This window comes from Vipera ursinii (genome assembly GCF_947247035.1).
Source record: "Vipera ursinii genome assembly, chromosome: 14".
Lineage (NCBI taxonomy): Eukaryota > Metazoa > Chordata > Lepidosauria > Squamata > Viperidae > Vipera > Vipera ursinii.
The window spans coordinates 11,842,123-11,966,393 of record NC_139527.1 but is presented as its reverse complement, the minus strand read 5'-3'; the positions used below and the strand labels follow the sequence as shown (position 1 = coordinate 11,966,393).

The window sequence follows — 124,271 nt, the reverse complement described above, 5'->3', positions numbered from 1 at the left end:
CATTCTGGGCCTGGGCAACAAAAAATTAGCTACTGGTTTTGCCGAAGGGGTGCGAACCGGCTGAATCCCACCACTGCCTCTACCATTTCAGACAGGCAGCTGTCCAGCCTCTTCTTCAACACCTCCAGTGATGAAGCACCCACAACTTCTTGAGGGAAGGCGTTCCACTGATTATTCATTTTCAAAGTTAGGAAGTTTTTCCTAAATTCCAGGTTGCTTTTCTCCATTGCTTCTTGTTCTGCCTTCTGGTGCTTTGGAAAATAAGTTGACCCCCTCCTCTTTGTGGCAGCACCTCAAATACTGGAAGACTACTCCTCCTTTTCTCCAGACTAGTTATTCCCGTTTCCTGCAACTGTTCTTCATATATTTTTGTCTCCAGGCCTTTAATCATGTTGGTTGCTCTTTTTTGTGTGTGTAAACACAGCCAGCTGGGTCCAGCAGGAGCCTCTCTTCGGCCCTGGCTGTGCGGGCCTGGTCCCAGGATGGCTTCCAGCCTGGTTGACTCTGCTGTGGGATTCATGCTCTGTCTCTACCCATGGAGGCTTCGGTGCTCCAGGAAGACGCCTGGCCTTGTTCTGGTGTCCACGGGGTTGCCTAGCTGAACTTTTGCTTTTCTATTCTTAGTCTGAACTTCTAGCATCACACACACACACACACCACGGCTTGTTTGTTTGCAAAGCCCTCTTGGCCAAACTCTGTACGTGCACAAGGAGCTGACTTGGCGGTGGCTGGGATGAAGACTGGAAAGCTGATCCCACGAAAGGAAAGATAACTTGAAAAAAGAACTTTAGCAATTTTCTATATTTCTTTTCTAATTCTTTGTCCATGAAATCCAGTAGAAATAATTCTGCTAAATGTTGCCATTTGCTGTGGACTGAAGGTTAAAAAAAGATGACCGTTCCCAGAATCAATCTGTGTAATTTTCTCAGGGACAGTGTGGAAAGTCACAGTCACTGACCCCTTCTAGAAGGCTTATTAATTATGCCTTGATGAGAAAATACTTTTCTTAAGTCCATGGAACTTGTCAGATCTATATGTTTTCAGAATACTGTATAGCAACTAGCCAGAAGTCAACTACAAAGCAGGCTAAAAAAAGCGCAAAATAAATAGAAGTCAACTAAACAACATTCCTGGGGGCGAGCAGTGAAGTAACGATGGTGGAGAACTTCTCTGGCACCAGAGGGCCTCCTTGCCCACACTTAGGAAGCCCTGGAGATGGCCGGTGTCTGGCCTGCCAGAACAAAGTCCGGCCAGGGCAGAGCATTGGAGCCAGTTCTCTGGCCAGACTCTGCAGGCAGTGCAGGATGACCAAGGAAAGTCCACCTCCTTTTTGCATTTTTTGCTGGCCCATTTTTGAAATGGAGCAAAGTTCTGAGGGTGAGGAGAGATGAAACCGAAGAGCACCAAACATATCTCAGAGCCCAGAAAGCAATTCCCAAAGCCTCACACAGCTCGCTGAGGAATAAGACCCGGCACATGAAATGTTTTAGCCCCAAGATCCTGGGCTGGACCTGGGAGGTGACCTTGGCTCATGGCAACCAGTCCTGTGGGGTTTCTACCACGAACCTTGGTGGTCTTGAGGACCGGGGCAGAAGGCCACAGGTTCACTCCTTCAGACCAGCGAAAGTTTTTGCGTTTCTTTTTCTCTCTTTTTTGCCTAGAGCAGGACAGAAGCTTGACACCTGCTCTTCCTTCTTCTGCCCCATCTGGGGAGTTGAGAGGACACGGAGCTCTTGAGCACGGAGGACATCACCCGTGGGGAGGCCAGCAAAGCCAAGTTGTTCAAGGTATCCTTTGAAAACCTGGTCCCAGAAGAGGCAGATGTTCTTACATGTCTCAGTGGCCGTATCCTTGCTTAGGAAAAGCCAAGAATAATATTAATGGTGCTCAAAACTGCGTGCAAGTGAGACCATTTTTATTAACCCAAACCCCAGTAAAATTAGGCAACACTACAAGGACGGGCTCACTATTGTGCTCTTTTCTGTCATGACTGGGCTACGTGGTTTGAGTTTGACCCCTCCAAACCATTGTGCTAATGTTGTACTACCATTGTTTAGTTATTATTTATTCCTGTTCTCTTCATTTTTAAGCTCGTATTTGCTTTCCAGAGTGGTGAGTATGAGATGGGTGGCTATATAAATTGATAAAATATATGCATACATAGTTACAAACACCTATTGGCTCATTTGAAGTAATTTAAAGTAATTTATTCAGGGTCAGACTCTTTAGGTAGAAGAGCCTTTGTTTGTAATGTCACCAGAACAAGCAGGTAGCCATCTCTGGAAGGCAGAGATAAATGGCGTTGCCGGGTATTAATCACCCGTCAATTGTGCCCTCTTTTCGGTGCAGTGTTCCCCCCCACCCCCCAGTGCTCCTGTCTGCTTGACAAGCCTGTGCTTCGGTCGATTGAGGGCCCAGCCTTCGATCCTCAGCTACTTTGGCAGGGAAGGAAAGCCTCTTCTGCTGAGTCAGGGCTCAGTGTACACTTTAATAGCTTTTAAAACTCTTTTTAGTACAAGTGCCAAAATAGCACAAAGGGTGGATGTCTAGCATATACAAAGTGGCTGGTTCAAAATCCAGTAAAAGCATGGTTTCATCACTATTTTTTCCCCTAAACTGGTTAGTTTTTCTCCTGGACTTGAGCATGGAAAAACTAGCCAGCTCTGGAAAACAAAAATAAAAAATTCTGCATCTCCTACATATACTAGTTTGGTGATTGCTTTCTTGGTGATTACACCCATCTTCCGTTTTTTATACATGTCCCTGTTAAATCTTAGATTTGGCCTAGTGGCCAACTAAAAGAGATGACATTTCTCCATCTTCCCTGCTTGCATAGTGACCCATTGTAGTCATTTTTGTTTTTAAAGAAATTTTTTGGCAGACTTGGCCAATCCAACAAATTTTCTTTCAGTGGTGAGAAAAGCCAGGTTTTGCACTTAGGCAAGAAAAATCAAATGTACACTAATAGGCTGGGTGGTACTTGGCTCAACAGCAATATGTGTGAGAGGTATTTCGGAGTCCTAGTAAACAATCACTTAAATATGAGCCGGCCATGTGCTGCAGCTGCCAAAAAAGTTGCCAGCGGAGTCCTAGGCTGCATCAATGGAGGGACGGAATCAAGATCATGTGAAGTGTTTATAATGCCCTAATAAGACCACACTTGGAATATTGTATCCAGTTTTGGTCCACACAATATAAAAAATATGTTGAGACTCTAGCAAAAGTGCAAAGAAGAGCAACAAAGATGATTAGGGGCCTGGAGGCTAAAACATATGAAGAAGGGTTGCTGGAATTGGATTTGTCTAGTGAAAAGAAGGACCAGGGGTGGTACTTGAGGAGCTGTCACAGAGAAGAGGAGGGCAACCTAATCTCTGAAGCCCCTGGAGGCAAGACACAAAGTAATGGATAGAAACTCATCAAGAAGAGATCCAACTTATAATTTAGGAGAAATTTCCTGACGGCGAGAACAATTAATGTGAGAAATGGCTTCCTTCCAGAAGTTGTGGGTGCTTCTACACTGGAGGTCTTTAAGAAGAGACTAGACAGCCATTTGTCCAGAGAGGGCCTTCTGCTTGGGCAGCGGGTTGGACTAGAAGACCTCCAAGTTCCCTTCCAACTCTGGTATTCTGTGGAAAGGCTTTGCTTCACTTTGATTTTTCCCCACTCTTTCCATCATTGTAGAGCAATGTTTCTCAATTTTGGCAGCTTTAAGATGTGTGGACATCAGTTCCCAGAATTCCCCAACCAGCCATGCTGATTGCATGATTTGATGCGTAGTTGCAACACAGTTGCATGCTGGCTGGAGAATTCTGGAAATTGAAGTCCACACATCTTAAAGCTGCTGAAGTTGAGAAAGACTGCTGGAGTATACTGTATTTTATTCCTGTAAAAACATGTGAGTGTGTTCTTTGCCGAGGGTTTAGAGTACAGACAGCATGCAAAGAACTGAGACTGGGAGTCTGTCTATTCCTTCGAATGCTTCGGCAGTCTGACTGCCAGGAGCCCCATCTGGCAGCCTGTTCCTCCGTTGACCCTTGCAGGATCACCTGCATCACGGTTGAGGTGTAGGATGCCTGGCCTCAGCGCGGCTGTGCTAGCACAGCGATGGGGTGGCTCAAAAATACTTGGCGCTTCGCTAAGTGCTCTCCATCCAGCTGGAGCTGGCAGAAAGTTTCACTGGCATGCAGTGGGGTGCCTCCATTGCCAGTCCCTGCCTTGCCTCGGGCCTCACCATCGCTGCTGCCCCACTGATCCCCTTGCAGGCCAAGCTAAGCAAAGGGCTTTGGTTGAATCCTCCAGCTTTATTTCCCTTCCCTGCTCTGAAGGGCACCAACTGGCAGGAAACCGTCCCCCAGTCCAAACCAGATGCTGGAGTGAGGGGAGTCTGGTGGCTGGGAGCTTCTGCAGCCTTTTCCCCCCGATAAATAAAACCTAAGGAAGCATAAGAGTCCTTGGGTGACAATCCATTATTGCTTCATGATTGTCATCTACCTTTAAATCCCACAAACAAATTTTTAGCTTTATTTCACAGGCTGCTCTGGTGTGTTGTCTTCAGTAATATTAGAATTAGAATCCACCCCTCGTGATTATTTCACAGTATTTCACACCCACAAATTGATCCACAGTCACAACAGCAATAACAGCAACAGCAATCACACTGACAATAACAAAAAATATACATTTACCACCTAATTCTTACAATTTACAATTCTACGTCTTCAGTTTCTAATGGTGTGACTTCTGTCTCAGTTATTGGTTTTATTTGTAACAAACCACTTTTGCTTCTCTCCTGATCCTCACCAACACCTTTGTTCTTTGTCTGGGGTCACCTGGAATTCTAATAGAGATGTTCAAAACAGGTAGGGGGGTTCTGGTCCACCACCCATTCAAGTCCTTTTAAGCAGGGCTTTCAGTCCTTGTCCTGGAATGACCGTCCAGCCTCTTTCAGGTCCAGTCACCACCTTTGCTCGTGGGTAGTGAGTCCGGCTCTTCTCAACTCCGGACAGCAGACTCCATACAAGGGACTTCCCTTCTTCGGTTGCAGAAGTTCCTGCTTCCATTGATGAATCAGCACCCAGTGTCCCGGCTGGATCTTATGGACTGGAAATTCCAAAGGAGCTGTTTGTGCCACCAAGCCTTCCTGTCAAGGAGAAGACAGAGACCCCAGTACTTGTTCCACCTATAGCAATTGGTCTCCCTCCTTCGGGAGCCTTAATCCTTTATTAACCCTTTTTATATATCAAACATCCCTCTGTAGCCCTTTGGGCTATCCCATAAATCCCAAGAGTAGCATACAATTTCAAATACATTTCTACTTAGGCTTTAATTACAGAATGGCTCCCTCATATAGTTTTTGGATCGCCATTCTTGCAGTATCTTGTGATAGCCACAGAATTCCCTTAATGCCATTTTTATTGTTTGATAATTATAAATCTACTATAGCCTCAGTCCTTTTACTATCCATTTTCCTTTCCCCTTCAACTATAATGTATCCTAGATATTTTACCTTTCATACCAATTGGGCTTTATTTGCTACACACCCTCAATCCTTTCTTGTGCCAAAAAGTTGCTTTCCCATTTCTTGATACTTCCCAGAATAAGATTTTATAAAACTGGGAAGCTACATAAGAATGTATTTTCTTCCACAGCTAAAAGTGAAGGGGGAAAAAATCATTTCTCTTGTCTCAGATAGACTATACTTGTCTATGGAAGCTCTATCAAATATTGTCAAATTTTTCTTTCTCCTCCCCCTTTCATCCTGATTAGATACCATGTTACAAAAAATATAACTCAGTAAACTTATTGTAAATAACACATTCAGGATTTTAAAAGGTAAAGCACATAGGCTCACCGATCAGCATTGAGTCAACATTTTCTGGAATGCCCTTTGTCTCAGGCAGATAATATTCAAATCACTCTTGTGGCAGCTCATCAAAGAACAACAGGATAGCTGAGAAGACAAAAGATTGTCTCCCCCTTCCCCCATTCACCAAACTAGAGTAAAAATTTATACAAAACTTGCTTTCAGAGAACTGTCCTCAAAGTGTTAAACAGAAGGAAAATTGCCATAACAATTGCAGAAATGGCTTGTCAAAATCTCCCTCCTCGGGCTGAACAAAAAGAAACCAGCCCCAAAACACTCAGCCATCCCTCATGGCCAAAGCAGGATTTGAATTCACAGTTCTTCAAACTTGTAGCCTGTGGCTATAACCCTGAAACCAAATTGGTTTTCTATAAAGATTTTCCTTCCCCTCCTTGGCTCCAAGGAAAAGGAAAACAAATTGAACACACACAGTATGCAGCAATTAATCATCTCTTTTGCAGTAACAAGGAGCCCCAAAGACAAATATTAATCGGCTATTAAATAAAAGATCATAGGATTGTTCCTTTGACAAGAATAACCTCAAATGCAGTATTAAGGATAAATCCAAACTAAAATGCAAAGGAAAATCACTGAAACATTCCACACATACAAAAACAAAATATCAGAGTTGGATGGGACATTAGAGGTCCTCTAGTCCAACCCCTTACTGAAACAAGAAACTCTATACATTTCAGACCCTATCAATTTCTAACCTTCTCCCAAAAACCTCCAATAATGAAGCATCCACAGTTTCTGGAGACAATTATCCCACTGATTAATTATTCTTACTGTTAAATAGCGGGTTCTTTGGCGCAGGAATGAAGACGAGGTAGCTGAGTACAGGGAAACTCATATTTTATTTCGTGCAGAATCTGTACTGAGCAAATGGCTGCAACTAGCTGCAATATATAGTCTAGTCCCTAGGCAGCAGCCAATAGGTTTGAAACAACCATTTGCCGCCTAGGGATAGCCAGTTGTAGCGCTGGAGACTTGTAGTCTGGGTTGCTGGAGAGCCGTTAGCTGCTCTAGCAACCCACGTGGTATTACTATGAACCCAATACATAACACCCCTCCCCTCTTAGATCAGACAATATTAACATAAGTTAGTCTCAATGCAATTATCAAAACCCATTATCAAAACACACTAAAATAGACTTCCGGTGGCTGCGCGGCGCCGGAGACAGCCTTTTCGGGCTGCCCGCGGCTCAGCGGAGTAATTTTCACCCGAAACAGCGCCGATCAGCTGTTCGGGTGGATTTGAAGCCCCCTCCTCGGGAGAAGAGGAGGGGGTGAGGCCTCAGGTAGGGGTTGAGTTCTCCGGGGCCGCCTGAGCTTATAGCTTGGGCGGCTGAAGGATTGAACTCCCCCGTAGCCTGGGTTGCTCCCAGCTGTTCAGCGTCTCTGCTCCGTGATTTCTGGAGCGGAGCCAGGCGTTTGCGACCACCCCTGCCAGAAGGAAAGACCATGGAATAAAAAGAGCAGGCAGAGCGGTACAGGAGGAAAAGGTGAAGAGGATTTTTATTGCTGCTTTCTAGCTTAATGGACTTTATAAATTTAAAGTGAAACTGCGTAGTAAGTGAAAGTAAAGATGGTGGCTAAACCTCCCCCAAAAACTCTTCGGAGTGCTGGAACTTCTCCGGTGCAACAATCATCATTGCAGGCGTCGCATCCTCCTGATGTATTGACACCGAAGGATTTACAAGATGCTCTTGAAAAACATGCCCAGGTAATTCTGGAATCAATGGGTGATAAATTTGCAAAGATGGAGGAGAAATTGGAGAAATTGGAGGAGAGAATGGAAGAGAGGATGGAACAGAAGTTCAGTGTGATGAAGGTAGACATTTTGTCTTCAGTGCATAAAGTGGCTGAATGTGTGGAAGATCTGGATGAAAAAGTGGAAGATTTGACTCAAAAGAATGCTATATTAGAAGCAAAAGTATTGGAGAATGAAGATTTAAGAGACAAAATGGACAGAGAACTGAGTCTTGCTCAATATTACCAGATGCAGTTTGCTGTTAGAATCAGAGGCTTAAAAGAGAATATTAAGGAAGATCTAAAGCAGCTGATTTCTGAGGCTCTGGAAGTAGTATTGAATCAGCCAGCATCTGAAATAAAGGGAGGCATGGATAAAGTGTTTCGTGTGAATTCATGGATTGCTAGACAGAGAAAGCTACCTAGAGATGTGGTGGTTTATTTTGCAAAGAGGGAAATTAGAGATGAAGTTATTCAATATTTAAAACAATTCAAGATAGATGTTATATGTTTGCAAGAAACACATATTAGGGTTGTGGACCAAAAGTATTTATTGAACTCAAGGTTGGGTACGCAATTTGTTGCTTCTGCAATGAATAAGAAAAATGGAGTGGTTGTTTATGTTAAAAGTGCTTTAACAGCAGACTTAATTGAAGCTGATAAGCATGGAAGATACGTTATGATAGAGTTGCTGCTAGAAGGTAAAAAGACGCTTTTAGTTGGATTATATGCTCCTAATCAACAACAAGCTGACTTTTTTAGTTTACTTCATACAAAGCTTACCCAGTTGGATTATAAATCTTTTATTTTTATGGGGGATTGGAATGGTGTTTTAGATGTACAGATGGACAAGGCTGGAGCTTTTAAGCGCGTCCCAAGTCATGCTAGACTGCCTAAATCCTTTTTTGAAATGAAGGATGACTTGGAACTGCGAGATATTTGGCGTGAGAGACATTTGCAGGAAAAGGATTATACTTTTTTTTCTGACAGACATCAATCTTTTTCCAGGATCGATTTTATTCTGTTGACTAATGATTTTTTTAAGGACTAAGAAGGTGAAGATTTGTGCAAGAACTATTTCTGATCATAGCCCAGTTTGGCTAGAGATTGATAAGGAGAATAGAGATAGGCGCTCGTGGCGCGTAAATGAGAATTTGTTTAGAAATCAGAGAAATGTGGAAGAATGTAAACAGCGGATGAAGGATTTTTTTGAAATTAATATGAATAAGGGCACCTCTATGGACATGGTTTGGGATGCTAGTAAGGCCTATATGAGAGGGGTGTTGATATATATGAACAATAAACATAGACGTGCTGTGGAAGCTAGGAGGAAAGAACTGGAGAATGAAATAAAGGAAAAAGAAAAGGCTTTGATTTTGAATTCAGAGGATGTGAAGACTAAGGAGGCTATTAAACTGTTAAGAGGACAATTTGATAAATTAATGGCTGACCAAGTGGCAACCAATTTGCGGTTTGCCAGGCATAATACCTTTTGCAAGGCTAACAAACCAGGTAGATGGTTAGCTTATAGATTGAGGAAAAAGCAAAGGGCTTCTAATATAGACAAAATTGAGCATAAAGGAAGGATTGTGTTTCAACAGGACCTTATCAAGGATGCTTTTGTGGATTTTTTTTCTAAATTATATGCTAAGGAGAAGATTAATGAAAAAGACATTGATATATATTTGGAGAATGCTAGCATCCCGGTTCTTACGCAAGTACAAAAAGAGGGGATTAATCAATTGATTACAGAAGAAGAAATTTTTACAGCAATTAAGGAATTGAAGGTGGATAAAGCACCAGGTACGGATGGTTTGTCTGCGGCTTATTACAAAAATTTACAATTAGAGATGATAAAACCGTTAAAGGAACTGTTCCAGACAATCCAGAGGGGGGGAAAGGTGCCACCGTCTTGGAGAACAGCTTTTATTTCCTTGATTCCGAAGGAAGACCAAGATGCTACTCAAGTTAAAAATTATAGACCGATATCGCTTTTAAATACAGATTACAAGATATTTGCTAAGGTGTTGGCTAATAGACTGATGAGGGTTCTGCAACAGGTGATTCATGGGGACCAAACGGGGTTTATTAGTGGTAGGCAAATGAAAAATAATGTGAGGCATATAGTTGATGTGTTAGAGTTTTTGGAAAGGAACAACCAGATCCCTGCGGCGCTAATCTTTCTAGATGCTGAAAAAGCTTTTGATCAACTGAATTGGCAATTTTTGATGAAAGTTTTAGATAAAATGGATTTGGGGGGGAAAATTTTACAACCGATTAGGGCATTATATCAAAAACAAACTGCCCGAATTATAGTTAATAATAGCCTGACAGAAGCATGTAATATTGAGAAGGGCACAAGGCAAGGGTGTCCGCTATCGCCCTTGTTATTTGTGTTAACATTAGAGATATTATTGGTTAAAATACGGAATTCGGAAAAAATTAAGGGTATACAAATTAGAGATCAAGATTATAGATTGAGAGCATTCGCAGATGATCTGGTTGTTACAGTGACCCAGCCAGAGAACTCTGTTGTGGACCTGATGGAGATAATAACACAATACGGGAAGGTTTCTGGATTTAAAGTTAATATACAGAAAACCAAAATTCTGGCCAAAAATATGACAGTTTCGCAAAAGGCTCTCTTAGAAGGATTAACTGGATTTGAGATTGTTAAAAGGGTTAAATATTTGGGGGTGCTTTTGTCGCCCTCTAATACAAAGTTATATAAAAATAATTATGAAAAACTATGGGGGAAAATTCAAAAAGAATTGGAGAGTTGGCAAAAATTGCAATTGTCTTTGTTGGGACGGATCGCAGCAGTGAAAATGAATGTCCTGCCTAAATTTTTATTTTTATTTCAAATGATACCGATTCTTAAGAAAGATTCTAATTTGGAGGAATGGCAGCGAGGTATCAATAAATTTGTTTGGGCAGGGAAAAGGCCACGAGTTAAACTTAAGATTATGCAGGATACTCGTGAGAGAGGTGGTCTTAAAATGCCCAATCTCAAACTATATTATGAAGCTGCTGCATTAGTAGGAATAAGTGATTGGATTAATTTGACACAAGAGAGATTATTAAATCTTGAGGGCCACGATTTGTTGTTTGGCTGGCATGCATATTTGTTATATGACAAGAAGGTAGACAATGTGTTTAGAGTGCATATTTTAAGACAGGCATTGTTGAGAGTTTGGAAGAAGTATAGACATAAGCTAGATTGCAAGATACACTGTGGGCAATTCCAAAACATGCAATAGAAAACATACATGCTGGCTTCAAACATGATGTGACTACGTACAAGGAGATTCTGAGTTTGGAAAGAAATGTCTGGTGTTTGAAATCATATAGCCTCTTGCGAGATGAGAAGGTTGTTCAAACTTGGTTTCAATATATTCAGTTACGGGCCAGGTGGAAAGAAGACCAGAAAATTGGTTTTACAATGACTGATGAAAATTTGATAAAGCAAATTAGAAATCAGGGTCCAGCACATATCAAACGGATATATCTTGCATTGATAGAAATTGACTCAGAAACAGAGCTTGTTAAAGATTGTATGATTAAATGGGCCCAAAATATCCAAGAAGTTATTACAATGGATACGTGGGAAAGGATTTGGGTGAGGAACGTAAAATTTACACAAGCTCAAAATCTAAGAGAGAATTTTTATAAAATGTTTTATAGATTTAATTTAATTTTAATTTAATTTATTGAGATTTCTATACCGCCCTTCTTCCAAAGGGACTCAGGGCGGTTCACAGGGCATAAATATAAATGACAATACAAAAATTAAAAGACAATTAAATCAATGCCCAAGTTAAAACAAGAATAATAAAACAAGCCTATAAAAACCCATGTACCCCCATCAGGCCAGACCCGCTAGTTCAAATAAATGGGTCTTCAACCCGTGACGGAAGGATCGGAGGTCTGATGCCGTCCGGAGCTCAACCGGCAGTTGGTTCCATAATGCCGGAGCACCCACAGAGAAGGCCCTCCCCCTGGGGGCCACCAGTCGACATTCCTTGACAGGAGGCACCCTGAGGAGGCCCTCTCCGCACAGGGCGGAGGGGAGTCAACGTCGGCAGCAGGTGGTCCTCGAGGTATCACGGACCCATGCCATGTAGGGACTTAAAGATCATAACCAAAACCTTGAACCTTACCCGGAAGACAACTGGTAACCAATGCAGCTCACGGAGCAAAGGTGTAACATGGGAGTACCGGGAAACTCCCAAGACAACTCTCGCGGCCGCATTCTGTACCAGTTGGAGCCTCCGAGTAGCCTTCAAGGGAAGCCCCATGTAGAGAGCATTACAGTAGTCTAGGCGAGAGGTCACGAGCGCATGAGTGACCATACATAAGGCTTCCCGGTCCAGATAGGGCCGCAACTGGCGCACCAGGCGAACCTGGGCAAAAGCCCCCCCTAGTCACGGCCACTATATGATCCTCCAAAGTGAGTCGTGAATCTAGGAGGACTCCCAAGTTGCGAGCCCTATCCACAGGGGGTAAAAGCTCACCCCCCATAGAAAGAGATGGAACATCCCAGGTGTCCCGGGAAGCCGGAATGTACAGCCACTCAGTCTTGTCAGGGTTGAGTTGAAGTCTGTTCCTCCCCATCCAGACCCGAACCGCCTCCAGGCAACGGGACATCACAGCGAGGGCATCACTGGGGTGGTTTGGGGTCGAAATAAAAAGTTGGGTATTATCAGCATATTGATGATACCCAACTCCAAAACCACGAATGATCTCACCCAGCGGTTTCATATAGATGTTGAACAGGAGAGGCGAGAGGACCAACCCCTGAGGAACTCCACAAGCGAGAGTCCTAGGGGTCGACCTCTGCCCCCCTGCCAACACTGACTGCGAGCGTCCCAGGAGATAGGAGGAGAACCACTGAAAAACCGTGCCTCCCACTCCCAGTCCCCTGAGACACCGCAGCAGGATACCATGGTCGATGGTATCGAAAGCCGCCGAGAGGTCTAATAGGACTAGGACAGAGGAACATCCCCTATCCCGAGCCCTCCAGAGATCATTCACCAGAGCAACCAATGCCGTCTCCGTGCTGTGCCCGGGCCTGAAACCCGATTGGTAAGGGTCCAGATAATCCGCTTCATCCAGGACCAGAGGGAGCTGATGCGCCACCACACTCTCGACAACCTTCGCAAGAAAGCGAAGGTTGGAGACTGGACGAAAGTTGTTCAATACAGCTGGGTCCAAGGCAGGCTTCTTGAGGAGAGGTCTCACCACCGCCTCCTTCAAGATGGTGGGGAAGTAACCCTCGCTCAAAGAAGCAGATATAACCGCCTGGAGCGAGCCTCGTGTCCTCTCCCTAGCTGCATAAACCAGCCAAGAAGGGCACGGATCCAATAAACATGTGGTGGAACTCAGCTTCCCCATAATCCTGTCCACTTCATCAGGGGTCACAGAATCAAACTCCTCCCAGATAACATTGACAAGACCGCCCGTGTCCTGATCGCCAGACTCTGCCCAGCTGGAGTCCAAACCGGTCCGAATCCGAGCGATTTTATCCGACAGATGTTGACTAAACTCCTCGGCACGACCCTGCAAGGGATCCTCCCTCACCTCCTGATTAAGAAGGGAGTGAGTCACCCTAAACAAGGCGGCCGGGCGATTATCTGCGGACGCGATGAGGGTGGAGAAGTAATTACACCTCGCCTCCCTCATCGCAGCGAGATAAGACCTAATGTAGGTTCTTAACCGCAATCGGTCGGGTTCAGATCGGCTGGACCTCCAGCAGCTCTCTAGGCCCCGTTTCCGACGCTTCATCTCCCGGAGCTCCGCGGAGAACCATGGAGCTCGCTGGGATCTGCGCCGGGTCAGGGGCCGCAAGGGTACAACCCGGTCGAGTGCCTCAGTGGCTGCCCTTTCCCAGGCTTCCACTAAGGCATCCGCCGAGTTGTGAGCAATGGAGGCAGGTGGGGACCCCAGCGCCGCTTGGAATCTATCAGGATCCATTAGGCGTCTGGGGCGGTACCATCTAGTTGGCTCCGTACCCCCACGGCGGGGGGTGGCAAAATGGAAGACCAGCCGCAGGAGATGATGATCGGTCCATGACAGGGGCATAATAAATGGAAAGCCCCCACCAAGATCATCCAACCACCGTCCAGATAAGAAAATCAGGTCAAGGGTGTGGCCTCCCTCATGAGTTGGCTCAGAAATTACCTGCGTCAGGTCCATGGCCGTCATGGAAGCCATGAACTCCCGAGCGAGCTCAGATGAACCTCCCAGGGATGGTAGATTGACGTCTCCCAAAACTATAAGTTTGGGGAACTCAACCACCAACCCCGAGAGGATATCGAGCAGCTCGGGCAGGGCTGCCGCTACGCGACTAGGCGAAATGTACACAAGCAGCAAGCCCAACTGCGCCCCAGAGCCAAATCTCATAAAGAGAGACTCACACCCGACTATCTGAGGAACGGTGGTCTCCCGCGGACATAAGGTCTCCCTAACGATCACCGCCACACCCCCACCCCTACCCTGAGCTCGAGGCTGGTGTAGCACCCGGAAGCCTGGTGGGCAAAGGTCAACCAAAGGGACCCCACCCTCTGGGCCCAACCAAGTCTCCGTGATGCAAGCCAGGTCTGCATGCTCACCCTCAACTAAATCTCTAACAAGGGGAGCTTTGTTAACCACGGACCTGGCATTCAGGTACACCAGCCGGAGCTCAGGAGGCTGCACATCCTCGCTCCCGGAACCTCGGGAAAGAAGCAGAGGGTCGGAGCGCCTCACCGCTTGCAAATAGCGGAGACGGCCCTCCCGGTAACGATATGGCCCCCTGTCTATCCGCCTGCTGCCATTCCCCGTCGTGGGAATTGGTAATCCCACGACCCGCTCATGAGCCCCGGAGACAACGACCCCCCGTTCTCCCCCCGCACGGTCAGACCCAAGTCTGGCCTGAACTATGGTTGATTGGCCGCCCCCCATAGCCAGACAACCCCTATCTCCCGCCCCTCTCCCCAACCCCGTAAAAATTTTTGATAAAAACATAATCAGGAGCCTCTTATTAAATTTATGTTGACGGCCCCTGCCCCTGCCCAGCCATCTCTCAGAGACCCAAAACTCGGGCCCTTCATCGAGGTTAGAATTTAATTCTGTTGAAGGAACACTTGCTTTTTTTAAATTTGGGGCCTGCTTCGCGAAGCCTCTGCAAAACAGCCCTGAGCCTACTGGGGATTCCCCTGCAATGAGAACATCATCAAAGTAAGGGCAGACACCCTGAATACCCTCAAGTGTACACTCCATGATTCCCTGGAAAATGCCCGGTGCAACACTGACTCCAAACTGTAAGCATTTAACTTTGAAAGCCCCCCTGTGAGTCACGATCGTCTGAGCTGCTGCTGTGGTCTCATCAACCGGCTGAATGGCTGTACATACTGGCATCTCAGGAAATTCAGATTATTCCATCTCTTACTATTGGGGGTGAGTTACTACCCCCCGTAGATAAGGCTCACAATTTGGGTGTCCTCTTAGATTCACAGCTTTCCTTAGAAGATCATATAGGAGCTGTGACTAGAGGGGCCTTCGCCCAGGTTTGTCTGGTGCGCCAGTTGCGACCCTATCTGGACCTGGATGCCTTGCGTACAGTCACTCATACACTTGTGACCTCTCGTTTAGACTACTGCAATGCTCTTTACGTGGGGCTGCCCTTGAGGACCACTCAGAAGCTTCAGCTGGTACAGAATGCAGCTGCGCGAGTTCTTTTGGGGGTCTCCTGATACTCCCATGTTACACCTCTGCTCCGTGAGCTGCATTGGCTTCCAGTTGCCTTCCGAGTGAAATTCAAGGTGCTGGTGATGACATACAAAGCCCTACATGGCATGGGTCCAGATTACCTACGGGAGCACCTACTGCCGGCGTCAACTTCCCTCCGTCCTGTATGCTCCCACCGAGAGGGCCTCCTCAGGGTACCACCGGTCAAAGAATGTCGGCTGGTGACCCCCAGGGGGAGACCATTCTCGGTGGACGCACCAATCCTTTGGAACCGCTTACCGGCTGAACTACGGATGGCCCCCAATCTTCGCTCCTTCCGGCGTGATCTAAAAACTTATCTATTCGAACAAGCCGGCCTGGCCTGATGGGTTTGGGGTTTTAACATTATTTTAACTAACTTACCACATTGGGCACAATCATTTAACTTTAAATCTTGTATCCTGTATTCTTATTTTTATTGCCCTGTACACTGCCCTGAGTCCTTCGGGAGAAGGGCGGTATATAAATCAAATACCGTAGATTCCGGCGTATAAGACTACTTTTTAACCCATGAAAATCTTCTCAAAAGTCAGGGGTCGTCTTATACGCTGGGTGCTGAAAATTTAGGGAAGCTGCTGTCTGTGATTTTTTACAGGCTGGGGTCTGGGCTTCTTTCCTTCTAAAGTTGAAGAGCAGCTGTAGGCAGGTGGGGAATACAAGAGCAATTTGAAAGGCAGGTGGGGAATGCTAGCAGAGCAGCAGCTTAGCTCTAAGGACACATTTGACTCAGGAACTGGGCGGGCTGGCTGGAAAACCTGGAGCGGATCTCCCATTTGGTCTTTTTTTTTAATCCCATTTATATCCCACCCTTCTCCGAAGACTCAGGGCGGCTTACAATTTAAAGCACAAATCAATGTGCTTAGCAATAGCCTTCATTCTATGTATATTCCTGCCTATTAGAGCTTTCACACACACACCCCCACAAGCAGCATTATTACAAAGTCAGCTTATTGCTCCCAACAATCTGAGTCCTCATTTTACCTACCTCGGAAGGATGGAAGGCTGACTCAACCTTGAGCCTGGTGGGATGAGAACCTGCACTAATTGCAGGCAGCTGGTGTTACATAAGGCTCTGCGCAGGGAAAGCTTTAGAGTGAATTAGGAAAAGTGAAAAAGTGAATTAGGAAAATAGGAAATGGTTGCTGGAATTGGGTATGTGTAGTTTAACGAAGAGAAGGGTGAGGGGTGACACGATAGCAGTGATCCAATATCTCAGGGGCTGCCACAAAGAAGAGGGAGCCAAGCTATTCTCCAAAGCACCTGAAAGCAGGACAAGAAGCAACAGATGGAAACTAGTCAAGGAGAGAAGCAACCTAGAACTAAGGAGAAACTTCCTGACAGTTAGAACAATTAACCAGTGGAACAACCTGCCTCCAGAAGTGGTGAATGCTCCAACACTGGAAGTTTTTAAGAAGAGACTGGACAGCCATTTGTCTGAAATGGTATAGGGCAGGGGTGTCAAACTCAATTTCATTGAGGGCCGCATCAGCATTGCGGTTGCCCTCAGGGGGCCGGGTGGGTATGGCCTGGGTGGGCATGGCCTACTGGGTGGGCGTGGCTAGAGTGCATATGGCCTACTGGGTGGGCATGGCCAGCTCTACATTGTTCGCATCAAGGGTGCCTATGGGGGCCTGGGCAGGAGTGAGACAGATCTGAGGGTCTCTGGCAGAAGGAGGGTCTCTGGGCCAGGGCCAAGGCAGTGGGGCCATTCCCTCACTGTTTCCAGGATGGCTTTGCGGGCCGCATGAAACCACTTCGCGGGCCGGATCTGGCCCCCGGGCCTTGTGTTTGACATGTCTGGTATAGGGTTTCCTGCCTTAGCAGGGGGTTGGACTAGATGACCTCCAAGGTCCCTTCCAACCCAACTTCTTCTTCTTCTTCTTCTTCTTCTTCTTCTTCTTCTTCTTCTTCTTCTTCTTCTTATTATTATTATTATTATTATTATTATTATTATTATTATTATTATTATCATTACTATTACTATTACTATTATTATTAAGTTTAATCCACTTGCACTGTTTTATGTTTATATGTTTGATGACAAACAGCCTTATGTTTATAAGTGACAGTTTTCCTACTAAGTACCTGCATGTCATAAGCATTTGAATTAAAATTACCATATTAAAATCAAATCTGATGTTTTTTAATTTTTATTTGGTGTGCGTTGGAAGAGGGGTAGTCTTATACGGCGAGTATAGCCCAAACCCTATAATTTAACAGGAAATGTAGGGGGTCGTCTTATACGCCCAGTCGTCTTATACACCGGAAAATACGGTAAATAAATAAATAAATAAATAAATAAATAAATAAATAAATAAATATATACTGTAATGTATCATCCTTCCTCTGTTCAAATGCTTTGTTTAAAGCATTGACTTAAAATACTTCAACATTCTCCCTAAGGGATTCCCATCTCCCTAAGGGGGTTCATTCCAGAATGGAAATACTTTTCCTCCTTTTTCCCCCCCTTATTGGCTGGCACACTGGCTGGGGAGGCGTCCCTCCTCTTAAAACTCTTATTGCCATAGATACCCCTCTGGTATCTTACCCTGTCAGGCTGAGTTGAAGTCCTTCCTTCGGTCGGCTGACTTTCCCTTAGGTTTTCACTGGGTCCTGGCTTTTTGTCTCGGGATTTCCGGTTCCTCTTAGTTTGAGCAGGGGAAATCCAACCTTTAGGGCTGGGAAAAACTTATCCAGATGTGCACTCCCCTTTCGAATATCCCTGGCTGACAAAAGAATGGATGCAAATCCTGGACGAGCCCCCAAGGCTGTTTCCTTCATGATCACAGGCAACCTCGCCTGACCAATAACCAGCCAAGACACAGTGAAGGCCTTTCGTTTCGTTTATTGTAATAAGCGGGGAGAGAAGATATCAAAGCTTGGTTCTCTCTGAAGTTTCAACCCAAAATATTCCCTTCTTTATACAGCCCTGTCCCAGCCGCCACATCCCTCCTCTTTCCTCATTGGCTGAGGTAATATGAGGTTACACTCTTTCCGACCGCCTGCTTCCTATTCCCTGCTACATACTAAATCATACATCACATGTACATTAATAATATAAACTATTAGACATATTCAATTGTTGGTTCTGAGTTCTGGGCCCCTTAAAACAATAGGTTCTTTCCTGTTTTTCAGTTTAGTTAAGTTTTCCTGTCCAGCCATTTCCTCTTACAGATGTTTTTATAGCTTGCCTTCTTCCCTTCCCACTCCAAGACTAATTTTTGCCTACGTATTTATCTTACATCCTGCCTTTATGCTATCCTTTCCTTTTTCCCAGCCATTTTAGTTTTTGCTAAGCTTGTTTGTGCAGGCAGTAAGTTTCCACTGCAGCAAATTCAATTTTAAATTTCTCTTTCAATATTAAAATTTGAAGACCTTTCCTTTTCTTCTATTAGCAGAAACTGGCTGGCTGTCCCCAGGCCAGCCCGGGGGGGCCCTCCTGGCATTCCTGCTTCTTTGGGCCAGCCAAGGCCCATTGTTCCCTGGGACACACGTGCCCATTGTTTTCCCAGCTTGGGACAAAACAGCTGGTTCTGTGGGGCCAAAGGCTTTGTCTTGCTAAAGGAATATCACATGGGTTAATTGCTGGAAGGTTGCTCAAGCAGGGAAGCTGGCTAACAGCTCCCAGCTCCTCAGACAACCTGTCTCCAGCGCCGCCATTGGCTGCCTCTAGGATGGCAATAGGTTGCTTTAGATTAGACCTATTGGCCGCCGCCTAAAGGCCAGGGTATAAATTGCTGCATTCGCAGCCCTGTTTCTCAGTTCATTCCTGCAAGCAAATAAACAATGATCTTTGCTGAACTCCCTCGCCTCATCTCGTCATTGAAGCAACGAACCCAGTATCTAACAATACCCATTTCATTCTGGGTTGTTGGGCTCCTGTGTTCTCCAAGATTAGTCATTTTTTCATTAACTTGCATTGCCTTCTTGGGGATGGCCCCTGCCTGTAGAATGCTATGTTCTAGGAGATTTGTAGCACTCCCACACTTTCAATTTGGTGGGCCAAGAGTGGGCCAAGAACTCTGGACTGTTCTCTTGGGCTTCGGCCAGGATGGGGATTGAGCCACTCTGGTTGGCCTTTTGGCCAAAGCACACCCATTTTCACTTTTAAAAAGTAAACAAACCTTCAAGTAGCCCAAGATTTTTCCACTAAAATTTGAGGGCAAAACGGCCATCTTTCAGTAGTGCAATAGTAACAGTTGTAACAATAGTAGTTTTATTCTTTATGCACCTGTAATTAAGTGCCATCTGGCCCTCTCAATTCCTGGGAAATAGATGGGGAAGAAATGGAGGTAGTGGCAGATTTTATTTTCCTGGGCTCCAAGATCACTGCAGATGGGGACTGCAGCCAAGAAATTAAAAGATGCTTGCTCCTGGGGAGGAAAGCCATGGCAAATTTAGACAGCACACTAAAAAGCAGAGACATCACCCTGCCAACAAAAGTGCATATAGTCAAGGCTATGGTCTTCCCAGTTGCAATGTATGGCTGTGAAATTTGGACTGCAACTGCCGAATGCCAAAGAATTGAAGCCTTTGAACTCTGGTGCTGGAGAAGACTCCTGCGAGTCCCTTGGACTGCAAGGTGATCAAACGGGTCAGTCCTAGAGGAGTTCAACCCTGACTGCTCTTTAGAAGGCCAGATCCTGAATCTGAAACTCAAATACTTTGGCCACCTAATGAGAAGGAAGGACTCACTGGAGAAGAGCCTAATGCTGGGAAAGATTGAGGGCAATAGAAGAAGAGGACGACAGAGAATGAGGTGGCTGGATGGAGTCACTGAAGCAGGAGGCGTGAGCTTAAATGGACTCCAGAAGATGGTAGAGGACAGGAAGGCCTGGAGGAACGTTGTCCATGGGGTCGTGATGGGTCGGACACAACTTCGCAGCTAACAACAACAACAATTAAGTGCCACACAAAATAATAAAGTAGAACATCAAGAAACAAATACAATGCTAACTGTACTGTATGTAATTCAGGTTAAGTGTCAAGACTGATTTGCACTTTCACCTATATTCTGCTTCACTCACAGCTTGTCAAGGAAAAGGGAGGAGGTGGGATGGAATGCCTGGGTGGGGGCAATTGCATCTGAGCACCGTCTGTTCCCATGGAGAGTGCTCCAACCCAAGGACACATCGAGCAGGTGGACCAGTGTGGCTCTCTAGTTCCCATAACAAAAGGAACAGAAGTGATTGGTGGATGTAATGGACTGTGGTTGGCCTGTAGGGAAAGGGGGGGATTAACTATGCTAGCTTTTGTTTGGGAAACCCAGAGCTGGTTTTGCTTTGTCTGTGCCAATGTGGTTTACTCAGTAAACTTATACTCTTAGTAAAATAATGTCCCAGGAGTTTTTTTTTCTGGATCCGCCAAGTGGACATTGACATTAAACAAGCTTTCCAAGTAGCAGCCTACCTGGGCCCCACCAGGAGGTTGGTAGCTTTGAGATGTCGGCAACCAACAAAGGAACAGAGGGGTGGGGCAAAGCCAGGGAAAGCCTCGTCTTGAGGGACCCTGGCTGCGGCCCAAGCCGAAGCTGGGATGCAACGGCCGGTGCCCACCCCAAACAGAGGGCTGAGAAGCCGGAGCAGCAGCCCATGTCCAAGGAGGAGAGAGCGGCAGAAGGACCCTATTGGGCCCCAAGGGCCGGTGGGTGAGCCTCATGGGGAAAGCGGCAGAAGCAGAGGATCAATGATCAATCTGTCTAGCTGACGATCTTAACTGGGGCTTATTTTGGGGGGTAGGGCTTATATTACAAGATGGCCAGGCAGGTCCAGGGCTTGATCCACTCATGTCTTGATTGCTGCAGCAAATTTGGGGTAAAAATGGACAAGTATAGAAGGAACAAAAGGACGCGGTGGCTCAGTGGGTTAGGACACTGAGCTTGTCGATCAGAAGGTTGGCAGTTTGGCGGGTCAAATCCCGAGTGCCGCGTAACAGAGTGATTGCCTGTTACTCGTCCCAGCTTCTGCCAACCTAGCAGTTCGAAAGCACGTAAAAATGCAAGTAGAAAAATAGGGACCACTACGGTGAGAAGGTGTTGTGACTCAGGGTCAGCCTGTGGGTCCGACAGCCGGCTCCGATGTATCGGAGGACTCAGATGTGGGGGAGGAGGGAAACGAACCGGCTGATGATGATTTGGAGACTTTGCAGAGTCCTCAGCCGGGAACCTCTGCTCAGCTGTGTGAGCCCGAGAGTGCGGAGGATGATGACCCACAGCTGGCCCTGTTCAAGGACGCCCGACGCAGGAGGCAGTCGAGCAGGGACAAACAAAGGAAGGCTATGGGACTCCTCGGGAGGAGGCACAGGGAGACCACGCCCTGAGCTCTCTATAAAAGGAGTGTTTGGGGAGGGGCTGGTTGCTGAAAGCAACTCTTTTGCTTGAGAAGATAAGCTCTTGTGTGTTTACTATTAAATCTTGGCAGAAGCCTTTTAGCCTTGGACGCTTTCCAGTCTCTTCTTTTGATTAGGGGTGCGAGAAGAGGGCTGGTTCAGAACAGTTTGCTTTCAGCCACCCACCCCTTAATACTACGATGGAGCAGCTTCTTGCCGAGAATGCCCAGCTCAACCAGCAACTCACCTTGCTGGCCACTCAGGTGGCACAACTGCAGGCTCAGGTACATGCTGCCCCCCCACCCAGGAGGAAATGTCAGATAGCTATGCCGGATAAATTTGCTGGTAAACCAGAACTGTTTCCTGCCTTCCTGGGACAATGCCAGCTTTATATCAGCGTGAGAGCAGCTGATTTCCCCACTGACCGAGATAAGGTGGGATTCGTGTTGAGCCTTCTGTCGGGAGATGCAGCTCGTTGGGGCACGCCTCTGTTGGCACAGCCTAGCCCTTTGTTGGATAACTTTGGGGGTTTTGTGACCATATGCGCCTCATGTACGAGGACCCGATTAAGGCGCAGACCGCCACCCGACGCCTGAAAGCTTTGAGGCAGGGTCAGCGCCCTCTACAGGCCTATATCAGCGATTTCCGGCTGCTTAGCCAGGATTCCGCCTGGAATGAGGCTGCGCTCGTGGATGCCTTTCAGGATGGCTTGTCAGAGGAGATGTTGGATGAGCTGGCCCGCGTGGACATTCCCTCAGACCTGAATGGGCTGATCCATCTTTGTCTGCGGATCGATGCCCGGCTGCAGCAGCGTAAGAGTCGCCGTGCCACCCCACAGACCCCTGCCGCCCCTGTTGTGCGTGAGCCCCCAGTCCAGAGGGAGGAGCCAATGGAGCTGGGTGCCGCCAGGTCCCGTCTATCGGTGACGGAAATGGACAGACGACGATCGGGGGGGTTGTGTTTTTACTGTGGGGACCCTGGACATTTGGCTGCTTCTTGCCCGAAGAAGCGTCAGCGGGCGTCAGTGACCAAGCCTGCCCCGAGAAAGTCCCCTGCTTTGCTATCGGGAAACGGCCCGAGCCCGATCTAGACGGTGTGAAAGATCGGGCGACCCACAACAACCACACCGAGCGACGCCGTTCCGATGGTGCCTGTGAACCTCCACGGCATTTGATTCTGGAGGCACGTCTGATCCTCCCTGGCAAGCCAGAGGGGATTCCGGTCCATGCCTTAATTGACTCTGGGGCTACCACTAACTTTATGGATTCGGCCTTTGTGGCCAAATGGGCTGTTCCCCAGTGTCCAGTGGATCCGCCCATGCTTGTGGAGACCATCGATGGTCGAGTGCTCCTGTCCGGGCCTATCACGGCCGCCACGCAACCCGTGTGTATGGCCATCAGTACCCATGTGGAGGCCATTCAGTTCTACGTCACTTCGGATCTGCACTTTCCCGTGGTCTTGGGACTGGCGTGGCTCCGGGCGCATGATCCACAGATCTATTGGTCTCAGAACTTGGTCACCTTCCCAAGTTTGCAGTGCGTGGACCACACCCGCCATATCTGTGCCGGCCAGGTGGAGGGTTCCCCAGGGGTTTCCTTGCCTCCCGAACTGTCCGACTTTGCTGACGTGTTCAGCGAGTCAGAGGCGGACCAATTACCCCCGCACAGGCCCTACGACTGCTCCATTGACCTAGTCCCTGATGCGCCTCTCCCAGTGGGGCGTTTGTACTCCATGTCGGAGCCCGAGTTGGCTGCATTGCGGGACTTCCTGACAAAGAACTTGGCTCGTGGTTTCATCCGGCCCTCGTCCTCGCCAGTGTCTGCGCCCGTGCTCTTCGTCAAAAAGAAGTCGGGCGAGTTACGGCTTTGCTGTGACTACCGGAAACTCAACGCTATCACGGTGCGTAACCGCTACCCGCTGCCCCTCATCCCCGAGCTCTTGGACCGACTCCGGGAGGCTAAGATCTTCACGAAACTGGACCTGCGTGGAGCTTACAACCTCGTCAGGGTTCGGCCGGGTGATGAGTGGAAGACGGCGTTTGGTACTCGCTATGGACATTTCGAGTACACGGTGATGCCGTTTGGCCTGACCAACGCCCCCGCTGTGTTTCAGCATTTTATGAATGACATCTTTCGGGATCTGTTGGACCAGTTTGTTGTGATTTACCTGGACGACATCCTGATTTACTCCCCGTCGCGTGAAGCGCATCATCAGCATCTCCGTCAGGTCCTGCAGCGCCTCCGGAAACATCGGCTGTTTGCCAAGTTGGAGAAGTGCCAGTTCTACCAGGTGACCATTGATTTCTTGGGTCACTGCATTTCTCCTGAGGGCATCGCCATGGAACCGAGTAAAGTTGAGTCGTTGCAGAGTTGGCAACCCCCGCGTCGCGTGAAGGATGTTCAGCGACTTCTTGGATTTGCCAACTACTATCGAACATTCATCCCTGGCTTTGCTGCCTTGACAGCCCCCCTCACCCGGCTCCTGCAGAAGAAGACTCGGTTCCAGTGGAACGCCCCCGAACAACAGGCGTTCCAAGCTTTGAAGGACGCCTTCATGAAGGAGCCCATCTTGAAGCATCCTGACCCGCAACGGCCGTTTGTCGTGGAGGCGGACGCCTCCGACATTGCCATTGGGGCCGTGTTACTCCAGGCAGCGACGCCCAACGGTACCCTTTTCCCTTGCGCGTATCACTCTCGGAAATTGAATCCCTCGGAGCGCAACTATACCATCTGGGAGAAGGAGCTGCTGGCCATCAAGGCGGCGTTCGAGGCTTGGAGGCATCATCTGGAGGGGGCGCGGCATCAAATCGAGGTCCGGACGGACCACAAGAATCTGGAAAGCCTGCAGACCGCTCGGAATTTGAACCAACGCCAGATCCGGTGGTCCCTCTTCTTTGCGAGGTTTGACTTCCGGGTGCGGTACATACCAAGCGGGCACAACCAGAGAGCGGATGCTCTGTCCAGGAAGCCCGAGTACACCCGAGTGGAAGACAAGCTTCCGCCCAGGACCGTGATCCCCGTCGAGTCTTTTGCTGCGGTGCGGGAGCCGGTGGATATACGGGCTCGGATCCGGGAGGCGCAGCAGCAGGAGGCGTGGGTGGCTCAGCGGAAGGAAGAGGTGGGGCCAGATTCGCCTTGGTCGGTCACGGATGGACTCCTGTATTATCGTGACCGGCTCTATGTTCCAGGAGGGCCACTCAGGGGACTCGTCCTCAGCCAATGTCATGATAACCCGGCTGCGGGGCATTTTGGCCTGTTCAAGACTCTGAACCTGGTCTCCCGTACGTTCTGGTGGCCCCGAGTCCGACACGATGTCCAGTCTTATGTCACCTCCTGCGTCCCATGCAGGCAGGCCAAGTCAGCGACAGGGGCCCCGCCTGGTTTACTGCAGCCTTTGCCAACGCCCAAGAGACCCTGGGGGGCTGTGTCCATGGACTTTCTGACGGATCTACCCCCATCCTCCGGCTTCACGACAGTGTTTGTGGTGGTGGACATGTTGACCAAGATGGCGCACTTCATCCCCTGTCGCGGCTTACCGTCAGCTCGCGCCACTAGTCGCATGTTCATCCAACAGGTGTTCCGGCTGCACGGCCTTCCCGATAGAGTCGTCTCCGATAGGGGGGCCCAGTTTACAGCCCGCTTCTGGCAGGAGTTGATGCGGGCGTTGGACATTAAGGTTTGCCTCTCGTCCGCGCATCATCCTCAGACCGACGGGGGTACCGAGAAGGTCATCGGCATCTTAGAGCAGTATCTGCGCTGCTACGTTAACCTGCAGCAGGACAATTGGGTGGACTATTTGGCCATAGCCGAGTTTGCCTTTAACAACTCGCAGCACACCTCCACGCAGATGACACCGTTCTTGGCCAATGTGGGTTAACACCCCCGGTTTTTCCCCCTTTCTCCCGTGGACTCACCGGAGCCGGCAGCGAACGAATTCATGGCGGAGTTACAGGCGATCCATCGGTTGGTGCGACGGCAGCTGGAGAAGGCCAAGGCCGACTACAAGAGGTTCGCCGATCGGTCGAGAAGGGATACGCCTCCACTATCGGTGGGGGATCGGGTCTGGCTGTCCACCAGGAACCTACCATCCACTCGGCCGGCGAGGAAGCTGGACCACCGTTACCTTGGACCGTTCCCAGTCGAGGCCGTCATCAACCCGGTCGCCTATCGTTTAACTCTGCCACGTTCCCTGCGCGTGCACCCTGTCTTCCATCGGTCCTTGTTGGTCCCCGAACAACCGGCTTGTCCACTTCGCCAAGCGGAACCTCCCCCATCAGGACCTCGTGATGGCGACAGCACCCCCGAGTACGAGGTCGCCAGCATCAGGGATTCCCGCTGGCTGAAAGGTCGCTTCCAGTACCTGATCGAGTGGAAAGGGTACGGGCCGGAGGACTTCACATGGGAAGACGCGACCGCCGTTCATGCCCCTGCGTTGGTGACTGCGTTTCACGAACAGTTCCCATCCCGACCGCATCCGGATCGGCAGACCCGGGGGAAGGGCCCTCCGGTGCGGGATAGTGTTGTGACTCAGGGTCAGCCTGTGGGTCCGACAGCCGGCTCCGATGTATCGGAGGACTCAGATGTGGGGGAGGAGGGAAACGAACCGGCTGATGATGATTTGGAGACTTTGCAGAGTCCTCAGCCGGGAACCTCTGCTCAGCTGTGTGAGCCCGAGAGTGTGGAGGATGATGACCCACAGCTGGCCCTGTTCAAGGACGCCCGACGCAGGAGGCAGTCGAGCAGGGACAAACAAAGGAAGGCTATGGGACTCCTCGGGAGGAGGCACAGGGAGACCACGCCCTGAGCTCTCTATAAAAGGAGTGTTTGGGGAGGGGCTGGTTGCTGAAAGCAACTCTTTTGCTTGAGAAGATAAGCTCTTGTGTGTTTACTATTAAATCTTGGCAGAAGCCTTTTAGCCTTGGACGCTTTCCAGTCTCTTCTTTTGATTAGGGGTGCGAGAAGAGGGCTGGTTCAGAACAGAAGGTAACAGCGTTCTGTGCGCCTTTGGCGTCTAGTCATGCCGGCCACATGACCACGGAGACGTCCTCAGACAAGCGCTGGCTCTTCAGCTTTGAAACGGAGATGAGCACCGGCCCCTAGAGTCGGAAACGACTAGCACGCACGTGCGGGGGAACCTTTACCTTTATAGAAGGAACAATAATGTGAACATCCAGGAGGATTATGGCTGCTACTTTTTAGCAAAGGAAGCCATATAGAAATGAAGGCAGAAATGGATACATAAGCAACACACACACCCCGACTGAAATTCCCTCCCCTGCCTGATTTCCAGTGAGGTCCTGACAAGCCAAGAGCGATGAGAAGGAGTTTTGCAGCCCACCAAATACTCCCCTTGCATTAAGGAAAACTTTCCCATTGAAGTTGGGAGGAGTTAAAGTGACAGTGAAGGTGGCCTGTTCGTGGAGGCCAAAGTCCAGCATTTAGGCAGACATTCGCAGCCTTGCTCAGAGAGACCCTCTGGATAGCTGCACCTTCAGATGGGCAGCCCTCCGAATGCTCCAGCCGGGAGGGGTCCAGGGTCTTTCGGTGCTCAGCAAGCGATGGGATAGGAGAAAGGCTGAAGGGTTCTTGGGGGACATGCAAATGGAAAGCACCCGTCTCCACCACTGCAGGCATTTCCCCCCCCCAGGAGGCACAGGGGGCATTTTCAGCCCAGTGACTGGGGCAGATGCTGTGGGGAAAAGGGCAGAAGGTTTACCGAAGCACCAGTTCTCTCCTTCTCAGAGTTAAAACTTGGACAGCAGCCTTCTTTGGAGTAAGCCATTAATCTGCCAATACAGAGCCTCTATTTCGTGTGAGGCTTCTATGCGGGATGTTTGGCAGGCAAATATGGGCGATCGGAGCTGCAGCTACTTCAGCAGAGACTCAGATTAGGCACAGGTTGAAATCAGTGAGTTGAGCTCAATAAGATGTCTCAATGGATCCAAGATGTCTGAAGAGTGACAGTTCATACAGTTTCCTTGCAGGTTGCTCCCAAGTCTGCCCACATTCTGGAGGAAGAGCTTGCTCGTTTTTAAATCTGATGGTTTTATGTTCAGAGGGTGTGAAGCAGAGTCGCTACAGAAGCATCAGGAAAAGAAATGAGTAGCAGATGGTTCTTACCATCTGTGTTTTGTTTGGTATGTCAACTCAAACATACTCCGGGTTAAACTCCCAGGGGAACAGCAGGACAGAAGCAGGACAATCATCAATAAACAAACCCACAACCTAATTGGAAGCTATTATTAATCTGCTTCTCAACTTGAGTAATAACCAACATAATTGTTCTCATAATGAATAATGAATTTGGGAGGGAAAGCCTGCAGGAGGTGAAAGTGGAATTTCTGAGAAGTGATGGGGAGGCCAGAATGGGTTGTTTAACGTCTCCAAGGCCAACTGTCCTGGGATTGGCACGCATGAAGGAGGATCAATGCACCTGGACCAGAGATGTTCCCAAAATATCTCCCTAGCCAATGATTGGACCCTGATTGTGGGGCTACTGGGGAGTGGGCTTCAAGTGTGGGAAAGGGGGGCACCGAGCTGTGGAATGCCGACCCACCAAGCCCAACCTCAAAGCAGCAGCGACCCTGGGAGGAAGGCAGAGAGCCAGCTCCGAGGTCCCATGAAAAGGGGTGAAGGTCGTTGAACTCAGCCCTCCTGATTATGAGGAGTTGGCAACTCCAACCAGGCCAGGTGCGAGTGAAACTGACTCTGATGAGGGCCTCCTGGTAAGTTCGTGCATAATCCCTGTAACCATTCCTGTGGAACCAGCGGTGCCCTCATCAGGGGCCCACAAGAGGATGTGGGCTCCACTGGACTCGGGTTGCACCAGGTGTGTGGCCACAGCCAAGTTGCCATGACCAAGTCGTTGCTGGACAACTAGCCACGGCCAACTCAAAACGGGACAACTTGCTGCGGGACAATTTAACAATTCTATTTAATTATTTAAAATAAATATTTTTAAAAAATTTTCTTTTCAGATTTCATTTTGCATCCTTTCTTTAATTATTCTATTCCACCATTTCTTTGATATTAGTGTAACTCTTGTCTTGCAGCAAGTGGTCCTGTGGAGAGTTGGCCGTGGTGGTGGGCGAGTTGGGATGCAGACTCGAGCAGCTGAAGGTGCCTTTTGCCAGCTGATGGGAGCGTGGCTGGGGGGAGGGGCTCCTTTTATAGTGGAGCCGGTGGAAATGAGAATGGGAAGGCACAGAGCGGCCCTGAGCTTTACGAGAGACCCCGTCCTGCTTGGCTCCAGAAATGGGACCCCTTTGTGAACTGGAGGAGGGGTCTTGGAAACCCGGCATAAAGTAGCCAAGGAAGGGGAAGAAAGGAAGGAAATCTGCTTTAAAAGAGAGAGGATGTAAATTCCCAGAGTGAAATGCAGGCCGTTTTTCACAAGGAAAAGAGTCCCTGATGGAAGAAATAGAAGAAGTGCTGCCCGGCCTCGGCTTCAGGGGAATCATCCTTAGCTCCCCAAGATGGATTTCAGGATAAATAAAGCTGCTACAGATGCAGAGGGTGTCATTGTGCAGAACGCGCAGGTCTCTACAGAAGGTATGCGCAAGAGTCCCTCACTTTGCAAAACCAGCTGTCTCTGACAAGGGGTTGACCAGTCTGGCCTTCTCTGTGGCCGGCCTGAGGCTGGCAGCCCCTCTCAGGAGCCTGGACTCCACTTGGGCCCTTCAGCCAAGAGAGTTCCCCATTTGGCTTCAGCAGACGAAGGCCTGGCTTGGGTCTGGGGCAGCTGGCTGGCTGATTAAGCAGCTCTTCCCCACCGGGCTTATCTCCCCGTTGCACTGGCAGCACCTCTCTTATCAGGAGCCAGCAGCCTGGCGGTCGGGGAAGCGCCCTCTGGCACAAACCGTTCCCCCTTCAAGAGCTTCGTGGGCCCAGCCCCCTCCCACCCGGGGCCGTAGTCACTCTGCAGGGCCCCAGGCTGGAGGGAAGGGGCCCCTTAGTAGTGCTTTGCCAACCCTTCTTCTTCCTTACGTGGCTACTAAACTCTTTTAATCATCTGTTTAATGGTTCAATCCCTTCTTTTGGTGTGTTCCTTAGTTTTTAACTGCTGCTTTTGTGGATTATTGCTATTGCATTTGTTAACCTTTGGGGGTGTGAAATGGGTGCCCTTCCTCTGTCACCCCGTGTCATTCCCATTTCCTGCCAGTCCAGCCAACCGCAGCCAAGTTGGGCGTTTTCATGGATATCACTGAGGCTCCCCTTTGCTTTAGCTTGGAAAAGTGACCCAGGCATTTGGGGGGGGGAGTTTGTCACCATTTGCTGAGACAATCAGAGGCTGGCTGGGAGGGAGGGGGGAGGGAGGGGGAGACTGTGGGGGTGAGGGTCACCGCCTCTTCCACCAGCATCCTAGCCTGGTGCTTTAGCCTGGAGGACTTCCTGAGGTCAACCCTCCCACCTCTAGTATTTTCCCACACTGGGGGCTGCCTGTGGATTGCAAGTTCATTGGCCCACAGCCAGCCTTGACCTGGGCGTCCTTCTTCGGCACGAAGGCAAGTTCTCCTTCCCAGTTGGGGAAGCCACTCTCTGGTGAGCCAAGAGGGGAGGCTGGAAGAGGAAACGCTGGGAAGGAAAACGGTGGAAGAGCCGCCTTCCCTTCTCCGCTCCTGTTTTGCACCAGGCCAGAGGCTGCCGGGCGGGGGGGGGGGGAGCTTCTCTGCCAGGCTGGCTTCACAACTTCAAGCTCAGAAGCATGAGGGGTGGTCTGAGGGACCATGATGGGGGGAGGGCCGCAGTCCTTCTTGCCTTTGGTCCTTCAAGGACCCCCCCCCCGTCTCTCCTGCATCCGGCTACCTTGCCAGGGCAGCCGGAGAGGAGTGGGGGAGGGCTGCTTCTGAAGGACTTGGGTTTTTTGGATCCCAGATTTGGCAGACTCTGCCAGGACTTTGCTTAAAGTACAAGGAGAAGCACAAGTCTATTTTTAACTCTCGGTCTCTGCTTCCGTGGAACGCAATGCCGTGGTAGCCTGGGCATCTCTTCCTGTCAGGGGGCTCTCCGTGGGGGACGTCGCCCACTAGACAGGCGTTGAGCAACCATTTCTTGGTTTCCCTGCCAAGTGGTGACTTTGAAGATGCCCAAACGGCCCCCCCACCCTCTCCTTGCTCCAGGCACTGTCCAGAAGAGCTCCAAGTGAGCGGTCTCCAGAGAGATTGGATTTCAACACTATTAGCCCTAGTTATCATGGCCAGGGATTATGGGAACTGTGGTGCAATACATCTGGAGGCGAACTACTTGGGGACAGATGCTGAGGAAGGCAGCCTGTGTCCCAGGTTCCAACCTCAGTGGTGCCGATTCCTCATACAGGATAGTAGGATTTCCATTTGTGCCATTCCAAGCCACAGTTTAGTTTGTGTGGTGCACAAACCACATGCAGCCTGCCAAGCACCCGTGTCTGCCTGCATTCCTGACAACCCAATCAATCCACCAAGGCTGCCAATGTTGCCCCCGCTGTCTTGACAGGCCCGGTGCCAAGGGCCTCCCAAGCCTCCAGGCTTCACTGGCACTGGCTCCATGGCGGCCACCCTGCCATTATCCACAAACAGCTGATAGCCGTGCCCGCTGCTCCTTGGCAGCTCACAATTATTTCTAATTTGTCAGCGTGGCCTTTCCTCTCTGAGCAGTGAAGGCCGGGTCTATGGGGACATTTTCAATTAAAACGGCATGACTGGCAGGTCACCTTTCATTGTTTAAAGTCTGTTTTATGCTTTTGTAAAAAAGTATAATATTTAGTCAGAGAAAAAATTCAAGAGAAAGCAGAAAAGAATCAGGAGAAGGATCCTAACACAGCAGCAAGAAAAAGGCTGGAAAGAGAGAGCTGCTGTCTCACGGGGGCTGACAGGCAACGATCCCCCATCACATCCCGGGTGCAGAAGAGTCCTCCTTCAGTCTCCAAACGGCCACGGACTCTTAGAGCTGCTCCTGCTGCTCTTCTTCCTATCAGCCCCATCCCCTCTCTGCCCGCTGGACTGGACCTAGGCAGCCATTTGCGTCCGCCGAGAGCCCCCCTGGAGAGGAAGCTTCGCTCCCCCTTGTGGGCCGCTTGAGCAGCCTCTGTGCCCCCCAAAACCCCAGTGGAATGAGAGCAATTGGACAGCAATTAGGTTGCACTGAAGAATCCTCTACTTGCATTCTTACACAAACAACAGCATTTACACAGTGATTGTCTGGTCTTCTAGCCAAGCAGCTGGATGGACTCAGTGACCACGACCGGTAGTAAGCCTTCCCCTCCCCCTCCTGCAGCCAAAGGTGCAGCTTCTTTGCCCTTTGATTCTTAAGTGCATTTGGACTGTGGCAAAATGTGGCCACCGAACTGGCACGATCACGTGGGCTATTGCCCCTTCCCCATTCCCCGAGGCCCCTTAAGCATCCACGATGGGTATAGGGAACTCCTTGGCTTGCCGACCCTCGCCTGCAAAGACTCCTGCCTGCTTCTGGTGCCTTCTGCCTTTCCTGGCAGCCCTTCAGAAGGGCTGAGCAGATTCCTTCTTTCTTAATGCTGCAGCCTAAGGAGATTCAGCCCCAGCACAGCAACAGCCTCAGCATCCTCAGGACCCCTTTGAGGCTTCCAATGAAGCCTCTGTGTTACCATGAAACCCAGGAACCCCAAAAGGCTCCTGGCTAAGCGGTTCCATTTTTCTGGAGCTCCCCGTTTTTGCAGGAAAGTACAAGGTGCCCGTTCACTTCTCCAGCGAGTCCATTTTGATTTGGGGTCCATTCCATGCAGATGCTGTCTCCCCCAGAACCACCCCCTTGGATGCCCCTGAAGCCTCTGCCGGAGTAGAACTGGAGGGAATATTTGCTGATCTGCACAGCGGTGCTGTCAATCTCCCCATCGTGAGCAGAAGTCCTCCGGCTGGCTGTGGCGGATTTGAAGCCTTGCTTCCTGCACAGGATGTGCTGCTGGATGATCTTCCTGAAGGTGCAGCGGAACTCTCGGATCTGGTATGCGTAGATCAGGGGGTTCACCACGGAGTTGGCATGGGACAAGACAATGGCCAGGTACATGACCCCGGGGGGAGCCTGTTTGCAAGAAGGGCAGAAGAGAGTGAAGCAATTGATCAGGTGTAATGGGAGCCAGCATATAGCAAACATCCCAACAATGAAGGCCAAGGATTTTGCTGCATGGACCTCTTTTTGTAAAATGTATCGGGATCGTTCCCCGTGCATCATCTTGTTTTCCATTTGCTTGAGCTGCTGCCGGGCTGTCATGAAGATCTTCAAGTAGATCCCAAACATCAGAAGGAGAGGAACCAGCACACATGCAAAGAAGTTGTAGTAGACCATGTAATCCATGGTGACCACAGTCTCAAAGAAGCAATGCACCATATTGCTGCTGCAGTTGGTTCTATTCTGACTTTGCCCTTTCTTTTCCAGAGGCTTTCTGTGCCAGCCCAGCATTGGCGTTAGGCCAATAATAAAGGATAAGAACCAACAGATGGCTATGACTCCCTTGGCACGTGAGTTGGTCACTAGAGCATTATACCTGAAAGAAGAGCAGAGAAAGGCAATGCATGAAATCCAATCTACATGGGAAGGGAAGATAGCAGAACTGATCAATTGATAGAATCTGTCCAGCTTCCAGCTTCTTCTTGCTGCAGAATCTCCACTGCAACAGGAGAGAGCTGGGATGAGGGGCCGTGGAACGTGGCCAGCAATGTGTGGATTGACCAACAGTGGGACTCAATCCACCTCCTCAGCAGAACTCCAGCCATGCCCGGCATTGCCCTCAGTTCCAATTAGAAACTTAATCTTGGAATAGCGAGGATGTCTGTTGGAGGCCTCGTTCACACGGCTACAGTTCCCAACCATGAAGGTGAGGACATTTTAAGGCGGTGGGAATCACCTTCTGTGTATCACCAGAACTCGGCACAGCCAGAATCCCTTCCCAACCGCAAGGAGTGGAGGGCCTGGGGCAAGATCCATGCCCACCCCCACGGCACTATCAGTGAAGCGGAGGGGAAAACCCAAAATTGCCCCACTGCACATTCAGACCCAAATACAACCAAGTGAGTTGATAGCTGAAATCAAGTTTCATGTGGCCTTTGTTGTGAGGAAGACGAGGATCATATAAATTGATGATTGACACAAAATTGGGTAATATCCATTCCTGGAACCAATGACACGAGGAGCTTTATTCTGCCCATGCTGATATTTTTTTCTTTTACAAAGAGATTTCTGATCAATATTGGAAATTCCTGGAACTCACTGGAGCTCCACCGAAGGGGCTTGAGACCAGCAGTGACGGGGCTGACGGAGCCTGAGCACTGCCTGCTCCAGAGGTCGGGGGGTGGGGGGGCTCTCCTGGGCATCAACAAGGGAAGGGGCTTTTGTGCCAAAAGACAGCTTACAAATAATATAAATTAATTTTAAAAATTAAGAATGAATGAAATATCACTGTGTCCTAGTTTTATTTTGACAAGCGCCGGGACTGGCCATGCCAAGAGTGGCCTCTGTCAGAAGGGGGATCCCCGATCTGTTTGTGGGAGGCCCTGCCTGCTCCCCGTCAAGCTCCATCCACGGCGGGCAAAGAGCAGAATCTAACAAGGAGCCCCTTCTGAGGAATCTTCAGACATACGATCGTTGACTTAATTTGTGCTTATTTTTCCAGGTAAACCGTGTCTGAATTCTCTAATCAAGGCACTGGAAAGGAAAGCTATTTCACTTTCCATCTTTGTCCAGGCCCTGCCTTTAGGCCTGGCTTCTGGATGGTCAAGCTCAGATTATTGGTCACGCGACTTCTGGCCGGTTCTGCTTTCCACGGCTGGAGGCTGGCCGGCCACAGGCAGCCCCCACATCTTCTCAAATTGAGGGGGGCAAACTGAGTACCTCAACACCTGGGGGGGCTGTGAAAGATCCAGCAATTGTTTGCCAAAGACGTTGCTTTTCAAACAAACAAACAAACAAACAAAAAATTTCCCAGAAAAGTGCCTTTTAGAGATCCAATCTTGATGTTGGATATAACATTAAAATAATGTTCACAATCTTATGTGCCACCAATGAACACTGAGTGTGGCTGTCTGGTGCACCTGCAAAATTTATTAAGCATTCCTGTGTTTCTTCACCCAAATCATTATTATAAAATCATAAAGTACAAAGTTTCCAGGTTTGATCCTTGCACCTCACTCAGATTTGATTCTCCGGTCAATTTTTAGCCAATTATATATCAACTTAATTTTCATCCCATCCAACTTTTTTGTTTTTAATATTTTAATTGGTTGAGTTTTATAGTTTTTTAAAATTATTTTATGTTATTTAATTTTCGATTAGGAGCAGTCCAGAGTTGGTTGAATGTAAATGTTTCAAATGAATAAACTCACACTTAACTCATCTGCCAATCAGAATGTGCTGGACTAGCTTTCCAATGCTCTACCTCAATCAAAACAGATTAAATCTGCAGTGTTTCATGTTATAGGTCAGTCTCCTAATCTGCTTCAAGGATCTCCCCAAATGCTGATGTCAGATTGGTAGTTCCCCCTAGATTCCTTCCCCTTCTTTTGAAAAAAGGGCATTTGCTCTCTGTCACTTTCATGATTTCTCCAGGTTTTCCCAAAGAGAAAATTCCTCCCAACTGATGTGCCAGTTTGTCCTTTGTGGACTGAAACTCGGATATTCCCCATCTCAAGCTTCAATTCCACCCCTTTGTCCTGTTTTCCCATTTCCTGATGAAAAGCACTTATCTCCTTGTTGCAGAAAACTGGGGCAAAAAGGATTTGGGTATCTCTCTTTCCTTTTGTCATTGTTAGCTCATAACATTTCACTGTCCCATGAAGCAGCAAATATTTTGATTCTTTTAATTTACACATATCTAAAAAAGCCTTTTGCTGTTGTAGAAGTCTTTCTCCAACCTACACAGAGAGTCTTGTTGCTGAACAGCTCCAGAAATTCTTGAATAAACAACTTTCTGGACTCCGTTTCATGCAATTCTAACCCAGGTTTTGAGCTGGAACTGCTTGGGTCACCTTTTAAGGCCTGTGCCAGGGGGAAGGGAGGCGGTTGAGGGTTGTCTTGGGCTGCGCCACCACTCCGCCTGGGCATCCTGTGGCAGCCTTTCTGGCTAGGAAGCCGGGACTTTGTTAGTTCAGCAAAAATTGCCCAGGAGAAGGCAGCCATCCCCTCTTGTGCATGGAGTACATGCACAAGAGGGGATGGCTGCTTTCTCCTGGGCAATTTTTGCTGTGGGGTCCTTCAGCCTCTGGGGCAGCTGATTCAGGGACAAGGGTTGGGATGTCACAAGATGCAAAGAACCTTCAGCAGATGAAGGTAATACCGCCGAATCCCTAAAGGCTGTGAACGAGGCAACGGCTAATAAACTGAAAGGCAGAGGTCCTCTCGTGGGTGACTTCTGTGTCTGCCGAGAAGGGGGCTCCCTGCTGCGCATGGCATCACAAGCACCCGGGGTGGGCACAGGCCCTGCTAAACCACAACCTTCGAATTCTGCAGAGAAGCCCCTCATAATGGTGCAGCAGTCAATATCTGAGGGGCTGCCACAAAGAAGAGAGGGGTCAACCTATTCTCCAAAGCACCAGAAGGTAAGGGAAGAAGCAGTGGATGGAAGCTAATCAAGGAGAGAAGCGACCTGGAATTAAGGAGAAACTTATTAATGGTGAGGACAACTGACCAGTGGAAGGGCTTACTTTCAGAAATCGTAGGTGCTCTATCCCTGGATGTGTTTAAGAGATTGGACAGCCACCTGTCTGAAATAGTATAGGGTCTCCTGCTAGAGCAGGGGGTTGGACTAGAAGACCTCCAAGGTACAACTCTGTTATTCAGTTCTGCATCTTTGGCATATTTACCTGAGAGGGATACGGATAGCAATAATCCGATCAATGGCAATAGCCAGAAGACTGAAGATGGAGCTCTGGGTCAGCACCAGGACGAAGCAGGCGATGAAGAGGCAGCCGTAAAAGAAGGCACAAAAGCCAGTGCTGATTGTGATGGCAAAGGGGATGGCCAGGACCCCCACCGCGATGTCAGCTACTGCCAGGGAAGCCACAAAGTAATTGGTGACATTTTGCAGATTGCTGTTGAGATAGACGGCCCAACAGACCAGGACGTTACCAAAGATGGCCAGAAGGGCAATGACCAGTTCCAAGACAATGTAGATGACGTCGGTAAGGAAGTTCTTGTCCCCAGGCACGAGCATGGTGAGGGTGGCTCAAGACGGGGCCTGGGAACCCTCGTGTCCATAGCTGCAGGCCTCTTCAGGCTGCAATGGCAGAGAGGGCGGGCCGGCCTTCAGGAGGTCAAGGCTTGGCCAAGCTCCAGGCAGTGCAGAAAACAGAGCCGATTCATTCTCCAGATGGCCGCCAAACGCCTGTTTCTGCACAAAAGTCCCTGGGCGATTCCTTGCCTTTGCTGAAGACCTCCTGACAGGGACAGCAGCTCTTCACTTCTCCTCCCAGAGGACCACTTTTGGAGAGGGTGCAGAGGATATTCCGTGGGACATTCTGCGTGGGGGAGGGGAGGAGGAGGAGAGAGAAAAAGATGCTGAGAACATCCAGATGCAAGCCAAGAGACATCCTTCAATGGAGCGGCCTCCATTCAGGCCACCCTTGGGCTTCCCGAGCAGCAAAGTTTATTGTTTATTCTTCAGTCCAGAGGACCCCAACCTTTTGGGCACCAGGGACCAGTTCCGTGGAGAGAGGTTTTTCCACGGACTGGAAAGTGCGTGGTTTTGTGTGGTGCCTGCATCCCACTGATGGGGCTTTGCTTGTTTGTGTGGACCAGTTGCTGGCATGCCACGGCCCAGTACTGGTCCACAGACCGGGGGTTGGGGACCCCTGCACTAGTATATTCCACCTTTCATTCAGGAGTTCAAGTGGTTCCCCGGATCCTTATTCCCCACAACACCACTTTGTCAGGAAAGTGGGGAGGAGAGGAGGGCCTCCCCATTCCTAGACCAGCACCCATATGGCTGTACTTTTCCAAACCTTGGGCCTCAAAGGGGAGGGTCTTGACCTCCACATAACCTTGCTCTAGATTCGTGATTCTTAAACTGTCTGACTCAACTATCCTCTCCCCTCCTCAACTCTCATTACCCCTAGAAAAACCCAGACTCTGTAATGTTACATAAGTGTCATGGTGGAGGCAGCGATGGCCAATTGCTCCCTTCTCCCCGGAAATCTTGGGGGTGACCACCCGCAGTTTAAGAAGTGCTGCTCTGTGGGGTGATAAATGGTAAGACTTGCTACAAAGCCACCTAACAGCCCCCAAATCATTTTTGCTTTGCAGAAAGCCTCTAGAATCAACACAAAATAAAATAAAATAAAAACAGTAAAGCTGCACCTCAAAACTTTGTCTGGAAACATCTCCACCAGTTTAGGAAAGTCTCCTCAACCGCCTGGGGTGGTTGTGATTCCTTCAGAAGGGACTAGCGGGCTAAGATCTGGCTGGACCTCCCTCTAGCCAAATTTGTTAGTGTCTACAATATAGCACATTTCCAAAGTTGGCTTGGGGAAACTTCTGGAGCTGCACTTCCATCAGAAGATCCGTACTTTAAAAAACAAATTGTGCACACTGAACATGTGTTTTATATACATAATTTATGCATATTTACTCTATCAAGTTTCTAATTTGCCTAATTTAGTTTTACAGGAAATGGCTAGAATGTTTGCTGAATCCCAGTCCAAGTCTGGGAACCTTATCCAGGCACACAGAAGACCTAGAAGCTTGCTCTTGTGAAAACAAACACAGAGTTGCTCAGGAATCTGGATCTTGCACCCAGGACCAATTTCTTCCTGGCTGGGAAAGAATCCCATCAGCTTCAACTCCCTGTTCCAGAGACATGTAACTCTCCCTGTTCAAATCCTATTTCTTCTGGAGTTATTTATAAAAAGGAAGAGATGAGAGAAGGAACTAAAATTGAAAAGCAATTTTCAAGTTGTTTCCCCGCAGACACCCAGCAGCCCTTCCTTAAAGCCCATTCCTGATGTAGCCAGCATTTGGCCAGAGTCAAAAGTTTGCCACCCTGGAAGACTGTCTCAGCTCAGCCTTCCTCATTCTGGACAGTGCTGGGGAAAGTCAGAGGAAGAGAAGTAAGCTACTCAATCTGATGAATGAGCAACTGAAGTATTATGGTTGAAACTACTCTATTCACTGGTGATGAACAGAGGCCTCAGAAGTCATTTCTATCATTTTTGGCTGCAGGATTAATAAAACAATAAAGATGGATATTCTCCATGAGAACATTAGAGGATACCTCCTATAGCAGTTGCATTCTTCACTGATTGTCTGTCCACAAGGAGTCCAAATGTGCTTTTGTGGTGGCACAGTACGGAGTAGCAACCACGGTCCCACGGTCGGAGATTGCTGGATTTCCCTTTCTCCTTGTTCTTGGGTGATTTCAACAGGAGGAGGAGGAGGACTTGGACCAAAAGACAACGTGATAGACCAGACCTTGGAAGGAGGAAGCTCTGTTTACAGGCTTACACCTCATTTGCTCCAAGCAAAAATGTACTATGTGGAAGGGATTGCATCTTAATCCACAGAGGATCTTATTTTGACTGGAAGTAGCTTAGGTGGGCCAAGGCTTCTTCTCAACTTTATCACCATCTGAAGAAGCTGTGCCATTGCTGAGTAGCTGTCACCATTCTGAACCTTTTCTTGGTGGGCAACCAAAACCTGCTTCCTTCCAGACGGCTTCACGAGGAGGAGGAGGAGGAGGAAATCTTATGAAATTATCTAATGTAAATCTTTTCTCATTGATCTCTTTTGGGAGAGGAAGAGATTGACTGCCTGTCAATCATTTTACCCAATATAAAAGTCACTTGGAAGTCAAGCTGGATGCCAACCTCAGGGAGTGATTTCTGCATTGTCAGATGGACAACTTCATGTCACACTCACATTGGGAGAACTAGACAACTAGGGAGTCACCTCATTTGTTTGTGGTGGGTGTTTGCATCGCACCAATATGTCAGGAGACAGCAGGCTTCTTCCCCCATGGTGCTGTTTCCCCTCAGCAATGGGCTCCGGGCAATGCAGGCGAAGACGGTGCCAAAAGGCGTGGCTTAGAAGGGTTGGGAAAGGGGGTCCTAGGAAGAATCGTTGGACAGTATCGCTGGCCTTTAAATGAGCGTTTCTCGACCTTGGCAATTCTGGATTTCAACTTCCAGAATTCCCTAGTCACCATTCTGGAAGTTGAAGTCCACACATCTTAATGTTGCTGAGGTTGAGAAACATTACTTTAAAGGCTAGTCATATTGTCCTAAGGATTCTTCTCGGTCCCCACAGGATGCTGTGAAACCAAAAATGCCATGATGGGGCATCCAACAGGCAATATGAAGATATAAGTGACGACATCATCATTGCAGGCCAGCTCTGCAAACGCCACACTATCCTCAGGGAGAAATCTTGTGCTTATGAAGACAAATTCCTTGTGTGCCCAATCACACTAGGTCAATAACGAATTCAATTCAATTCTGTTCTGTTCATGTGAAGTATTAATAGCACTTTACAACGCCTTGGTATTTGCATTCTAACAAAATGAAACTCAGTGGTGAAAAAAGTAAGGTTCTACATTTAGGCAAGGAAAACCAAATTCACAGGTATAGTATAGGTGGTACCCTGCTCAATAGTAGTAACTGTGAGAGGGATCTTGGAGTCCTGGTGGACAATCACTTAAATACAAGCCAGCCATGTGCTGCAGCTGCCAAAAAAGCCAACACAGTGCTAGGCTGCATTAACAGAGGGATAGAATCAAGATCACGTGAAGTACTAATACCACTTTACAATGCCTTGGTAAGGCCACACCTGGAATACTGCATCCAGCTTTGGTCACCACGATGTAAATAAGATGTTGAGACTCTAGAAAGAGTGCAGAGAAGAGCAACAAAGATGATCAGGGGACTGGAGGCTAAAACATATAAGGAACGGCTGCTGGAATTGGATATGTCTAGTTTAATGAAGAGAAGGACAAGGGGGGACATGATAGCAGTGTTCTGATATCTGAGGGGTTACCACAAAGAAGAGGGAGTCAAGCTCTTCTCCAAAGCACCTGAAGGCAGGACAAGAAGCAACGGATGGAAACTAACCAAGGAGAGAAGCAACCTAGAACTAAGGAGAAATTTCCTGACAGTTGGAACAATTAGCCAGTGGAACTCCTTGCCTCCAGAAGCTGTGAATGCTCCAACACTGGAAGTTTTTAAGAGACTGGACAGCCATTTGTCCAAAATGGTATAGTGTTTCCTACCTGAGCAGAGGGTTGGACTAGATGACCTCCAAGGTCCCTTCCATCATCATCATCATCATCATCATCATCATCATCATCATCATCATCATCATATTATTATTATTATTATTATTATTATTATTATTATTATTATTATTATTATTATTATTATTATTATATTATTATTATTATTATTATTATTATTATTATTCGCACAGTCAGCCAGAGGTTCAGACTGGATTTGGCATTGTTGTCTACCTATCAAGTTTTTACCAAGGATCTGGGATAGGCAGATACGGATTATTATTATTATTATTATTATTATTATTATTATTATTATTATTATTATTATTATTATTATTATTATTATTATCTGTACAAATGATTACAGAAACTTTCTCGTAAAATCTGCATTCCTGCACAGCTGTTCAGCTCTCCTACAACTTGAGCCTTAATCTTCTAGGGGAGCCCAACCTCGCTCTGGGAAGCACATCAGGGTCATGGCTGAAGGTAGCGAACTACAAACTAGGAATCCAAGTTCTCCAGAATTCAAGTCGCTGGAGGACTTTGGCTCTCGAAGAGGGAAGACACTTCAAATTCCTTGCCAAGAACACTACAGGGGCTCATCCAGGCAGTACCAGGAGTCAACACTGACTCGCAAGTGCACACCTATACACACGCACACACCGTTCTCTCACATAGAAATCCAAATAGCCTCTCAAATGCTACCAGGTCCATGTTTGGAGGACAGAAACGAACATTCACAGTGCTCTGGTAGGGCAATCAAAAAATAGCCCTCCTGGGCCTAAGTGTGGGCTCAGTCATGTTTGCAAGGGCAAGGAGGGTGGCACGGCGAGCCAGGATGGTAGTGACACAGCCACTTTATCATAGTGTTGGTGTGCCGATAAAAACAATAGTAATCATGGAAACAGACAATAAACATTCTCATTTTCTTTGCCACTAATTGAATTTCTAATCTATCTTGGATATTTGGTCTGTTTTCAGTAATAAGAGGAAATTAAGCATTAATATCCAACAATTTCCCTTATGGTTGCTCGAAGGAGGCCCTGCACACACACACACACCCCGAAGCTCTGCCATGGTTCCGCTTGATGCCCATGTGCCTGCCAGGGTCTCCTGGGGACAGTCTATGCTTTGCCCAATGCAAAGGGTCTCCCTCTGGCCGTGGCACCAACAGACCCCAAGGGCCCCATATCTTTATTTGCTGCCCTCTTGTCCCTTGAGGAAGGCAGACTAAAGTGTCTTTCTCAACTATGGCAGCTTGAAGACTTCAACTCCTGTGGCTGGCGGTGGAACTCTGCCAGCTGAATTCTGCCACTCAGACCAAGGCTGAGAAGCTTCCTCAGCTCTGCAAGTAGACCTTGACAGATGGCTACAATTGGGACCAACATTTCCACTGCTAAGCAAGGTGGCTTTTAAGTGAATCATGCAGCTGTTAAGTACATCTGGCTTCTCCCATTGACTTATCAGAAGCCAGCTGAGAAGATCATAAAGGGTGACCCACATGACCCTGGGTTATGACAGCCATCCTAAATGGAAACATGATAGCAGTGCTCCAATATTTGGGAGGACAGGAGAAGAAGCAACGGTTGGAAACTGACCAGAGAGAAAAGCAACCTGGAATTAAGGGGAAACTTCCTGACAGTGAGGACAATTAACCAGTGAAACAGCTTGCCACCAGAAATTGTGGATGTTCCATCGCTGGAGGTTTTAAAGAAGAGACCGGACAATCACCTGTCTGAGATGGTATAGGACAGGTTCTCCTGCCTGAGCAGGGGGTTGGACTAGAAGACCTCAAAGGTCCCTTCCAGCTCCCATTCCATTCCAAGCACTGGGATTTTGATTGTGTGGCTGTTGGGATGCTACAAACGGTTGTAAGCACAAGGGCCGGTCGTCACTTTTTTCAATGCTGCTGTGACTTTGAGCAGTAAGTCCCTCAACGTACAACCATTTCTCTAGCAACTGTTCAACTGATTGGAGTTATTTTCCTTCTCTTTGAGATCCTGCCCAAAGGCAGCTTGGGGGTGGTTAAAGTCCCCTGGCAGGGCAGGGAGAGAGGCAGGCTGGGGATAGCCTGTGTTGGGCTGCTCTTTTCTCTCCAGGAGGCATTTAGAGCACCTCAACTCTTTGAAGGCCCCTCCTTCAGTGAGGCAAGGTAATATTCCTGCCCTGCCAATAGAAAACATTCACCTGTGTGGGAATCTGAACTGTATTGTGCAGGAAGTGCACTTTCATTGCATACCTCAGAGGCTTAGATGGTCCCTCCCAAAGGCTGGTCTCCATCATTCAGGATTTTTGAAACCAACCCCCCACCCCACCCCGAGCTTATTCAGCAGAGCCTCCTTGGGCTTCCCATTCCTCTGGTGTGGCTGAAAGTTCTCCATCTTCAGGACATGGGACAGCTCCAAAGATGCTCTCACCTGATCGGTGCCAGATTTCCATCTGAGCTAACTTTAGGTTCATGCTGCCTAGGAAGAAGGTGGTGCTCCACAATTCAGGCTATGGAGGTGCCCCCCCCCGACTATTTATATGGAAAGAGGGGAGATACAGCCTGTCCATCTTCCTCTGTGACCCCAAGGAGATCAGAACATGGTCTGAGAAGCCAGAGACTGTTCAGTTTTGATACAGCATCCCTTGTTGTCTCTACTGGGGTAAAAGGGGGTCTCCAATGCCACCACTAAGACCCTGGCAATGCAAACTGGCACCTCACCTGGGATATCGCACCCCCTCTTTCCCACGGACCGCCCAAAGAAGCCAGCTGCTGCTTGCATGCCAGATCCTTGGTTGGCTACCTGCTCTTAGCACTTTTAATGCTCCTTCCCAGCGAGCGTTATATCCTGAGCTGGACGTGCATTCCCACAACACAGAGCAGTCCTGGCCCTTCAGGGGAAGGGGCACCCTAAGCGGACTTGGCTTAGCACCAAACCACCTTCTCACTAGTAGATTCTTTGGGTTCCATTATTTGTCCGAAAAAACCTGTTGGGAGGAAGCAGGTGCCTGGCCCTCCCTTTCAAAGAGGGGCAGAGGGGGGGTTACGGATGGGCGAAGCATGCAGAAGTTGGGAGCCCCCAGTGAGTGGAATTTGAAGAGGGGGCAGTTCTTGGTGCTGCAACTGGTTCAAGGGCATCCATTTTGTACAAGTGGTCCTCAGCTTATGAGGGGCTTCTGAGGGGTTTTGGGCCCTCAGCTATCGACCCACATTCACGGCTGCTTGCAGCACAGATTCATGCTTCCTGCCAATTTTTTTTCTTTGCAGAAAACCACCATTTAGTTCCTCCCATTGCAAACAATGGATTTGCTTAATGACCACAGCGTTTGCTTAACAAGCACAGCATTTGCTTTATGACCAACAGCTTCATTTAATGACCACCACAAAAATGATGTACTAGCAGGACTATTACATGATGACCCATTTAACTACTGGCAGGACCTATTACGGTAATGCTGGGCTGAGGACTGTAAGAAAACTAGTGTTCCTTAAGAACATCTTTCTTCAAGAGACGCGGAGCACATAGGATACTCAGACACAGATGGACACAGTTATGGATCTCCACCAGGGCTGTCTGAGTGATGCCAGGGAGGTCCTGTCTTGGGGCCGGGAGAATGCAGGGATCTGGAAGGTTTCAGCTCAACCTCCTAAAACCAAGTGGCTTTGGGTTTTAAGATCTCCTGGGTCTCTTCTGGGGGGCCTTCCTTCTCTTGGCCTGGGTAGGGCTGCAGACTGACCCTACGTGCAGTTTGGGAGTCCTCCAGGACTCGCAGCTCCTGCTCACAAAGCAGGTGGCAGGAGAGCCTTTTCTCTGCTTTGTATTTTGTGCCAGTTCCTGGAGCATTCACACATTAGTCAACCCCCCAACTGGACTGCATTTCATGCAGTGCGTGCTCTGTGGGGCTGCCTGGGAAGACTGTTCAGAAACCTCCGAGGGTGCAAAAGATCAGACTTAGCTCTACCCTGCTGAAGTTTTGCGAGGTAAAAAAAACCTTGCCTTTGTCATCAAACCTGAAGCCTGGAGAGCACGGCTGTTTATATTTTGAATTATTTGTTGATCCTTCACTCTGCTTTTGTCTTAATTGTTGGCCGACCCAGAGTCAAGTAAACAAATAAATGAATAATACTGGAGTCAATAAATAATACTGGAGTCAATAAAACTGAGAGAAAGCAAAATGAAAGAGTGAAGTGGGTTTGCCTCCTTCCTTCCCTGAACATCCTGGTGCTCAGAGGAGCTGAGGACCCTCCAGCTTATCAAGATGTGGCAAACCAAAAGCAAAGGGGCTTCTCGAATAGATCAAGGGCCTGGATGGATCCTCGTCCAAATGCCTCGAGCCCATAAGCAGCACATTTCTTTGCCCACTGTGCAAGCAACACAGCTGCTGCTGCCGCTCGGTAGGAACCCCAAACATCTCACAGCAGCCGAATCTCGTCACCACAATGACAAGCACATTTTTGTTGCTGGAGAAGCAGTCAGATAGTCCCATCAGAACTGACCCTTTCAGGGCCCACAGGAGCCCAGCCTCATTTCCATACATGACCACCAGCCATCCTGAGTCCGGCAAAGCAGCCATGAGGAGGACAGACCCCCCCCAATGCAAATCCCAGAATTCTCTCTCCCATTCCTGTGCAACACACCAAGCACACACAACCTGCAAGCTTGTTTTGTCTGGGGCTCTTCTGCGCTCTTTGGCGAGGAGCCCAGTGAGGAACAGGCTCCTCCTGAGTGCAAAGGAAAGAAAGGGGTGGGGGGGGTTGCCTCACCAGCCGTAGCAGCCTCCCCCGCCCCCCTGAGGCTCTTCCCATAGACCCAGGAAAGAGGGACCCACTGCTGGACCCCCGAAGCCCAGGAATGAAACCGGAGAGACGGGCCTGTCACCCGCTGCTTGCATGGCCATCCGTGGCTCCTGTGGTTCCCTTGCTCACCAGCATGTGCCACACAAGCTCTGTTGAACAGATTTGCGTCTCCATCTTAGTTAAGCCTTCTAAGTAATACAGAAGCCGCGGCAGCAAAGACACGGTAAGGATATCCCCCCACCCCCATAAAAGCCATGCCTTCAGTGGAGGAAGCAACCTTATATAAAAGTTGGGAGGGGGCAATAGTGCTCCTATGCTGAAAGAGAGCAAGGGGGCTGGAAGCAGAGAAGGACACCCAAGAGGTCTCTGACTCATAGACGCCACACGGACCGCCCTCTCCCTTCGCCACTACAATGCGGGGGAGCAGGAAAAGCAAGCCTCCGGTGCCTTGGCCTCGAAGGGCACTTCGATCCAAGAAGTTGTCCCAGATTCCCAGTCCTGAATCTATTGCTACGGATGGACCCTACTGGTGGCCAAGTCCAGCCCCCTCCCACAAAAATGGAGACTGGCTTCCCCCCACCACCACTGACAAGAGGCTGAACTTCAAGCAATCTCTCTGCAATGCTGAGATGCAGAAGAGCCCAGAGGCTGGCCCCCAAAGCTGCAAACTTGGAGGCTCGGTTTGTGAGCAGCCCTGTGGTAAGAGGGGCAGGCAATAAATTTCATTAAATAAATAAATAAATAAATAAATAAATAAATAAATACATACATACATACATACATACATACATACATACATACATACATACATACATAAAAATCCATCATTTTTGAAGCTGCCTTCCAGGTGGTCTCCCCAAAATCACTGGGTGGGGGAAAGAGGCCTTTTTAAGGGGAGTGGGTGGCATCCCCCCTCAGGGCAGAGGTCTCACTTGCTGATCTCGAACTCTTTTTGGCAAAATTCTTCTGTTTCGGCAAAGACTCCGGCTGTTAAACAGTGCCAAAGATGTTTTCAGCTGCAGCTGCTGTTATTTATTGGGTTCAGCTCTTGTTCTAATCCGGGACGTATTTTACAGGAAAGCAATAATTGCACAAAAACTGGAGCCTTGTTTAACATTTTTGGATGGCAAGTTTCTTGGGAGGCCGCCTGTCCTTGGCACATGCAGGGCAGGGGACTCAATTTCCCTGGGCGACTGTTCTTTAATGGACAAAAAGGCCAAATAACTAGAATACTCGTCCAACTGTTTCAGAAGCTTGGCTATTTTAAGGTTTGCTTTAGTTTCTGTAGGTTTGTTTTTGCAGTGCTGGCTGTGCGGCTCCATGGCTGCCAGAAGGGACTTTGGGGGCAGAAGCGGAGAGACGTAACCTGGCTGCCCAGCAAGGCCAATTAGCCACATGTGAAAGGGCCCAGATGAGTCCCAGCCTTCCGCCCAGGGCACCCGCCCCAAAGAAAAGGTCCCAGGGAGGCCGCCTGTCCTTGGCACATGCAGGGCAGGGGACTCCATTTCCCTGGGCGACTGGGCCAGGCTGCGAACCCTTCAGCCCTCCGTGACCGCACGGCCCTCGCGCTGAACAGGCGCTGCTGCCCCAGCCGCACTTCACAGGGGTCTCCTTGGAAGCGCTCCTCTGATCCGTAAGCCCCCCTTCCACTCCACCCCCAACATTCAAGGGTTATTGAGAAGGAGGGGACCCGAGACTGATCCTTGCCACATGCCCCCCCCATTGATGGGGGCCTCTAATTGGAGGAGGAACTTTCAAAAGACAATTAGAAATTAGCCACCCTTCAAGATCCCCAGCATTACCGCAAAGCCTAGAAGGCTGCAAGTACATGGGGGGGGGGGACTTCCAGGAACAGCCTCGCCCAGAAGGGCCCAGATGACCACGAAAGGGAGCCCCTCCCAGAGAAATTCCTGGTTGCCCAGGCACCTGCCTTTCCCTAGGTCTCCCCCCCCCCCCCGAAAAAAAAGACTAGACCAAGCTGATCAATACACTGTCAGCAGCTGACAGGAGCAATTCACAAACATTTTTAGCTGGGAGGGTCACTTTATCTTGCAGTTATTCACCCCTTTTTGGTCGTTCAGGGCCATGGAAAAGGGGGGGGGCTCTATCCGGGGAACAGAGATGCAGCAGTCCCAGAATCTCCTCCTGCCTCACTTCGGGGTCTCCTTGCCACTCAGACCCCCGCCCCTCCTCCGAAGGAACCGGGGCTCGCCAACTTCGGGGTGGGGCTGCTGGGCTAAGCGAGCAGCTCCCGCCTCCCCAGGAAGCCTCGCCCAGAAGGCGCCCCGACGGACGCCCCGGACCCTCCGTCCCGTCCTGACTGCCCCCAGCAGCACCTCTCCGCACCCCCCCCCGGGGATGCGGGCGGTGGCGGGCAGAGCGAGCCCCGGGACGGGCCAGGAGCCGCCGCTCCCGAGACCTCCTCGCCCCCCAGGCGGAAGCTCGGGGAGTGGGGGTTGCGTCCCGCCCGCCACGGTCCTTGACGGAGCAAACGCGGCGTCTCAGCGGCGGTGCTGCCGGCTCCCGGGCTCCCGGCTCGCGAGGCGGGGGGGGGGGCGCAGGCGGAGCTCCGTCGAGGGCCTTTCTGCGCCGACGGAAAGTTCACCGGCGGGGCCGGAGGAGCGCCCGGAGCCGCCTGTCCGGAGCAGCCCCCGCAACAGCCCCGCGAGGTCTCCCCGGACAGGACGCCGCCCGACCTTCCGCCCCACCCGCGCTCACCTGCTCGCCGCCGGCCGGCCGGCTGCTCCTCCCGGCTCGCTGGTTGCCCTCGAGTCCCGCTGACCGGCCCGGCGGCCGCCCCGCCCCGCCCCGCCCGGCCAGACCTCCGTCCCGGGCCCCGGACAGACGCGCCCTCTGCTGGCCAGGCGCGGCGGCGGCGGCTCGTTTCTCGAGGGCGGGCCGGGCGGACGTGCTCCGCGGCCCTTCCCGGCCCTCGGGGGTCCGGGGCGCCCGCGCCGGGCGGGAAGGCCCGCGAGAGAACCCGGCCGGCGCGGAGCCTGCCCGCCTGCCCGCCTGCCCTGCCCCGCGGAAGGCGGGAGCGCGGAGGGGGCGGCCGGGCCGGCAGCGGCTCCCCAGCAGAGCACGGCCGCCGCGGCTCGGCTCGGGAGCCGTCGAGGAGGAGGGCTGTGCCCGAGCGGCGGAGGCGGCCGCGGGGGCTGAGATCAGCCAGAGGAACCTCTCCGGCTCCCGGGTGCTCTGCGGGGAGCCTCCCCGACGGGAGGGAGGCCGCGGGGGAGGCCGGGTGGGCTTCGTGCGAGGCATTTGAGGGAATTACATCGTACCCCCCCCGTCGGTGATGCTCTCAAGGGAGGGAAGGGGCGGGTCTCGGCCCGGAGGGAGGCAGGCAGGCAGGGCCCCGCCGGCAAGCGCCTCTCGGCCCCTCGGTGCAGCCCTGGGACGGGTTCCTGGAAGAGCCCCTAAAAGCCACCAAAATCCCGGGAATTCCCCTATCCGCGCAGCCCCCCTTCCTGCCCAGGAGCCGCCACGAAGTCCGGAGGCTCATTTTCAAGCCCCCCCCCCCCATGCCTCCACCCAAATTTGTACCAGGCCATCCCTCTCATCCCCGATTAGATCCTTATTGCAGGTGATTTTCTATTAGAGAAGAGAGTGACTGTATATCTGTCCAGTTCACGTTGTGACCCAGGCTTGCCCCAGCTCCCCCTCCAGCCGAGGACCGTTGGAAGGAGGGCTGCAGGAGGCTTTTGTGCCCGGCGCTCCTGTTGACGTTTGGCAGCCCCATGGAGAAGAGAGAGAGGGCAGTTCATCCATTTAACCCCATTTTTTATGGGATTCCCAAAAGGTGGGACACGTCCTTTGGCAACCTCTCAGCTCAAGAGGGAAGCAGAGGAGAGGAGACGAGAGTGGAAGAAGTTGATGGCTTGTGAGAGCTTCTGGCTGAGCCTCTGGCGACCTTGTAGGGCTTGGGACTGGGACTACTCACCAGAGCCAAAGTTAAATTAATTTCGATGTAACTGTGGCCAAAGATAATTGATTAGAGGAAGGACAATAATAACATTTATTAGTGGCTGGAAGCCCCTGGTGGACCTCTCCCCAAGACCTCTGGAAAGCTTTGTTGTCTTCCATTCCTACCTTAAGGGCAGGTGCCAGAGCGTAATTTTGGGAGGGTCCCCCTTTTCTCCACGGCCTTGGGCTATGGAAGATTACAAGCCCCTCTTCCACCCAACCCCCCCCCCTTTTATGAAGCTCCCAGGTAGAATCACCTGGAATTCTGGAGCTGGACATTAGTTTTATGGGATAACCCTGAGATCTGTTTATGCCTCTCCTCATCAGAGGCGTTGACCTGTATGGGAGTCTCTGGCTTTGGAGGAGATGAAGAAACTAAAGCCTGGGGGTTTCTGGTTGGTGATAATTTTTATGTCAGACTTAACTGCTCCCCCTGAAAAAGCACTCACCTTTGGGGGAGGGGCCAATTTGAGTCTAGGCTTTCCCTGAGTGAGTGCTCCGCTGAGACTGGTGGCAAGGGATGCCTCCCTTCCTGGATAGCTGTCTTGCTAGCTTCTATCATGCAGGCATGGCTAGCTCCCCAACAAAGGTAATACCATTTACACGGGGATCTGTGTGGGAAGAAGTATTTTGAGAAGGGACTGCTCCTCAGTAACCACACACAACAATCTCTTAATGGTCTAATTCCAGGAGAGAAGACAAATGAGGGCAGGAAGCCAAACAGGGGCTTCTGTGTGTGAAGCCCCCCATGGCAGGCATAGCCCTGCGACAGATTCCCTTCCGAGGCTGCTAGACTGTAAGTTGCCTAAACTGCTGTTCTTGCTGGAAGACAGGAACAAACTCCCACCAGGCAAAGACCCTGGAGAAACGGGGGGGCTCCCCTCTGGTTCACCACGGCCTCACCCCCCTTCAAGGGATCTCAGTAAAACTTCCCCAAACAGTAATGAGGAAAATCAAAATACTGACATACAGGAGCATTTACTGAAACATTAAAGCATTGATCAGACTAGCTTTTTATTGCATATTCAAAATATTTAATAAGACAAAAGTAACAAGAATATATTTTTACTTAAGTTAGTTTTTAGAAGATGGCTAAAGAATCCAAGAATACTTAAAAGAATCTAACAAACTTCCCTGTTAAGCATTCTTCTATTGTAGAAGCTTCTTTAGATTTCTTCCACCCTTTTGAGTACTTTCCTTGATAAAATATTTTTTGTGTGAGATCTTAATATAATTCCATATTTATCAAAAGTTAACAGATCCACGTCACTACAAGGAAACAAGTCAGCAGCTTTCTCCCCCTGCTCTGTACGCCTTTCGTTCTCCAGGCCTTTGCTCCTTTCCCTCCCTTGAAGGGGAGAGCAAGAACTCCTGGAGCAATTCCTGTGTAAAACTCACCTCACTGCTCCTGGGCTACAATGAGTTGTCATCTGCTTAGAAGAAAAATATGTCGTCTTGTAGGACTTTGTGTGTGTGGGGGGGACACAATACCCAAGGCCTCATCATTTAGACTGAAAGAAGAGACAGAAGGCTGCCTCCATCACCACGTCCAGAGAGAGGGCACCGTTTGGAACAAAGACTCCTTTTAAGACAAACAGAAGAACGCGGGGAGGCGTAGAGCAAGTTCCCCGTGTATTTCCTGTAATGCCAGTCTCCATCCCAAGGCAAATTTGTCAGTATTTGCAGGCTCCTTGAGGAAAACCAGAAACAGGAATCGAGCACTGGGAACCCACTAGGCAGCTTACAGACATGACCAGTTTATAAAATGTTTTTGCACTGTGAATGACATACAAGAGGCACAAGAAAATTTTCAGACTACATTCTTCAGAGTTCATTCCGACTTGCTTCAGGACCCGGTCTGGTTTCAATGCCCGTCCAGAGACTTTCGAGGCTAAATTGTGGAACTGGATTATATTCTCGACAGCTCACACACCGGCAACATTCAAAGTCCTTTGCCAGGCACATCAAAGAATGCAAAATTACATCGAGTGGGGGAAAAGCAAAGTACATTTACAAACAAAAGGTAACAGACTTGTTTTCAAAAAGGCAACGGGTTTTCCGCTGGCGTGAGCAGATCGCCACTTGGCCCCTCCCGGGAAGGGTGATCCCCTCTTCCATTGCCCAGCAGCGAAACCTAGCACTGCCTCTTTGCCAAGGCCCCCCTGGAGCCCCCTGGCCCTTGGGCTGCTGCTGCTCTCAACTCAGGGTCAGCTGAGACGCTCACTCCCCCCACAGCTTTGGGCCAGGTTGGTTTAAAGCCACAGGCGGAGGCCCAAAGTTGTTCCATCTCCCAATCAGGATTAATTCCACCTATTAAACCAGTTTTAATCCAAAGAGCGTGGCCTGCAGAGCGGGACACGCATCATTCATTTAAACGTGCTGCATACGGAGATCCCCAGAAGCCCATTTAGAGAAGCAGCAGTTACGCAGGTGGACAAGCTGCAAAGCTACTTGCAGACCCCACAGGGGCGAGATCTTTGTGGCCAAACGTTGACCAGCTTTTGAAAAGCTTATCCTGTCCTGTCCAAACATTCTCTTCATCTGAAACAAACTTATCCGGAGCACCACCAAAAAGAAAAGTCAAGAAGAAAAAAAGTTAGTTATTCCCAAGGAAAAGTCAACTGTTCTCTATGTGGCTGTCTCCTGGAATTGAGATAACCTGCCTGCTCTCCCAGATTCCCCCCCCCCCAGGACCGTTATTACAATCGAGCCTCGGAAGAGGCAGCCTTAAGACCTGGACTCCTCGGCTGAGCAAGGCTGTTGCTGTGCACAGCTCTGACGTGGCCGCATCTACAGCCAGGTGAAGGTGGCAAGCAAAAGGCACCTTTGCACTTCTCTTAAGCTGAAGAGACGGAGACGATCTCAAATGGCTTCTTCTGCTCTGCGGAGCATTAGGGTGTCACAAAAATAATATTTACTGAACCTTTAGGAACACTTTAAAGGTCTTTGTGATACAATCAGATGACCTTCTTTAGCTTTGTGCTTTTTGCAGCTTATATTCAGTTTAGTCTCTGGCAAGAAAAGGACGAAATCTTTGTTAACACGTAATCTTGAGTTTGCACAATCATTCTGGTAACTAAACCTGGCTTGCTCAACTGACCAGGTTACCCAGAAGATGCCAGTTGTTTTTACGATACAGTTTTGAGTTTCTGCTTCTCCCCACTATTGCTGCTCTCAGGTTTCGAAGTACTTGTAAATTGCCGTGACGTAGAGCATAACATTCTGCCAGTCTGGACGCTCCGTTCGTACCATTTCGTTAATATCCTACCAAGAAAACAAGAAGGAAAAAAAACAGAAACATAAGAAGATGCTAGTCGTGTAGAATTAACTTCTTCCCCCCTGAATATAAGGCTGTCTATAACAGTAACTACATTAATGAATAAAACTCTGCGGGCTCTGCTTCTCAGGCCTGTTGGAGGAGTGCAGAGGGGATTTTGCGATCTCCATTAGGCCCTTTTCAAGAGTGCAGAAGGCTTTGGTGTTTTGGGGGGGGGGCTCCCCTGCATATAATGTTTCCCCAGCTTGATGAAGAGAGAACAAATGTAGCTACTTTTTGTGAAAAAGCCAGAGAAGGCTGAAGCAAGGCCAGCCGCCTTCCTGACACCAAAGCCCTGACTAGCATTCAGACAGTCTGTGCCACTGGTTTGTGCCAAGCAGCTTCAGCACTCATCTGCAAAGACAGCAGTGGCTTGTGATGTCATCAGGTCTTCCTACTGGGTTGGGGGAGGGAGGGAGGGAGGGAGAGAAGGAGAAAGAGAGAGGGAGAAAGATCATCCTTGCAAAGACTTACCAAAGTGGATTTAATGCCAACGCTCTCAGCTGCCTGGAAAGCCAGCGTGAAGTTTCTTCTCTGAAACAAGAGTGAAGTCATAGTAACTGCACAGCAAATAACTTAAAATACCAAAAATGGCTTAAAGGTCTTCCCTCTTTGAGCCCAAAGTTTCTCTTGCTAAGCAAAGCATCTGTTTAGTTTTGCTCCGTTTTTCAACCTTTTTGCCATAGTTGTTAAGTCCATGTGAGTTGCCAGGCGCTCAGATTTTCACGATGTGACCCTGGGGATGCTGCACTGGCCGTAAGTGTGAAAAACGGTCAAAAGTTACTTTTTCCCATGCTGTCGTAACTTGGAGCAGTCATTATGCGAATGGCTGAGAGTCGAGCACCCGCTGTGCACGAGGCTCCTTGGCGCTCCCCTCAGCCGGCTTGTTTCTTGCAGGCCTTTCATTGCCCAAACTAGGTTAACGTCATCAGTGCTAGTCTGGGTAATGAAAGATCTGCAAGAAAAGCCAGCTCAGAGCGCGCCAAGGAGCCCTCGTGTCAACCCTGGGCTACAAATATTCTCCTTTGATAGTACTACCTGTACACTTTTATGTAATTTTTGCAGGGTCCTTCGCCTTTCACAATTTTATCAAAAATTCTCTAATGGAAATAAAATGTATTCTTCCTGTAAAGAAATTTCACTGAAAAATTGTAAGGCAGTTTCAACCCCTTCCAAAATGGATCTTTGGGGACTTGAGAGTTAGAACAATTAGTCAGTGGAACAACTGGCCTCCAGAACTTGTGAATGCTCCAACACTGGAAGTTTATAAGGAGAGATCGGACAGCCGTTTGTCTCAAATGGTAAAGGGTTTCCTGCCAGAGCATGGGGCTGGACTAGAAGACCTCCAAGGTCCCTTCCAACTGTTACTTAGTTAAATCTGCTTGTGGGAGGCTGCTGGAGTTGAAGACAGGCCAGTCCTGCGACAAGCGGAGGAAGGAAGCGCAGGCAGGGCCCACGGAGGGAGAACGAGAGGAAGGCAGGAGGGCCACTTGCCCAGCACACCAGAGGTTCCAACGTGCCGTTTTTTCAGGGTGGAAATAAATGCGTTTTATTCACAGCCCTCAGGAGCTTTTCTCAGGCAGCCCAACTAAGCCCAGTCCATGAAGACGGCCTCTCAGCTCTCGCAGGATTGGCCTGGGCTCTCCAGGAAAAGGCTTTTTCCTCCAATACAAATCTGCATTTACCAAATAAAACACACACACACACACACACACACTTTCTGTTTCCTCTTTTCTACCAGGCCTCCGTTTTTTTCCTCTTCACCGTTTTGGAGAATCCCCCCTGGGTCCAGGCAGCCCCTGATTTTTCTTTCTCTGAATTCCATCACTTGGAAGAAAGCCTGTCAGTCCACAGGAGACAGGCTGCTTTTTAGTAACATTTGTGAGTCAGCAGAGAGGCTAGCAGACCTGGGGCTCCTCTGAAAGAGCCTCGCTGAGGCTGTGAGAAGAGCATCTGCCCCCTCCCCTTTTGCGGCCGTGTCTCTTTCTCAGAAAACCAAGAGAGCCCCCCTGCCTGCCTGTTCATCCTGCGGGGTATTTTGATAGTTTGCTTGTCCACAATAAAGTTTTCTGTTATTTCTTATATTTACTGTCTTAAATAGTTAGATTTACTTAAGATACTTTTATTGTTCTCTCATAAATCATTTAAACCTCAAGGGAGCAAGAAATAAATTTAAAAAACAGTAATGATTTATGCTCAAGTGTTACCAATGGTTGTTGAGGAAAGCACCTTCTCCCCTTATGGCTTAACAGAGTAACAGAGTTGGAAGGGACCTTGGAGGTCATCTAGTCCAACACCCTGCTCAGGTATGAGACCCTATACCATCACGGACAAATGGCTGCCCAGTCTCTTGTTGAAAACCTCCAGTGATGGAGCATCCACAACTTCTGGAGGCAACTTCTGTTCCACTGGTTAATTGTTCTCACTGTCAGGAAATTCCTCCTTAGTTCCAGGTTGCTTCTCTCCTCTGCTTCTCGTCCTGCCTTCCGGCGCTTTGGAGAATAGCTTGACTCCCTCTGTTCTTTGTGGCAGCCCCTGAGATATTGGAAGAATGCTATCACGTCCTTCATGATAGTCCTTCATTTCATTAAATTAGACACACCCAATTCCTGCGACCGTTCTTCATAGGTTTTAGTCCCCTGAGCATCTTTGTTGCTCTTCTCTTTAAATGAAAGCCGCCAGAGTCCTTTCGGGTAGCGATAGCGAGATGGGAGGCCCAGACGTTTGCAGAGCCTCCCTCAGACACAATCATTTCAGTCTGTTCCAAGCGGGAGGACGGCTAGGATGCAGGTCGAGGGGAAATGACTGGGGTTCCTTTGGGGCCTGGGGAAGTGGGCAGGCGAGCCATCCCTCCTCAGATCCCCCCAGCTAGTTAAGGCTGCCTGGGAGTCAGATGACTGGATCCTAGCAGAGTCCTTGGTGATCTCTTTTCTGAATGTTCGTTTGTCTCACCCCCCAAGAAGCCGTTGCTGGATCTCACCCTGGTGGACCAATTTTGTCTGCTTTCAAATCTCTAGCCGAACCTTTAGGGAAGGCTGTGGAGGAGGCGATCCATCCCACTGGATCATCCGCTCTCCTTTCAGTTGGGACTCAGGGCTGGTCAACGGACGGAGATGGCGCTAGTGGCCCATGTAGATGATCTCTGGCGGGAGAGATCTGCCCTCGCTCTTCTTGACCTCTCGCTGGCCTTAGCTACCGCCGACCGTGGCGTCCTTCTGGATGGGCGCTGTGGGCTGGGAGTGTTGTGCTGCTTCCCTTCTTTTCTGTGAGGCTGCAGCCCGTTGGTGTTAACTGGGAGTGAGAGGCCCCGGCCTCAGCCCGTGCCATGGGGGGCTGCCGAGATCGGTACTCTTCCTCCTCCTCCTCCTCTTGAGCATCGACATGAAGCTGCGACGGTTGGTGTGCTCATCCGTCCCCGAGGGATGAGGCGTCACCGGCAGGCTGATGAAATTCCAGTATATCTTTCTGCCCTGGTGAGCTACGCAGTGTGGCTGCAGCTCAGCCCTAGCAAGATCAAGAGCCTCTGGCCTGGGGAATTTATCATCCTGGATACTCCACGGGGTGGAGCCCAGACACACTTGGAGTACAATCTGGGGGGTCTCTGTAGACTCATGGCATCTGCTTGAGGAGTGGGTAGCAGCCGTGGATAGGTGGGCCTTTGCAGAACTTCAGGTTCTGCAGCAGTTGCGCCCTTTTTTCCGCTCATGGCCACTCAACACCTCAGTCTTCTGCAGATGCTGTACTGGGGCTGCATCCTGAAGCTTTGACTTGCCTAGACTACAGCTGCCCGGGCACTTCCCAGGAGGCCACATGCCGCACCTGTCTTCTGAAAGCTGCACCGGCTGCCGCCTGGCTTCCAGGCGCACTTCAAAGTGCTGGTTTTGACCTTTAAATCTCTACATGGCACGGGACACCTTGCTCACATCTACCAAACCCACCAAGACCAACAGGAGGGGCATGTGGGGTCTCCAAAAGAGCTCCAGGTGGGATGACTTTTCTGCTGTGGCCCCCATCCTCTGGACTGTCCTTTCCTCCCAGGGGTCCATCTTGATTAGCCTTCCAGAAGGTCCTTAATACCTGGATCCCACGAGGAGTCATAAAGGTGGCTGTATAAGATCAAGTGGCTGCTGTTCTCCCACTATTTGGGGTTTGTTTGTTCTAATTATTTTGAGCTGTTTTTACATTATGTCATCTTAAGTGCTGCAGTCTGTACAATGCCCAGAGTCACATTTTAGTGAGATGATTGACTACATACATATGCTAAATAAACAAACAAACTTGGCTATGTCTGAAGGTTAAGCTAAATACAGAAGAAATGGAAATTAAAAAATAAATTTTCTCAGCTGTTTGTTGGAAGGAGGGCGTGCTTCCTTGACAACACAAGGAGAAGACAGCCAATCACCAGCCATCAGCACATGAAACAACCAACCGGAAGGCACCATAAATGCAACTCACAGAATAGCCCAAAGCACACATTCCGGTAGGCAGAAGTTCCCGGACGATGGGCTCCAGTCCGCGTGTGAAAGCTCGGAAGAGCCAACCTCTGGTCCCCTTGACTGACGGGGATTCGATCTTGCAACGTTAGCCTGAGACAAGTTCTTTCGGGAGGTAGCTTGGCCCACAGACGAGGCTCAGAATCACACCAAGTCCCATCCAGCCATTTATTGGTAAAAACTGTACTTCGCACACAGCATTTAAATAAATACGTTGCAATCTAAGAAAAAGGAAGGGATGCCTGCAGGTAGTCCTTGACTTGGGGTCGGTCATTTAATGACCTTCAAGGTTATGACAGCCTTGGAAAGGCTGCTTTCGGGCACTTCTGGCTGCAGTGAAACACTGGCCTGCCCCCTCCAGTCACCTGCCTACATTTCGGGTGCTTATTGACCAGCTCACATTTACGACTGTTTGCAGCCTCCCATGGTCACACAACTGCCATTTGTGTTATTTTTGCCGATTTGGGAAAATGGATTTGCTTAATAACCAGGTGATTTGGACTAACCACCCTGCAATTTGCTTAACGACTACCCTAAAAACAGTAAGCAAGTAAGGTGGGCGCCTTGCCCCATGACCACAACAACTTACAACTGAATTTCCCATCCCAACTGCAGTTGTACGTTGAGAACTATCCATACTAAAAGAACTGCAGATGTACAAGAAAAAGGAGGCGAAAAGGCTGTGCCTAGAAATGAGGTTTCCGGCCTGGGCAGCTCCGGGCCAAGCAGCCTACCTTGTCCTGGCTGTTCAGCTCCTGGTAGGGAATGTGTGCTGGGAGGTAAGTGTGGAGAACGGCACAGAAGGCCAAGCCGTCGTTCCAGCTGCTGCTGAAGTTGGTGATATCAATATTCTGAAATGGGGGAAAACCAAGTAAGTAAGAGAAAGCCTGTCTTCTAGGATATAAGCAAGGGGCTTATATCCTTGGACCCAAAACACACGTAAACAGAAAACTGAACAGCAAGCAAATAAAAACAACGTACTATAAAAGTTTACAATGGTGGGGGAGAGAAAAACACAGGGGAGAGGGAATATGTTGCAGAGAAACGAGGGTCTCTTGCTAAAGCCAGTGCCTCTTTTCTGGACAGTCTGGGACCACCCATTTCACCACAGCCAAAACTCCAGTGAAGGGACCATGGGCTGCTAGCCGCCAAGAATCACTTAAACAAACAAAGCCAATCTGCATCCTGCTCGGAGCAGGAAAACAAACTGGAGCATCCCTGATGGATGGATGGATGTTTGTCTGCTTCAAAATTCCTGCTGTCTCTCTGGATCAAGGGATGCCCTGGCTGCCTGCTCTTCCTCCAGGCCTTGCCCTCTCTGATGACAGAACCACCCCTGACATTGTCCCAGACACGGGAGGGAGGAATGCCAGCTCCTTCTGCTTCTCTTTGGGGTTCTGGTCACGCACTGACCCTGGGTCAGGTTCTCTCTGCATCGTTTCTCACCCTGTGGCCTCGGGGTTTTATCAAGCAAAGTGTGGCTCTTTTACAGAAGTAGCGTTTAAATGCTGGGTTCACAGAAGAGGAGCATCTTTCAGCCAGACAGTATTTACACAAACCACTCAAGGGAAACGTCTTGCTGTCCCAGAAAACACCTAAAACCTGGGTTCTTCTCTCCCGAGGCGTCCTGGGCTCAGACTAAAGCCCCAGAAGAGCAGCGGAGAAGAGAAACCTGCCATCCCTCTGATCCCCACAAGAACTACAGGTTGTAAGTGAGGAGTCTGAAGCTGACGCAGCTACACAATGGGATTTTTTAAAACAACTGAGTGTGGCTTTTTAAAAAGGATACGAGGTTCTTACAAACACAGGGGCTGGAACAAGAAAGCAGGATGTCGACGTGCCCTGGCTTGATTTCATTTATCTCATGGATGGTGAGAACACGCTTAGCGCTCAAGCCCATCCAGTGGGAATCTCTGCCCTAGTCAGTGACCTTTGGCAGCCCTGGAGCTTACTTAGGTTTTTGATACCCACACATCTGGGAGGGTGTAAACGTCCCCTGATTTGGGGGGCTATATGAGATCATCTCACCTATTTAAGGCCACTGGCAAATGCCCAACTGTGCTTAGCGTTGATTCTAAGCGAGCGAAGGTAGAAGAACATTTCTGCAAAGGAGCTTGTAATAACGTTACAGCCAGTTTATGGAAGAACTGCTGACCAATGGCAACCTTGCTACCCTCCATGTTTGCTCAATTTGCTAAGCCACCGACAACTAAATGCCGAGGTCTTATCTCTCTCTGGGCGATGCTCAAACACGAGGACATGAGGTATCTAGCATTATGCTGAGAGACCACTGAGAAATCGCCTACACACGTTGCTAAGTTTTTCTCTCAATTAAATATATTTGTCAGCACAGAAATGTCGGTATAGATAACTATTGCCAACCAACAGTAAGCACTTGTATTTCTCTGGGTGTAGGATTAATTCCATTATTACAAATGGACATCAGGTTGGTTAGCCAGACAATCCTTCTCTGACAACATTATTTTATTTGTTCCTTTCTATTTTGAATGGAAATGTGTCTCAGAATGTCCAAAAACTACAGCGACATTTGATAGCTACAGAAACAAACTGGTGGGTTTACTGGCCGTTAATGGAAGCTGCAGACTCATTAGAGGGCTGGGAAAATGTAGTCGCAATATAAATGGGAAAAACAAATCCTCCAGAAATAAATGCACAATTTGCTGAATTTGGACCATCCACAGCTACACGTGTGTAAAAAGAAATAGAACAAAACAAAAGAACCATGAACAAACCTATCTTTTCATAGACATATCTTCTTTTACAAGATCTATTGAAATATAAAAGATACAAGGCAGAGAAAATTAACTCCCTTCCCAAATGGTGTCAGGATTTTTGGAATTGTCCCCCACTCTTTTCCTAGCTAGAGTGTTCACTACACCCCAATATTTCAACTTTGGCTCCCTATAATCCTCTTTAAAGTGCCTGTTTGGGATTTATAATACTGTAAACCACTTGACTTCATTAAGGAAAACAAAAGTATAAAAACAAACAACTACAATTTGTCATTTAATTTCTTAGCCCTTTGCTATAAGCAGGTACTTTCCTAACAGAGTTGTACGTAACTGGTGTCAGATCTGCCAGAAAGACCATTTTAAATACGTGGCACTGAGATGTGAAATGAAACAGATAACTCCTCGATGAAGGCTTAATTCTCTGAACAAACAAATAACATCCAACGAGTCCTTTAGTCTGAGCCTTGCAGTGCAGAAAATCCACACTCAGAGCACTGGGTTGTCCATGCTATTAATCATGGGAGTAGCAGACAAATTTGAGCTCATGAGGCACAACATTTAAGACACGGGGGAAAAACCCCAAATCTGAAAGAGTTAATGTTGAGAACAGGGTATCAAACTCTGAGCTGCAGCTATTTCGAGAAACTTGGCAACCTTTATGGTGTTGCTCAGGTAAGGCAGATCTTGTCGAAGGAAGACTAATCTCCTGATCAGAAAGACAAGTACAATGTCTAAGCGATGAGTTATGGACGTCAGATGCCAAGGGTGGCACAATGGGCACGGCAGTTACTTGGCCTCTGTATCTGAGCAGACATACATAAGGTAGTTCTACAGGAGGCCGGTATATTTGCCTAGAGCCTCCAGAATTAACCAATTTGAGCAAAGGAAAAAAATATTGTATGAAACAGGCAGCATATTATACAGGACAATGGAGAATCTACAAGAGGATCATAATAATGGCAGGTGTTTTCAGCCCATATTCTTGTAAGGCTACAGCTCAAATTCTGTTTAAATTCAATTAAGACTTTATCTGGGTTGAGGGGTGATACTGTCTGGAATGAGAAGAAAGAATCCACCAGCTGCCTAGAGTCAGTTTGCCTTCCCAGCGATAAAAAAGAAAAGAGGGAAGATGAACCAAGGACTCATCCTGAGAAACGGGCTTCGTGAAAGGGCTCAGCCTTTGTGCTGAGCAAGGGTCACTTTCAGAAACTTGGACTGAGGAGCTTTTAAGGCACCTTACTTGATTGCAGTTACTGTTTTCATCCTTCTGCTACTGCAGTGACCTCCAATTTGCACAGCAGCATTTGATGTAACAAAAACCTGGGAAGGTGACGATCACTGGAAATACTCAGATCCAGTGGGAGCGTATCCCAATCTAAAGAAGGGCATTTGGGGGCCAAAGTAAATACTATGGTATAGAAACCGGGCATATGTTTATTAACTGGATGGCAGTTAGGCAAATTCTGTCTTTATGGTATATTGAGAAAATATAGAATAATTAAATCTCTCTTTAGGTAGCAGTAAAAATTATTAATGCTGGCAGCAGGGGCTGGAGTTAGTGCAGAGACCCACCGATAGGCTTATATAGTTTTGCAAAACTCTATGGAGCCAGATACCAATGTATATAGGAAAAGTCAATTCTTTTGTTCCATAGCAAAAAGGAGGAAGTGTTGACCAACAACTGCATGAGGCCAAGACACCCGCTGGCCAAAGTGGCAGCTGCTTAAAAATGCCAGGCAACCAGGCAAGGGAATGGCAAAGCGATTGGTGCCCGCAGGTTGGCTATGGGATGAGTCTGGAGCATTTAAGAATCTGGCATAAATGGTTTAATGGGCCTGGAGAAGTTAGAAGAATTGTTCCAGTTAAGCCATTTTTACAGAATCTGAAAAAAGTTGTTATTATTCAAATTTCATTGATTTTTAAGCTGCTGCAATTAACTGTTTTCAGGATTGTTTGATAAAAATAAAAGATAAATTTTTTAAAACACTTTCTAACACAAGTGACCTCATAACCAGCATGCCGATAATCACGGAGGACATATCTTAATTAACATCATCCCACTAAGTCAGGGGTCCCCAACTTCTGGACCCTAGCTGGGAGGTGTTTGCAACCGGGCTGCGGAAGTGGTGGGGAAGTGCATGTGCGCACATCTCCACTTGCACGAGCAGTGGGTGTGTGCATGCACGTGCGCTCCATTTGCGTGAGCAAATGTGCACACCACTCGCACAAACAGAGCTGTGCACAAGTGCAAGCTTGCCAGCCGCTCAAGCGGAATTGCCCCCTCCACCCCCTCCCCTGCTGGTCTGCATGTGATTCAAAGATGATTTGTACTACAAAACATTTTACACTGTATTGTTGAACACCGATTCTGGTTGTTCTTAGGAATATTGTTTTTATTCTGATTCTTTACTGTAGACATTCTGTTGCGTATTGCAACAGCAATTGGGACTGGAATTGCCATCGCTAAGTGGTACAGGACACACAACCTCTCTTCCCCAATTCATTCCACAAACACAGAAACAGGAGAGCCAGGAAAACAGGAAATGACAGGGAGCGATTCTGCTTAAAGCAGCCGTGTGAATCTCTGCCTGACTACAAAGAAGACTTGATATTCGGAAAGGAGATACAGACGGAAGAGCTTCAGAACTCGGCGCTCCATTTCGGCATCTCCAGGTTTTTGATAGCACTGATTAAAAGGAGCAGCCTTCCTGGTTCCCAGGCTCTCTTTCTGAAAAACCCAGAGGACAGCTGAGAACAAAATGGCTGCTGTGTGGTTCTTTTGAGTAGGGAATAAACTCCCGCAGTCTAAGGGAAGTCTCGGCTGCCTTTTGTTCTTCCTACCGAGAGGCTCCATGCCGCCCGCTTTCTCTTCACACACGTCTGAAGAGAAAACAGCCATTTCCGCCTCCTGGAACGGGAGCGTCAGCCACTCTGTCAGAAAAGATATTTGCCTTGTGCAAAGTAACTAGAGTAGCTATTAATAATTGTTCAGCTGGGATGCGCAGGATCTGTTCCTGCGAGCACAGGACACCCTGGCTCTCCCGCGACTGAGGTGGCAGAGTGTGGCCCGGCCTCACTGCCCCCCACCTGGGCTCCTGGCAGAGGTCCAGCCCCGCTTACCTCATAGCCCTCCGTCTTCTTCTGGCACCACTTCAGCAGCGCGTTCCTCTTGGAGCCGCCGTACTCCCTGGCCAGGGCAGACAGGGGGTCTTTCCGCTCCTCTCTGGAAAGGAAGCAACACTTTCACTCAGCAAATGTGAGATGCGCCACCTGCACGCCGAGCCCCCTCCGTCACCAGGAGCGCTCCGGCCTAGGAGGCTGCAGCCGGGCTGGGTGGGTTGCTCAGCAGACCGGGGCCTTCCCCCCCACAATCACAGAATCACAGTCAGGAACACTTGATACATACACATGAGATGTAAACATAAAGTACTCCTAAACTTTCATTGGAATTTAGAGTCAACTGATACCATCTCCCTGCAACTGCTGCCTGGTTCCGGAGGTCACACTGACCCATCGGAGTGTTAATTGCCGAGAGACGCCCTGTGCTGAGTCAACGAAGAGCCCACCTCCTCAAATCTCCTGCAGTAATCTCAGACCCAGAGAGGTCCTCTCGCACAAGGGGAGGCCTCCCTGTTCTCTGGCCAGGCAGGAACCGAACGGCGGCCGATGGGCCGTATTTCTTTTGGGAGGGGCGGCAGCAGCCCTGGAGCTGCAAGGCCCCCTGGACAGCCTTTCCCAGAGGCCCTGAGCTTCAAGTCCCAGGAGGCCTTGCGTGTGCTGAAAAGGTGGGGGAGGGGATAAAGTTCGAGACAGAAATCCCACAAAAGGACGACGTTTCATAGGGCTTGTTTTCCTCAAACAACGGAGGCCTTTTCCCTTAAGAAAAAAAAGGAACTCGTAACAGCTGCTTTCAGGACCAGAAATGTACAGACATCCAGCAGTGCCGTGGGCCAACTGCCTTCAAAGGGACAGGAGAAGCAGGCCGCTCTTTATTGCCAAACTCCATTCATTTCGAACTTGGAAAGGCAAACCCCTCAGATCTTCGCAATTCGTGCCGTTTTCTTTTAAAGTTAATTTTAATTTATGTAAGGCATTTAAAACTTACATAAATTAAAAAAACTTGAACACTGTGGCTCTAGGTAGTTTACAATAAACCTAAAGACAAGAGAGAAAGCAAAATAAACAATGAAATGAAAATCCAATAAAAAACCCACAATAGGCCAGTGTTTCTCAACCTTGGCCACTTGAAGATGGTGGACTTCAATTCCCAAAATTCCCCTGGAAGTTGAAGTCCACACTTCTTCAGCCAGCCAAGGCTGAGTAACAGGCAATTAACTGCTCCCCTCCAGATGGGGCCCCAGGGTTGGAAAGCCTTCCCAGGGCCATGTGTGTGTGTGTGTGTGTGTGTGTGTGTGTGTGTGTCTGTGTGTCTGTGTGTGTTCCAGAAGGCAGGGGCTCTAACCGAAAGGCGCACTCCTCGGGTCCCATCAGATGGTCCAGTTTCAAGGAAGAGGCCCATCTGTTGGCAGTGTGTGGAATGGGCCAATACCACACCATACAGTGTGGCAATTGTTTTGTTGCCTTCTTCCAGGGTACTTTTCCAATTCTTAATTCAGCCCTGACATGTCCCGTCCAAGGACCAACCACATTGGGATCTGCTTACGCTTCCTGGGATCGGCCAAGGGTGCTCCTCCTCCTGAAGCTCTAGTTGGAGAAAGGTTGGTCTTCAGCGAACTGCTTTCTATCGCCCAATTGCAGAAGTGGCAGAGAACTGCAAGAAGCTTGTTTCAGTCTCCTTGCAAACGGATTTTTTTGAATTTAACTAGGCAGGAGCAAAATTTGACGTGTGGCCCTTTTCAGGAAGCCTGCTCCAGACCCAAATCTGTGGGTTTGGTCTTGGGCACTGGCATGGACCCAGAACATGTGCGTTCAGGCTGAAGGACAAGGAGGCAGGTGCCATGCAGTGGCCGTGGAAAAGGTGGCCCAGGGGAGACTGAGGAGGGGCAAGGAAAAGGCCACCAACTTTGAATGGGGTCTATGACAACTGGCCACGGCCAACTCGCTGCGGGACCACCCACTGCGGGACAAGAATTATACTAATATCAAAGAAATGGTGGAACGGAATCATTAAAGAAAGGATGCCAAAGGAAGTACAGAATGAAATGTGAGTGGCAAAAATTACAATATTTTTTTATTTAAGTAATTAAATAGAATTGTTAAGCTGTCCCGTGGCAAGTTGGCCATGGTAAATTGGCTGTGGTGAGTTGGCCAAGGCCCATTCCGCCTTGAATGCCCGTAGCTCACCCATCCTCTCTGCCTGGCGTGGCTGCCAGCATCACCTGTGCATTCCAACAGAGCCAGCTGGAAGTGCTGTGCTCGGCATAGTGGGAGGTAGGGCAAGGAAGACCCTGGGAACACTGAAAGACAGGAAGACCCGGAGGCCGTGCAGTGGAGAGAAGGTGCCTCAGCATTGCCCTGCTTGCTGGTCAAACCCCTCTAGGATGTTTTTTAGCCCAAACCAGTCCAATATTCCAGGTTTTAGTTTGGCTGAACTGCAATCCACCTGGGTTGAACCTCTGAACCACAGCGCAGTTCGTCTGAATGCTACGTAAGTGCAGTTCCCATTTGATGCACACTGTCAAGATTGAATCGCTATATGCCTTCTAGCTTCTTCTGCTAATCTGCCAACAAGAAGGGGGCAGGGGTGGAAAACGAAACAAGGAAGCAGGATGCCAAGAAGCCGTTCACGAACCGTGAAAGCCTCCAAAACGCCAAGGTCACTCTACTGCAGATTCTTGATGAAGAAGTGGACTGTTCCCATAACATAAAGAAGTTTTATTATTGGACAATGTGAACATCCGAGGGGTTAGGGCTGGGGGACAAGGGAATCTATTGTTTAACTAGGCAAGCTTTCGTGCGGGAAAAATCAGAGCTGGTTTTGCTTCTTCAGTTCCAAGATGGTGTATCCAATAAACTTTTATCTTTTGGGAGTTAATTGGCCTAAGGGTTCCTTTTGTTGGGTTTGCTAATTGGACCATAGACACACACATCTTCTATAGAGGTGTGCAAAATCCAGAATCGCCGTATCAGGGATAGTGCATACATTTAACAATTAAACAAAACTCCACCTGCAACTGAAAACAGAAGAATCAAGGACCACTGTTGACTCCCTGCGATTTCGTAGGGACTACCTTTCTCTACGTATAAGAGTAACCACAAACTGCTGATCCACAAAGAATGCAATCTTTCCAACAGGGGTCCATTAGGATCACATGTAGGAACTGTGAACATACCTCAAAACCAAGATTTACAATTTTTCATAGTAGCTGCGCACTAAGAATCTCACCCGACAAACCAGAAGTCTAAATAATGATTTCTGTAGATCTTTTTACTTTCAAAATGTGCTGGCTAATCTGACTTCCACGGCCCACTAGTTTCTTACCATGTTCAGAAAGGAAATGCTTGGAAAATATAGTCTAAGTCTTCAAGTAGCAGTAAAATTGTTTCAATATAAAGAAATGCATTATATTCTCCCCACCAAAAGGAAAAAACCTGCAAACATCACTCTCCTCCAACTGTTTTTTTTTCAACTTTTGTAATTCTGTAATACTCTCAGTATCAAAACACCATATCCTTCTCTCCTTTGATCCTTTTTTTCCTACTTTGAAGCCGATGCTATCTATTTAGCAGTCACCAGCCTGCTAAAACGTGATTAGGAAATGGCACGCGTCGTGTTTTATGAGGTGTAGCTTCACCAGTCCCACCTACCCAGCCCAGCTCAAATCCATTTTTCATTCTCATTTTGCACCCCTTTTCAGTCGACCTGTAATCCTAAAGCTCCTCAATGCCTCTACAAGAATTCCCCAGAATTACCCCTAATTGGCCAAGCTTCCTCGTCTGTGATTCTGGCTGATAAGAGTTTTAACTAGATACCTATGGATGTAAAAACATAAACTATATGTTAAGAATATTTTTAAAAGCCTGAACCAAATCTTTCTTTAAAAAGAAAACAAAAATCTAACCACCCGTAACGCTGCCAAAGAACAGTACAGCTTGTTTCTAAACTCCAGAGGAACACATTTTATGTCAAGTTCTTTGTTTTGAAAATAATGTTTCAGGAAACAAAGAAAATGAACTGTGTGGACACAATGAAAAGTGGTTTACAACAAATATTAATCTTACAAATGAGTCTGTCTGTTAGGTCAACTGCATTCCAAGCTCAAACCAGTTTAACTGTTTTTTATACTGGCATTATAGACCTTAGCATATTATTTAGGCATACTTTTTTCATTTCTAAGGATAACTTTATTTTAATACTTACATATCTAATAAATTATTTAACATCCATACTAATATATTAAATAAACATACAGAAATGGTTTAACAACCTGTCCTTTCATCGGATGGCACTGCGAATTAACATCTGGTTTGGTAAAAATAAAATGTCTATTCTTTACAGTGTAATTGTCAGCCTGGTATGTTTTACTACAAGCTGGACAGAGCTGGTTTAAATCAAAGTAACATCAGAACAAGTTGAAAGTCAAGGTTTTGCAGGGTTATATTTTATATTTTGATACTGTTAGCTACCTACAGTCTTGGAGAATGGGCAGCTTACAAGCAAAACAAATAAATATTTCAAGCCGACAAACCACCATTGTGTTGCAGCTACCAAAAACAGATGCCAGTTTTAGCTACATTAAAAGAAGCATTCTTTTTTATAAACCAAGCTACCTCATTCCTATATCATATTCTAGAAAGCTCTTTTTTCACTAGTTAAGACATATTTGAAATAACCCATCCACCATTTAACTTGAAAAAGAAAGATTTTGCTGGGAACCTGTGGAGAATGCTGAGGCACACAAATCTGATAAACAAGCTGGAAGGACAACCAGTAGGAGAAGCACCAGGGGGAATGGAGATGTCTAAGTGTGTAGTGGGGTGCCCCAGGGCTCCGTTCTGGGCCCAGTGCTCTTCAACATCTTCATCAACGATTTGGATGAAGGGATAGATGGGGAACTCATCAAATTTGCAGACGACACCAAGCTGGCAGGAATAGCCAACACTCAAGAAGACAGGCTTAAGATACAGGAGGAACTTAGGTTCTACATTTAGGCCAGAAAAACCAAATGCACAGGTATAGTATAGGTGGTACCTTGCTCAATAGTGGTAACTGTGAGAGGGATCTTGGAGTCCTAGTGGACAATCACTTCAATATGAGCCAGCAGTGTGCTGCAGCTGCCTAAAAAGCCAACACAGTGCCAGGCTGCATTAACAGAGGGATAGATTCAAGATCACGTGAAGTACTAATACCACTTTACAATGCCTGGGTAAGGCCACACTTGGAATACTGCATCCAGTTTTGGTCACCACGATGTAAAAAACATGTTGAGACTCTAGAAAGTGTACAGAGAAGAGCAACAAAGATGATTGGGGGACTGGAGGCTAAAACATATAGGGAATGGTTGCTGGAATTGGGTATGTATAGTTTAATGAAGAGAAGGGTGAGGGGTGACATGATAGCAGTGTTCCAATATCTCAGGGGCTACCACAAAGAAGAGGGAGCCAAGCTATTCTCCAAAGCACCTGAAAGCAGGACAAGAAGCAACGGATGGAAACGAATCAAGGAGAGAAGCAACCTGGAACTAAGGAGAAACTTCCTGACAGTTAGAACAATTAACCTGTGGAACAACCTGCCTCCAGAAGCTGTGAATGCTCCAACACTGGAAGTTTTTAAGAAGAGACTGGACAGCCATTTGTCTGAAATGGTATAGGGTTTCCTGCCTGAGCAGGGGGTTGGACTAGATGACCTCCAAGGTCCCTTCCAACTTATTATTATTATTAATCTGAAAAGCAGAAGATTCAGGACAGTAAATGGCCTCAGAAACAAGAAGTGCTAAGAGTGTTTTGGGTGCTCCAGAAAACCAAACTAGAACCAGAGAGATGTAGGAGGAATGGCAGAACCTGGGGGCAGAGGTAAAAGAGGCCTAGAATCCCTACGTAGCCACAAGCAGACCAAGTCCAATCCCTCCTTGAATTCCCTGGAACCTTATCTAACTCCAAGCAGGTACTGACCCATTAATTGAGAATATTCCTGCCCACTGACATGATTAGCAATAAATCATCTTAACTTAAATCATGTTAAATCATCTAGCCCGGATGGGTGACAGGACCCTCCGAGGCTTCGGTGGAGCCCGTATGAGCGCTGGAGATGACAGCGGGGCGGCGCTAGAGGGAGCGGCAAGGTGGCAAGGCTTCCGGACATGAGATGGTCGAATGGGACGGCTCGGTCGGGCAGGTGGGCGACTTACAATGGCCGGCAGCGGCCGGCGGCATCCCACGGCAGCCTGCAAAGCGGCTGACGATGGGCCTGCTGTGGCGTGCGGCATATGCTGGCTCGTTCGGGCTGGAAGAAGACATACAACGGCCGGCGGCAGCCGGTGGCATCTTGCAGCAGCCTGCAAATCGGCCGGTAAAGGGCCTACTATGGCGCGCAGCGTGCAGTGGCCTGCAACGGACCTGCAACGGCCTGAAGAGGCGGTCCGGTCCTGCAGCGGCCTGCAGTGGAGCTGTAACGGCCTGGGGCAGCCTAGAAAGGCGGTCCGGATGGCGAGGCTCCTGGACTTGGGGCTGCCGAGCTCATCTGCCCATCTGTTAGATCGGCAAGCTTCCCCCCCCCGACGGAGGTTTTTTGGATGGTGAAGGTTTGAGCGCTGTTTGGAACCCTCCTGGACTGGTCTGGAGGGTGGGAACATCTGGGACCACTTGAAGCTAAAAATGGAGGTGGGGCGTGCCGGATGGCGCCCGAGATGGTGGTTATCTCCTCAGGGGTCATACTTGAAATCTGAGATAACCCTCCTCCATTTTCTTTATCCGGAGACTTACTACAGCCCCTTGGTCGCGATGATATCTAGGACATGGAGATGGATGAATTTATCACCATTCATCACCGGAGCTGCGAAGTTCACCACCAATAGACTATTCTACCAGCCATCGAACTTTCTCTCCTCCTGCGACCTACCCAGGGCTGGATAGTGGTTTTCCTGAGATCTTGGTCACTGTGAGAGGGTGACCATGTTTTCAGGATCCACTGTTTCAGCTCTGTGGATTTAATATGCAGTTTGTTCCAGCCAACTTGTTCTTTGCTCCTATTTCTACCTTCTGATGGCTTACACCAGAAATGAGCTGCTTGCCCTGAGAGCTTCCTCCCTCTCTCAGATGTGGCCATCCAACCTGTGCAGCCGTTTCCTTAATGACGGGTCTTGGGACCCTGAGAGGTGGCATGGCGCTAAAAAGAGGCTTTTGGGTTTTCTTTTAAATTTTTTTGAAGGGTTAGGGAGGGGGGAGGGTCAGGCCCAGCAGAATGAGAGGAAGATTCTACCAGACCTTTCTCAGTCTAGGTTAGCCGATGGCCGCGGCAATATGGGGGCCGGGGAGAGTCTTGGGACCCAGGGGGACGGGGTAGGGATAGTGATCCCCACGGTGATTGGGAATGGAGGCAGATGGATGAACAGAGAGCCATATCGTAATCTGGGATCACGCCCCCGCTATTTTCGAGCTGTGGCGCGCTCCGACCCTCTGGCTCTCACCTGCTCTCCCAGGGAAGGGGGAGGGCAGACACCTGAGCTCAGGCTGATCTATTTGAATGCCAGGTCTGTTGTGAATAAAGCTCCCCTCATCCATGATTTGATCGAGGAGGAAGACGCAGACCTGCCATGCATCACGGAAACTTGGTTGGGCCCGGAGGGAGGGGTCCCTCTGATTGATCTATGCCCTCCAGGTTTCCGTGTGCTGCATCAACCTCGGGCTCAGGGTAGGGGAGGTGGTGTGGCGGTCGTTATTAGAGACCCTCCGTCCACGGGAGGCCACTGCCCCTCAGATAGACGGATGTGAATCCCTCTTGAGGTGGGGTCCTGGTGGTCAGTTGGGCCTGCTGCTTGCATACCTCTCTCCAAGCTGCGTAGCAATGGCTCTACCCAGGCTACTTGACGCCCTCTCGGGATTGGCGGTTGAATTTCCCAGACTTATGGTTCTGGGAGATTTTAATCTGCCTTCCCTGGGCGGTGCGTCGGAGGTGGCCCGAGAGTTCATGGCTTCCATGATGGCTATGGACCTGACCCAAATTATTCAGGACCTGACTCACGAGGGGGGAAACACGCCTTATCTTATTTTTATCTCTGGGCAGTGGCTTAATGGTCTGGGGGGGGGGTTACTCCAACATCTCAACCCCTTTCATGGACAGACCATTATCCCCTGCAGTTGGGCCTCCGTCACATCACCCCCCGCTGTCAGGAGGCAGAACCGACCAGATGGCTCCGCCCCAGGCGCCTGAAGGACCCAGATAGGTTCCAGACGGCGCTTGGATTGATTCCTACCTCCCTCTCGGTCGAGTCCTTAGTTAATGCCTGGCAACAGGCTGCTTCGGAGGCTCTCGACCGCGTTGTCCCTTTGCGGCCTCTGACCCAGCGCAGGTCCCGGCTCGCTCCTTGGTTCTCCAAGGACCTGCGGGAGATGAAACGCCGGAGAAGGGGCCTAGAGAGCATTTGGAGAACCAGTCGGTCCGAGTCTGACTGAACACAGTTAAGATCCTTTTCTAGATCTTATCTTGTGGCAATGGAGGTGGCAAAGCGCGCTTACTTCACCACCCTCATTGCGTCCGCAGATAACCGCCCGGCTGCCCTGTTTAGAGTGGTCCGCTCCCTTTTAAATCAAGGGATGGGAGAGGACCCCTTACGAGGACGGGCTGAGGAATTTAGTAAATATCTGGTGGACAAAATTGCTCAGATTCGGGCTGGTCTGGACTCTGACTGGGCAGTATCTGACGAGGGGGAAGCGATGGGTTTGGCCGAGAACATTTGGGAAGAGTTTGATCCTGTGACTCCGGATGAAGTGGACAGGATCATGGGGAAATTAAATGCCGCCACGTGTTTGTTGGATCCGTGTCCCTCCTGGCTGGTCTATGCGTCTCGGGAGGTTACACGAGGCTGGCTCCTAGCAGTTATCAATGCCTCACTGAGTGAAGGCCTTGAAAGAGACGGTGGTAAGGCCCCTCCTTAAGATACCTGCATTGGATCCAGCTATTTTAAATAACTTTTGTCCTGTCTCCAACCTTCGCTTTGTTGAGAAGGTCACTGAGAGCGTGGTGGCACGGCAGCTCCCTTTGGTTCTGGAGGAAACTGAGTATCTGGATCCGTACCAATCAGGTTTCAGACCCGGGTATAGCACGGAGACGGCATTGGTCACGCTGGTGAATGATCTCTGGTGGGCCCGAGATAGGGGTTATTCCTCTGTCCTGGTCCTATTAGATCTCTCAGCAGCTTTTGATACCATCGACCACGGTATCTTGCTGCGTCGTCTTGAGGGGTTCGGAGTGGGAGGCACCGTTCTGCGGTGGTTCTCCTCCTACCTCTCGGGCCGTTCGCAGACGGTGTTGGCAGGGGGGCAGAGGTCAACCCCTAGGCCCCTTAGTTGTGGGGTGCCTCAGGGGTCGGTACTCTCCCCTCTCCTGTTCAACATCTATATGAAGCCGCTGGGAGAGATCATCCGTGGCTTCGGGGTGAAATATCAATATGCTGATGATACCCAGCTTTTCATCTCCACCCCGAACAAAACCAGTGATGCCCTCGATGTGATGTCCCGTTGCCTGGAAGCGGTACAGATTTGGATGGGAAAGAACAGGCTCCGGCTCAACCGGGCCAAGACTGAGTAGCTTTATGTACCGGCATCTCGTTTAGTCCAAGACGTTCCATCTTTGGTTATAGGAGGAGAGATCTTACCTCCCGTTGATAGAGCACGCAATCTAGGTGTCCTCCTGGATTCACGACTCAGTTTTGAAGATCATATTGGAGTCGTGGCTAGGGGGGCATTTGCCCAGTTGTGCCCCTTTCTGGACCGAGATGCCCTACGTACAGTCACCCACACACTTGTTACCTCCCATATAGATTACTGCAATGCTCTCTACATGGGGGCTGCCCTTGAAGACCACCCAGAGGCTTCAGCTGGTGCAGAGTGCGGCTGCATGGGTAGTGATGGGAGCACCCCGATACTCCCATATTACACCCCTCCTGCGTGAGCTGCATTGGTTACCAGTTGCCCTCCGGGTGAGATTTAAGGTGCTGGTACTTACCTTTAAAGCCCTACATGGCTTAGGTCCGGGATACTTGCAGGACCATCTGCTGCCGGGAACGACTTCCCATCGCGCAGTACGCTCACACAGAGAAGGCCTCCTCGGTACCGTCGGCTAGACAATGTCGGCTGGCGACCCCCAGGGGGAGGGCCTTCTCTGTGGGAGCGCCAGCCCTGTGGAATCAGCTCCCCCCTGAGCTTCGGATGGCCCAAAACCTCCAATCCTTTCGCCGCGGCCTCAAAACACTCCTGTTCCACCAGGCTGACCTGGACTGACAGGGATTTTAATTATGTTTTTAATTTTTAACTCTAATTTTTAAATTTATTTTAATTTTAATTTATTGTACAGGGGCCTTTAATTTTAATTTTATCTTAACTTCTGTATTTATTGTATGTTATTGTTGTTAGCCGCCCTGAGTCCTTCAGGAGATAGAGCGGCATATAAGTCCCAATAATAAATAAATAAATAAATAATAAATAAACCGGACCTTCGCTGATTTATCCTGCCTGACATGGGAGGATAATATAGGGAAGCAACTCTACAGATTAGAGATGGCTAGAGGCTGTAAGCGCAGGTGTGGAGAGTTGCTTAACGGTGAATATCTTCCTCAAAGGCTGCCACATTTTCTTTAAAGAAAATTTAATTGGAAGACTGCTCTAATTGTATCTAGCAAAGCATGGGGGGGTTGGACTACGTGAGGTTCAAAATTCCCCCCAAAAAGTGTAACAAGAAAGTTATGTGTGAACAATTGACTTTTCTTCTTTCCCGGAGTACCAAAGCAGTTGAGCAGAAACTCATGTCTTATGTTCCCTTCAATGGACTACTGCGGTCTTCTCAGACTACTGTTTGTTGCAATATCTAACTTCCAAATATGCTTCATCCACCATTAAGGAGCTCACACTAAGTTCATTCACTCCTGATGCAGCAATGGATTCAAAGTCTGCAGGAATTCTTCAAAAGTACGCAAGTAAAGGCCAGCGAATGCTCCAACAATGCTGCCATGCTCCCAAGTGGCGAGGCATGTGCCAGTCAGCACTTGCTAGCATGCTCAAGGTTAGGAAGCCCAATTGGGGGTCCCAGTGATGAACCTCACTAGTCCTGCTAGTCAGGGCCTGAATGGAAAGGAGCAATGAGCTGTACCTTATTCGATTCCGTGTTGTAGGAGTGACCGATGCTGTTGGTGAAGATGAGAGCGACAGTTGTGGCGAAGCGGTCCCAATTGCTACGAGGGAGGCTGGAGATGTTCCATCAGGAGCGGTCATTTCCCGTTTGATTTCTTCGCTGCTTCGGCGGGACACTTGAATGGAAAATTGGAAAGCCTGGTGTTCAATTTCACGCTGGCTCCTACATTTGCAATCTAAGCATTTTAGTTCCATTAACAATCCCGGTGACAGTAGATGCTGCCACCTTGGCCAAAGGAGCAAGATCTATGCTTGTTCCAGAACTTCAAAGAACATATTCTAAGAGCTTAAGATGTTATTCAGAAAGCAACCATTTTTATTTCATTGCACTTACTCTATGATCTTAAGTTGTAGAAGCTCTGTTCCACATACAATACCTCAAAATGTGTTTGGCAAGAAACAACTCTCATGTGTTTGCTTTAATCTATCTGCAATGTCACCATAGCAATAACCATTTTCCTTTCACATCACCTGTTAAGTGCACTCACTGGGACTGAACTAAAAGCAGGGGTCTTCAAACTTGGCCATTTTGACTTGTGGACTTCAACTCCCAGAATTCCTCAGCCAGGCATGCTGGCTGAGGAATTCTGGGAGTTGAAGTCCACAAGTCATAAAAGGGCCAAGTTTGAAGACCCCTGGACTAAAGCTAGGGATGAGATTCACCCATTTCTATGTGTTATTTCACAAACCACCAATATTATAACAAAATGGCCCTTCGTACCAACATATCCAGAAGTCCTGTGATACTCTCACAAACGTACATTTTTTAAGGGCATTCACAACACAGTGTGTGAAGAATTGCTTGCCTCCACAGTACCCATCATTATTCCATCACCACATTATTACCAGAGAGAGATTTAGCACTTTCCATAGCAGGAACTCTTGGCAGAGAAGCTGGTCTGCTAGCAGAAGAAGTTCTCAGCAAATGATCTGCACAGAAAGGGAATGAGGAAACGTCATCTCAACCTCAGCACAATTCTGACCTGATCCTGCCTACAGGGAGAGGCGACAAACTGGATGGCCCAATACTATAAAGACCAAGTACTTGTGCATATGCGCCTGTGCCCATACGTGAAAGCTGGCTTGCTGCTTCATACGTGGTGGGTCCCAAACATCATCTAACCTTTAAAGTGCAGAGGAGGATCGTGTTGCCTCCACCTGTGAAGAAGGGGTCACTTGGGCCGTAAGGCAGCATTTTTCTGGGGCTGCAACTCGGCTGGGAAATTACTCTGCAAGCAAAAATTGGCTTTTCTTTTCTCTCAAATACCTTCTTCCCCAGGCTAAATATACTTTTCTTCTACCGAGAACCTGATTATGTCCTCATTGTTAGCATATGTACTGTAGCTTCTTTTCTCCAGTTTATCACCCTGCTTTATTGCACTGCATTTGTTTAATTTTAATTTTGGATTGTTTTGTTCCAAACCACACTGAACATTATTTTTCAAATAAAAGAATGGGATAAAAGTGGTTAGGCAAAATAAATCAAAAGATGCTGCCTAAAACCCAGTTGTGTAGTATTTCCTGATCTAGGGCATAAGGAAATGCTGCTGATGCAATGGTTTGGCTGGCAGGGCCCTTTCTCATTTCTGTATACAGTACACTAATTTAGATTCCAATTTACTTTCCCGTGTATATTAAATAATGCCAATGGCATTCAAAAAACAACCAAAAAAGATAAGAACAAAGTATTATATTAAGCGGTGGAAGAATTTCCATTGTTGATACTGTGCTATTATTTGTCCAGGTTCAAAAGGAAGCCTACTACTTGTTCACATGAAAGCTATTCTTGTGAAAGTCTATTTTAAAAAGCCCAGCCATAAATCAAAGAGCTACACCCAGATCTGAGAACCATTCATTCTCACCGGAAGGGTAAGAAGGAAAGGAAAAGTTGATAAGTAAACCTACCAAGCACCAGAAAAACACTTGGAATGGAGAAATAAACATTCCAGTTTGGTATCGTCTCATTTTTTGTTCAAGAAACACTGTCCTAATAGTAGCAAAAGTGAATAGGGAAAGTATCCGAGAACTGTGGAGGAGGAGGACTCTCTATACAGAATTTGGAGTCGGAGCCTTATGAATAATCTTTCAAAACCAGTGAAGTGTCTCGCTTTGGGCTCAGCCATCATCAGAAGACGCTTCCAAAGACAAGCCACTCTCATATTCTGGAAGGATCCAGCAGAGACAGGCAACAAGCCACGATTCAGCCAAGCCAAGCCTTAGAAAGGCATCACAGGCGGCCAGTGACTCTACCTTCGGATAAAGAAGTGGAGCTGATCTGCCTCCTGCAAAGCTCAACCCCCATCAGTGCATGTTTCTGAACCATGGAAGATTCTGGGGGGTTCAAAAAATGTGCTGGGGATATTCATGGCAAAAGACGCCTCTTACCTTGAACTGGAATTTCCGCATAGTTGGACCTTTTGTCTGATAAAGTAGCAAGCGGCTTAGAGGCAGATATTGGTCCACTGATGGAGTGTCTCTGAAGGGGGGAAAATTAATTTTGAGAAAATGAACCAGTTTACTAAATCTCAACTGTTGTCATTCACTACTTGAATATTATGCTCCTATTTGAATTTTAAACACCACTAACCCCCCAATAGGTCATTATGATTTAGCTGAGCATGTAATGGCAGAAGATCAGGTTCAAAACTAGCTGAGCCATCAGCTCATGCTGGACTCTCAGTCACAGGTCTGTCAGTAGATAAGATAAATGACTTGTTACAAAGATTGTGGTTGTCAGGCTTGGCTGGAGACCTTGTTTCTAGATTCCCTAGAGGGTAATTGAATATTTTAATTAGAATAGAATAGAATCTGGAAGGGGTCCTGGAGGTCTTCTAGTCCAGCCCCCTTCACAAGCAGGCGGACCTACACCATCTCAGACAAGTAAATGGAAATTAAATGGAATTTAAAAAAATAAAAAAAAAGTAACTGTCCAGCTCTAGCCTCTTCTTAAAAGCCTCCAGTGATGGAGCGCCCACCATTTTTGGTGGCAAGCTGTTCCGCTGGTTGATTGTCCTCACTGTCGGGAAGTTTCTCCTTAATTTTAATTACATTATAATTAATCATTATATTCACAGTGGTGAAGACTGAATTGGTACCTTAAGGAACCTTTCAGGAATCTGTCAGGCAAACCAGATGTAGGCTACCCTGGCGGTCGTGAAGCCTGGTTTAGCCACTATTTATTTAAATTTATTGGCTGCCCAACCACTCTGAGTGATGTACAAAATGTGAAAAGATATAAAAGCAGCTAAAAATATTAAATCAAGCCAACAGCCCAGATTAGCATATTCTAATAAACCACAAAATCTAGAAAACCAAAGAGGGACATTAAGCAAATAACTTAATGGAGAAGGGCGGTATACAAATTTAATAAATAAATAAATAAAACAAGCATCAGGCACAAACCCAAAGGGAAGTTTCCAAAGTGTTCCGGAACACCAGGAGAGAAAGTCTTGATCTTTGGGGGGGGGGGAATCCTGTTCCAGAGAGCAGGGCCCTAACAGAGAAGGCATCCTGCCCAGGTCCCACAAGATGCCAACATTTAATGGAGGGCACCCACTCAGCTGCACTGGGTAGGCAGAAGCAATTGGGGACAAGTATTATGCAGATGGTCCTTGCTTAATGACAGCCCTTAGTGATTGTTCAAAGTTACAATAGTGCTTAAAAAGTAACTTTATGACCAATCCTCACATTTACAACCGTTGCCGGATCCTGCAATCAGGAGATCGGCATTTGCAATGGTTTGGGATGCAAGCAAAGCTTATATGAGAGGAGTGTTAATATATTTGAATAATAAACATAGATGTAAACTGGAATATAAGCGAAAAGAATTAGAGGAGGAAATTAAGAGGAAAGAGAAGGCTCTAATTTTGAATCCATCTGATAAGATTAAAGAGGTAATTACTTTGTTAAGAGGTCAGTTTAATATGTTGATGGCAGATCAAGTGGCAACCAATTTACGGTATGTTAAACATAATACTTTTTGTAATGCTAATAAGCTGGGTAGGTGGTTATCTTACTTGTTAAGGAAGAAACAAAGGTCACGTAATATAGATAGAATAGAATACAAGGGTAAAGAGGTGTTTCAGCAGAATCTTATTAAAAAGGCTTTTGTTGAATTTTACTCTAAGTTATACGTTAGGGATAAGATTCAAGATGTAGATATAGATACATATCTACAAGAAGTGAATATCCCTGTTCTTACACAAGAGCAAAGGGAAGGGATGAATCAACCGATAAATGATGAAGAAATCTTTTTATCAATTAAACAATTAAAGGTGGGGAAAGCACCAGGAACAGATGGCTTGACTGCCGTTTACTATAAAGATTTACAGTTAGAAATGGTGGAACCTTTAAAAGAATTATTTAGAACAATTCAATCTGGAGGAGAAGTGCCTCCATTGTGGAAAACAGCTTTTATATCGCTGATTCCAAAGGAAGATCAAGATCTTACCCAAACCAAAAATTATAGGCCAATATTGCTTTTAAATACTGATTATAAGATATTTGCAAAAATTTTAGCAAATAGATTAATGAAGGTAATGCAGCAAATGATTCATAGTGATCAAACAGGATTTATAAGTGGTAGACAAATGAAGAATAATGTGAGACATATTGTAGATTTATTGGAATTTTTGGAAAGAAATAACCAGGTCTCTGCAGCGCTGATTTTTTTGGATGCTGAAAAAGCTTTTGATCAATTGGACTGGCAATTTTTATTTAAGGTACTGGAGAAAATGGAGTTTGGGGATAATTTTTTACAATCTATTAGGGCAATATATCAGAAGCAAACAGCTCAAATAATAGTCAATGGTAGTTTGACAGAAACATGTAATATTGAAAAGGGTACAAGACAGGGGTGTCCGTTGTCACCTTTGTTGTTTGTTTTAACATTGGAAATATTATTGATTAAGATACGAGAATCAAATAAAATTAAGGGAATTAAAATAAGAGATCAAGATTATAGATTGAGAGCGTTTGCGGATGACTTGGTTATTATATTAAGTCAACCAACTTACTCAGTTGTAGAATTGATGGAGATAATAATGTCATATGGAAAAGTTTCTGGATTTAAGATAAATACGCAAAAAACTAAAATATTGTCTAAAAATATGACCATAGAACAAAAGGTTGTTTTAGAAGAGCTAACGGGATTTGAAATAGTTAAAAAGATTAAATATTTGGGGGTATATCTTTCAGCTTCAAATGTAAAATTATACAAAAATAATTATGAATTGTTATGGTTAAAAATACAAAAAGAGTTAGATAGTTGGAAAAAACTACAATTATCCTTATTGGGAAGAATTGCAGCAGTAAAAATGAATGTTTTGCCAAAAATTTTATTTTTGTTTCAAATGATACCTATACTTAAAAAAGATTCAAATTTGGAGGAATGGCAGAAAGGTATTAATAAATTTGTTTGGGCAGGGAAAAGACTAAGAGTTACATTTAAGATAATGCAAGATGTACGTGAAAGAGGTGGTCTTAAAATGCCCAATTTTAAATTATACTATGAGGCTGCTGCTTTATCATCAATTAGTGATTGGTTTAATTTAACACAAGGGAGATTATTGAATATTGAGGGTTATGATTTGTTATTTGGTTGGCATGCATATTTATTGTATGATAAGAAGGTGGATAATGTTTTTAAGACACATATATTAAGGTATGCTCTGTTGCGAGTTTGGAAAAAATATCGACATAGGTTAAATTATAAAATACCAATTTGGGCAATACCTAAACATGCAATAGAAAATATAAATGTGGGATTTAAACATGATGTGATTACATACAAAGAAATTCTTAGGATAAAAAGGAATGTATGGCAATTAAAGCCATATAATATTTTAAAAGAAGGAAAGATAGTACAAACTTGGTTTCAGTATGGGCAGTTACAAGCAAGATGGAAAGAAGACCATAAAGTTGGTATTTCAATAACTGATGGAAATTTGGTAAAACAAATTAGAGATCAAGGTCAAGCACATATAAGAAGGATATATAATGCACTGATAGAAATTGACTCAGAAACGGAACTTGTTAAAGATTGTATGATAAAATGGGCCCAGAATATTCAGGAGGTTATCACAATGTTTACTTGGGAAAAGATATGGGTCAGAAATGTAAAATTTATACAGGCTCAAAATTTAAGAGAGAATTTTAATAAAATGTTTTATAGATGGCATTTAGATCCTAAACAATTAGCAAGTATGTATCCGAACTGCCAGCCCAAATGTTGGAGGTGTGGTTGTGAGGATGCAACGTATTATCATATATGGTGGACTTGTAAAAAACTTAAAGCTTTTTGGATTACGGTAAACTTTGGTGGAACATGCAAAAGATATTTAAGAAAAAGATAAGGTTTTCTCCACAGTTATTTCTGTTGGGTATTATTACAGACTGTACTGTCATAGATACTAAATTGATGTTGAATTTAATTACGGCAGCAAGACTTTTAGTAGCGCAATATTGGAAGGAGGAACTGCCTACTATAGAAGAGTGGACTTTGAAAGTTTCAAACCTGGCGGAAATGGCAAAGATTTCAGCATATTTGAAAGAACAACCGCAACAGAGATATATTGTGGAATGCAGATTGAATATATTCAGAATAAATATGGGACTAAAAAGTTTAATTTAGTATTTGAATAAGTATTAGTTTTACATGATGTATTATCAGTTATTCATTATTGGTTAGTAATTTAGTTATGTTTAAGGGGAGTTAAAGCGCGATAGAATTTAATATGTTTTTTTAGTTAGGTAGCATATTTTAGCTTCAGTTTTTAAAGTTAATACCCTGTATTCAGCTCTGGGAAGTCGGGGGGGGGAGGGTTAGGGAGGGCAAGGGGGAGGGGAGGGGGAGGGAGGGAGTTTATGTTATTAAAAATGTATTTTAAAACTTTTCAATTAAAAAAAAAAGGAGATCGCCATTTGCGGGCTGCCCAGTGGGCTGTGTAGAGGCTACAGAGCAGCTGGCAATAACACTGTGCTCATCTGATGTCTTGCTTAATAACCGTGTCGCTAAGCAATCAAGTTGCTACCCCAATTTTGGTTGTTAAACAAGGACTTCCTGTATTGCTGGTATTCCTGACTAGGGGTACTTGTGAAAACAGGAACAAATAACAAGCTAGAGGGCTCGCCCCCATTTCTACTTCTCACTCAATCCACTGCTGAAAGGGCTCCCCGATTTCTGATCTCAAGCACTGCGGTTTTGATTGTTCCAGTTAATCATAGTTTGTAAGGAGTTTTAAACTAGCATTTCTCACTTCCGGTCTGTTTCCCTAACTGTGGCTCAGTAAAGGAAGCCGCCCCCTTTGCATCCTAAGAAATATGTGGACTGTTCCCTCTAGGAGACCTTGAGATATGCAAAGTCACCTGGCCGGTCCAAAGAGACAGTGGGCGCTACCCAGTAGATGTTGTTTGGGTGTTTCTATGGGAAGCCGAACCTAAGACACGCTTTCCAGAAAAACATTCGCTTTCTTTTCTTTGTGTAAAGCCTGTTGCCAATCTGCGTCAGGCTTGACCAAACCTGCAAAGGCACTGACCTGCATTGGGGAGACGGCAGCTGCCGGAGGGGTTTTCAGAGGACTTGGGCTGAGTGGAGTTCGGGGAATTGTAGCTCCAGCAGGACTAGGAACTACGGAAGAAGAAAGCAGGTCCAGGTTTACATCTAATGGCATAAATATCCTAGAAGAAACCCTCTCCACCTTTTCTCATTACCAAGTCAACAGAAACCAGCATGGCTGGCGAGGAAGTTGTGTCTCTTTTTGTGTGCCTCCATGCAGCCTGGACACTTCCACTGCTTTCTTAAGGTAAGGTCTGCACTGAAGAGGGCAAAGGAAGTTCCCCAGAATTTGCATTTCAGGGGGATGTCCAAGAAGGCACCATCTAGAGAGCCACAGATGCTGCCTCATAAGCCCTCCATTCCCCCCAGCCTCTTGCAGCACTGGAGTTTCTAAATTTCCTTCTGTCTGCCTAAGTCTAAGATGTTTCAACTGTTTCCTTCACAGCCAGAACTTTAAACAGTGAGTAGAATTTATTTATTTATTTATTTATTTAGTTATATTTATATACCGCCCTATTCCCTGAGGACTCAGGGCGGTTTACAGGGAATTAAAAATCCAAAATACAAAAATTAAGAACCAAATTAAAAAATATTAAATTAACCCTGTAGTCAATTAAAAAGAACCCCAAATTAAAAATTCCTCCTCAGTCTGGGCCCGAGAGCTCGAAGAGCCAGGTCTTCAGGCCCCGGCGGAATGATCGAAGGTCGGGGGCAGTTCTCAGCTCCACTGGCAGCTGGTTCCAGAGGGCAGGCGCTCCCACCGAGAAGGCCCTATCCCTGGGTGTCACCCGCCGGCAGTCTCTTACCGGCGGGACCCTGAGCAGACCCTCCCTGTGGGAGCGCACTGGGCGAAGGGCATTTGATGCCGGCAGCAGGTGTTCCCTCAGATATCCCGGACCCAGGCCATGCAGAACAATTTACTTTAAGGGTGGATTGTTTAGTTTTGGTGCTACAATCTGAAATAAAAATAGTAAAGACAAACTAAGAATTTAATTGGTGCACACCATGGGAAAATTAAATGATACTAAGATGAATGAGAGGGATCTCCTGTTGGGTCCGTGATGCTTGGATCTAAAGAGGCTAAACTGGGACTTTCTTAGGGCATCTGTCAATTAAAATGCTTTGACAGATGAACCAGAAGCTTTAGCAGTCTCAAAAACATCCAGAGATGACCTATTTTTGAGCTCTGTTTTCTTTATTCTTACCCATTTTTGTCATTTCTGCCATTTTTATTTGTTTTTGTTGTTGCTTCCTTGGTTTTAAATGCTTCTAGCATTTATTTGTATTCTGCCCAGTCATTGGGATTTGAACTGGTTCCTTTCTGGAATAATACTGTAACGTATATAACTAGATGTGGATAAATGTTCTAATCACATTCCAAAAATGTGTCTATTTTTGTGGAACTTTGGTTATATTGGTTGTGGGAAATAGCCAAGTAAATTACACCAGGAGACTGGAAAGGTGCTATACCTCAATGCTTCAAGGACTGAATTCAGGAATTGTGCAACTCCTTTAATTTTTGAAAATTATTTTTTGTTTATTCTTTTTGGAGGTTTTTTGTTAAAAGAACTTAAATATTAGATTACTCACTGGATGGCTGTATATAACCTTTCTTAGCAATGTTTCCCTTTGTTGTTCATTCTTATTGTTTTTGTTGTGCTGTAAGTTGTATTTTTAAAAACCGCTACAGAATACGTATCTATTTTAAAACAGATGCCCATTAGTGATGACCTTATTTGGGAAGGCATTTGTCCCACTGGAGCTGCCGTCCCCTTTTCTTCTGTAACTCCTACACAGACCGACTCATCCCAGTAAACCCTTTGGGACCAAGTAGGGTTGTGCAGACTGCATGCAAGCAATAGGGAATCGCAAGACACACAAATTAAAGGCAGGACGTAAGAAAACAAAACAAAATACATCTAGTAAAATAATGCTTGATTTATCATCAAATCACCCCGTGGGATTAAGAGTCTGAAGTGAAGTTCCTGTATTAATGTTTCACTAATTTTATGCAGCTCCTTAAAAGAAAGATCACCTTGTGAGGCGCTGTCGAAGGACTTGATGAGTGTTTTGACCGTGGGGGTGGGTTCCGAAGATGTGGAGGCCCTCCTGCTCAACCCCATGCCTTGCCGCAGAGCTGCCAAGTCTCTTTCCACAGCGTTCATGTAGTTGTAAACGCGGCCACGTTCCTCTTCTTGCCTACGTGTCAGAGGAGACCCAACAAGATGCACTTTCAAAGGTCTGGCTGAGCAGCCTCCGTGATCCTGGGCACAGCAGCCTGACCGGAGAGCAGACAGCGTGTCTGGAGGATGCAGGGACCAGTTCATTGCCTCATCTTTTCAACGGCTAAACATCTTAAGGGAAATAACAAGCACAGCCCCTTTTACAACATGAAATATATGGAAGTAAGACAAAATGGGAGCCTTTTGGAATGAAGAAGCATTTTTTTCATGTTTCATGTCAAGGCATCTTCCATGTGGTGTTCTCTAAATGTGCTCAAGAAAGAAAGAGAGCGCTGTAGCTAAAGGAAAAAGAGTGTGTTTTATATTTAATACATGAGTAAATGGGGGAGGGGGAATCAGGCACTGCTCAGTCAGACGCTCTTAAGAGGTGAAAAAATGGGGATAAAGGGCATAAGAGGGAAGGGACATCACATTCATATATACTTTTGCCATCACTATCTCAATGAACATTTCTTAAAACTATTAACAGATTGTTGTGCAATACCAATTTTCAAAGCAAATTTTGAAAGGGACACAAATATAAAGTAAATAAATCAATTCCAAAATATTTCTAACACAGAACTTTATATAAAGTTCATGCACAGGTCCTAAGCATTCATTATTTTAAAAAAATTAGGTGGTTAGAAAAATCTAGCTAACCAGCCATTAACATTCTAGAGATGTTTTGTGACAAATATTTAGCAACTGACTGCCAATTTTCCACAGCAAATGGGGAGTTTCTGTTCTGACTCCCAGGAGGTGGTTCTGACTGTGGTAGCCTCCACGTACGGGTGACTCCTTAGCCTGGCTTCAACATCCCCACCAGCACTCACTCGCTAAGTAACAGAGGCAGCGAGCAGAAGTTTTAGAAACTCAGGCTCTGTTAAAAGAGAATTTTCCTTCAGACAGTTTTTCAAAACAAAACAGACAGGACGCTCTGTCAGAAGAATCAAAATGAAATTAAGGAGAGAAGATCTTGTGGGAACTGCAATTGGCTTTTAATGCCTTAGAGGAAGAGCCTTATCTTTCTCTTGATAATGTCGGCTATTCTCTCTTCCTTGTCCCCAGTGGCAGCTCTGATGTAAACTGGCCCTTTCCAGTCTACTCAAGTTCAGTAATTCTGAGAAAATCAATGTTTGGGCTGACCTTTTTTTTCTGACAGCATCAAGTTTGCTTTAGTCCAGGCTTCTGGCACGTCACATACCAGCGGTGCACATAACTTTGCAGCACTGCATTTATTTATTTATTTATTTATTTAATTTTGATTACATTTATATCCCGCCCTTTTCCGAAGACTCAGGGCGGCTTACAAGCTTAGCAGTAGCCTTCATTCTATGTATATGCCTGCTTATTAGGGCTTTCACACACACCCCAAGCGGCATTATTACAAAGTCAGCTTATTGCCCCCAACAATCTGGGTCCCCATTTTACTTACCTCGGAAGGATGGAAGGCTGAGTCAACCTTGAGCCTGGTGGGATGCGAACCTGCACTAATTGCAGGCAGCTGGTGTTACTTAAGGAGGCATTAGCCCACTGCTCCACCAAGGCTCATACTCTGTGCCCCTAGACACGTCACAAGCACTGCGACCAGCTCTTCCTACGCTCTCCCATTAAAGATTTCAAGGCACTCTTTTAACTATGTGTTAATTATTATGATTGCTACTCTCATTTTCCATTTCAGTTCTGTATGATCCTAAATAGCCACAATTTGAGTCCACAGAAACTGCAACTGGTTTTTTTCCCCCCGAGGAAGAAATTAACATTAGAAAAATCTGTAAACGAAGAAAACACTGAGAATTTAGGTGACACTAATTCATTCACTCTGGTAAAGAACCTGAATGTATCCAAAGTCCGAGCCCCACGTATCCTGTGAGTGTGTGTGTGTGTGTGTGTGTGTGTGTGTGAGAGAGAGAGAGAGAGAGAGAGAGAGAGAGGGAGGGAGGGAGGGAGGGAGAGAGAGGGAGAGAGAGGGAGAGAGAGAGAGAGAGAGAGAGAGAGAGAGAGAAGGCCAGCCCCACCCAGCCCCAGAGTGAAGGGATGGACCACTCAAGGGGTGGAGACAAGTCGGGGGAAGAGGGAGGGGGTCGAAGCAACCCCCCTTTCTCAGCTGGGGTTCCTTTCCCTTCTTTCAGGCTCCAAGAGGGTGGTGGGGGCATGAACAGCCACAGGGCCAGTCCAAATGCCAGGAGGAAACGGGGGCAGGACCCCAAGATCAGCCCCGCCATTTCATTGCATCTTCTTAGAAAAGATGAGAGGGGAAAAATGCTCAGTGACTGGAGAGAACTACAGGTGGTCCTCAACTTACAACCATTCTTTTAGTGACTGTTCCAAAGTTACAACGGCACTGCAATGGTGACATGGGACCATTCCTCATATTCATGACTGCTGCACCATCCCCACGGCCACATGACGAAAGTTCAGCTGTACTTAATGATGGCTGCAGGATCCCATTTGGCTTCCGACAAGCAAAATCAATGGGAGAAGCCAGATTCGCTTAATGACATGTGATTCACTTAACAACTGCAGTGATTCACTTAAGATGGCAAAAATAATAATAATGTAAAATCGGATGCAAGTCATTTAACAAGCACCTTGCTTGGCTACGGAAATTCTGGTCCAACTCTGGTTGTAAATTGAGGATTACCTATATAGGGAGTCTGCAATTTACGAGAGTGATTAAGCCTGGAAGTCGTGTTGGTTGTTAAGCAGGTGACTATGCGACTTAGCCTGATTTTACCGCCTTTTTTATGGCACTTATTAAGCAGATTCGTTGTCCAGAATGTGTGACCACCGGGGGTGTGTGGCTGTTGGAACTTTAAGCGATCACTGAGCAGTCAGTTGTAAGTCGAGGACAATCCGCAGTGGGGGGAAAAAGGATTTTTTTTTAATTCCATTTATATCCCACCCTTCTCCGAAGACTCAGGGCGGCTTACAAGCTTAGCAGTAGCCTTCATTCTATGTATATGCCTGCTTGTTAGGGCTTTCAGTCCCCCCCCAAGCGCCATTATTACAAAGTCAGCTTATTGCCCCCAACAATCCGGGTCCTCATTTTACCTACCTGGGAAGGATGGGAGGCTGAGTCAACCTAAATTTTAATAAATTTACCATTTTTATAAACCTCTAACAGACGAGCAAAAAAAACCTGTAAGTTATTTGATATTCTCTCATGTTCAGCAATTGCGTGCGGTGCAGCTTTCAGAAATGTACTACCATAAATAAATTATATAAACTCATAAATAAATAAATAAATAAAATGATAATGATAACTAAGTTTCATTAACATACTTGCGTGATTTTATTTCCTCCAGCTCTTTGGTGAGCTTTTCGTTCTTTTCTTGAGCTTCGTGCAGCCTGCGCTTTAAGTCTCCAATTTCTTCCTGGGCTTCAGATTTTATGTCATTCGCAATGACCACAGCAGTCTGCAAGTCTGCTTGAAACTGGCGCCACTCTGCAGACTCTTCCTGAAAAGAAGCAGGGATCAAGCAGCAGGTTCCCAGGGAGGGCACCGACAGGCATGCAATCCAACCGGAAGAGGAAGAGGCATCTTTTCAGAGTGTGCGCTCGGCTGGGGTGGCGTGTGGGGTGGGGGAATGAAACCCCAAACGGCTGCTGACAGCCTTCTTGGGAAGGCCTGGCAGGGTGGCACCCTCTCACGACAATCCCCTGCCCTCTCCAGCAACTCTTTTGCCACCTTCTTGGGGTTTGCAATCCACACTTTGAGCAACACTGGAGTGAAGGAATGCACAATTAGGCTGAATGAATTTAAAATCCTATACTTCCAATCTGATCCTAAGTAGCCCTGGGGAGGGCTGTCGTAACTTCAAACAGTCAGAAAGTCAGATACCTTGAAGAACTCTAGGATGAGAATTTGATTGGTAAACACTCTGAAAACAAGATGTCAATTTTTTTAAAAAAAGAAATAGCAAAAAATGAGGTCAAAAATAGGGTACTCCAGATGAATCTTATTTTTTGATCTGGAAGTTTCTTAGTAGCATAAATGCAACAGATAAAGTGTGCTTGATTATAGCAAACTATTTGACAAAACATCTCATGCCATGTAAATCAGCAAGTGTGGGCTGAATGGCAAGAAAATTAGGTGGCTCTGAAGCTGGCTCAAAAGTCAGCCAACATGCCCTTCTCAATGTTCTTATCAAATTGGAGGGAACAGGTGATACAAAATTCAGCCCAGGGGCCCTTCAGTATTTATATTAGCAACGTGAATGAAAATGTGGAAAGGCGGCTTAGTAAGCCTGCAACGAAGCAAAATTCAATGCATAGATAGCACAGATCCCGGAAAACAGAAACAATTTTCAAAAAGACCACGACAGCTTAGAGAAACGGGCTGAAAATATCACTACGGAATTTAATAGAAACAAGGTGAAGTTGAAATGAAAGACAGAGTTCAAAGGTAAGGGATCCTTCATTTAACAGTAGCATTGTGACAAGATCTTGTGACAGTAGTTGATCAGTTACTGAATATGACCCAGCATAGGCTGTGGCAGCAAAACACCCAAAGCAGGGGTGGTTCCCATTCCAATGTGCATTCTGTGTTGGTCTGATCACCCTTTCGGCAGGAGCCGTTTGAGAGCAGAATGGAGGAGCATGAGAGACGACAGTTTCCCTTCACTGAATGTGCTCCAGTGGGATCTCAGCAGGCATCCAGCATCCCTCAGCTCTGGATTCCTACCCAAAGGAGGGATCCAATGACTGAAGCAGTTCCTTATGAATCTACGAATAAAGAACTGCAGAAGAGACATGCATCCTTTCAAACCATTACGGAAAAGAACAAGAAGGTAATTGGATTAAATAAGGAGCCACTTTGGTCTAGTGGTTAAGCCAACAGGCCAGGAAATGGGAGACGGTTTCAATTTCCACCTTATGCATGAAAGCTGGCTGGGTGATTTTGGACCAGTTCCCGCCCCCCCCCCTCCAGCCATGATGACTTACCCTCAGCCGCCTGTGCAGGGTCTTGATCTCTCTTTCCATGTCATGTTTTTGATCCTGAAGCTTCTTAACTGTGTCTAGCAAATAAAAAAGTAGCACAGGATTTAACGATAAACCTGAACATATTTCCTGCATTTATATTTTTAATGTGACTAACAACCAAAGTTCTCTGGATAGACTGCAAAACTGTTATACAAAATAAGTACCCCTCATGTATAAAAATAATAAAGATGTCTTGGGAGAGGTAAGTATATTACTATGGTATCCTAACCACCTCAGATTGCGTGCTCTATGGCAAAAGCAGTAGCCTACACGTAAGACCACCGTCTCTCTTGGGATTCAACTCACAACCCTAATTTTATGCAAACATGTAAGCGCACTGCTGAATTTTAACATAAGTTCCTTAGGACAAAATATGTTTGTTTCAGATTAACTTTTCAAGTAGTGCAGTTTTGCTCAAAAGCTGCTATTAAGACAGGTTAGCCACCGTCTTTCAGAGTTTGGCTTTCCTGCTTACGATACCAGCTTTCAAAATCTAAGACTGCCATCTAGTGAAAAGTTCAAGGAGAAAGCGAAGGCCCAATGTGGAACACCTTTCTATATGTACCTTCCTTTTTAATTAAAGTTTGTAAAATTATTTCCTTTACATCTTTATCTCTCAGGTATACAAGACCGTGTAGATACCGTAACCAGCTTAGACATAGAAGGTTAGATTTTCAACTTCCATCTTTTAGATATTATTCCACCTGGTTTAAAACAAATGATTACAAATTTATTTCTTTGTCTCATTGTCTACAACACTTCTAGATTTGTGAGACAAATTTGGTAGAAACCAACAGAAACAGCCAAGGAAGAAATGACCCACAAAAGAGTGGCAGGGTAAGCAGGGCGTCTAAACAAGCCAGGCAGCCCTGTTGACCCCTGCACGGATGGGAAAGCCAGTTCAGCCACACAGAAAACCAACCTTTACATTTTCCAGACAAGGTTGTTTTCCAGCATAGCATTAACGGGGAAAGACATGCTGCTAATTTTCTCAACCACTTACTCTAATGAAAGTAGAACACTCCCCCTTTTTATAAAACATCCTCCCATTTAACGCTACCTCTGGTTCAGAAAAGGGAACTGAATTGTATATACGGGGTTCTTTAATCTCTACCTACTTTCAAAATTTATTATTCAATGTAATGGAAACATTACATTTCACTGAAAAGCTATAAAATTGTGAACCTGCATCCTCCTTCGAAGCTTTAAGATGCGCTTTTCTACTTATATGCAGTTTTTTCTTTCTGAACACAAATTTTAGAAAAAAATATTTCTTATGAATTCCAGGGTTTCCAGAGACTGGCAATGTTTGAGAAAGGTGTAATGGCTAATACTCCTAAATTATTTTAAGAGGCAATTTTCCCTAACACTCGTTTAAGTAAAGTTGATCTTTAATTTTATGCGTGGGGAGGATAAGACTCCAAAATTTATGTAATAGTTTTTTAAAGACCTCTCAAAACTTAACTAATGGGTAAAATATAACAAACATGATAAACTATAAAAGCAAAAATAATCATAAATTGTAAGAATAAAAGGAATAACAAATCAAATAATGTACCTTCATTAATGACTTAAATGAGGGAGTAGAAGGGGAACATCAAATTGGCAAATGACACCAAACTGGCAGGAGTAGCCAATACCCCAGAAGACAAAGTCAGGATCCAAAAAGATCTTGACAAAATTGAACAATGGGCCCTGTCCAACAAAATGTGTTTAAATGTGGAGAAAAGCAAAATTTTACATTTAGGCAGGAAAAATCAAAGGCACAAGCATAGAATGGGCGAGACCTGTTTCAAAAACAGCAATTGTGAGAGGGACCTTGGAGTCCTAGTGGACGATCACTTGACCATGAGCCAGCAGAGTGCAGCAGCAGCAAAAAAACCTATCCTGAGTTGTATAAACAGAGGCATAGAATCAAGATCACACGAAGTATTAGTACCGCTTTATAAAACCCTAGTAAGATCACACCTGGAATACTGCAGCCAATTTGGTCACCATATTAAAAAAAAGATGTTGAGAGTTTGGAAAAAATTCAGAGAAGAGCAACTAAGATGATTAAAAACCTGGAGACTAAAACATAGGGAGAACGGCTGCAGGACTTGGGTTTGGCTAGTAGTCTAAAGAAAAGAAGAAACAGGGGAGACAGTGTTCCAGTATTTTAGGGGCTGCCACAAAGAGGAGGGGGTCAAATTATTCTCCAAGGTACCTGAGGGAAGGACGAGAAACAGTGGTTGGAAACTGATCAAATAGAGAAGTAACCTGGAATTATGGAGAAAGTTCCTAACAGTGAGGACAATTAACCAGTGGAACAGCTTGCCTTCAGAAATCGGGAGCTCTCCATCACTGGAGTTTTTAAGAAGAGGCTAAACAGGTTCTCCAGCTTGAGTGGGGGGCTGGACTAGAAGACCTCCAAGATTCTATTCTATTCTGTTCTGTTCTGTTGTTCTGTGCTATTCTATTCCTATTCCTATTCCATCCCTATTTCTACCCAAGATGGATACCACTAAATCTATAAGCTGAAGGCCCAGTGAAATGAAACCATCTTTCAAGCCTTCTAAAAATGGGGGAGGCAGTTCTAAATTTGGAGTGGAGGGACATGAGAGAGAAGACCTGTTATCTCACAAGCCTCCCCAAGATCTTCTCACTGCGTGGGCAGACACAGCCCTGGCAAGGGGGCGCCTGATCCTGTTGGAGAAGACACGATGCTTCTTGTTACCTTCCCAGGGACTTGAGAAACAAGCAACCTTCAGCCCAGCCTCAAATGGCCTGGAGGGTGAAGGAACGTCGAGAAAGCCAGGAGAAGATACTAGGCTGTGGGCAGAGCCCTGGGAACCGAGACGGTTGAATAGTAGCCTTCTAGAAAGCAGCTGCTGTTCTCCATGACTTCCTTGTTCTGCCTTAGCTACCTCAGTAAACATCTCACCTGCTGATGCTATATGCAATCCCACGCCTATTCTAACTTGCATGACCCTGTAGAGGTAAGTTGCACCCTGCCCTACTTAAGGTAGGTTTGCTGACTCCAGTTTGGAAAACAAACCATCTGGGTATCAATGAAATAAAAACATCTCTCACAACAGAAACTAGTGCTCTGCTACGCAAGGCTGTCTGGATCCTTAGGGCTTTTGGAAGCTTCCTGGTAATCGGGACAGCGACATCTGGAGAGAGCTTACCCTGCAGCAGACGGACTTTCCCACCAGGAGTATCCCCTCGGTGTTCAGATCTCTCAGCTCTCTGGAGTAGGGAAGGTCAAGAAGCAACAACTGACAGGAACGTCCTTCATTTCTCTAGGGGATTTGGTAGTCTAGGCATTCACACTTGGCCTGCCCTGCGTCTGCCGCCGTATCTTCCCCAGCCCACCATGGTTTCAATTCAGGCCCCATCCAACCTGTAATGGGACGTGGAACAGAACCATGGGAGACGAGAGGAAGACCTGCAGCCCTGATAAGAGGCAGCTCGGTCTACAGATGGGGGGAAAGCAGGGGAAGCCTTTCGGAAGGGACCCTCCTTACTTTCCCAGAGACTAAAAAGATGAGAACTTTCAGTCTTAACGTAATCTTACCATAAAGCAGGATTAGTTCGCCTGGGTGTGTTTCTTGTTTGGACTCCCACGCAAGGCTGACACAACGCAGGGAGAACCAGAGCCGCCCTCTTATTTTCATACACCGCACTCACTCTACCAGTATTAGCCACCCTGACTCGTTATTTCTCCAGAGTAGGCTGGTTAATTACATGCACAGTATGCATTCCTTCCAACCATTCGCCTTGCCTTGCCTTGCCTTGCCTGCCTATCAAACTAAAGGTTCTCCCCAATCTTCCTCAAACATCTCAGGCTGGGAAGGGCTCATCGACCCTACCAGATCTCCCCTCCGGGCCCCTTCCTTTTCCTCGGCACTGCCTGGGAAGCACAACACGGAAGAAGCATCTTGCGTATTCTTCCCAGCCAAGCAAAGACTACGTACCCCTCTCCAATCCCTGATCAGCACTCCGTAGTCTTCTTATCCAGACTCTGCCTCTCCGTTTCATCTCAGGCCAGACCCCGCAAGCTCAAAGCTGCAATCTCTCTCCATTCCACTTTTGTAACACTCAGGAGAACAATGCCCGACTTTCCCTAAGAACGCTTGCTGGCAGTGCTGCCTCTGCCGCTCACGGGCACCAGGCCGCCCTTCGACTAATCGCCTGGAGCCCAGTTGGCCTCCCGATGCCTCAGTGAGCACAGAGGGTCCAAAGAGGTCCTTTGCTGTCCAAATGGCTTTTCTGAAATGCCTGGCCTCTCTTCCACACCATCTTCCTTCACCCTCATACTCTTCTACTTCCCTAGCCCTAACTGTCACCATTTTGACTCATGTCAAATGTCCTGATTTCAGTCTTCACTTCCCATAAAAGTAAAGGTTCCCCTGCACATGCGTGCTAGTCGTTTCCAACTCTGGGGGCTCATCTCAGTTTCAAAGCCGAAGAGCCAGCGCTTGTCCGAGGACGTCTCCGTGGTCATGTGGCCGGTATATGACTAGACGCCAAAGGGGCATGGAACGCTGTTACCTTCCCACCGTAGTGGTCCCTATTTTTCTACTTGCATTTTTACATGCTTTCAAACTGCTAGGTTGGCAGAAGCTGGGATGAGTAACAGGCGCTCACTCTGTTACGCGGCACTCGGGATTCGACCCGCCAAACTGCCGACCTTCTGATCGACAAGCTCAGCATCCCAACCCACTGAGCCACCATGTCCCTTCACTTCCCATATCCCCTCCCTTATAATCAATTTCATCCAAAATTACCTGCATTCCATACCCCGCTCCAAGTAAATTCCAAATCTTTAATCTTTACACTAAAACTCTCACGACAACACTTTATACAATGCCATACTAAAATAATTGGGGCCCGTGTTGGTAAAACTTTAATCCACTTAAAATTGGCTTTCAAATCTGTTCCCTTACTCTTATTTTAATATTTCAAAAAGAGAAGCATAATTTTACCTCTATTCAAAGTGCAGGTTAATAATCCCCATATTTATAAAATTTTGGTTTTATAAACATCTTTGCCATCTCTATTTTATTTGCATCTATGATATTTGAAAGCCAATATGTGTGGATAATTTTGCACGATCCAATCTGCAGAATGGATCGTGCATTTCTTTATTTAAAAGATCTAAATGGCCACCTATCTTGTAAAACACAATTCTGGCTCGGCTCACAACAATAAAAGCAAGCCAAAAGAAATCTGGGCTCCTGGCCCACCACCTCCAATCCATCCATTCATATGACCCTCAAGCTCCATCCTTCCTCTATTCCAGGGCTGGAAGAAAAGCTAGCTCTTCAAGGCTTAAAGTGGGGGGGGCCCTGCCAGAACCTGGGAAAGGGGGGGGGCACGATTTAAGTGTCACAGTGCTGGTATAGTACGAACTTGTCATACTACCTTCCCAGAACCAGAACTCAAAACTATCACCTATGTTTTTTTTAAAAAACAAAAATCTGGAGAACTGGTGAGATGCCAGCAGATTACAGAAGAGTAAGCATATGAGCTATGCCGTGCAGGGCCACCCAAGACGGAAACGTCATAGCAGAGAGTTCTGACAAAACGTGATCCACTGGAGAAGGAAATGGCAAACCACTCCAGTATCTTTGCCATGGAAACCCCATGGACAGTACCAAAAGGCAAAATGATATGACGCTGGAAGATGAGCCCCTCAGGTCGGAAGGCGTCCAATATGCTACTGGGGAAGAGCAGAGGGCTAGTACTAGTAGCGCCAGAAAGAATGAAGCGACTGGGTCAAAGCCGAAAGGACGCTCAGCTGTGGATATGTCTGGTGGTGAAAGGAAAGTCCGATGCTGTAAAGATTTTTTCTCCATAGGAACCTGGAATATAAGATCCATGAATCAAGGAAAGCTGGACGTGGTCAAACAAGAGATGACAACACTAAACATCGACATCTTAGGTATCAGCGAACTAAAATGGACAGGAATGGGTGAATTTAATTCAGATGACCATCAGGTATACTACTGCGGGCAAGAATCCCTCAGAAGAAATGGAGTAGCCTTCATAGTCAATAAAAAAGTAGGAAAAGCAATACTGGGATACAATCCTCAAAATGACAGAATGATCTCAGTTCGAATCCAAGGCAAACCATTCAATATCACAGTAGTCCAAGTCTATGCCCCAACCACCGGTGCTGAAGAGGATGAAATTGACCGGTTCTATGAAGCCCTACAGCACCTTAAAGAACTAACACCCAAAAACGATGTCCTTATCATCATGGGGGATTGGAATGTTAAAGTAGGAAGCCAAAAGATAACCGGAATAACAGGCAAGTTTGGCCTTGGAGTACAAAATGAAGCAGGGCACAGGCTGATAGAATTTTGTCAAGAGAATACGATGGTCATAGCAAACACTCTTTTCCAACAACCCAAGAGACGGCTCTACACATGGACATCACAGAAATCAGATTGACTATGTGCTCTGCAGCCAAAGATGGAGAAGCTCTATACAGTCAGTAAAAACAAGACCAGGAGCTGACTGTGGCTTAAACTGAAGAAAGTAGGGAAAAGCACCAGGCCAGTCAGGTATGAATTAAATCATATCCCTGTTGAATATACAGTAGAGGTGACAAATAGATTTAAGGAATTAGATCTGATAGACAGAGTGCCTGAAGAATTATGGACAGAGGTTCGTGACATTGTACAACAGGTAGCAACCAAAACCATCCCAAAGAAAAAGAAATGCAAGAAAGCAAAATGGCTGTCTGAGGAAGCTTTGCAAATAGCTGAGGAAAGGAGGGAAGCGAAAGGCAAGGGAGAAAAACATAGATATGCCCAATTGAATGCAGAATTCCAGAGAATAGCTAGAAGAGATAAGAATGCCTTCTTAAATGAACAATGCCAAGAAATAGAAGAAAACAATAGAATAGGGAGGACCAGAGATCTTTTCAAGAAAATTGGAGAGAGGAAAGGAACGTTTCATGCAAAAATGGGCATGATAAAGGACCAAAATGGCAGGGACCTAAGAGAGGCAGAAGAGATTAAGAAGAGGTGGCAAAATTACACAGAAGAACTATACAAGAATGAACTTAACGTCCCTGATAATCACAATGAGGTGGTCACTGACCTCGAGCCAGACATCCTAGAATGTGAAGTGAAGTGGGCCTTAGAAAAGCTGAGCAACAACAAAGCTAGTGGAGGTGACAGTATTCCAAAGAAAGGCAGTGCCAAAGAATGTTCAAACTATCGCACCATTGCACTCATTTCTCACGCTAGTAAAGTCATGCTTAAAATCCTACAAGCTAGACTTCAGCAGTATGTGGATCAAGAACTACCAGAAGTACAGGCAGGATTTCGAAGAGGCAGAGGAACTAGAGATCAAATTGGCAACATACGCTGGATCATGGAGAAAGCTAGGGAGTTCCAGAAAAACATCTACTTCTGCTTCATTGACTATGCTAAAGCCTTTGATTGTGTGGATCATAACAAATTGTGGCAAGTTCTTAAAGAGATGGGAGTACCAGACCATCTTATTTGTCTCTTGAGAAACCTATATGCGGGTCAAGAAGCAACAGTGAGAACTGGACACGGAACCACTGATTGGTTCAAAATTGGGAAAGGAGTCCAGCAAGGCTGTATACTGTCGCCCTGCCTATTTAACTTATATGCAGAGCACATCATGAGAAAGGCAGGGCTAGATGAATCAAAAGTTGGAATTAAGATTGCCGGAAGAAATATCAACAACCTAAGATACGCAGATGATACCACTCTAATGGCAGAAAGTGAAGAACTAAAGAGCCTCTTGTTGCAGGTGAAGAAGGAGAGTGCAAAACTTGGGTTGAAACTTAACATTAAGAAAACCAAGATCATGGCATCCGGCCCTCTCAATTCCTGGCAAATAGATGGGGAAGAAATGGAAGTAGTGACGGATTTTATTTTCCTGGGCTCCAAGATCACTGCAGATGGGGACTGTAGCCAAGAAATTAAAAGACACTTGCTCCTGGGGAGGAAAGCCATGGCAAATCTAGACAGCACACTAAAAAACAGAGACATCACCCTGTCAACAAAAGTGCATATAGTCAAGGCTATGGTCTTCCCAGTTGCAATGTATGGCAGTGAAAGCTGGACCATAAGAAAGGCTGAGCGCCAAAGAATTGAAGCCTTTGAACTAGGGTGCTGGAGAAGACTCCTGCGAGTCCCTTGGACTGCAAGGCGATCAAACCGGTCAGCCCTAGAGGAGATCAACCCTGACTGCTCTTTAGAAGGCCAGATCCTGAAGCTAAAACTCAAATACTTTGGCCACCTAATGAGAAGGAAGGACTCAATGGAGAAGAGCCTAATGCTGGGAAAGATCGAGGGCAAGAGAAGAAGGGGACAACAGAGAATGAGGTGGCTGGATGGAGTCACTGAAGCAGGAGGCGTGAGCCTAAATGAACTCCAGAAGATGGTGGAGGACAGGAAGGACTGGAGGAATGTTGTCCATGGGGTCGCGATGGGTCGGACACGACTTCGCAGCTAACAACAACAACAACAAATCATAATTCAAACATTCCAAAAGGGAAAGGAGAAGGATCTGGAAAACTACAGGCCAGTCGTACTGAGCAAAAAATAACAACAAATGGTCAAGCAATATGCTTAGGTAAGTGCACTACCGTCACCAACAGCCTATCTAAATTCGTCGAGAACAATCCTGCCTCTTTTTATCAGCTAGTGGCAAGTTGTTAGGCCTTCAGAACGGTGCCAGTGGAACGTGCCTTGACCTCAGCAAAGCAGCCGGCACTCTCTCACGACATCCTGATATTTAAAGCGGAGTGGGTTAGAAGATACTACTTCCAGAAGATCTGCATTTATTTGAAAAGTCTCCTGGATAATTTAACTAAAGTAGGTTATATGCATCTTGCTTTTACATTCTCACCACATTGCAAATAAAAGTTTTTAAAAAGAAATAGGAAAAAAAGCAAGGCTGTTTGTAAATAATTTTGTATCAAACTGCAGGAGGCTATTGAGAGAGACCCTCCTACAAGGCTCTCTTCTTGGCCTTACGCTGAGACCTTTCAAAACAGCCTAAAACAGTGCTGGCGAACCTATGCCACGCATGCCAGAGGCACCACTCGGAGCCCTCTTTGTGGGCACACGTGCCGTCGCCCCAGCCCCGTCTCCCCCCGCAGCCCCCTCCTCACCAGCAGACCCCCGGAGAGTCACGCCCGGGCGCGGAGCAGCGCAGCCAAGCACATGGCAGCTGGGCAGCAGGGACAAGACTCCGCCCTCGGGCTGCTGCGGGGCGTGAGCGGAGGGCATGGCCACCATGGCGGTGCAAAGCCGCCTGGGCAATCTGTGGCGGGCCATGGAGGCGGTGGGTGGCCCGGCAGGTGGGGTGGGCCGGGGGTGGAGCAGGCGGGATGGAGCGGCGGGGGCGGAGGTTTGGGGGCCCTCGCTCTCTAAAAGGTTCACCATGACTGGCCTAGAAGATAAACAGAAAGGGCTTATATTAAATCTGCAGAATAGGCCAAACTAGGGGGATAAAGGATGGGAGGCCTGGCTTGGCTGCACTCAATATGAGAAGAATATAGACCACCAGCTGAGCAGGTGTGAGCAATCTAATGCGGCTTCACTGCTTGTCTGACTAGGTGTGAAGTGATATGATCAGGGTGGGGCAGTGCACTTGTCATGCATTAATTAAAATAAATTTTAATGACAAGGCTAGTTTTTTAGGCATTCTGGATGAACATTTCATGTGATTTCTTAACAATAAGTACCTTAAGAACTGTATCAATTGCCCAGGATAACAGAGTTCCCCCCTCTGAAATTTTCCAATGACAGCCGAATAGTTCTCTTTCGAAGGGGTCATTTAATGGATTCCTACACTGGTGGCTGAATCAGATAATCTATAACCTCCAACTTTCCTTCTAGTTCACAACATTGTGATTTAATTATTTTACGCATTCTTTTTCCTTGTTAAATTATAATCTTACAGTACAATTAAAGCCCGCAAGAATGTTAAGGAAATGAATGTGTGGTTGTAAGGACCTCTCCTCCCCTGCCCCCCCGTCTCCCCCCCCCCCCGAGAGGTCCCAGGGAAGGCGGAGCAGCCACTCACTGCCCAGGTCGGTGAGGAGGAGATTATCGTGGAGCTTCACTGCCCGGTGCTGCTCCACTTCGTCCTCCAGTTCAAATATGGTTTCTTTCATGTCGCTCCTTTCCGTCTCCTTCTCCTCCAGTTCCGCCCGCGTCTTCTCCAAGGACAGGTTCAGGTCCTCCATTTGCTTCTTGGCTTCTTCTTGGAAAGCTCTATACTCATCTTCCATCTAGTTCAAGAAAAATAGCCAGACTCTAATTGCTTCTTCTAAACAGATTTCTACGTTGCATCCAGGTTTAAATTTGTATCACACACTGCAGAGTGCCAACTATCTCGGCTGAAGTCTCACTTTACGGCATCGGGCTAAATGTTGAAATAACTGAATCAGCAAAGAATTATTAGCTTCCTATCAATGTGAGAACCAGACACCTCTCCAGCTCAGCCTCCCCCTCCAGTAGCAACTCCAAGGGCTCAGCCTGGCAAGCTCATTCTTTGCCAATTGCCCGAGAACCCTTTTGAGTAGTTAATAATAATAACAATAAACCTTTTTTGTCAAAGTACATGTGTACATTGAGATTAGCTGAGCCTCCCCCAGTGCTCTCTTCCCCCCAACACACAGTGACAACAAACCCTCCATCCCACCACACTATGTGAACCCACTACACCACACACCGGCCTCCCAAGTCAATTCTGCATAAGATTATGTCCCATTTAAAAGCCTAACAGCCCACGGATAAAAGCTATTTTTCAGCCTGTTGGTACGGCTGGCTGTATTCCTATATCTCCTACCAGATAGTAGGAGAGTAAAGAGATACCGTCCAGGGTGTGAGTCATCCCTGAGAATCTTCCTCACTCTTCCAAGGCAACGAGCCCTGGCGAGGTCATCCAGTGGTGTCAGGGGACAGCCCACAATGTCTTGTGCTGTGCTTACCACCCTCTGTAATACTTTCCTGTCCGCGGCTGTCAGACCAGCATACCAAACCACAATACCATACGAGAGGACGCTCTCTATAGTAGACAGGTAAAAGAGGGTCATTAGCTGTTGTTCTACCCTGTTCTTCCGCAAGATCCTAAGAAAGTGAAGCCTCTGTTGGGCCTTTCTAGCCACCTGGGTTGTGTTAACTTTCCAGGTCAGATCTTCACAGAGGTAGACTCCCAGAAATTTAAAGGAGGAAACTCTCTCTACACAGTTCAGTGTATCTCAGCTTAATGGGGAATTCTGGGAGTTGAAGTCCAGACATCTTCAAGCTGCCACAGTTGAGAAACACTGAACTAGAGGATTGGTGACTAAGACATGCAGATCATGTACGCTTCCTGATGTGGAAAATTCAACGATGGTTAGTTCCAATTTTTACCCAGGCCAATTTATCATGCCACTGAAAGCCCTCTCATCACCACTGGATACACCTGTTTGTATACCTGCTCACAGCTGAACCGTAAGGAGGGCACTCCTACCTTTATTCTTCTGAGGGAAAGTGAGACTTAACCTGGAAGGACAGAGTGGGCCTGAAGTAGGATCAGTCCAGGGGCTCAGCAGCTCAGCACTAGCTCCAGGCACTTAAGGGAGAACCAAAGGGCAGGTCCGGGAGGTCATTCCTGTGGCTCACAGAAGCTTCTAAGTGACTGCCTGCCTCCCACTTTCAACACAACTGGGAAAGTCTTCCCATTCAATTACACCTTTGGCCTTTACCTTTGCAATGGCATCTTGGAGACGATTGGCATCGTTACGTGTCCGAGCAAGCTCTTCTTGTAAGTTGCTGGCTAATGTCTCTGCTTTCTCTTTGTCAAGCCTGACACTCTCTAGCAGGTCCTGGATGTCTGACTTATCACCCGATTTGTGTATAGAATAGAGCTCAGCAACTTTCTGCTTCTCGTGTTCCAGCTGTGCTTTCAATCGGTTCATCTCAATTTGGTCACTGGAGACAGTAGCTTTGTACTCATCCAAGGCCGCCGCCAGAGTGGCCTTGCTTTTCTGCTCCGAGTCAAGAATTCGCTCCATGTGGTGATTCCGTTCCTTCAACGCCCCTATCATCTCTTGGGCTTCCTTGTTGTCTTGCTCAGCCATCTTCAAAGTGTTGCTTAGATGCTGCTGGACACCCAGAAGCTGCTCTCTTTCAAAGCGCGCATTCTCCGCAAGGTCCATAAAACGTTGCTCTAGCTCCATGTAGCGTCCACTTTTCATGTCTTCATCAATAACATATGATATATGATGCTCGTCTAAAAGAGAGCGGAAATACTCAATTTGTCGGCTAAAGTGTTCCAACTTATCACTTTGCTGGCACAAAGATTCCATGAGGATTACCTTTTCTTCCCCAAGCCTTTCATTCTCACTGTTCAACTCCTGCGTAATTTGCTGCAAATCTGCAAGTTCCTGAAGAGTTGCTTGAAGTTCTTCCGCTGTGCTATGCTGGTTCTCTTCCATCTGATGAATCCGTTCTGTTAAACAAGCCACGGATACTTCGCTGGCGTTGCCACTGCTGCCTTTCCTTGATGTCTCTATGCCTGGCATTCCTTCCGACTCTGAAGACGATGGAGCATCTAAAGCATCGTCACTGGAGGTGAGCGGCTGGTACACTTCACTGCACTCACTATCTAAGTTATCCATGGAGTTACTGTGTTGATTGTCCATCAAAGTGTTCTCATCCTGACTTAGAAGATCTTCCATGGAACCAGGAGCGGAACCTTCTACGGAGGAAGTAAGAGTTCCTCCACCATCGCTGTGGCTTCCAGTTGTCATTTCTGGGCTCAGAGACTGGTAGCCAAACAGCTTTTCGGAATTATCCAACCTTTGCTCTAGAGAAAAACCCAAGGCGTTTAATCTATCCTTTAACATTCGGTTTTCATTTTTCAGCTGATTCAGCTCCTCACGTATGGCAGAGTTTTGCTCTTGCAACTGCAGCAGAGCGGATTCTACATCAGTCGGCTGGTGGATCACAATTGTTTCTTTATCCTCAGATTTTTCATCACCCTCAAAGGGATCTTCATGAAGGCCCAGCTGAGCACGCATCTCTCTTAGTTCATTCCTTAAGTGGAGGATCTCGACGTCTTTTGTTTTGGCCAACATCAAGAGATCTTTCACTTTTGCCTCTAGAGCAGATTTATCACTGATCTGATTGTCTGACTTAGACTTGCTCATGCGAACATCAGAATCTTGATTGGCACGGCTGCGGGAACGTTTTGCAAGAAGGAGATCGCTGCTTGCCTGGCCAGCTGGGGGCAATTTTTTGCTTTGCGTTGGTCGGGAACGGTCACGAATTCTTTCCCGAGAAGAGCTGGATTCCTTATTTGCAGCTGAAGTACTGCGCTTAGCTGAAGAATGTGTACCTGTATTGTTTTTTAAAAATAGTAAATTTACAATAAATAGTAAAGATACACTTTTGTAAAAAGTGTTTTTTTTTCAGGAATACAGTCATGGCCGAAACTGTTGGCACCCTAGAAATTTTTCCAGAAAATCAAGTATTTCTCACAGAAAAGTATTGCAGGAACACATGTTTTGCTATACACAGGTTAATTTCCTTTGTGTGTATTGGAACACAACAAAAAAAGGGAGGAAAAAAAGCAAATTGGACATAATGTCAAACAAAACTCCAAAAATGGGCTGGACAAAATTTTGGCCATGACTGTATGTGACTATAAACTCTAATGCACATACTTGAAAGTTAATGATTGAAAATAATTGTGTGTAGCAAGATACATAATAAAAATAATCATACCACAATAAGCCAGAAAGGTTAATGCTGAATACTATATATTACTACAAATAGGGGAAATACTAACATAGCAGGTCCCTGATAGGTCTCTGGGAAAAAGTTTCAAATTCAGATGACCAAAATGGAGGTCTTCATTTTTCCATCTGCATTGCACGTATTCAGCTTGCAGTCAAAGACTGTTCCAAGATCTTCCTTTCACAAGCACTATTGCTTACTACTTCTTCTCCAAACCAAAACTCAAAATAATTTTGTAGTTGTGGAATGGAAAGTAAGCAGTAACCTCTGTTTGTTAATTTAGGTATCATGTTCAGTTATAGCCAGAAATAAATTTAATTTTAAAATATAACGAATGCACAAGCAGATAACCCATTCGTGATCCTGGGTGACTGAATATATCCTAACTAACTAACTAAACATATCCTGACTAATGGATAGTTATGTCATATGACATAGGAACAAGCCCCCTTCAAGTTGAGCTGAGTTCACTTCATTGAGACCCGGCCATGTAGATTTGTTAGGAATAATAGCATGAGTGACCATTGACTTTCTCTATTTTTTTTAACTTGTCAATCTAGCCAAACTGAAATTATAAGGTGGTCTCCCACCCCTGCTTAGGTTCTGAGCCCAGACAAGGTCAACTGGGCACTACTAGCGATGAGAATTAGCACCGTGCAGCCAGTATCCCCTGCTAGAAAAAACACAGTGGCCTCAAGAAAAGGGCCTCTGTATCCGTACCTGTGGTGGGCTTGGATCTGCTCTCCGCAGGGCCCAGGGTGGCACTCCCCGCAGCAGAAGGGACCGTGGAGGTAGACACGCTCTTCTTCCCCGCCTTGACACCGTTGCTGACGTTCATCCCTCCAGCCATTCCAGCTAAAAGATCCTCGCTGCTCTTAGTCTGCAGGACAGAGGTAAAGCCGTACGTGAGGGTCCCGTCAGAGGGTTAGCTTTCTTCAACTACAGACACACGTGCCAAGAGTCAAATTTTTGAGAGATGGGTGGCATATGATGAATAAAGATAAATGTAACAGATCTGAAATTAAAATATAATTACTTACAATAATCATAATAAAAAATCAGCATCCTTGCATATAAAATCTGCTTGAATCCTTTTCCCTAAAGGGAAAGAACGGTGCGTTTTTCAATACCTCAGAGGTTCAAGTGGGCAGAATTTCATCCCTGTGCAGGTCGTCCTCGGCTTACACCTATTCATTTAGTGACTGTTACAACAGTGCGGGAAAAAATGACCTGAGACCAGTTTTCACATGATCCTTGCAGCATCTCTGTGGTCACATGATCAAAATCTGGGCGCCTGGCAACTAGCATGTATTTATGACAGTTGCCTTGTCCTAGGGTCAAGTGACTATTTGTAACCTTCCCAGCCACTTCTGACAAGCAAATTCAACGGGGGAAGCCATATTTGCTTAATGACCACATGATTCATTTAACAACTGTAGCAAAAATGGTCGTAAAATGGAGCAAAACTCACTTAACATCTCTCTTGCTTAGCAATGGAAATTCTGGCGTTACTGTGGCCGTAAATAAAGAACTATTTGCACAGAAAGTCTTGGGAGGCATCCTCAGCTACAAAGGTCCCATCACGTATGGCCAAACATGCATTCGTAACCAGCATTCCCAATGCCAGGCCATTCTCATTTCTGGGGAGTGTTTGTACCGTTACATACAAGTTTGTTCCTCCTGCATCTCCTGTCATGGAAGACTGGCACTGCCTGGCACTGAAAACACACACATTAAAATTAAAAGGACCGTCTTTGAGGTGGATCCACGCACTTTGCATCGAGTCCCTCTATGTGTCCAATTTTGTTAAATCAGCTTACCACAATCTCTCTCAGTATTCATCCCAAAGAGTTAAAATGGAATACGCAATGTGATCAATATTATTTATTTATATTTTATTTACTTAATGTATCACATTTGGAAACTGCCCATTTCTCTCACAGGCATACAAGGGAGGCATAGAATAAGACAAGCAAAAAATTACAAAAAAATTATTTGGAAATATTCTAGCACTTGCATTTGAAATTAAAAGGATAAAAATTGTCAGAATGAAAATAGGTTTCACGGATTTGTTTTTTAGAATTTTTTGCAACTATAACTGCTTAACATAGATAGCAATTTTTTAAGATTTTGTCTTTTTATCTGCATGAAGTAGTTATGAAAATCTTTTGTCTGGTTTCTTGCTATGATCAGATGAGAACATTTACATTTATGTATTGCAGAAAGGCACAATGATGGCTGATGACTCAAAAAATTTTTTTTAAAAAAATCCCAGCAACACAATGGAACAAATTTCCCATCCCTTTTATGGAGGGTCCCTTCTGATCCCTAGCAGACTTACCCAGATTAAGCATTCCTTCCCACTATCTGCATTTCCACTACATCTAGGCCCTATCCCTGGGTGTTACCCGCCGGCAATCTCTTACCGGTGGCACCCTGAGAAGACCCTCCCTGTGGGAGCGCACTGGACATGCTGTGTAGATAAGAACAATCTAGTAAAGAACCAAATAGGTCAAGTTGTAAAAAGAGCTTCATGATTCAGTCTGGGAAAATCCACTCTGAAAATGGTGACCAGGTCGGAAGCTCCTCCCGTCTGCAGAGGGTGACGTGAATATAGGGCAGTTGTTGTTGTTGTTGTTAGTTGCGAAGTCGTGTCCGACCCATCACGACCCTATGGACAATGTTCCTCCATGCCTTCCTGTCCTCTACCATCTTCTGGAGTCCATTTAAGCTCACGCCTACTGCTTCAGTCACTCCATCCAACCACCTCATTCTCTGTCGTCCCCTTCTTCTATTGCCCTCAATCTTTCCCAGCATTAGGCTCTTCTCCAGGGAGTCCTTCCTTCTCATTAGGTGGCCAAAGTATTTGAGTTTTAGCTTCAGGATCTGGCCTTCTAAAGAGCAGTCAGGATTGATCTCCTCTAGGACTGACCGGTTTGATCGCCTTGCAGTCCAAGGGACTCGCAGGAGTCTTCTCCAGCACCATAGTTCAAAGGCTTCAATTCTTTGGCGCTCAGCCTTTCTTATGGTCCAGCTTTCACTGCCATACATTGCAACTGGGAAGACCATAGCCTTGACTATACGCACTTTTGTTGACAGGGTGATGTCTCTGCTTTTTAGTGTGCTGTCTAGATTTGCCATGGCTTTCCTCCCAAGGAGCAAGCATCTTTTAATTTCTTGGCTACAGTCCCCATCTGCAGTGATCTTGGAGCCCAGGAAAATAAAATCTGTCACTACCTCCATTTCTTCCCCATCTATTTGCCAGGAATTGAGAGGGCCAGATGCCATGATCTTGGTTTTCTTAATGTTTAGTTTCAACCCAAGTTTTGCACTCTCCTTCTTCACACGCAACAAGAGGCTCTTTAGTTCTTCTTCACTTTCTGCCATTAGAGTTGTATCATCTGCATATCTTAGGTTGTTGATGTTTCTTCCGGCAATCTTAATTCCAACTTTTGATTCATCTAGCCCTGCCTTTCTCATGATGTGCTCTGCATATAAGTTAAATAGGCAGGGCGACAGTATACAGCCTTGCCGGACTCCTTTCCCAATTTTGAACCAATCAGTGGTTCCGTGTCCAGTTCTCACTGTTGCTTCTTGGCCCGCATATAGATTTCTCAAGAGACAAATAAGGTGGTCTGGTATGCCCATCTCTTTAAGGACTTGCCAGAGTTTGTTATGATCCACACAATCAAAGGCTTTAGCATAGTCAATGAAGCAGAAGTAGATGTTTTTAGGGCTTCATAGAACCGGTCAATTTCATCCTCTTCAGCACCGGTGGTTGGGGCATAGACTTGGACTACTGTGATATTGAATGGTTTGCCTTGGATTCGAACTGAGATCATTCTGTCATTTTGAGGATTGTATCCCAGTATTGCTTTTCCTATTTTTTTATTGACTATGAAGGCTACTCCATTTCTTCATAGGGCAGTTACTGTTCTTCAAAAAAGCACACAGCAGAAATACAAATTATATATATATATAAAACTTCAGGGATGTCAGACACAACTATATGGGAGACATGTAAAGCTTATAGGAGAGGGATCCTAGCTGGGCTTGCTGCAAATCAGAAAAAGGCTATAACAGATGTAAATCACAATTAAGAGAGACTCATAAAAGCAGTGTAGAAAATTTAGAATAGAATAGAGCTGGAAGGGACCTTGGAGGTCTTCTACTCCACCCCACCCCGCTCAAGCAGGAGAACCTATGCCATCTCAGACAAGTGATGGTCTAGCATCTTCTTGAAAATCTCCAGTGATGGATGGAGCGCCCACGATTTCTGGAGGCAAAGCTGTTCCACTGATTAATTGTGCTCACTGTCAGGAAGTTTCTCCTTAATTCTAGGTTGCTTCTCTCCTTGATCAATTTCCAACTTTGTTTCTTATCCTGCCCCCTGGTGCTTTGGTGAATAATGTGACCTCCTCTTCCTTGTGACAGCCCCTCAAATACTGAAACGCTGCTATCATGTCTCCCCTATTTTTTCTTTTCTTTAAACTAGCCAGACCCAAGTTCCGCAGTTTTAGTCTCCAGGCCTTTGATCATCTTAGTTGCTGTTCTCTGAATTTTTTTTCCAAAATCTCAACAACTTTTTTGTGATATGGTGACCAAAATTGGCTGCAGTATTCCAGGTGTGGTCTTACCAGGGTTTTATAAAGCAGTAATGATACTTCGTGTGATCTTGATTCTATGCCTGTTTATACAACCCAGGATTGGGTTTTTTTTGCTGCTGCTGCACACTGCTGGCTCATGGTCAAGTGATCGTCCACTAGGACTCCAAGGTCCCTCTCACAATTACTGTTTTTAAGCCAGGTCTTAAACTGTTGATGTTAAACTGAGTGGTCTGTAGTTTCCTGGGTCCATTTTTTCCCCTTTCTTGAAGATGGGGACCACATCAGCCCTTTTTCAATGCTCTGGTACTTCCCTGCAGGATTTATGGAGGATGTGATGCAATGGTTCTAAGATAACCTCTGCCAGCTCTTTCAGAACTCTGGGATGTAGCCTGTCGGGTCCCGGTGATTTATATTCATCAAGGTTGGATAGGTGCTCCCTTATCATTTTCTTGCTTAGTATAATTTTTGTTTCTGGTATGTCTTTTGCAGTGGTTTTTCTTTTTGGATCCTGACTTTGTCTTCTGGGGTGTTGGCTATTCCTGCCAGTTTGGTGTCATCTGCACATTTGATGAGTTCCCTTCAATTCCCTCATCTAAGTCACTGATGAAGATATTGAAGAGTACTGGGCCTAAGACGGAACCTTGTGGTACCCCCTGCTTACTTCTCTCCATGTGAATGTAGTGCCGTTGAGGACTACTCGTTGAGTACGGTTTGTTAGCCAGCTACAGATCCATCTGGTGGTGATATTGTCTATTCCATCTTTTCCAGCTTACCAAGGAATAGGTTGTGGTCTACCTTATCAAATGCCTTACTGAAGTCTAAGCGTACTACGTCCACAGCATTTCGCTGGTCTACTAGTTTAGTCACTTAATTGAAGAATGAAATAAGATTGGTTTGGCATGATCTGTTTTTGACAAACCCGTGCTGGCTACTAGTTATAACGTTGTTTGCAGATCTGTTTTTTGATTATCTTTTCCAGGATCTTCCCAGGTACTGATTGGTCTGTAGTTTCCTAGGTCCATTTTTTTCCTTTCTTTTTTTTTATTAAAGTTTTACAAAAAATTTTTACAATACATATCCCCAAAACCCACCCACCCCAAACCACCCCCCTTCCCCCCCCCATTTCCCAGAGCTGAATACAGGGTTATAGATATAATAATCATATTCTAACTAAAATTATCCATTATAAAATTAAAAAAATCATAATGTGCTTTAACTCCCCTTTAACATAGATACATTCAAATTATTAAAAAACATAATAATAATAACTTAAACAAAAATATAATCAATACTAATACTAAAATTAATAACAATATCCCTCTAAAATCTACTCATAAGCTAAGTGGAACTTTTTAGTCCCATATTTATTCTGAATATAATCTATCCATCTTCTCCAAACTGAAATATATCTTTCTTGTGAATGATCCTTCAAATAAGCAGAAATCTTAGACATTTCTGCAAGATTCGATACTTTAAGTACCCATTCTTCTATAGAAGGCAAATTATCCTTCTTCTAGTATTGTCCCACCAGTAACCGTGCTGCTGCTATCAAATTCAACATCAGATTGGTTTCTTTAGTATCACAATCTACAACAATACCCAATAAAAACAATTGTGGAGAGAACTTTAGCTTTTTCTTAAAAATATTTTGAATGTTCCACCAAATTTTAATCCAAAAAGCTTTTATATTTCTACAAGTCCACCACATATGAAAATAGGTGGCATCTAAACTACCACATCTCCAGCATTTAGACTGTAGGTTAGGATATATATTAGACAACTTTTTGGGATCCAAATGCCATCTATAAAACATTTTATAAAAATTTTCTCTTAAATTTTGAGCCTGAGTAAATTTAACATTTCTGACCCAGATTACCTCCCAAGTATCCAACGGAATTGGTTCCTGGATATTTTGTGCCTACTTTATCATACAATCTTTAACTAATTCCGTTTCCGAATCCAATTCAATTAAAACATTATATATCCTCTTTATATGCGCACGATTTAAATCTCTAATTTGTTTTACTAAGTTTTCATCTGTAGTTGTGATGCCAACCTTCTGATCCAGCTTGCACCTAGCTTTCAATTGGGTATATTAAACCAAGAGTAACTTATGTTTTCTTGTTTTAACTCATCTAATGATTTAAGTTGCCAATTATTCCCTTCCAATCTAAGTAATTCCTTATAGGAAAACATATCCAAACTCATTCCCATAGATACGCCTTCTATCGTGTGTCCGGCAATTCCTCAAATCGGTATTTTATCATTTAACTTATAATAATACTTTTTCCAGACACGCAGCAAGGCACTTCTAAGAATATGAGATTTAAAAGCCCTGTGCACCTTTTTATCATAAAGCAAATATGCATGCCATCCATATACCAAGTCCCAACCCTCAAGGTGAAGTATTCTTTTATTAGTTAAATTAAGCCAATCGCTAACCCATGTCAAAACCACCGCATCATAATACAATTTCAAATTAGGTGCCTTGAGTCCCCCCATTTTTTTTCCTTTCTTGAAGATGGGGACTACACCAGTCCTTTTCCAATCCTCAGGTTCTTCCCCGGTGCTCCAGGATTTTTGAAAGATATGGTGCAATGATTCTGAGATAGCATCTGACAGCTCCTTCAGAACTCTGGGATGTAATCTGTCTCATGATTTATATTTGTCAAGGTCAGATAGCTGTTCTCTTACCATTTTTTTGCTTATTTTAATTTTTGTTTCTAGTATATCTTTTGCAGTGGTGTTTTTGGTATGTTGGGCCATACTTACTTACTTTTTAAACTTATATACCGCCCTCCTCCCGTAGGACCCAGGGCAGTTCACAAGGCAATTAAAACAACATTACAATACAAAAATTAATAACAATTAAAATAGATTAAATTTTCCTTAATTAAAATCTAAAACCCCTATAACTCTGATTAAAAACCCAATTACAATAAGTTAAAAAATTAAAAAAATCCTCAGTCCTGGCCGGAAAGCTCAAAGAGCCAGGTCTTCAGGTCCCGGCGGAACGAACGAAAATCAGGGGCAGTCCTAAGCTCTACGGGTAACTGGTTCCAGAGGGCAGGCGCGCCCACAGAGAAGGCCCTCCCCCTGGGTGTTGCCCGCCGGCAATCACCCTGAGAAGGCCCTCCCTGCGGGAGCGCACAGGACGAAGGGAACTTGATGCCGGCAGCAGGTGTTCCCTCAGATATCCCAGACCCAAGCCATTTAGGGCTTTATAGGTCATCACCAGCACCTTGAGTTTCTTTTTGTGTGAAGACTGACACAAAGTATGAGTTAAGCAGCTCTGCTTTCTCCCTATTACCTGTTATTTCCTTGCCATCTTCTCTCTTTAGTGGGCCTACAGTTTCCTTGACTTTTTGCTTGTTGTTAATATATTGGAAGAAACTTTATTATCCTTGATTTCTGTTGTGAGTCTTTGTTTGTTCTAAGCCTTTGCTTTCCTGACTTCTGCTTGTCTGCTTATAATTGGCCTTAGTTATGTTCCGCTCTTTCCATTTTTTGTATTTGTCCTTTTTCTCTTTCAGTTTGTCAGAGAGATCTTGAATTTCTTGCTTTTCTTTCTCAATGGTATTGTGCTGGTCTGGGCTTTTATGATCGCATTTTTCAGAGTTTCCCACGCTTCTTAGGTTGTTTTCCCCTTTAGGAGTTTCATTCATGGGATCTTTCCTAGGTTCTCTCTGAGTTTATTAAAGTCAGCTCTTTTGAACTTCAAGACCCTGGTTGGATTGTTTTCTATTGCTGGTGTTTGCATTATATTAAATTCCAGTATGACATGGTCACTTTCACTCAAGGTTTCAGTAACTTCAACTCCCTCTATCACTTCTTCTCTATTAGTAAGAATTAAGTCCAGTATGGGTTTATATCTAATTCCCACCTCCACCATTTGGATGACAAAGTTGTCGGCTAGGTTGGTTAGGAATCTGTTTGATCTTCCGCTTGCTGTAGAGCTTGTCTCCCAGTTGATATCTGGATAGTTGAAGTCTCCCATTACTGTTGTGATATGCTTCATAAATAAGTTTGTTAACAGGTTCGGAAAGAGTTCATCTATTTCTTCTGATTGGTTGGGTGGTGAACAAGCATTGAAAGAATTAAATGAAGTTAAACAACAATTAATTTATTGGAAATGACAAAACTTCAAAAGTGTCATGATTCCAATAGATGAAGCCAATTAAAAGAACTTCAAGGCAAAGATTTCTTCCTTAAAGAACATTTTATTCAGGAAACAAAGTATCGGCACTTACATAGTTGAACCCAAGACTAAAACTTCCCTCCCCCTCCATGCAATGTAACAAGTTGCAATTCCCACCCCAGAAAGGCTGTCATAAATCACATTCACCAATTATTTTAAAATGCGGGCTCTCCTCCCTACTTTTCAGCCCGCCAAAACTTTATCTAGAATTGACCTTGATTCTCACCCAGCTACAAATGTTATGGCTAGCAGAAAACGCTCAAGCATTGCCCCCTTCCCCCCTTCCACATCCGAGAATCCCAAACAACAGAAAAGCACAAAGAAAGCAAAAGGTAAAATGGCTGCAATTTCTTAATTGTCACAGCGTTGACAAAAAGAAGATAAAATATGTCAAAACCATTTTGAAAATGAGAACCAACCAAACTCTGGCAGATCAAGAAAAGATGGGAAGAGAACGGAGGAAGGAAAGGGAAACATACATACTATGATATGCAATAGTAGAAATACTGAAGAAACAAATTTGGAAACATAGACTCATAGTCCCTCGACTTGCGACAGCAATTGAGAGCAGAATTCCAATTGGTAAGCAGTGCAGTCGTAAAGCACAACTGCATCGCTTAGTGACGCTTAGTGACGGCAATCCTTGCAGTTGCCATCATTAACGAAATCCCACTGTTTTTACACTAGGCAACTTCCTGCTTGCTCTGTGGCTCTCAAGCAGGCTGGCCGGTGGGGGAGGGGGCTCAGGGAGCCTGCATGGGGCTGTGGGCGAAGCTGGCATGGCGGGAGGGGAGAGAGGCTGGGGGAGGGGAGGCTTCCCCCAGGGACTGGTGATCTTCCCAATGACGTTCTGTGGAAGTCAGCAGTGAAAGCAGCTGCAAATGGCGAACACATGCTTGTGGCTGCTGCAACCGGTCATAAGTGCGAGCCAGTTGCCCAGATTGTGACCACGTGACTGCAGGGATGCTGGGACAGCTGGAACTCTGAAGACGGGTTCAACCTGCCAATCCTTTAGAGCCACTGGAACTTCGAGTGGTTGCTGAAAATATGGTCATAATTCAAGGATTACCCGCACTGAAAACTCAGAGAGCTTGCACTGATTTTAATGCTGAGATGCTCTAAACACAGAAGGAAAGAAACATTAAGTTTCTTCCTTCGATAAACGTGATTTCCCTCTGCAGTGCCCGTAAACTGCCATGCAACAAAAAATGAGCAGTTCCACAACTAGATGAACAGGTTCCACCAGGGTAAAATAAAAAGATTTGTTTTGCTGAGAAAAACATGAATGGGCGAAAAAAAAGTTATTTTCTACCCAGTGAACTAGCTTATTCAAATCACTTTTGCATCTAGTTCTTTTGCTTCCTGTATTTTCTGAAGTCAGAGTAGCCTCCTTAAAACCTGTCAGTTTGGCAGGCGACAATGTTAACAGGTATGTGAATTACAATGCCATGCTTTTTAATTAACTTGCATCATTCTACTTTATTATTGTTAGCTGCTGGGACTCTTAATAGATCCAGTGACAGGTAAATAAACAGTAAGCCTTCAAATATCAGGTATTATTTGCTAACAGAGACTTATAATTACCATGCATGAATTTTTAATGATCACTCAACAGAGACAGGCCTGAATTCCTGGGTGCTGGCAGCCCCATTCAGCAAATAAGGTACATCAAATCATGGGTGGCATAACATCTATGCCAATCATACAAATAAATGTGAACCAGTGGCCAGAATAACTCAGCCCCTCCTGGGCAAGGAGAGGCCACAGGGATACCTGCAAGGCTCTGGTGAGAACTATTCTAGCCATCAGCTGGATAAGTCACTCGGATTTGTTGAGAGTTGGAATCTGACTGTACCGGCCCTTTGCAATTGCTTGAGGCACAGCCTGGCCCAGACATTGGGCAGAGTTCAAGCCTTCTGGCCCTGATGTCCGTGATGTTGGTTTGAGAAGCAAACAGGGTTCTCAATTATTTCAGATCCCTGTTCCTCCTGGTTGACCAAGTCTTCTGGGAGGTGAGGAGCTCTTGGGTCGACCTCTGCCAGAGAGTATGGTCCCCTCTGCCTTGAAGCCCATTGCTGGACCCAGCAGATCTGACCTTTTTATACAATCTTCCGCCTTCCCCCCCCCGGGAGATTTAAAGCCCCCCCCCCCCGGGAGATTTCCCCTTTGACACTTCCCCAGTCAGAATCAGCATGCAGCCTGAAGGTTCTGCTGGCTCCTGCTCAAGGGCGAGTAGCAGCCAAGGTTAGGGGTGCCTTTGCGTAGGCTTGGCTTGCGCACCAAAAGAGCCAGTTTCTGGCTCGTGAGGCTCATGCCAGAGTCACCTCCCAACTGATTACCATAATGGCCTCTACATGGGGCTGTCCTCGAAGAGCATTTGGAAGCCGCCACTGGTCCAGAATGCAGCAGCGCAGGTAGTTTTCGTTATCTCTTGCTACATCCCTACTCAGCAAGCTGCACTGGTGTGATTCAAGGCAGTTGTAATCCATAAACTCCTGCATGGCAGAAAGTCAGGCTATTTGCAGTTATCAATGTAAACCGGACCAGGAAACAGACAAGCCTCAACCCTAACCACCTTTATTAGAATATCTGTAGTCACAAAACCTTGTAAGTATTGGGAATGGAAGACTGCTTTCATAAATCTCTACCTTGGTAGGAACTTACGTTTATGTTTACCTGTTTATTGCCTTGGTAATAGGACTTCGCTCTCCCCTCTAGAGTAGGACTGCCTTTCTCCCATGGTTTTTGCCTGACCTAGTTGTGGCACTGAGTGGGGCAAGCAGTGGGGCGTGGTTCGGGTCCCCTCCACTTAAAAGAAATCATCCCGTTGGACCCACAAATCACGATTTCTTTGTGGCAACGCCTGCCTTATGGAACAGCATCCCCACAGATATAGGGAGCCCTGACTCAGTTAGCCTTTCGCAAAGGCCCCGAGAACCTGGCTTATTTCCCAGGCATTTGGGTCAGGAGTTTAGGAGAGCTCCGTTGTTCATGCAATTGTACGGTTGCATTGCACTATTTACCTTGGACATCCTGGGCTACTATTTTTAACTGTTATCTTTTTAATCATTTTATAAACCCCAGATTAGGAGCATAGTGTAGGGAAGCTGCAAATGAGTGCTAAGGAATGTGGGTGGGGGCCACAAGTGGGTGGGGGCTGCAGACACTACTTGCTATGGACTGGGGCTCCTCGGAAGAAAAAACAGAGGGAGTGACTTGCAATCTTCCCTGCTGGCTCCTCATTGGCACTGCTTACGAAAAGCGGCAGGAAAAGTTGCAAGCAGCGACAACTGCACGTGACCGTGGGATGCTGTAGCCACTGTAGCTGCAAGCTGGTTGCTACTCAGCCAAACAGCCATGCCGGCCCCCGGGAGCACTGCCACAGCCAGAACCTAAAGGGCTGATTGTAAAAAGCACTCATTCAATGCCGTCACAACTTTGAACAGTTGCTGAATGAGTGGCTGCAATGTGAGGAGCGCCTAAGAATAGTGCCAGACTCAATACGTGGATCGTGTGAACAGGGTAGAAACAGTGCAGGGGGCTCTGCTTTCTCTGCGTCTGCATTTCTCTACAGTTACAAAACTTGTTATCTGTCGGTAACGTGTAACCCCAGGTACAGGAGGCAACAATAAAAAGGCTATCAATATACACGAACATTTGGAGCATTTTCTCCGCTGCTCATCCCCCACTCCCCTTGCCTTTCAAAAGAGTTGTGGCGATACCTTGAGGAAAGAGGCTGCTGTTCCTGCTTTTGGAAGTTTCGTTACTGCAGACGTTGTGGAACTGGTCTCTGTTTTAACTTTCTCTACCGTTTGCATTTTAGTTATTCCAGGCACTTTGGGCACCGAACTAACAATCCGGCTTGCTTTCTTCATTCTTGGCTGCCTGCTCGATATACATTTACTAACAATCTGCAGAGAGAAAACAGATTTTCAAAAACTGAGGGCACACAAACTATTCACGCACCTGAAAACAGCACCTCCCTGCCTACTACTTTCTGCACAGGCTACAAATCCTTCAGTCTCCCCGGAGCCTGCTCCGCTCAGCCCAAACCCAGCAGAAGCCTTTCAAACATTGACACCATTTGGCTTGGTCAGTATCAACACCGCACGAGGACTGAAATTGCACTAAAAATTGTTTGCATTCTGTAAGTGTGACGGAAATGTTTCCTCTTACACCTTAAACCTGTTTTTCTTCTTTCTGCTTTCCCCAAATTCAGAAGACCGCTTGCCCTGCACTTTGTGACTTCGAAGCTAAGCAATGGATAGATCTGAAATCTTTATCCACTCTGATTCTCATCTCTCCAAGGATATTTATGAATTTGGAGCAATAGCGTTATTGAGGCCCTTAACTGAAAATATGAGAAGATTTAATAATCAGAACATTAGTGCAAGTTACGTTTGCTTTAACACTTCCTTTCTGAAATCTGTAGAGTTTTTTTGAATCTATAGTGTGTTTATTTATTTATTAATTTTATTTGTATACCGCCCTTCTCCCAAAGGACTCAGGGCGGTGAACAGGGCAGTACATATTAAAAGACAAAATACAAAAATTAAAAAAGATTAAACAAAATGCCCACAAATAAGTTAAAACACATTAAAAAAGTAGGTTAAAACACATTAATAAAACCCAACCCCATCCCATCAGGCCAGGCCAGCTTGTTCGAAGAGGTAAGTTTTTAGATCGCGCCGGAAGGAGCGGAGGTCAGGCGCCATCCGGAGCTTGACCGGAAGATGGTTCCATAAATCCGGCGCGCCCACAGAGAAGGCCCTCCCCCTGGGGGCCGCCAGTCGGCATTCTTTGACCGGTGGCACCCTGAGGAGGCCCTCTCTGTGGGAGCGCACTGGGCGGAGGGCCAAGGCACCAAAGTTTCTTTCATTTCCCTGTATCTGCAATTTCGTATGTACATTCAAGAAAAAATGAGAACCAACTTTTTTCATGTAGAAATGAAATATAAATAGAACAAAGATAATTAGGTTTTCAAACAAGGTTAACACATTGCTTATTGGGCAAAGGTCCATCATTATAACTGAAATAGTTAAAATACCTACATACTTTTCTTACAATAATGCCACAAGATTTTTGCTATAATTACTTAGTCTTGTTATTTGTGCCAGTATTTGACAGAATGTTAAGTTTAAAGCTGGTTTGGCCGTTATTAATTTGGCTGCAGTGACTCAAACTGTAGTCATCCATCCTCCTGCCAGATTATTACAATTCATTCCACTAACGGCTGGGCAGTTTCTGTTTATGTGCCACTCTGTTACTGAACATGAGCAAAGTTGGTGCTCTCCAGCATCTATTCTGCACAATCCACACTGGTGGTCTTTGCTGCATTTCCAACCTACGTGAAAAGGTTTCCTTGTTGATTTAGAAGCCCAAGGATTGGGCTTGGAACGCTTCTCCCTTGACTAGCCAATGAGATCTCTAAGTAGGATTACTCGGAGAAATATTAAGGTGGTACGAGTGTTACCCCTTTGGAAACTCAGCAGCAGGTCCAGTTTGGCATCCCTTTACTTGGGTTTTGGGGTCCCTTGATGCAATAATTGTAGAATCTAATACACACACAGGATTTATTTTTCAAGTACTAATTAATACGTTGTAGTATTACCCCATGAAAAGCGCCCTGCATCCCTTGCCCGAGCCCACTGCTGCAAGAGCAGTCTTCAAGAAGCCATGCCTCCTAGAGAGGCTCTTGAACCCCGGCCTGCAAAAGGGCAGGGGGAACGGGGAAAAATATGTCCCAGTGCTGCAAGGGGTGCACAAAGGATCCCCCCGAACAGCAGGCCCCGGGTCCCTTCTTGGCAGGTGGCAGCACCCACTTGCCCTTCCTGCCTTCCAGTCTGCAGGACATTTCTGTGACCCCTCCCCACATGTAGCAGAGAGACAGACCAGACAGGAAACATGAACAGATAAGCTAATTCTACTTTACTCTGAAAAGGCAATTAGAATCAAACAGAATCTTGCATGTCTGAAAGTACAAATCTCCCCGCTGCCTCCTTTACAGCCTGGAAAAGTAGGGAGGGTCCTTCACCCCGGAGTCTCCCAAGGTCTTTACCACATCTTACAGGTGAGTCCAGGGCAGGGCAGGCCAGCTGGGAGGAGGCGGTTGTAAATAAAGTCTGACTTGAATTTTAATAAGGGACTTTGGGGACACGGTGACAGTCGTAAATTCAAGGGCAGGTTTCAAGTTGATTTTTTTTTAATTTCAAATGATTGCTGAACTGTTAAACGAAGACTACCTGTACGTACTAAAGTTTCCTCAAACTGATTAGATCTGCAGCACATACAGGTAATATATTTTGAAATACTGTTTCCACTAAACTGGATAGTTTTAGCCAATGACCAATTGTTTTTGCAAGCATTCTTTTCACAGAGCCACTTTTGCAATAGAGAGGTTGCAGGAGGTCCTGATTACCTCCGAACTTTGACCTGCAATCATGTTTTGGTCAGGACTAAGCTCTAGGATGCCCAGTTTTACAATGCGGAAAGAATGGAGCCCGTACATGGTAGAAAAAAAAGGCACAGGTACTTCATGGGACCAATGCCAACCCTTACTCAACCTGCAAGGGCTCTGCCTTCCTTGGAGACTAATTTGCCCAGGATCTGCCATGTTCTTTTCTAGTAAAATGGCCACAACCAGAACCCAGGCCAAGAAAAAATGCTTCTGTATCTTAATATGCACTCTATTTAAATATTCATTTAATCAGACAAACTCTTACTCAGAGCCACATCCTATTATGCTTTTTGGAGAGATAAGATGTTGGGATCACACAAAGCTCAATCTGCTTCTAGTTAAGCATCTTTTTCCTATGGTGATGAACCTGGCAATAGCAGTTCAGAGATTAATTCTAGTAATATTAGCCCCTTGCAAACCGATGGTACTCTGGGGACCATCAAACTGCAACTTGGTTTTGCTTACCCTCACAACAACCTATCAATCGTGTGAATTATGTCCACCCTCATCCTGTAACATCATTTGCTATTTGACTGGATGCCACACATAGTACAGGGATTCCTCAGTTAACGATTATTTGTTCAGCAATTGTTCATACTTGTGATTGTGCTGAATGAGCAATAGACACAACAGGTCCTCAGCGTTCCAGCCATCACAGCATCCCCATGATCACACTTTGTGACCTCATTTGGCAGCTTCCTACAAAGTCAATGGGAAGTCAACAGGAAGTTGCAAGTCCTAGTCATGTGAGATTATTGCTTAATGACCTGTGTTGTCCTCCCTTAACAATGGCAACTGGGACTGCTGGAACTGATGTCAATAGATGGCGTGGTCACATGATGTCCCACTTTATGACTTTATTGCTTAGCAACAGCAATTCTGGTTCCAACTACCCTCATTAACCCAAGTATTTGTGCTTGTCCATATCCTTTGGTGGAGCGAAGGTGGTGGTGGTGCATCCATCCTTGTGCTCCTTGACCTGTCAGCAGTATCAGCAACCATGGTATTTTTCTGCATAGGCTGGGGGCACCCTGTTATAGTGGTTTGGTTCCTTCTTCAGTGATCACTCCCAACTATGTTGATGGAGTGGAAGAACGGACTGTCCCTGTGACCACCCACTCGTGGGGTGACTCAGAGCTTGACACTCTCCCTTCTCCTGTTTAACCTCTAGATGAAACCACTGGTTCAAACCATCCATCAATTTGGTATCAACAGTACAAGGTTCCTGCCGTTTTATATCTCAATCCATAGGCATATGAAGCAAAAGATGCTTGCTACTGCTGGTGCTACTGCATTTTGAATCAACTGGTGTGTCTTCAAGGCCAGCCCATGTAGAGTGAAGTTGTCAAGGTGTCAATGCAGTGTCTGGAAACTGTTCAGGTCTGATGGAAAAGAACAGACTTTGGGTCAATCCTGAAGAGGTTGACTAGACTGAATGGCTGTTTGGTCCCCTGGATCAATGAGGTTTCATTAAGTCTTGGATAGGGACAATTTGTGACTGATGGGAGTTCATCTTGTGTGCCCAGTGCGTTCCTTCCTTGACTGGGAGGTCCTTCAGATGGTCACTCATGCCCTGATCACCTTGTAACTGGATTACCGTAATGCACTCTTCACCAGTCTGCCCTTGAAGATCGAACAGTTGGTTCAAAATGCAGCAGCACCAGCAATAGCAGGCATTTTTGCCCAGGTAAGTCCATATATAAGTATTATTGGTTGACAGTTGGTTTCTGGGTGATGCTGATTGTCACCTACAAAGCTTTTCAATTCATACGATGTAGTTATACAAGGGACCAAAATCTAAAAATTTTTGTTGATGTACTCCAGGTCCCCTCTTTTGTAAACTGGCCAGAATTTTCTGGAATAGTAGCCATAACACATTTAAATAAATGATAATAAACAATATTCAAATGAATCCCCCCCTTCCTCTCCCTTCCATTCCTTCTCAAATAATTCCAGCCAATTGCATGCCCATGCCTACTGTTCTAATGATAAATGCACCCACAAACTCTGCATGGTTTACTGGAATTTTAATTACAGGATATCAGAATGCTTGAAACAACATGGAAGGAGCACACTAAATCTTGTCCAAAGCTTGGAACAAAGTGCTGGAATGGAAGGTGCTTTATTCCAAATTCAGAACAGTATTAACTTTTCCGCTGCGTTTATTTTAAATCTTAGAATAAACTCAAAAACAGTTACACGTACTCAACAGTAAACTGTGAACAATGTCAATCTTTGAATACTCCAAAGAGCACACAGGGGACTTGCAAGAAATAGTATTTATTTTATTTTACAGCAAAAGGGAGGGTAGAAGAGAAGTGGGCTGTCATAAGACAGCTCAATGAAGACCAAACATATATAGTTACTACTGAATGTAGAGAGGGAGAAAGAGGTTGCAATATTACTAGCTGGCTCTAGCTTGCTGCAACATTTTGTTGTGGTCCAGCTTGCAATAAGACACATTTAGCTGGACAGACACAAGCATGCCATATTTTGTATACACCCACTTCTTGCTATGAATTATGTTAATTTGCACAATCACATTTGAATCAAAAGCTTGAGCAACAGCTTTAGCAAATCATTTTTTAAGAGGCCAATAAACAAAAACTTCTCATTGGTTTCCACCTGAATACTGCAGTTTCATCCTATATTTTACAGGGATTTCGGATTTCATTCTGATCTTTACTTAAGAGACAGATCTGCCAGAGACCTTATTTGTTCCAACCCAATTAGTCCTCCTGCTTTAATCTCATTACCCAAATCTCATATACTGGACTCCAGATGCCCAGCACAATTCAGATTCTGTGTTGGAATTATGGGTACAAAGATCTCCAGTGACTTAAACTGTGTCAAGTCCCAATTCTCTTCCTTAAAATGACTGATAGGTTCGTCATGAAACAACGTCCCCATCACGCTCCAGGAATCTGGGACTTTTACTGATTAATTGCCCACGAGAGGCGCAGATGGAAGAGGAGCCGGCCATGCCAGAGGGACGCGGTCACGAGAGTAAGTAAAGGGCAGTCAAGTAGAGCAACAGAGAAATCCCGGTTGGGCATCATTACGATGCTTAGCTCGTGAATTAACTTTTTCCGAAGAAATAAAACACAGATATACAATGTTAAACATCCAGGTCAAAGTCGCCGTTCCCCCTACCGAGCCTTTCCTCCATTCCAGCATCTAGCCCCAAATCAGAGATGAAACCGCGCACGGAGCGATTCTCTTCTTCCACGAAGGGCTTGCGCCAGCCTCCCCCCGCCGCCCCCAAAAGGCCCGGCTCTCCCTGGGGCGGCGGTGCCTCGGAGCTAAGCCGGCGCAGGGTGGGCAACTCCGGGCTGCTCATCAGGATCGATCCATTAACTGAGATTTGCGGGCAGCCGGCGTCTCCTCCTTCCTAACCGGGGCCACTTTTGAGATGGGCGGACTGCAATTCCCAGGATGCCGAGCGACGCCGCCCGGGGAATCCTGGGAGTTGCGGGGCAGACACCTCAGCGGTCAGGCCGGGAAGCGCCTGGAAGCCCCCCCCGCCCCGCCCGGGAAGCCGCCCGAAGAGCGCCCCGGCGACCCTCCGCGCGGCCCGCCCTGCCCGGGCCGCCTCAGAGCCAGGGCCGCCCGCCGCGCGGCCCTCGAGGGCCGGCAGCTCCGCCGCGGACTGGCCGGGCCCAGCTGCCCCGCCGCCGAGCTCCCCGGGCCTCAAAGGCCGAGCGTGCCAGCGCCCCGGCCTTACCTGAAGCGCCGCTGCCTCCTTCCGCGGGGGGCGACCGGGCGGGCGGGCGGGCGCGGCGCTTCTTCGCTCCCTGGCGCGCTGGGCGCCACCGCGCAGGCGCCGACGGGGTCGCAACTGCACGCCCCGCCCCCAAGCCTGGCGAGGGGAGCGCGCACGCGCCTAGGGAGGGGCGGGGCCAGTCAGCTGCTGCCGCTGCTGCTCTTCGCCGGCTGTTCCGTGTCCCTCCCTCCCTCCCTCCCTCTGCACGTTCACCGTTCCTTCCTTTTCCTACCCCCCCCCCCGTCCGCGGCTCCTCCTTCCTCCGCAGGGCTCGGGCAGGCAGAGCGACGTGGCCTCCCGGGCGTTCCTGGCCGGGGCTCGGAAGGCCCTCGCTGCTGGCGCCCTCCCGGGCGGGCGCTGCCCGGTTCAGGTGGTGGGAGCCTCCAGCCAGGCGGGTTGGGCTGGCTGGTCGCGGAGGGCTGAGCTTCGGTGGCCCTTCCGGACCGCCTCGACGTTTGCCCCCTTCTGGCTACTGGCAAGCACGGAAGCGCCGCCTGAATCTTCCTTTTGAGGTGGGTCCGAGGGAAGCCCAGGCAGCGACTCCCCTCTGGAAGCCAGCGGGATTTTGGGGGCCGGGAGAGGAAAGCAGGAAACGCCACTTTTGAGTGACAACCCAATTCGGTTGGGAGGAGGAGAGGGAAAGGTGGAGCTGTCCCCTCCCCTACACACACACACACGCACAAGTATGTCCAGCACTTCGCCCTTAGACTTATATACCGCTTTACAGGCCTCTAAGCGGTTTACAGAGTCAGCCTCTTGCCCCCAACAATCTGGGTCCTCATTTTGACGACCTCGGAAAGGATGGAAGGCTGAGTCAGCTGTGAGCTGGTCAGGATCGAACTGCTGGCAGTCAGCAGAGTTCGTTTGCAATGCTGCATTCTAACCATTGTGCCACTATGGCATGTATGGTTTTGCTATCTTATTACCAGGTTGCAATAGGAAAGCTACACATCCATCCTGGTGTTGTAAGCCCTCCGCTGCTGGGGGAGCTTCCAGAGAGGCTCTGTTAAGCTTCCAGGTGCTGTGGGCGGAATATGAACATGCACACCTGTCAGCGCCTCACTCTTTTCCTTTAGGAGTTGCCCAAGCCAAGGAAAACACACATTTGAGGCCGGGAAGTGCTTCAGGGCAGGTATCGGCACAGGGCTGGTGCTTCACCTCAGACCCGTTTTGCTAGAATCAGGCAGCTTTCTTTAAGGAGATCCTTGGCAGCCGGTTTGCTGGCCTTCCTGGCAGGTGGGCCTCAGGTAGGGATCCTCAGAAGCATCCTTGGAGACAAATACCAGCTTTTTCCTAATGCTGGGGATCAGTACCCGATCCTCACCTCCAAGAGATTCTTATGAACAATTCACAGCATCTTCCTATTAGGGCCACTTCAGTTGCTGCTTCAAGTCATAACAGCCTTAGAATGCCTGACCTAGAAAGTAGCAGCCATAATCTCCACAGGTGGGGTTGAAACGGGCATTCCCAGACAAGCTTTCTGCTTCCTCCCTCCCTTGTGCCCCCCTCGCCAATTAGAGAGAGGTTGGCACAAACAACCCAAGATTTACCCAAGTAGAACAGAAGAATTGGGAGCCATCTCCTGGTCTCTTCTCAACAGTCCCACCAGGAGTGCAAAGCTTCATGGAGGACACTGCTGGTGGAGTAAAGCTCGCACTATTGACTCAAGACTCAACTGAAGCCTTCCCCTGAGAGGACCACCTCCATGCCCTCTGAGCCTGTTACTCCCCGGGAGACCTTTGTACGGCACCTACACGCCACTCTTTGTAGCACACCGTAAGCTTCTGTCTTAGGCTTCAGGCAAAGCCTCTTGAGAAAAGGAATTTCCAACAGGACTAGGTGTCGGGGCTGGATTGCTAAGATGCATAGGGAGGAAACGGGATTCTAAGAAGCCCTTCGTGGACCACGAGAGCCTACAAAAATGCCAAGATCACTAACACAGGTGTCTGATGGAGAAGTGGACCATTCCCATAACAAACCAAAGATGGATGATTGGGCAGAGCTGGTTTTGCTTCTTCAGTTCTGAGATGTGTATTCAATAAAGTTTATCTTTTATGGCACTTCAAAGCCTTGAAGTTTCCTTAGTTTTGAGTTTGTGAGTTAGATGGCTGACATTAGGGTGTTTTCTAGTGTAACACACACACACATACACACACAGAGTTTTGGAATGTCCACTCCACTCCACAATGCCCT

General features: G+C 46.8%; 2 protein-coding genes across 6 annotated transcripts; both read right to left on the bottom strand.

The window, feature by feature from the left end:
- Positions 1–31,397: 31,397 nt before the first annotated feature.
- On the bottom strand, positions 31,398–48,477 carry ADORA2A (adenosine A2a receptor). 4 transcript variants are annotated; one of them, XM_083373329.1, is made up of 4 exons: positions 48,411–48,458; positions 38,005–38,212; positions 36,513–37,166; positions 31,398–33,202 (listed from the first exon to the last, which is right to left on the bottom strand). In XM_083373329.1, exons 3-4 carry the CDS (start codon positions 36,860–36,862, stop codon positions 32,338–32,340), a joined length of 1,215 nt encoding a protein of 404 aa, XP_083229455.1. In that variant the 5' UTR covers positions 36,863–37,166; positions 38,005–38,212; positions 48,411–48,458; the 3' UTR covers positions 31,398–32,337. The 4 variants fall into 4 exon arrangements, with proteins under 4 accessions (XP_083229455.1, XP_083229456.1, XP_083229457.1 ...); XM_083373330.1 differs by lacking the exon at positions 38,005–38,212 and having other exon boundaries at positions 48,411–48,477; XM_083373331.1 differs by lacking the exons at positions 38,005–38,212; positions 48,411–48,458 and adding an exon at positions 40,281–40,681.
- Positions 48,478–50,652: 2,175 nt separating this feature from the next.
- SPECC1L (sperm antigen with calponin homology and coiled-coil domains 1 like) lies at positions 50,653–122,137 on the bottom strand. Of its 2 annotated transcripts, XM_083373851.1 has the most exons (16): positions 122,040–122,137; positions 115,581–115,769; positions 103,774–103,933; positions 101,019–102,652; positions 99,350–99,557; positions 89,246–89,319; positions 87,584–87,759; positions 84,112–84,275; positions 82,057–82,148; positions 76,907–76,997; positions 75,368–75,451; positions 74,481–74,637; positions 63,338–63,440; positions 58,199–58,315; positions 53,446–53,505; positions 50,653–52,919 (listed from the first exon to the last, which is right to left on the bottom strand). In XM_083373851.1, exons 2-16 carry the CDS (start codon positions 115,731–115,733, stop codon positions 52,830–52,832), a joined length of 3,363 nt encoding a protein of 1,120 aa, XP_083229977.1. In that variant the 5' UTR covers positions 115,734–115,769; positions 122,040–122,137; the 3' UTR covers positions 50,653–52,829. The 2 variants fall into 2 exon arrangements, with proteins under 2 accessions (XP_083229977.1, XP_083229978.1); XM_083373852.1 differs by lacking the exons at positions 82,057–82,148; positions 87,584–87,759; positions 89,246–89,319; ... (3 more) ...; positions 115,581–115,769; positions 122,040–122,137 and having other exon boundaries at positions 84,112–84,171.
- Between the last annotated feature and the right edge of the window lie 2,134 nt (positions 122,138–124,271).

What these genes read in the sequence shown, in the direction of transcription:
- ADORA2A (XM_083373330.1), bottom strand. Translation starts at nt 36,862, where the DNA reads ATGCTCGTGCCTGGGGACAAGAACTTCCTTACCGACGTCATCTACATT. An exon ending in GCTATCCGTATCCCTCTCAG is followed by an intron (nt 33,203 to 36,512) that starts GTAAATATGCCA and finishes CTCTTCTTTCAG; the next exon opens with GTATAATGCTCTAGTGACCA.
- SPECC1L (XM_083373851.1), bottom strand. Translation starts at nt 115,733, where the DNA reads ATGAAGAAAGCAAGCCGGATTGTTAGTTCGGTGCCCAAAGTGCCTGGA. An exon ending in CAGCAGCCTCTTTCCTCAAG is followed by an intron (nt 103,934 to 115,580) that starts GTATCGCCACAA and finishes TCTGTCCTGCAG; the next exon opens with ACTAAGAGCAGCGAGGATCT. An exon ending in TCCAAGATGCCATTGCAAAG is followed by an intron (nt 99,558 to 101,018) that starts GTAAAGGCCAAA and finishes TTCTTGAACTAG; the next exon opens with ATGGAAGATGAGTATAGAGC.